This window comes from Lissotriton vulgaris, chromosome 11 (assembly GCF_964263255.1).
Source record: "Lissotriton vulgaris chromosome 11, aLisVul1.2, whole genome shotgun sequence".
NCBI classification, from domain to species: Eukaryota; Metazoa; Chordata; class Amphibia; order Caudata; family Salamandridae; genus Lissotriton; species Lissotriton vulgaris.
In genome coordinates this window covers 443,183,558-443,327,736 of record NC_141699.1, presented here as the reverse complement: position 1 = coordinate 443,327,736, position 144,179 = coordinate 443,183,558, and the positions used below count along the sequence as shown (strand labels likewise).

The following is a 144,179-nucleotide window of genomic DNA, read 5'->3' as shown; positions in this document are numbered from 1 at the left end:
ATCATTGGATCAGACATAGATATTTAATCATAAAGGTTCAATGATTTATGCTGCACTAAGGTAGGGGCAGCATATGTGAAATAATACACCAAAGATTCTATTGTAAAGTGTCAATGACTTGTGGTACACTGAGGTAGGGGCAGCAGATGTGAAATTATACACAAAACATTGCATCATAAAGGGTCCATGAATTGTGCTGCATTGAGATAGGGGCATCAGAAGCATTTAGCATGTGCGCAGCTAGCGATGATGCATAGTGGGGGTGAGCCGCACTTGTAGCAACGTTTGTTGCCTGCTGGACTGCGTCATCTGCAATTGCGATTCAACGTTAATTGTGAGCCCTGCTATTCGCAGTGTTGATCGAAGGCAGTAGTCAGCACAGACATCGAGGAATGCTTTTTGTCACATCATCTTAACAAAATCCGAGGACATAGAGCACAATTCTCTCTGCAGTTAATAAAACAAGACTGAATTCAAATTGTGAGCTCGGCTGAACGCAGTATAGGTGTATGGAAGAAAACATGAAATATGATTGGAATACATTGTGGAAATATGTAGGTTTCATGGACGTTATAGTTCAAATTGTGAGCTCTGCTGTCCGCAGTGTAGACTGTCATTCAGTGTTCATTTGGACTTGCAAGATGACATAAAACAATTTCTTACAGCAAGGATACGAAAAGGTTATTATGTAGGTTTTAGGGGCGTTGTAGTTAGTTGACTACAGGACTCTGTAATTAATGAATCAAGACTCAATTTTAATTGTATGCTCTGCTGACCACAGTGTAGGCCGGAGGCAGCGGTCAGGAAGTGGCGTTAAGTTGTGCTGCACAGTTAGAGGCACTTGAAGCAACCAGCATGTGCCGAGCCAGCGATGATGCGTGGTCCGGGCAGGCCATTCTGGTAGCAATGTCTTTTGCCTACTGAATTCTGCCTTAATAAGGCTACGTGGCGATGACTTGTGGTGCCCTAAGTTAGTGGCACCTAAAGCACTCAGCCTGTGTGCAGCCTGCGATTATTCGTGGTCTGGGCGGGCCGCACTGGGAGCAATGTGTCTTGCCTACTGGACTGCGTTATCTGCAATCGCCACTCCATCTGAATTGTGAGCCCTGCTGTCTGCAGTGTACATCGAAGGCAGTAGTCTGTAGAGACATAAGTCTGCGGTGCTGTGCCCCTGGGTTCACAGGGAGCCTGGGTCGAGGAGGCCGGCGGTCACGGGGGAGGCCTTGTGGCAGGGTGAGGGCTGCCACCCTGGCAGATGCTTTGTCCTTCTCACAAGTGATGCACACCCTGAGCCCCATCCTATTCATTCATACTCCTACACTGGAGTGGAGTACGTTGGACTAGCCCACTCCGCCTCTGCTTCCAGGGGGTAACAACACAGCTCCATGACCGAGATCTTCCTAACTGCCTGAGGTAACATGGTTGCGTCCACTGTGCACAACACTACAAGCACCAGCAGTATATGTACACATGGAGAGGTTTGTGCTCTGCAGCACATCAACGCTACACTTGGTATTGTGTGCATTATTACTGATGGGTGACTTGTGTCCTTCACACATACTTGGTTGCCACATCTCCCAACATTCAGCTATTGTGTTGCTGAAGGGCCAAGCCATTTTTGGAAGGTCCCCTGTCCTGTTCTGTGCTGCCTCAGTGGTAGTAGGGAGGTGGGTGGTTCGGGGGGAAGGTCCTGAGGGTGGTGGCAGTGGGTGTTGTGGCCTTCTTGGGTGTGGGAGGTGCATGATCAGTAGCTCTATGACATGTGCTGGTCTTCAGATGTGAGTCTGGGCTGGGCTCCCTTTCACACTGTAGGTAGTCGTCCTGCTTTACACCAGTAAAAGGCAGATGTTAGATTCCTAATGCTAACGCGGCTTATCGCCTGTTTTCGGATCGCACCGTAGATTTGGCTGCTCGTTGAAAATATCGGGAAGTGATGTTTTTGTGTTATTTTTTCACAGGAATGCTTACTCTGCCATATTATTAGCGTTAGTTGTTGCTCTCATTTGTGGGGATTTGTTTTGCGGAAGCTATTTCTGGAAAACTGCTGATATTGGCTGTTTGTTCTCCAGGTTGAGAATGGAGTGATAATTTAAAATCACTAAAAAAACTATAGGTTTAATGAACATTATAAATAAATAGCATTTAAAAAACCTTAGAAATTCACTGAAAAAAACATAGGTTTCATCAAGGTTATAGTTAGTTGGGCATTTCACTCGTACAAAACCAGAGAAATTAGAATGTTATAGTTAGTAGAGCTAACTACAACTCTCGCTAATGCAGTGCACTGCTGATGACATCACATATTACATCACTCATGACATGGTCAGTGACATCACTGATGACTTCTCAAATGACATCACTGATGACATCACTGATGACATCATCCACATGATGATCTGATGCACCTACTGACACCCTAATATAACCTTTGATACACCCCCTCTAAAATACAGACTACCATTTTTGGAACCATAGACAAACCAAAAGCAGTTACTATATACCCACTGACTAATTCCTAGCTATACACACACACATTCATTCATTCACGCATACAGTTACTCATACATGCAGTCACTCCACAATACAGCACTATTACATGTACTCATACACCTATACAAACACTCATACACCATCACTCATCCATAGAGTTATTGACACACCTAGCTAGTCATGTAAAGAATCAATTACAATGCCATTTACTCACCTATACAGTTATACATTCACTATTTAACCTATTCTTACAGATACTAACATATACTTATTCTCCTATACAATCACTGACACAAGCAGACACTCATTTGTACAGCCACTCTCACAATAATTCACTCTCACATATAGTCATTTATATACTCTAACACTCACATATACTGCCTTTCACCTATGTAGTTACTCACACATATACCACTGATACATACATTTACTCACCAACACACTGATACACAAACTCACTCATCTATACAGCTATTTCCACATGCACTTTTGAACTCATACACTCAGTAAATTATCCACTCACATATGTAGGCAGAAAGTCACACACCCCCTACCCTCCCACACACACAAACACTGAGGCATCCATACAGATACTCCTGCAACCAATAAGTAACCCATATAGACAGTCATGTACCTACACATCAACCCATGCAGCAGCTTACACAACAACAGAGAGACTGATACAGACATTCACACAGTTTAGTCACTAACCCATGCATTCAGTAAGACACAATTAATCACTCACTTATACTGTCAGTCACACACCTAATAAATCCTCTACCCAGACACGTATACGCCAACTCATTCTTCAATACACCTTGGCATTAACATATATAAAATATATTTAAACTTTAGAGAAACACACATTCACTGGATAATGTCATCAGTGATGTAATTTCAGATGTCATCAGTGATGTCATCAGTGATGTCACTGACCATGTCATGAGTGATGTAATATGTGATGTCATCAGCAGTGCATTGCGGGGGCGCGAGTTATAGTTAGCTCTACTAACCATAACGTTTATATTTCTCTGGTTTTGTACAAGTGAAATGTCCAACTAACTAAAACGTCTCTGAAACCTATGCATTTTTCGGTGACTATATATATAAATATATATATGTATATATTTATATAGTTTCTGAAAGGTGCCCTGAGCTTGAGGACGCCACTCCGTGAGGAATTGTTCAACATGAACTACAAGACCAGCCTCTTTCATTCTGAGATAAAATCCATTGCTCCCTGATGCATTTTGTGGCCCCTGCCCCTTTATCACAAGGAAAGCTGTCAGTTCACGGCTGCGCACAACACGTTCTTTTATCCCGATTTTTGCATGCTGCTCCCAGGTGAGCCTGATTGTTAATGCATGCTGGGAATTGTAGTGCTATTTAATAAATCCCCTCCAGTGGGGTCCGCGTTCTGATGAAATATTAGCTTTTAAGTTCAATTACAGCCCTCCAGTGGGCCTCAGAGTGAAAAAAACGATCCTAAAATGAAAAGATCCTTCATGCTGCTAAAACAGCTCGGAAAAGTTCCAGCTCTGCAACCCCACACTTCCTTAACGTGGGCGGTGCGATCCTCCACTGCTCGGCTGCCATGTTAAGATATTTTCTGAAAGGTGCCCGGAGCTCGAGGACGCACCTCAATGAGGGATTGTTCAACATGAACTTTATTGCACAAGACCGGCTCTTTCATTCTGAGTTAAAATCCATTGCTCCCTGACGTGTTTCGGGACCCCTGCCCTTAATCATAGGAAAAGCTGTCAGTTCACGGCTCCGCACAACACATTCTTTTATCCCGATTTTTGCATGCTGCTCCCAGATGAGCCTGATTGTTAATGCATGCTGGGAATTTCTAGTGTTATTTAATCAATCTCCTCCAGCGGGGTCCGAGTTCTAACAACATATTTGCTCGTAAGTTCAATTACAGCCCTTCAGTGGGCCTCAGAGTGAACAAGCATTTGCAATGCAATAGGTCTCGCATTAATTAAGTTTGAGCTATTGGCATTGCAAAATATTGCAACACCAATTGCAACAAAAGTCTATAAATTGGAGGCCAACAAAATGTGTATTTATTTTTGTAGCAATGGTGGCATGCTGCGCTTTAGATGAATATGTTTAAAAGTAAAGTGTGCCATACTGCGATTGCTACAATAGTTAATTGTGGATGCGTTAACAATTGATGTGTGCACTGATGGCTAGTGGTGTGTGTGTGTCTGTAGAAATTGTGCACTGATGGCTGGTGGTAGCGTACACTGACGGCTGGTTGTGTATGTGCTGGTGAAAGCGTGCACTGACGGCTGGTGGTGTGTGCCTCGCGAAAGCGTGCACTGACAGCTGGTGGTGTGTGGGTGCCTGGTGAAAGTGTGCACTGAAGGCTGGTGGAGTGTGTGTGCCTGGTGAAAGCGTGCACTGACGTCTGTGGTGTGTGCCTGGTGGAAGTGTGCACTGACGGCTGTGTGGTATTGGGTTCTCCAGGCCTACATACTCCGCAGAAATACCCTCTACACCATAACAGAATGTTGGCACGGAAACTGGAGAATGCAAGACAAGTTTATTAAGACCCCATGGGGTGGTGGTACATTCCTACAGCACCCTTCGGTAATGCAAGAAGTATCACTCCGAACATCGGTGCGAGTCCTCTTTTATACAGTTTTACAGTAATAAAAATGTAGGCGGAACACAGTTACAGACGTTTAGGTACATATATGGTCATTTTTGGAACACAGCCAATGCATGGGAGGGGTTACAACACCACTGGTCAGTTTGGAGGGACATTCTTAAGTGATGACTGTTCAGACTTAACTGCGCATGTGTGAGCTTGACCAATACTAAAAATAGCCTGTTGCTGGGCAAACTCGAGTGGTCAGTGGTACAGAGGAAGGACAAAAGGGCATGCTGGCCACGAGGCGACGCATTCATATAAAATGGCCGCTGATACATTCAAAATGGCTTCCGACAACCATAGTCAAGATAAGGAAAATTTGTGTAGCAAAGCTTAACGCTAACCCGATCACCGTCAAATTACGACAGACGACCCTTTTAGCGTTTAGCTGAAGCTACCTCATAATGGACGTCATCAGGGTACTCATCTTCAATATCAATAGACATTATTTTCATTGCTTCTCTATGACGCATTTGTTCATTTTTTACAATAGCTCGTTTGGACGGAATACAGGCAGTGAGGCACATAGAACATAGCACTGAGCCACACTGGATACAGAGGCATAAAAAGAATAATATCCCAATTATTACACATAGAATCATCAACAACTTCCAACCCCATGTACTAAGTAATGTCCAAAACCATCCCGAGAATGTCCATGTACCATTATCAGGATGTACCTCAGCAGCAATTTTATGTAATTTAGATATTGCATCATATACAGAAGGTGAATTATCTGGCACGTATACACAGCAACTGCTTCCGATAATGCGGCATGCACCTCCACGATCGGCTAATACTACATCTAACACCATACGGTTTTGGAGCGTTACAATTCTAGTAATCTGAAGTTCCTCTGTTAAGTTTCCTAAAGCGAAAGCTGTCTCATTAGCAACAGCTTCTACAACACGTGTCAGCCGCCTTATTTTCCGACTATTCAACGCAGCTCCAACAAATGAAAAGAGGCCTAAATTAAAATCAACATATTGTTGTAATGCAGTGTCTGTTTGGTCGATGTCATCAAGAACTAATGTTCTCTTTACTCTATTCAATTTAAAATCGTGGTACAAAACATAATTATTATGATACATAGGTGGGGCAATAAACACAGGGGGTAATACAAAGGATATATAACATGCTCCTAACCATCCTATAGGGAGACGGTGATAACCTTTATTTCCACAGATAAAGTACGTTTTTCGTGAGGCCACAAATATAATGCCATTTGGTGTGTCAAAGGTAAGAGTGGTGTTGCATTCACTTCTTCCTACTGGGATTGTACCTTTATTACGAACGCAAAGATCAGCTTTTGTATCAATAACGGTAATCACATGTAAACTGGACATATTTATAGTTCTCTGATTGCTATAAATTCGTGGTCCAGACACATTGTCTGGGCGGTACTCCTCCCATTCGAACTTCGTTCCTTCAGCTTGCGGATAACCATCTCGATCATTAAAGCATATTTTATTGAGTCGGAAAAGCAGTCCACCTTTCGTTGGCCATCGCAAAGTGAACAAGAGGGTATACCAGGCATTACAAGAACCATTATGGGAAAACGGGAGTGGGATAAGTGATGTGCCTCCTTTCTTTTGATGTCCAGGCAACATCCCACAAACCCAGCAGTTCGAAGTAATAGTCACATTGTGGGTATGATGCAGAATCTGAATAAAGCTGTTATTCAAATAAGTCTGTCTATGTCGTTCTTCATGGTAAGGCAGAGTAAAATTAAAATGTTCAGATGGAATCGGGGTAGTTGGCAATAAATGTTCTCTTGCCGGCACCAGAAGTTCTACCACCCAAGCTATCACAGCTATTACAACAATTGTCAAAACAAATAGTACTGCACCAAGGATTCTCTTGTTTCGCATTGCAGAAGATGCCATAGTTCAAAAGTTCAAAATATCTCAAAACAACTAAAAAATAAAAATATGAGTGCTGAGCTCCAAGGTAGCCGTTGGTTTCTTCTCCGAGATTCAAGACGGGTGTCGCTACACTTGGCAGAACAGATCCCCCCCCTTGATATTCCCGGCTTCCGTTTCACAAACCTGGAGCGGTAACTCAACCAGTCTCGAACAAAACAACTGCTTGTCGTGGTCGTAGGTTGTATCTCTCTTTTCCAGAAACAATGTGGTCCGGGAAGGCTCCCTCCGATTCAGTAGACGTTACAGCTGGGCTCTTCTCCTCGTCCAAGATGTCTCGATAATCAGGCAGCACAGTTGGGTTCACCAGATCCGGAGAGACGCGGCGGCAGTGAGTGGAATGCACCCACCGCTTCCTGTTGGTGACTCGCACAGCCGTACGAGTTGCAAGCAGTACCTGCTCGGGGCCACGCCACCTTGGCTCCAAGCTGCTTGTTCTCTCAAAGGACCTGATCATAACATGGTCGCCGGGACGAAGATTGAGAGCCTCTCCAATGGAATTATCAGGGAGCGCTTCTCGAACCTGTTGATGAATAGAAAGTAAATCATTTGTTAATCGTGCCAAATAATCGTTCATCATTATACAAGGCACATCATGTAACAATCGAGGCTTAGGAACTCCCCATATATTCATAGGCCTTCCAAACACCCCTTCATAGGGTGTGAGGCCAGTTCTGGAATGGGGCACTGATCTAATAGATAGCAATGCCAGAGGCAGAGCATCCGGCCATTTCAAAGACGTAGATGCCACAATCTTTGCTAGCTTTAATTTCAGAGTAGCGTTGTATCTTTCAACAAGACCTGCTGACTGTGGATGAAATACAGCATGAAATTTCTGCTGAATTCCCAATCCCTTCATCACGTATTCTACAATTTTCCCAACAAAATGAGGACCATTATCGCTCCACAAAAATTTACAAACACCGTAGCGAGGGAAGTACTCTTTGAGCAAAACCTTAGCTGTTGTCAACGCTGTATTATCCTTCGTGGGGAAGGCCTCAATCCATTTACTGAAAGCGCATACCACCACTAAGACATACTTAAGGTTATTGCAACGCTCGAGCTGGATGTAATCCATTTGCAGTACTTCAAAGGGTGCAGTAGGTGAAACGAACCCTCCTTTCGGAGTATGCGTCCCTTTTGCAGGATTGTGCTGCAAGCATATGAGACAGGTCTGCACTACTCTTTTGGCCGTATTGGCACTCTCAGGATGCTCCCAACCTCGTGTTAGCAATCGAGTAATTGCAAGAGCTCCAACATGTGCCAATCCATGTGTCATTTGAACCATTGCTTGCAAGTAAGCTGCAAGCAATTTCCATCTTTCCATATCTTTGCTTCTCCAACAACCCTCATCATCCAACACTCCCTCTGCTGCCCAAGTTGCAAGTTCTGCTTCAGACGCTGATTTCTGAATATCTAATATCTCCTCTCTAGCATCATGCCATCGCTCAGCCTGTGATTTCACGACATACATTGGCGAGGCATTTCGTAACATAGCAGTTTCTCTCGCTACGCTATCTGCAAAAGCGTTTCCTTGTCCCACTTTGTCAGTGACCTTTTTATGTGCACTGCATTTTATTATCGCCACTTTCTTTGAACAAAGTAACGCATTCAAAAGATCACGCACTAGTTCTCCGTGCATGATATGTACTCCATGCGAAGTCAAAAACCCACGCTCTCTCCAGAGTAGGCCAAAATCATGCACTACTCCGAAGGCGTACCGGCTATCAGTGTAGATGATCACACATAAGCCAGCACTCAATTCACATGCTCTTGTTAAGGCTATCAGTTCCGCTGCTTGGGCCGATTTCTGTGGTATTCGTGCTGCTTCTACCACTGTCTTAAGTGTCGTGATCGCGTATGCTGCGGAAGTTGAACCATCTGGCAGCCTCAAACACGGTCCATCAACCCACAGTTCCCCATCCACATCTGAAAGTGGCGTATCCTGTAAGTCGACACGACCCTTTGTTTGTTCTTCAGTCAGGAAAACACAATCATGGTGTTCTTCCTCCTGACCCTCAGCAACTGGATACGGCAATAAAGTAGCAGGGTTCAGAGTTGCACATCTCTTTAGTGTGATGTGGGGCGCCAACAGTGTGAGCTCATATCCTGTTAGACGTGCGCTCGTAAGATACTGGGTCTTTGTTTGGTTTAACAGTGCATCTACCGCATGGGGAGCTAACACCAGCAACTTGTGTGACAAAACTATTCCCTCACTGAGCCTTATAGCCACTGCTGTAGCTGCAACTGCTCGAAAACACCCAGGTAACCCTCGTGCCACAGGGTCAAGTATTGCCGAAAAATATGCGCAGGGCCTCTGCTTATCCCCGTGTGTCTGCACTAACACTGATAATGCACACCCATCTTTCTCGTGTACATACAATGTGAAAATCTTCGTGTAATCTGGTGTACCTAACACTGGTGCGGAACAAAGGGCTTGTCTCAATTGTTCGAAAGCAATCTGACATTCATCTGTCCATTCAAGAGGCATTGGTGTAGTTTTGGACAATAATGCTAGCAAAGGTTTTATAATGTGCCTTGAGGAACTCGACAAAACCTATACGATTTATTATTTAATGTGAACCCAAATAGATATCTGCTATCGGAATGTATGGGAATGGAAAAGAAGGCGTTTTTGAGATCTATTACAGAAAACGTGGTGGCAGTGGATGGAATCAAAGTAAGTAAGGTGGTGATATCAGACACCACCGGGTACTGGGGCACTACAATTTTGTTTATTTCCCTCAAATCAATGATAAATCGATAGACTTTGTCATCAGTATCTTTCTTTAAGATCGGAAGAATCGGACTGTTACAGACATTGTAGGGAACCTCCTCCACTACTCCTGCAATGATCAAATCCTGAACAATGTGAGTCAAGGCAATTTCACCTTCCCTAGAGATTTTGTATTGTGGTACACGTGGCAGAGACACACCCTCCTTAACAGTTATTCGAATAGGTGGAATGAGCATCTGTCCCACATCCGTGTCCGATGTAGCCCATAACGTGTGTGGGAGAGAGGCTAACGCTTCAATTTCTTGCACAGTGCATAGTGTTCCTACATCCGGATAATTGTCATGCAAAATAACCCGCACTCCTTCAGAAGCGCAGTGTATTGTTGCTCGGAAGTATTTAAGCAAATCTATGCCCATAATATTGTCTGGAGTATTCGGCGACAATAAAAATGGGCACAGGCCAAAGAATCTGTCAATGTAAAACGTAAGAGGTTGTGACAATGGGCTAAGAGAGGGTGTTCCATCGAACCCTATGGATGTAATAGTTTCGCCAGAAAGGAGAGCCCTTGGAACCAAGTTTTTAGACAGAGCACTACGAGTAGCTCCTGTATCAACCAGAAACTGATCAGTAGAACCCAAAACGCCCGCTGATACATATGGACCTCTTAGATCTGCTGGTATTTCAACCGATTCCACACCCCATCCTATGCACTCCTATACATGAACATAATCCTGAGATTCCACATTCTCACCCTCAGATATCTGGTACTGATTCCGTCGATCAAAAGTATTATGATCATCCTGACCACGACCCCTCGCCTCAAACCTACCACGATCACTTGCTCCACCCCTCGCTCCTGAATTACTATTCCGTGTCCTTCCACCTCCTCGACCACGCTGATTACGTTGTTCACGAAGCACCGGACAATCTGAAGCCCAATGCCCAAACTCTTTACAGTATGCACATTGATCCTCAGCAATGTCGGTACGACCAGAAGACGTACCATACCCTCCTCGCCTGCCTCTATAGTTCCCTCTCGGCTGCGTAGCACGAACCTGAGCCAACATCACCTTCGTCTTTAACTCCTTCGCTTTCTTATCAGTACTTTCTTTAGCCTCTAATTCCTGTCGTTCATAATACTGAGCCATAGTCAACAAGGATGCAGGGGTCGCCGGGGTCCAGGAACTTTCACTAGTTTTTAAACGCTTTGCAATCTCCGGTAGGAGATTAGCCACATACTTATCGACAAACAAATGCCTACCCGTATCGTCTGTTAATAATTGCCCGCTGTAATCATGAAATGCTTCCTTGAAACGAGAGAAGTCAGACACTGACTCATCCACTTTCTGCTTACAAGAAGCTAGCATAGCCCAATCAATCTTTTTAGGAGGTACAAGCGTTTTTAATTTATTCAAGATAGCTGTTGGAAGATCTAAAATTAGTTGACACGGCTTACATGCAGGCTCCCTATCTAAATCGGCTTGGACTAAAACTTTCCAATCCGCTCCCAAAATCGCTTGATCGTCAAACTTACGAATCGCTCTCCATATATGAGGGGGCAATATTAACCCAAAGGAAAGATCAATATCAACTAACGTCATAACACATGAAGAAATAGCCCCTTCCACTCCTTCATGGAAAGCTGCTGGATTTTTACGCGGATCAGGTAAAGCATTTTTCAGTGCCATAACATCTGCTCTATTCCAAGGTGTATAAACCCAATTATATACAAAATAACCCTTTGCATCCCCGGACAATTTATCGTCACTTGTACCTTGCCCTTTAGGGGGGACATACAAAGGTGCCGCTTCACGCATAGGCATAACATGAACTGTAGAACGCTTATCTGCTCCAAAGATAGAACACTCTTTGGATTGCTCCGTCGACCCCGGCGCAGGCACGTCTGATGCTTTCCGTGCTTCCCGTAATCTGGACGCCTCATCCCGTAGCTGGACCAACCGTCGGAAAAATTCATCCGCATCTGCAATAACAAATAAACCTTTATTCATATTCTCACGATGAACTGATATATCCTTAGGCTCTAAATCAGTTGAATGTTTCCTAAATAGTTCTACAACTTCATCTCCAAAAGTGCTTAGGAAATACAACTGTTCTCGCTCCGACCACTTACTCATTTTATCTTTAATCTCTGATATAGTTATTTTGTTCAAATTAAGTTTACGAGCAAAACTGCGCAATTCCGCAGTTACACTAGCAGATAACCTCATACTCTTACTCCCTCGACCATCGTCGTCCGAGTCCTCATCTGGAGCCGTAGGTAAAACGTACGGAGGCGGGCACCGATCTAATAATGAAAAATCATCAACTTCATTAGTAAGGACAGGATAAAGCGGACGTCGATTAGGAAATTGACCACTCGTTTGTAAATTACGTTCCCGTGCCTCCCTCTCTTTCTTCTCCTGCAGCTCCTTCTCCTCCAGCTGTAAAGCCTTATCTCGAGCAGCCTTACGCTGCTCTTTTTCCGCCAAGGCTATTTCACGTTTCATTCTTTCACGCACTGCTTTCTCCCACATTCGTACACAATCAAACATATCCTGTCTTGACCTACGCTGAAACAAACATTGCTCCACATACTGAACCTTTCGTAAATCAAACGACCCATGTAGTGGCCATTGCAACTCGGGATCAGATCTGGTGTACTTATTCCATAATTTACTGTATAATATAGGGGGAAGACCAAATTTAACGTACATCTCCCGATTGGGCTGAGATTCATTTAATCAATAAGTGGTACCATTTCCAAGACAGCACATTCCTCGAAGTGTGCTTAAAACAGGCATGTCCAAAAATATCAGGGAAACGTGATACCACAAAAATGGCACTTAATATACTCCACACAAATGTGCCGTTCAAACAAAAACAAATTTAGAGAAATAGCTCTACATGCCCGCCTATGTGAAGGGCACTGCACATATAGTTCAAATCATAGAATCAAATGTTAGCTAACTCAAAACATATTCAAAGAGCCACAGTAAGCGTCCGTAGACTATCTTACCAATCACAAGCTTACCAAATTCTCAGATATCCAGGTTCCAACTGCCAAGGTCTTTGATCAAATCAGCCAAACCGGCACTGTACGACAACTCGAACGAACAGGATCTCAGTTGAGGACCGGCGCCACCTGGAAGGTCAGATCAGAAGGAAAGGAAGAAAACACCGTGGGTGCCAAGACTCGGGTCACTCAGTGGCAGCGTACGCGTCCATGGCGAGTTTCCAATCCTTCGTCACGACCTCTCCTTCGGGCATCCGAGTCGCCGATGAGTCCCTTCGTGGTCGCCAATTTGTGGTATTGGGTTCTCCAGGCCTACATACTCTGCAGAAATACCCTCTACACCATAACAGAATGTTGGCACGGAAACTGGAAAATGCAAAAGACAAGTTTATTAAGACCCCATGGGGTGGTGGTACATTCCTACAGCACCCTTCGGTAATGCAAGAAGTATCACCCCGAACATCGGTGTGAGTCCTCTTTTATACAGTTTTACAGTAATAAAAATGTAGGCGGAACACAGTTACATTGGTTTAGGTACATATATGGTCATTTTTGGAACACAGCCAATGCATGGGAGGGGTTACAACACCACTGGTCAGTTTGGAGGGACATTCCTAAGTGATGACTGTTCAGACTTAACTGCGCATGTGTGAGCTTGACCAATACTAAAAATAGCCTGTTGCTGGGCAAACTCGAGTGGTCAGTGGTACAGAGGAAAGACAAAAGGGCATGCTGGCTACGAGGCGACGCATTCATATAAAATGGCCGCCGATACATTCAAAATGGCTTCCGACAACCATAGTCAAGATAAGGAAAATTTGTGTAGCAAAGCTTAACGCTAACCCGATCACCGTCAAATTACGACAGCTGGTGGTGTGTGTGCCCGGTGAAAGCGTGCACTGATGACTGATGGTGTCTGGGCCTGGTGAAAGTGTGCACTGATGGGGTGGTTGTGTATGTGTGGTTGTGTGTGTGTGGTTGTGTGTGTGTGGTTGTGTGTGTGTGGTTGTGTGTGTGGATGTATGTGTGGTTGTATGTGTGGTTGTATGTGTGGTTTTGTGTGTGGTTGTGTGTGTGTTTGTGGTTGTCTGTATTTGTGGTTGTGTGTGTGGGAGGGTGTGTGGTTGTGTGTGTGTGTGAGTGTGTGTGTGTGGTTGTGTGTGTATGTGTGGTTGTGTGTGTGTGTGGTGATTGTGTGTGTGGTTTTGTGTATTTGTGGTTGTGTGTGTGGGTGGGTGTGTGTGCGTGTGGTTGTGTGTGTGGTTGTGTGTGTGTGGGTGTGTGTGTGTGTGTGTGGTTGTGGAGATATGTTTTATGTAAATGTTTTCTCTAGCAGTAGTTTTCTCGCAGATGGAAATTGTTCTTGAATTTATTAGAAAGGGGAATTTCGATTGATAAAAATAAAAACATAGACGAGAGCAGGGCGTTGCGGTTAGATCAGATGCACTTTGTGGAACTGAATTCACAAGAACCCGAGGATGTAAGGAGTTAGAGGCTTTAAATGCACGCATAGTCCGTCCTAGCAAACACATTCTGCTCACAGTGGATTCAAAAAAAGGTGTGTGAAAACAATGAATAAAAAAAAAACAAGTAAGCACAAAAGAAAGTAGATAAACTCTTCTGCTGAAGCTGCAGTTCAGTTTACTTTCTCACGAGGGGAAGTGTTAACAAGCCTACACAAAATCAGGACATGCCACACATGAAAGTAAGCGGAGGGCTTTAATCATACTTTTATGCTGGTCTGTTCCAGATTTCCTTCTCAAAATCTGTTCACCCTAGATATGGTTGGAGTGGGGTCGGACAAAACCGTTGTAAATACACCAGGTCTGGCTGTGATGCGGAAAACGCAAGTAAACAGCCATTCACAAATGTTGTTCACAACATTAAGACGCACAGTATTAGATTTCTCAATACTGGGGAAAAGGTACCAAAACACTATTATTTTCAATATAAAATTCATTTAGGAGATAAATAAGTGAATGTGACAACCAACATGATGATTGTTTACTTTTCAAATGTAAAATAGCCCCTCTCGCATTTCAATGAAAGAACTTCTTGGGAGGCGAAATGATGCACCAAAAGGCATGAGATCGGAGTATATCTTCCGGGTGGAGACAAATCCCACTCCATGTATATTTTAGAGAACAAGTAACAATACATCAACAGACAGCTTGCTGTCAAGCTGACTAACAGGGAAGCTAAAACCGCTGCTTGCACTGCCCAGTATTCAAAGAAATTGTCACTAGGGTAACTTGGGTTCACAGGCAAATTCTTCCTCTGGCAACCAGACTATTTGAACAGGTTTATCTTACCCTGAAGGCGCCAACTAATGCCACCGCTTCAGGGCAAAACAAACAAACTGGGAGGAAGATGACGACTTCAAAAAGCCCCGTGCTTACTTCCCGCTCCATTACACAGGCATGCAGCAAACACCAGCATTCCTGGCACGGCCCTGGCTACAATAATGGTTATCCTGAGTGGAATTAAACGGTGGATATGGCAGTTAAGCTAGGGCGGGAGCGGCCCTCGGCCTACATGCGGGGCAAGAATGCGCTCCATTCACAGATATTCCTCTGAAAGTCCCCCATTGTTCTCTGAAGGCTGTTTTGCTCTGAGTTCACCAAGAATGTTGGTGTTGTTTCCGCCCTTAGAGTGTGGAAGCTTTCATTTGATCTTGTTTTACTTGGTTTAGCAGTCTGCATTCGCCATGGTAGAAAAACTGAGCTCTCAATGGGGCGTAAAAATGACGATGTCGCCCAAGCCTGCTCCTGAGCTCTACTTCATTCTTCCAGATGTCTAACTCCTAAAAGTACATGCAGGAAGAGGTAACTCCAAGGCCAAGAGAAAACGGAGCGAAACAGCTTTTACAAAATGTACAAAAATCCAATTGAATAAACAGCCACATCTGAATACACCAGACTGTCAAGTCCTACATGTTTCGCAATGCTAAATAATTTAGGGTGCTACTTTCGCGACCTGTGTGTGTGTGTGTGCGTGCCGAAAACGTGCAGATGGCATTGCACTCTACAAAAAAGCCCTATAAGAAATGCAGAAACAGGCAATAAGGACACATGTTTATTGTCTGGGTCTTACTGTTGGTAAATAGGGCTCGGCCTGGCGGGTCTGGCACCCTCACACCAAGGGCCACGGTGTCACTGCACCTGCTGCACTGCTAGTCACTTTGTTCCTAAGGGAGTAATGGGGCTTCAGCTCTCTGGGCACTGTGGATGGCCGGATATGTCGTTGGGGGTAGAGGGTCCAACATTAACGCTCCAACCACTATTCCTGTAGGGCTGATCGCAGTGATAAAGATAAGGGGCTGTGGAAGAAAGGCTTGCGGGTGTGGGGACATACTGTGATCAGGAAACGCTTGTAGGGTGTTTTAAAGGCAAATGAAACCTAATCTTTTTTACAGACCCTGCATCTCTCAGATGATACCCGTTTTATGGCCCTAGGCCATTACTGCTCTTTTGTGGCGGCAACCTGTATGCCTCACACTGATGTGTGCAGCAGGCACACAACCTACTCAGACACCTAACGGTACCTGGGCCTTCTGCTGAATGCCCTGATCTGTTGGGGACGGGGCAACTGTGCTTTTTGGTGTCGAGTAATGGGAGTAACGGGTTTCCTCTGAGGCTGCTCGGTTTTGTGGGAGGAGGGGTTTGCGGAGGTCAGTAGGAGGAACTCTGCGTTGGGCACGGCATACACAGGAGTGAAGTTTTTGCTCTGCAGTTACAATATTCCTGTTGCAGAAATGGCACCGCCAGGAGTCGGCACTGAGGGACTGACAGGCCCTGCGTTTGTTATCAAAACGGTTGTTGTGAACGTATCTAGGACCCTAATTAAATATCCCCGATTTATGCCCTTATGTGGTTATAACAAAACATATCCTTATAAAGGCATAAGAATCATATCCATATTTAGTAATAGCCAATGCAGTCCAAATACGGCAAGGCTACTTCCTTAGACTCCTAGAAAGTACAGCAAGTTCTTTAAACAAACCAAACCTCCAGCAACCTGGGAATTCCCCATACTTTTGTTTTGATTTGTCCTAGAACTCCTGCGAGTCTGAAAGAACTGCTAGTTCCTAATGACGGTTCTTATTGACGTCTTATGTCCAACCTTACGTCAAACACGGCACCTTCCAGGTATAAATATACCAGCATGTGCCTTAAGCAAACACACGGTGGTTTGGAGAAGAGCAGCTATCTACTTACCCAAAGTTCAGCTGATGCGAGTGCCAAAGGAAGCCGTACCTCCCATTTGACGCACTGAGAAAGACGCTGTCTTTTCTCTTGCCAAAAAATCCAGCTCCAGTGTTTCTAGTCACCCTTGCGGGTTACTGGGAGATCGAGTCCTGAGAACGAGATACAAGACCTCCTTCATTCTAAAACCAAGGTGCGGAGCTGATTAGACCCTTAGAGAATTCTAGACTCAGATTCTTGGCAAAACTAACTTAACTTAAACTGCCACTCCCGTACTCCTTCCCACGTACTAGGCTTAGGTTAGGTACACCGGGGTAGGCGTGTTTAGAAGCACCAGTTGAGTACGTTTAGTCAACTTTTATCATTGTATGTAATTGTATATATTTTAGCCGTTTTAAGTATCATATGGCTCAGAAACCATATCAATGCTTTTACAGTATTATTTTATAATACTCCTTTTACTGTACGTACTTTACTTTATGACAAGTATTGCAATTGTGGCAATTCACTTCTCTTGCATGAGAAAGAAGACTGCTCAATAAATAACACCTTTTATTGAAAACACCCGTCTCTCTATTTCTCTGCACTCTGGTGAAACTAAGTATGCACGATTGACTGAGTGAAATAGCGATCTATTGTTTTCACACGACTCTGGAGATATACTCCTTATTCTGGAGGGAGCAAAGTTGTCATGTTTATGCGGTTGTCAGAAGCTAATCCCTTCTTGTCTAATCAGGGAAGTTAACTCCTCCCTGTTCATTCGAGAAAGTGTCTACTGACCTCTGAGCTAGCTGGCATACCTAATTAAGTCTAACATATTCAGTAGAGACCTAGTCCTACGTCTAAACTACCGTTTATGTTTTTCCAATGCGCAGAGCCTATTGGGAATATAGGAACTACACCACATGGCGCCCAACGTTTGGTAAGGCGACAATCTAACGCAAGATACTAGAGTAACTCAGTCGTGCTTTTTCACACAGACCCCTTTTTTCCGTAAAAACTCCAATAGACGTCTGGAGTGGGTGAAAGGTTAATATCTGCCAAAACTTAGTAGGAAGAGATTCCTATGTATTAGTTTTTGGTTTAGTCAACGTTGAAGGATAAAGTGTTCCAAAATATTGTGCACCTAATCTTTGTTTCCTTAAAACTTGCTCTGGAAGAAACTTTCATTAAACAATGTCAAATCACGGCGACAACAATGAAACCGGTGAAGCCGCAGTAGATGCGAATCAACCGGGTGCAGACGTTACAGCGTTTAATGAAGACGACCATGATGCAATAATCATCCCGGTCAATATAAGAAAAAACATAACTATAAAACTTATAGAAAAATGAGTAACATCAAGAGGTGGTACAGTAGTATTTGTGGTAGAGGCACATGAATTTCGGCAGACAGAGGTATTCTATTCCTGGATAAATTTTCCAGCAGCACATGCTGTAACACATGAGTTCCACTACTACAAAATAGCGGGAGCTCCAGAGGAATACTCTCCTTTCGAGAAAGTTGAAATTCCACTAACGTACCAAGAGCACCTGCTCTGGTTTAATGGCGCCCTAAAACATCAAAATCACATTACCAGGCTCGGTCCACTAGGTAGACCAGGAGCCACATGGCCGGTTCTAGCCAGCTACATACCACACCCCGACATTGAAAAAATGTCAAGCGAAGAACTCTTAGTTAAAATAAAAGAATTAACAAAAGCATATCGAGATTTAGTTCAATTAACAGTTGACGGTACAATCTACCGACTAAATAAACTAATTGAAAATCCTGAAAAGACTTTTATTAAAAATAATCTCAACTCTCAAAAGAAGAAGTGGGGGGGAAATAAACAAACCTCTCCCAGAGAAAAACAGTTTCAGTCCAGAGGAAGGTCTCCCCAATGAAGAAATAGATCTCCAGAACGGGGGGGGGGCAAGTCTCCCCAGAGGGAGCCCTCTGAAAAAAGATACAACCTTAGAAATAGGGATAATTTGAAAAAACCTCACAGATATCAAGATATTGATACACGTCCCTCTCGATCTTTTCAGACGTCCTAAAAGAAATCGGAAAGAAGAGTACTGTCAGAACACAAAGAAGAGCACCTCAAGTCCAAAGACAAGGAACCTGCTCATCAAAGAAGAGAATCCTGAGGACAAAACTGAATAACGGAGAGTGGGCCCAGACAATGCTAGACAGCGTAGCGGAAGTGACCATAGCTCGCAAGATCCTGATGAATCTTCTGGAGACAGTGGACACGAATGAATACATTCAAGTGGAAACTGCAGACACACGAGTGAGCGTGCCCCATAAACTATATTAAATAACATTACGTATAGAGGGAGATAAAACTAGGAAAATAAAAGGTCTCTTTTGGGAGAATCTATCTAAAGGCTATGATGTCCTTCAAGCAGAGAAAGACTGGCCACCAGAGTTTGTCAGGGAGTGCCCACATGGCGAAGAAATGATTATGCCTGCCTTCTCAAATCACATTCCAATACATAAAAAATACACATTTGCAAGAAAATGGGCAGTGTTCTAAGCCCCTGCATTATATAAAAATCAAGTAGGATGGGATGAGGATTCTCCTCATCATAAAATCCAGTTAAAAAACCAACCTACTGCACAGAGGCAGTATCCTGTTAAGCAAGAAGCTAAAAAACAAGTAAGAGAAATTTTAGATCAACTTGAATATCAGGGGTTGATTGAAACATGCACCTCACAAATGAACAATCCTTTGTTTCCTGTCTCCTAGCCAGACGATTCATATTGTCTAGTTTTGGACTACAGACATCTGAACTCCTGCTGTAAAACATTTGCAGTACAAAACTGACACAGTGCAGCACTAATGAATAATATAGCTCTCAAAAAATATAAAACTACATTAGATATGTCAAATGGTTTCTTCTGTCAAAACATAGCACCTGAAAGCAGATATTTGACCGCTTTCTCCAGCATGGGGACCCAAAAACAATTTTGTTGTCTCCTTCAGGGATTCAAGAACAGCCCAGGATTATTTTCAGCCAGGGTAACAGAATTACTACAAATATATGATGATGAGGCATTATCCTATGTCGATGACATCTATCTTACAGACGATGACCTGGAGACTCACTTGAAAAGAGTGAATACCATAATACTCGGGATCGCATCTGAAGGGTACAAATGTAACTTTAAAAAATCACGAATTGCCCATCTAACTGTCCTATTTTTAGGATATGAATTATCAAGTGAAGGCAAAGGCCTAGCAGACAATTTCTTAGAGAAGTGTGCTGTACTCCAACCACCAAAAACGCTGAAAAACGTACAATCAATACTAGGTTTCCTGAATATCGGAAGAACATACATTCTAAATTATGCAGAGAGAGTTCAACCTCTCTACGAACTAATAAAACCTGATTTTAAACCAATGAATCGGACTCAAAAACACACAGAAATTTTAAGATCATTACAGACAGACATGTTAACTAAAACAAAACTGCAAACACGTGCAAATGAACGCAATCTTGTAATCCGAGTCATCCCAGGAAGATGCGGATTCACATACCTGACCTCTAATGAGGGAGAAAAGGTACCAATAGCTTACAAATCACACTTGTACACACAAGCTGAAATGAAATTCAGTTCTACTGAAAAAAATTCTAAATGCGGTTCAAACTGCTGTAGCAAAAGAAAGAGCCCGAGCCCAAGGATATATGTTTTAACAGCAGTATCAGCCCTTGAGGCAGTAACAAGACCATGCATTTCAAATGCTATAGCTCTAGATCCAAAATGGATACAATGGGAAAATTCTCTTGCTACAGAAGACGTGAAACACGCTTTTGATCCGAAAATGAAAAAACTAGAAAATCTGGAATACGAACATGAATGCCCTCTGTCAATTGAAATTCTGCCCCTCGAACAGTACACCTGTGTAATCTACACGGACAGATTTGCACAACACTACGTTGTGGAAAAACAAATTTACAATGCTGCGTGCGCAATTGTTAAAGGTCGCTGGCGCTTAGGTAAATTCAGACCAATTGTCACTAAAACTGAATAACTCTGAAATTGTACAGCTCAGCAAACTGAAATAAGATCTCTAAAGATGGAGCTTGACAATGCCGATCGCGAATTCCTGACACTAATAGTGTGCGATTCGCATTACTGCGTACGGTCTTACAATAATTCCATGCAGACCTGGATAAAAAACGGTCACAAAGATGAGACAGGTGCCACAATAAAGCATAAAAAACTTTGGGAACAAGTAGTTCTTTTGCAAAAAGAACTACAAAAGACTCACGTGATACATACGCAGAGTCTACAACGTGATGGCATTCACGTTGCAGGGAATTCATTGGCTGACAGAGCCACAGCGGCAGCTGATCACTTGGCTTCAAAAAAGTGTACAAAAAAACAAATAGATGGCAAAACGCTGCTTGCAGTAAAAGCTTCAATGGAAGGCAATTATGCGGCGTTACCTCTAAACTATCCACTTGGCAATACATACATAATTGATGCGAACTCCGTTCCATTTGCTCAAATCCCTGGAGTGGGCCATAGATTAATTCCAAACACGAACCTGAGAGTCTTCTTTATACAAGAAGCACACATGGGATTGGGTCTGAGGCACCAAGAGATCCTGAAATCTCTGATAGAATTACAATCACAATACTGGTGGCCGGGGATGAGCGTGCAAATTTATAACTCTGCAATGAATTGTCAGAACTGCAACAGAGATTTGCAGTTGTGAACCGGACCAGACACCTGCCCAGACACCTCTATTAGACAGCATCAGGCTATCTATGCGCAGAAATCCAGACAGAGAAATGCTATCCCATAATTATTAAGACAAGATTCATTTGGATGTGGCCCCAGCGCTCGGCTGATGCCAGAACTCTTATAAAAGATTTGCGAGTCTTTATCGGCACATATGCAATCGGCGTGCTACATTCTCACCAGGGTCCTGAGTTTAGCTCTCGGGCTTACAAGGAGGCCATGGCCAGCATGGGCATTGCATTGCGGTATTCTAGTCCATTCCATGCCGAGGGAAATGCGGTAGTGGAGAGAAAAAACCGTGACATAAAGCAATCTATAACAGCGAGAGTATTAGGTTCAAGTGACGGGTGGGTCAAACATCTAATAAGTGTCCAACGTAGTCTTAATAACATGCCAAGAAATTCTCTAGGAGGTATCAGTCCGTACAAACTTTTATTTGGTACTAGAATGATCATCCAGGATTTGGATTGTCAAACTTCAGTGGTGAAACAAAAAACCTTTGATATCAAAGATCGTTTGGCTGTTTTACAGGACTTAAATGAAACAAGAAAAAGTCTGAGTAACGAAAAGCTAAAGCCAACAACCACTGAAGAAAAAACACCTGTCCCAGCAAGACCTGTCTGGATTCCAAAGATTGGGGATCTGGTCAGAGAAAAGATCGCGGTGAAGAAAGAATTTGGGCCTTCTTACAGAAAAGCAGTACCTGTCTTAGCTGTCTGCCAAACAAGATCAGTAGTACTACCGCCACTTGCTGGAAAAAAGGAGAACCGAGTTGTATCAATCGACCTGGTGAAACCACAACCACATGGCCAATAATAAGTAGTAGGCCCAGTGGACTCCCAAGAAATAGCTGAAGACCAAATCTTGCTACACTCCAAGAGGTTCAAACTGAGAGACTAATCACATTTGACAAACCTTCATTGAATAATAAAGGACTATGCAACAAAGCCATGGAACTTGTGCCTCTTGAAACCCAAATCGCATCAGTTCGTCAAGAAACACCTGTCTACAATGATGTAGCCTTGGACTATACAAATGTAACAAAAGAAAATCCAAAGATCAATGGAAATCCGGAAGCAATTCCACCAATTGACAGAACTGCATTTGGCTACTTTATCAACTTTGATGACTTTTCCGATGATCCAAGTGAACATGGAGACAAGCCAGCAACAAAAAAATTCAAAGAAAAAAATCACAGAACTCTTTAATTAACTCAGAGAAACATATCTAACTTCACCATGGATTACATTATGGATTGTGTTAGGTGTACTTTTCCTCCTTCTGTGGCTCATCTTGGTTTTAAGTTTAGGTAGATTTATTGATGGAAAATATAGTACAATGGACACAGCAATTCAGAACATCAACTTGATCCTGAAACCAGACAGATCCTCTCACATCGAAAAAAGAGAACTATCATCAGTGAACATCACAGCCATCCCTATACCTGGCGGTATAGCATGGGACAAAACTGACTATGAAATCTATGGCCCGGTTGAGCTCTTGAAATATCCACACCAATTTAAGATCTCCTTAAGTGACTTTGTATCACCTAGTACTTTCTCTGATGATTGAGACTTTGAAAATAATTAATAATATGATGTCAGATTTAGAAATGTCAGCAAAATTTACAGAACATGAATACTTACAGGGTTCGTCGAACTATGAGGAAATGTATTGTTACAATCACTTTGGGCATCACTATCTGCATAAATCTGCAAATCCTAGAAATGTTTTCAGTTATAACCAGTGAGAACATTCTCCAACCCCGCCACAAGGCAGTTCGAAAACATTTTATGAGAAATTTCCATACTTCTCAGGGTTTAATTACACTAATCCTAAAACGTTTTATTTCAAAATGTTAAATAAGACAGGAGTGAAAAACATGTTGACAAATACTAAACTGATTTATTCTGAAAAAGTTTATGAAAAAATGACTACATTTGGTTTTGAATTTTGGAAAAATAACAACATTGAGACACAAACTATCTTGGGTACAAAAGAGTGACAGGTACAAGGTCTAAAATCTTTGTTTAGAGACTGCATGATCCCAGAACAAATAATGTTCCGGAATGACACCATTCAACAAACAACCTGTCTTGGTTTAGCTAAGATAAAAGATTTAAACAACCCATCTATACCAAAGCCTATACCTGAAACACCACTACAGATGAGGGGGTAGACGTGTCCTATATTTTGAAACAAAGCAGAACAATTCCTGATTGGAACAAATGGTTGATCTAGCCCACAGACACTAATACCTGTCAAGATAGATTCCTGAACAAAATACAGGGGTTCAAACAGAACAGGCCAAACCCAAGATATTCCCTGAGACAACACCCAGGGATAGTTACAACATACAGTGTAGGAAAGTTATGCCTCGATTGGCTACAAAGATCCACACTTTCCGAAATTAAGCAACACTTAACTTTACTTAAAGAAGGTGCTGACTTGCGAGATTTCACAAAGGGACCTCGCAACCAGCGTCAAAAATTTTTCAACAAGTACAAGTTTCAATACTTTATTCGACAGCATTGTCATAAAAGCATGTTTCCCTATGCAAAACAAAATAAATACTACCCTAGAGTTAAGATCGACATAAAATACACATTAAATACCATCAAATTACAAAGTGCTGGCGAATACTTCAATAATAAAGTTCATACATTATAAAAATCAGACTCACAGTGCCTAGTTCATGATGATTGAGATTATCCTTATAATTACATTTTCCATCTTACATAATTAATTACAGTTTAAAGTGCGCATGCGTATTATCCAGGCCCATCTCAAGTATTTGGCTATGGCGATAGCAAGATTGGGGGCACAATTTGATCTTAATATTCTTAGTGCTTCTAAATATTTCCTTATCCCCAAATTCCTAAAAACCGGTTTTAGCCATCTGCTTCTTGGGGCAGCATATAATGGGCAGGCAAACAAGAAATGTGGGATGTCCTCGACGTGTACTTTACAATAGCAACATGTGTTTACATTCCCTGGGGACCATTTGACAGTAAAAGCATTTAGGGGTAGTGAGCCAATTCTAAACTGGAAATACAACTTCCTATCTATAGGTTTAGTAATCAAGTCCCAGTACTGCTCACATTTAGGGGTTATTTTAAACTCCAAGAACTGGGATGCCAACATGGAAGGTTGATTGGAAATCAAAACAGTATTATATATCATGTCCCAATACATTTTTTTCAATGAAGCCTTAGATGGAAAGGCAATGGGATCTACTGTAGTCCATAGGTGATCTAGGTGCAATTTTTGGAGCAAGTTCCTAATTTCTTTAAGCCAGGCTATTTTATGAAACCGATCAGAGCTAATGATGTCCATGAGAGCAGATGCATAATGGCCCAATTCAGGTGTAGTCTTTATGCGCCTCCAATATAGAAGAAGACGCAATCTAGCCATGTCCTCGATCTTTTTCCTCCCAAGATCATATAGGAGCGGGATCGAGGGAGTGCTCTGCGGGACACCAACCAACCGGCGGAGAAATTTATTTTCTGCGGTAACCAAAGCGCTCAAGTTGGTGAAGCCCCATAGCTCTGATCCATAAAGACAGGTGCCCAGCACCTTCATACTGTAAATCTTCATTATTGGCTGAATAGGTTTTGTAAATGAAGATTTATGTTTTTGTGCTATGGCCCCGGCCAGTTGATGGAACTTTAACACCACAGAGTCCACATGAGATTTCCAGTTCATGTTGGCCTGTAAAGAAATACCTAGGTAGGTGAAAGCGTTCACTTCTTCCAAAAAGGACCCATTAAAATGCATTTTTCCCTTGAATTGCTTAGCAGGATTCAGGTTCATAAACTTAGTCTTTGTCGTATTTAGTTCCAAGCCCCGAATCCGACAGAAATCTCCAAAAGCATTGATTGTTTTTTGTAAACCACTAGGGGTCCGTGAGACCAGTAAAGTGTCATCAGCAAACATTAATACTGGGACCCGCTCCCCATCTAGTATCGGGGCATCTGTCGGAGATTCCTTTAGAAAATCTACTATGCCGTTGATATAAAAAGAGAATAGGGTGGGAGCAAGGACACATCCCTGTCTTACCCCACGTTCCACAGGGAAGGAATCAGTGACGTCCCCCTGTCCTCCCCACCTAATCCTGGCGTAGTTATTTTCGTGCATACGCACAAGCAAAGTCAGCAGTTTGGGGCTTATTCCGAGATCGCGCAAAACAATCCATAGTTTTTGTCGGGGTACTAGATCAAACGCTGACTTCAAGTCAACGAAAACTGCATATAATGGTCCATTTGTCAAGGTTACGTTTTTCCAGAACAGGGTTAAAAAATGGAATACCTGGTCCACAGAGCTAGTTAGTGGACGGAAGCCAGCTTGATACGGGGAAAGGATATCCTTATCATCTATCCAGGCTTGTATTTTATTTTGTATCATCCTGCCCATCAGTTTTTGTGCCGAGTCGATAAGGTAATGGGCCTGTAGTTGCTTGGTAAAGCCTTATCCCCTTTTTTGAAGACTGGTATAATCTCCGCGCCCTTCCATGTTGCTGGTATCATTGCTCCTTGTGCGATAGAATTCGCAAGCCATACAAAATATTTGCACCAGTTGGCCCTATCAGATAAAAATACATCCGCCGGTATTCCATCAATTCCTGGCGCCCTTCCTCTAGTTACCCCGTCCATTGCTTCATTTACATCCTTCAGTGAGAATATTCTATGGCTATAGAATACCCTTCCTGGGGGCGAATCGGATGGTGGGGGCAGATTGTCAGTTTATTGTGGTTTAAAACAGTCCACCCATGCCTCCTTAGCTACATGATATTTTGGACAGTCTGCTATTCCCCCGCTGCCCCATTTTAAGATGGCCCAAAACTCTTTCTGCTGTTTGGCTACACAAGCCTTCTTAAGGTCTAACCATAGATTCTCATCCCACAGTCTTTTTGCCCTGGATTGGGCTTTCCTGTAGTCATCCCTTGCCTTTAATACTCCTTCTTTAGTCCTCAGTGCTAAGCTGAGGTTCTGTCGCGCCTTTCTGCAAGAGTGGTCATACCACCCTCTTTTTCTCTGGGGAGCAGCGCCCTTCCCCTGCTGTGTTTTTTTTAAGAAAAACCTCTGTATGTTAGCAAAAAACATTGGATGTGACTCTTCAATTAATTGGTTAAAATTTAATTCATTACAGTGGGCCTGCAATCTGCTGACCTCTTTGCTAACGACCTCCATTAAGTCCTGCATATCCCCAGGCTTATCTACCAAAGTTGCCCATTTAATGTGACGGAGGTTATTTGTTGGGACAACGTCTAATGTCATAACACCCCTTTCCTGGTTAGATGAGCTTTCACCTCGATCCAGATTGAAGAACAAGCACAACGGATTGTGATCACTCTCCAATCTCGATGTCACTTTCATATCTACTACTTTGTGCCAGTCTCTAACGTCCATAAGGATGTAGTCTATCCGACTACTTGACCTCGCATTTTCAAAAGTATGCATACCCTGTAGGTCTGAGGGGGTGCTGCCATTTACTGCCCTCATCCCCCTAGCCAAGCACAAACTCTTCACCTGTATAGCCACTTCTGTCCATTTCTTTACCACCGGTAGATCCAATTGGGGAACTCCCCATTTGGTATCTTCCTCTAGGGCCAGTTCGTTATCCTCAAGTCCTAGTGGTTCAAATGTTGTATTCAAGTCTCCCCCCACTAGGGTAGTGTAATGTGTAGAAGGAGTCTCTAAATCATTATCCAATGCACCTACCACGTCCGAGGCTTTGCCCCCTTGAGTTCCCCTGGCATAGATGTTATATAAAACCATGTTATGGCCATTGGCCCAAGTAATCACAATTGGGAGTAGGTCACAATTGCTGACAGGCCTCTGTTTAATGGTACATTGTAAGGATTGACGTACCCATATAGTTAGACCCCCTGAAGGCCGCCCTTTAGTATTCTTTTTCGCATGGGACAAAGAAATTTAAGAAGCCCTGCCAAAAAACAGGTGCCACTGCCCAGGTTTCCTGTAGCATAATAACATCATGGCAATCAATGAATTCACACCATTCGGGGGTCTCTAATTTATGGTGAATTCCCGCCAGATTCCAGGAAATAAGTTTAAGACTAGCTTTCATCTGGGTAGTCCTCTCTTGTAGAGGTGCAACCTGCAAAGGGTGGGTCAAGGGGAATGAGGGCCTACTTTCCCCATTACATACAGTGGTACGGGGATTCGGTGGCGAATACTCTGCTATACTAGGAGAATCTTCACTGAAACTAGATGTCTTACCATCACTAGAATTTGTTTCTAAGAGCTTCACAGCGACATCAGTTCCACTCTCTTGAAGCACTGCAACAGTATCCTTTTCTATGCTCATCCGCCCTTTCAGTCAATCACACTCATTAAGACCAGAAAGGGCCGAGAACCTATTTTCCATCGGGACACCCCAATTATTTCTTATATCAAAGGATTTGGCTTTTTTTAGTACAGGGTTCCATTTAGTTTTCAGCATTGTTGGGTTTAGAGTATTCCCCCCTTTTTTGTGTAAAAGAAATCCAGTGTTAGTGGCATTATTTCGGTAGATCTACGCTGGGGGGGGGGGGTATATATTTGCTAGAATGTTTGGCAACACTTCAGGATCAGAAAGGTGTAACACCACACAATCCCCCTTACATTTTTTAGTGCCACCCCGATCCATTCAACTCTTCTAGCTTTAACTACTTCTTGCACCAACTGGTCCCTACCTCCCGGGATAAAAGCCATATTCCTTGACAACCAATGGAGTGATTTATTTAACAGGGAAGGGATGTTCTCAACTTGCCCTGGTTCCAAATGGGGGACATTTGCCAAAACCAATATTAAGGGAGATGCCTCTACAATTAATTCTACAGGCCCCTTCTCTAGATTAGAATCTACCGTTCTATCCCTTTGACTCAGCCCTTCAGAATCACCAATGTTGATATCTAAATCCCTAGGGCCCCCCCTCCCTAGATCAGTAGTCACCATGGAGATCAGGGGAGTGTTTTCAAGTAGTTCTAGCCTGGGGGCAGTTTGGGTATTTTTCGATTCAACTATAAGTGTTTTCGGCATTGGAGTGTTTGCTTTTTCTTCTATTGATTTTTGCAGAAGACCCCCCAGCCTATTCACCTCTTCCGTGAGCTGGTCTATTTTACTTAGGAGAGGCTTGGGTATAGTTGTAATCTTGTTATCTATGGCATTTAACAACTTTTTGAATTGGTCTTCATCCAAGTGTACCTTCCCTCCAGAAGTTCCCCTTGTATCTTCTCCAATATTTTCCAGAGGGGATGCATCAGGACGTTTTTTACTTGATCGGAGTCCACCCCGTTTTGATATACTCTTCTCCCCTCCCTTTGCTACTCTTGGTGCTGGGACCGGTGCTGGGGGCTCCTCTTCTAGCAGTATTATTTCTTCGTCAGGTGTGCTCTCAGGAACTGAGTCAGCAATAGCTACTAGAAGCTGAGTCAGTGGGTTGTTCTCCGGTGTCTGAAACACCTCATTACTAATGTCAAAAGCAGGAGTAGGTAAAGGCGTATTGTCAAATGGCAATTCAGGTGAAAGGCTCAACCCCAGTGATGATCTCCTGTCGTTGTTGATTTTTGCAACTTTCTGGACCATATAATTGTCTATGGTATTAAGAGGGACATTCGATTTTACTTTAGACATGTTGAAGGGCAGCTTTTTCGAATAACGCCTAGATAAATCCGTGTTATGTAGGACACTGGGAGGTATCTCAGCCACTGCAGCTATATTAAGGAGATGATGACTTACTTGGAGATTTTGGTCAGAGTTCAGGGCCCTGTCCCTGTCTCTTCCTGCCGATGAGGGCCGTAGAGGGCCCGCCCTTTGCCCGGGCTTCGCCCCGGGCGTCCCGCTCGCGTCCCGCGAAGGCGGGGTGCAGCGCTGCTTATGTGCGCCTCCTGGCGCTCTCGCGGTGTCACAGAGCACGCCGCCGCGTAGGCTGCCGGGAATTGTAGTCCCGGAGCGGCGGCGCGAGTTGTCAGCTGTGAGATGACTCCTGGCGGTGGCGGCGTGCTCCCGAGTGACTGGCAGCCCCAATGTGACTCCTGGCGGTGGCGGCGTCTCTCAGGTAAGTGGCGGCTTGCTTACGTTCGTCTCCCCCACTCCGCCGGGTGCAGGTCTGCTTATGTGCGCCTCCTGGCGCTCTCGCGGTGTCACAGAGCACGCCGCCGCGTAGGCTGCCGGGAATTGTAGTCCCGGAGCGGTGGCGCGAGTTGTCAGCTGTGAGATGACTCCTGGCGGTGGCGGCGTGCTCCCGAGTGACTGGCAGCCCCTATGTGACTCCTGGCGGTGGCGGCGTCTCTCAGGTAAGTGGCGCCTTGCTTACGTTCGTCTCCCCCCCAAAAATGTTTCATGTACGCCGGTATATACGCAGCTTACAATGAAGCTTGGAAAGTAACACAAATTGAAACTGCAGAAAAAATACGAGAAATTGATCGTATTAATTTGGAAAAATCCCTTTCTGTGGTGGACAATGGGTTAACGACTCTGTTCCTTAGAATTTATTCACTGGACAGCATTGTATCATCTGCTATTGATATAATAGAACAGGATATGCTAATGTTACAACCTTGGCATTCCCAATTGAGTTCTATTGTAATGCTAGGCTGGACGTTACAAAACCTCCGTTCAGGCCACGTGCCATGGCGTCTGATCAACATAAAGTCATTATTTTCTATCTTTAACCTTACTGATAGACAAATCTCGTTGGCACAGAAAAGGAGCAGACCATCCGGTTCTGAGCATTGAAAAACTAGAGAGATTACCATTGACAATGTCAGAAAGACCGGTCATTGAATGGATAATACATGGCACCATTACAATCCCGATAACAACTTTTCAGTTTCAATACTGCCAGAAATATATACCAGCAGGCTTGTATGAAAGGTTGGCTAAAGGATACATCAAATCAACCTGGAATTTACCTTTTACACATAAATGTCATAGTGAAGGGAAAAAGAGGTATTTCTTAGTGGTAACTCAGCATGGGCGAATTTTGCGAATTTGCGATCCGCGAATTTGCGGATTTGCAAATTCGCAATCCGCAAAATTCGCAAATTTGTGCGAATTTGCAGATTTTTGTTTTTTTGCGTGTTCGCGGGGTTTTTTGCGTGTTCGCTGGGTTTTTTGCGTGTTTGCGGGGATTTTTACGTCTTCGCGAGCCGCTTGCATAGCGAAGTTACCCATGCAGTCGTTTATGGGAGAGGGAGAGAGAGAGAGATAGATAGATAGATAGATAGATAGATAGATAGATAGATAGATAGATAGATAGATAGATAGAGAAAGAGAGGGAAAGAGAGAGGGAGAGAGAGAACGAGAGAAAGAAAGAGAGGCCGGATCTCTGAAGGGCCAGATTCCTGAGTTGCCCCTACAGAACATACAGCTTTTTATTTTTAGCAAAATGCATATGAAAATTTTGCTGCAAAGGTCTCTTTTAGTTTAACCCCTCCTGACAACTCAAAATGGGTGTATTTGCCATCCTCTCCCTTCTTCCTGTTTTTTATATCTGTAAGTGCTTCCTGATGAGGTTTAATTCCTTGGACAGGTGCCTCGTTGCCTACTTGTAACTATTCTCTGACCCTGCTTCAAGGGTCAGAGCAGGGTCAGAGAATAGTTGCCAGTAGGCAATGAGGCGCCAGGAAGTAATTAGCAGCAGGTGTCCAAGTTGAAGTTAATTTGTTTGTAACCCTTTTGTAAAAGGTTACAAAGAAATTAGGTTCAACTTTTGCACCTGCTGCTGTAACCCTTGCTTGGCTGATAATTCGTCCCCGCTGATTCGCGGATTTTACCGCGATTTCGCGAGATTCGCGGATCGCGAAATCAAGGAAAATCCGCAAATTCGCCCGCGAAACGGATTTTACGCCCACCCTTAGTGGTAACAATTGTAAAAAATCACTAAGCGGTACACTTCTGTGTCACGGTATTAACTTGCATGGAGCCTCCGAAGGTTCATCAAACAACCTTTCATGTCATCTGCACAACACCCCCGCCACACAGATAGAGCCTTTTTTCAGACAACTTTCCAACAGTAGCTACGTTATATTAAGTGGCCACAGCTGTTGTGGCATGATGCCAGTAAAACCCTATCTCGTGAGTGTCACTTCCAGGGTCATTTGTTGTATGCAAGTATTGTATCCAAACAGCAATCCAGACATGGAGGCAGCAATATGGCCTTCTGTGAATATCTCTTCTATTCGAGTTGATACTGTGCCTTTAACCTCGTCCAAAGAAACATATGACCTGCAAGTTGCTAGGACAGCGGCAGAGACACATACCCTATTATCAACTATTTGCCCAGTGCATTTTGTAGAAATGTTAAGCCAAATCTTAAACATGTCAGATACCAGTGGCACCGCACATGTATTTAAGACAATATGTTCGGGACTGTTAGCACCCTTTGAAACAGTTCTGGGCATCTTCCCGAATTTTGTGCATTCTCTTTTCGGTAGCCTGCCTCTTATTTTGGGACTCGTAGTAGGAATTTTATTTTTGTTGCTTCTGCTCCGATATGGCAAGCCAAGTCACAGACAAAACTCAGGCTACGATGGAAGAAATGATCCTAGCAATACGATACCGAGACCGTATCACTAAGGTCCTCGGATTGGCCCGGCAACGAGATCTGAATACTACCTGGTTTCTTTCGTTCAGACCAATTTGGCAAAATTGCATCTTACCTGTGCTTCGATGTCTGCTATGAGGAGAAGAATGCGTGTTGGACGTCTGTCTTACACTACCATCAGCAGTACCAATGGATATCGATGCTTTGCTTTGTCCGGTAACTACTCATGCAACATGTTGTCCCCAGCGGCTACCGATTCTGATGACGGCATTCGTTGAGACTTCACCATTACGATTAGGTGGCGGTGAAGTACGAGATGAAAGCGGCGCCACACAGGTTCAACCTTCTGTGAACATTGCTGATCTAGACACCGACGATGGCAATGCATCCCATATATACACTATTTCTGATTTTTCAGCGTTTGCCCAACTTTCACCTACTGTTGTAGACGAATTTTTGATGGTCTAGCTGAGGTAATGTTCTCTCCTAACAACGAGAATAATATTTGAAATAGCGAGCACACAGCGTTCCCTGAAATCTTAATTCGGCCTTCAGTTTTTATAAACAACACTGCTGAAAACATTTGGAACTATTTTTTCCCTAGAAAGCAACATTATTTTTCCCAATTTCCAAAATATTTACCTTTTTTTGGCACAAGGTATTCTGCTTAAAGTAGAACTATTCTTAGAGAACAGAGCTTCTATTCTTAGAGACTCTAGAGACAATATTTTGAATCAGCCTCTAGCACATGTACAATCTTGTATAAATATGTGATGAAATGGTCTCGACTTTTTTTTCTGTATTAAGAGCCATTTCATGAATGTAATTTTCGTGATTCATTCAGTCAAGATTCTACATGAACAACATTTTATCTGAATTATACCACTGCTTAAAAGCGTACAGTATAATACTCATTTCGTGTATCTATTCCATTTCAAGTGCATTTGATGTATTTTGGGGTGGGCTGGAAAACACATGCACACTTATATGTTTATATATTGCTTAGTATTTAGTAATGATGGACATTATACGTGGAGAGTGTGTTGTGAATGTATCTAGGACCCTAATTAAATATCCCCGATTTATGCCCTCATGTGGTTATAACAAATCATATCCTTATAAAGGCATAAGAATCATATCCATATTTAGTAATAGCCAATGCAGTCCAAATACGGCAAGGCTACTTCCTTAGATTCCTAGAAAGTACAGCGAGTTCTTTAAGAAAACCAAACCTCTAGCAACCTGGGAATTCCCCATACTTTTGTTTTGATTTGTCCTAGAACTCCTGCGAGTCTGAAAGAACTGCCAGTTCCTAATGACGGTTCTTATTGACGTCTTATGTCCAACCTTACGTCAAACACGGCACCTTCGAGGTATAAATATACAAGCATTTGCCTTAAGCAAACACACAGTGGTTTGGAGCAGAGCGGCTATCTACTTACCCAAAGCCCAGCTGATGCGAGTGTCGAAGGAAGCAGTCCCTCCCATTTGACGCACTGAGAAAGACGCTGTCTTTTCTCCTGCCGAGAAAATCCAGCTCCAGTGTTTCCAGTCACCCTTGCGGGTTACTGGGAGATCGAGTCCTGAGAACGAGATACAAGACCTCCTTCATTCTAAAACCAAGGTACGGAGCTGATTAGACCCTTAGAGAATTCTTGACTCAGATTCTTGGCAAAACTAACTTAACTTAAACTGCGACTCCCTTACTCCTTCCCACGTACTAGGCTTAGGTTAGGTACACCGGGGTAGGCGTATTTAGAAGCACCAGTTGAGTACGTTTAGTCAACTTTTATCATTGTTTGTAATTGTATATATTTTATCCGTTTTAAGTATCATATGGCTCAGAAACCATATCAACGCTTTTACAGTATTATTTTATAATACTCCTTTTACTGTACCCACTTTACTTTACGACAAGTATTGCAATTGTGGCAATTCACTTCTCATGCATGAGAAAGAAGACTGCTCAATAAATAACACCTTTTATTGAAAACGCCCGTCTCTCTATTTCTCTGCACTCTGGTGAAACTAAGTATGCACGATTGACTGAGTGAAATAGCAATCTATTGTTTTCACACGACTCTGGAGATATACTCCTTATTCTGGAGGGAGCAAAGTTGTCATGTTTATGCGGTTGTCAGAAGCTAATCTCTTCTTGTCTAATCAGGGAAATTAACTCCTCCCTGTTCATTCGAGAAAGTTTCTAGGGACCTCTAAGCTAGCTGGCATACCTAATTAAGTCTAACATATTCAGTAGAGACCTAGTCGACCTCAGTCCTACGTCTAAACTACCATTTATGTTATTCCAATGCGCAGAGCCTATTGGGAATATAGGAACTACACTACACAGTCCCAACAGTAAGAGCGCATGACATCCCTATTGATGTTTTTTTTTTGTAAACCTTGCAAGCCATTTGTTCTCAGCTCTAAAGGGCCAGGCCTTTGCAAGTGCGAGTTTTTTTTTGCCAATGGCATGCATGCGTCCAGAATCAGATGCAGATGCACGCAGGGTCGGCAAACTTGAAATGGGGTTTCTGTTAAAGAAAACTGATTCCAAGATGGCTAGGGAATTCATGTGTGTTTTATGGCAAGCGTGCCTCCTGATGCTTGAGTGGGCATGAGTCTATTTTAAACTTGCTAATCCAAATTGTCGGAAGACCATGCTAGGATGGCAATTTAAAATGTTAAATAAACAAGTGAAAGAATGTAAGCAAAGCGGAAAAAAAGGGTCGCAAGCAGTCCTGCAGCACTTGACAGAGACGGCCACGCGGCCGTGAAAGTGATCGATGGTGACATGGCCGCCCCGCCGTGAGATGCGCTTTGTGGTGGCAAGGGGGAGGGGCAGTTGTGAGAGGTGCTGAATTACCCAACAGAGGAAAACCAGCACTCGTATGCCTCCTACAGCGTTTCACAGCCTCCCCTGGGGCGGGACTTCCGCCTTCTGCAGTAGGCCCGCGCCCACAAAGTGACTGGACGAGAAGGGCAGAAGGCGGAAGTCCCGCCCCAGGGGAGGCTGTGAAATGCTGTAGGCACATAGGAGGAGCAGAGGCCACCGATGCAAGTGAGGGAAGCCCTGCGTGACGGAGCCTGTAGTCCCGTGAGTGGGGCGGGTGGTGCTTAGTTGTAGGGGGTGTGTGTGTTTTTGTGTCTGTTTGTGGGTGTGTGTGTGTGTGTGTGCGTGTGTTTGTCTTTTTGCGTATGTGGGTGTGCGCGCGTGTGTGTATGCAGTGTGTTTGCGTGCGTTCGTGTGTGTGTGTGTGTGTGTGTGTGTGCCTGCGTGTGTGTGCATGCGTGTGAGTATGTGTGTGTGCATGCATGAGTGTGGCTGTGTGTGCGCGTGCGCAAATGAGCGAGTCGAGAGGCTGACTTGCTGTGAATGTGGGACAGGAGATGTGCACGGCGCTGGGCTGGACGAGCACGCCCACGAGGTGAAAACGCAGAGGGCGTACACGTGCCCATCCCCTGTCTCACATACCCAGGATGTGGCTAACAAAAGATGCTTCGCTGGACGCAGCGCTTCGTGCTGCTACACGAGCTCAACCTAAAGAAACGATCCTGAAATGAAAAAATCCTTCATGCTACTAAAACGGCTCGGAAAAGTTCCAGCTCTACAGCTCCACATTTCCTTTATGTGGGCGGTGCGATCCTCCACGGCTGGGCTGCCATGTTAAAATATTTTCTGAAAGGTGCCCTGAGCTCTGAGGACGCCAGTCCATGAGGGATTGTCCAACATGAAGTTTATTGCACAAGACCAGCCTCTTTAATTCGGAGTTAAAATCCATTGCTCCTAGATGCATTTCGAGGCCCCTGCCCCTTAATCATAGGGAAAGCTGTCAGTTCACGGCAGTGCATAACATATGTTTTCATCCCGATTTTTGCATGCTGCTCCCAGGTGAGCCTGATTGTTAATGCATGCTGGGAATTGTAGAGCTATTTAATCAATCCCCTCCAGTGGAGTCTGAGTTCTGACACAATATTTGCTTTTAAGTTCAATTATGGCCCTCCAGTGGCTCTGAGAGTGAAAAAAATTATCCTGAAATGAAAAGATCCTTCATGCTGTTAAAAGGGCCCAGAAAAGTTCCAGCTCTGCAGTCCCATACTTCCTTTACGTGGGTGGTGTGATAAAAGAATGTGTTATGCGCAGCTGTGAACTGAGAGCTTTCCCTATGATTGCTATAGAGAAAAACTACTTTAGCAGTTTTTCACTACCAGGACATGCAAAACAACAGTATATGTCCTACCTTTTCAATGCACTGCACCCTACCCATGGGGCTACCTTGGGCCTAACTTATGGATGCCTTACATATAATAAAAGGGACCGTTTCGGCCTGGCAAGTGGGTGCACTTGCCAGGTCGACATGACAGTTTGAAACTGCACACACAGAAATTTCAGTGGCAGGCTTTGACATGTTTGCAGGGTTACTCATGTGGGTGGCACAATCAGTGCTGTATATCCAATAGTGAGAAATCCAAAAAATGTGCCTATGCCTCCAATTCACAGTAATGCAAACACTGAATGTATGAAGATAAACCATAAGTTTATTAGTTTATCCCGACAAAACTTTTTGTCATTGAATCAATACATAAGTTGCACAATTTGCTTTTTAAAGAGCAAACAAAGAGAAAACCATCAACTTCATTTCTAGCCGTATGGAAATCAGTCAGACAATGTGTGTATATTTACAGTGAGAAAATTTAAAGCAAAAACATTGCACTAAATCGTACGTTCATGGACATTAATAAATCAAAAAAACTTTTCAACAAACAGATAAACACTTAACAGTTTGAGAATCATGAATGCAAGAAAGTATAAGAGCAGGGGTGAATATTTCAAACAGAACACCTCCTAGCTCATAAACTGGATTCGTTTGTGTGAATAATCAAAAAAAGCCCATTTTGTATATATGACTAACAAAAGCCATTGGTGTGGAGACAAATGCCTGAAGTTAAATGCCGACGCGTTTCAAATCCTGCCAGTTATTTACAGGATTTTCATCAGGGCGGGAGTCTAGTCCATGGGAACTGTTTTACAAAGAAAATGAAGAGTTTGTTTTAGCAAACTTCATACTAACGCCATATTACTATAATGCAAAATAAAACCCCTGCTCTTATACTTTCTTGCATTCATGATTCTCAAACTGTTAAGTGTTTATCTGTTTGTTGAAAAGTTTTTTTGATTTATTAATGTCCATGAACGTACGATTTAGTGCAATGTTTTTGCTTTAAATTTTCTCACTGTAAATATACACACATTGTCTGACTGATTTCCATACGGCTAGAAATGAAGTTGATGGTTTTCTCTTTGTTTGCTCTTTAAAAAGCAAATTGTGCAACTTATGTATTGATTCAATGACAAAAAGTTTTGTCGGGATAAACTAATAAACTTATGGTTTATCTTCATACATTCAGTGTTTGCATTACTGTGAATTGGAGGCATAGGCAAATTTTTTGGATTTCTCAAGTTTGGCCCTGCCTACCCTCCCTCCCATTGGGCCTAGCCACCATTGTGGGTTAAGTATATCCAATAGTAGCATTTGACTTACAGGTCCTGGGCACACTCGGTTCACTGTACTAGGGTCCTTCTAGTAAATCAGATATGCCAGTCATGGAGAAACCGATTGCCATTACATTTTAGAAATTGAGCACTTGCACTTCAACACTGGCCAGCAGTGGTAAAATGCCCAGAGTCCTAACACCAGCAAAATCGAAATGCAGAAAACTGGCAGATGTAGGCATTGCTGTTGTCATTGGTCTCAGAACTTCCTAGTACCCTGCAGCTTTTGAATGTTCATACAATTTGTGGATCTTCCGATATGCCTTGGATGGTAAATATCATTTACAACAAATTTTTTACAACAAACACTTTGACCCCGCATACCTTTTCTCCGCATGGTGCACCTACCCCGCATACCATTACTCCACATTTTTTTTACACCGCATGTGCATTTATCACGCATGCCTTTACAACGAAAATCGTTGTAAAGGTATGCATGGTAAATGCACATATGTTGTAAAAAAAAAAAAGAAGAAGTTGGGCGATCCACGTCGTTGTGAAGAAACAGGCTTTTCAGTTTCCTCACATCGACGTGCACCGCCCCTCACAGAAAGACGATGTGATGTAGGTAGCAGAAGGAGAGAGAAACCACGAGGAAAGATAAGGGAGAATGGGCCTGGGGTGGGCGTTATTTTTTAAGGGATTAGGGTAGTTTTTGTGTAGTGTAGGGTAGTGTTTTGGTGTTTAGGGTAGTGTTAGTGTAGTGTAGGGTAGTGGGAGTTCATTTGTTCCCACTCATCAAACCAATAGCTTAGATTCTCAAATTGCTTCACAAAATTTACCAGAAAGTTAAGATTGAGATACTTCTTTTCTACTATGACTCATGAACCAGCCTCGCTCAAGAAGTTGAATATCAGGAATTTAAACCAAAGAGTACCTTTGTTCCCCCTACATCACATAAAACTATTGACTTATTTGCGTCATCAGTCAAACAACATTTGGCTAGACTTCCCAATGTCACCTCAGGGAAAACCAACTTACCGACCAGAGAACGACTTGCACTGAGATCGTTACAATTGAACAAATCGCTACATTTCACTAGAGCAGATATGGGTGGGGCCCTGGTAGTGATGGACCTTACTCAATATAACCAAAAGATTGGTTTGATGTTGCAGGATTCCTCAACATATTTACAGCTCTCTTAGGATCCTACAAACTCTTTTCTAACATTGCTGGATTCCATTTTAATACACGCAATGGAGATGAATTGGATCAATTCCAAAACGAAAGTGTATTTATTCACCCGTTTCCCGCAGAGACCGGGTTTATACATGCTCCCCAAAATTCATAAAAACTTGAGGGATCCCCTTTGAGGTCCATAGTATCCAGTTGTGGATCTTTATATGAGCCCCTTTGGCACTATCTGGATGTGCTTCTTCAGCCCATTGTACAAGCCAGTCCGTCATTCCTTCAAGACACTACTCATCTACTCACCATTTTACGCACGATTAATTTTCTTGAAAGTGACTAAATTTGGTTGTGTATTATAGACGTGGTGTCTTTGTACACTTCCATACCCCACTCTGAGGGCATTGAGGCCATAGAATGGGCATTACTAAAAGAAGATGACATCAGAGCCAGTAAGGTATTTCTTCTAAAACTCCTTCACTTTTGTTTGTTTCTCGGTTATTTTGACTGGCAAAAACAGTTTTTCTTCAATCAAATGGCACCTCAATTGGCTTTTTCGGAGCCTCCAGCTATGCAAGAATCTTTATGTTAGACTGAGAATATTCTTTCTGATCACACTTTGACTTGGAATCTGGTTTTGTGCAGACGTTTTATAGATTATATATGTTGTAAGGAAAGTAGACTAGTACCAAGAAGTATATATATAAAATAATAGAGTTTATTAGGAGTTACAGAGAGTAGTTGGTGCTCCCATCAAGACTAGCAGGCAACTGCCCACAAAAAGCATTATACAGAACATCAGCATACTAAGAATTTAAATGGAACCTATAACTTAATGGGGAAAGGAGCAAGTAATACTAAATGAGAATACAAGTAATACTAAATGAGAATACAACATATCCTCTACCCTTCATACATCACAGTGAAACTAACAAAAAGAAACAAAGAGCAAATAAAATAAGCAAAAACAATTAAGCATCATCACATAAGTAATCTTTTAGGTAGCTAGGTGGTCGTCTGCATCTCTGTAAAGAGACACGAGAGCCAACCACATTACCCTTATGACCAACTTGAGTATCATCATGAACACAAGTTTCATCATCCTCATCTCTAGTACTCTTTTTGTACAACTCAACCCTTCTCATATTCCAAACAATCTACACACCTTTCAACCCACTGAGATATCTGCTGATCCATTCCCGGCCACCAAAAATGCTCCCTCACCCTTTTCTTAGTAAGAGACTGCCCAAGGTGTCCCTCATGTGCCAACTTAAATAAAGGAAATCTCAAATCACACGGTGGAATATACTTATCATCCTTCATCACTAAGTTTTCTTGTTTATCAAAAATTGACAACTGATCTAAAACCTTCAAATACGGTCTAACACCAATCGCAAGAGTGCTTTCCCGCCTGGCTCCTTTTACAATCAACTCCTTCACACTACGCAAAACCTCATCCTTTTCCATACTTTCATTCCATTCCGTCCTTCCTATTGCACCATAACACAAACTAACAACATCGTCAATTGCTGCAACTGCACCTTCACATTGTGCTAATTCTACACCAGACTTGTCTACATCCTGCCACGGTAAAGGAAGCCTCGATAAGCCATCTGCCTGGCAATTCTTCCACCCAGGTATATAAACAACCTGATACAAAAAATCCTGCATGCGTGCCGCCAATCTCGCCAACCTTGCAGATCCCTTACCAGCACCACCAGGTGACAAGATTCTCAGCAAAGGTTTGTGATCCGTGAGTAATCTGAATTTAAATCCCCACAAGTACATCCTAAAGTACTCACAACCCCATGCGCCCGCTAGCGCCTCCCTCTCTATGATCAAGTAATTCCTCTCCGTACTGGTAAGCGATCTTGATGCAAATGCCACCGTCTTGAGACCAGCAGGATGCTCCTGTGCCAAAACTGCACCTACCCTAATACTAAATGAGAATACAACAATATACTTATCATTTGGAAAGGAACACGCAGTTTGCTCGAAACACAGATTCTTAAACTGAATAACATCAATCCTCGTATTCAATTTACGTCTCAAATTGAGTCACATAGCAGAGCCCTTCTGGATGTCATGCTTACACGCTCTGGCACCACCATTGAAACTACAGTTTTAAAGAAGCCCACTGATCGCAACAATGCTCTGCTATACCAGAGTTTCCACCCTTGGCCTTTAAAACGCCATTTGCCTTTTTCTCAATTTTTGAGAATCAAACTAATAACTTCGGACCCAGAGTTGGGCCTGCAGACCATAAGAGAAGCTAAACAACAATTCCTTTCAAGAGGCTATCCTCAACAAGTCGTTGAGAAGAACAAATCTCCTGAGGCGGAAGCCGGTAGCAACTATCAACGAGCACCAATCTATTTTAAAATTGTGAGTCACGTCAGAAATACTTTGTGTTTTAAAAAAAAAAAACGAACGAACCAGAATCTCGAGTGAATGCGTGTGTGTTGAGATCACAAACCTCACTGTTCCACTTTGCCAGCCTCCTGCCCACAGCCTCGCAGCGGATCTTAGCGCTGCCGAGGACACTTAAGCAAATCTAATTTTGCCGCCAATTCCCGCCGCACCCTAAGGCCACGCCCCCTCTCACGGGGCCACGCCCCCGGGCTATATAAGACGCGAAAACCCAGCGTTTGATCAGAAGAACAAATCTCCTGAGGCGGAAGCCGGGAGCAACTAGCAACGAGCACCAATCTATTTTAAAATTGTGAGTCACTTCAGAAATACTTTGTGTTATTTAAAAAAACGAACAAACCAGAATCTCGAGTGAATGAGTGTGTGTTGAGATCACAAACCTCACCGTTCCACTTTGCCAGCCTCCTGCCCACAGCCTCGCAGCAGATCTTAGCGCTCCCGAGGACACTCAAGCAAATCTTATTTTGCCGCCAATTCCCGCCGCACACTAAGGACCTGGATCAAAGACTCCTCCAACCCTGACATCGCCCTAGCCATTCCTACTGGTTACAGCTTTATCTTAACCGCGAAGGCTCCAAACCAGGTGGAGGAATCGCTGTGATCCTAAAGAATCACCTGAAAATTACCTCCAGGAAAATTGCAAACATCAAACCTAAAGAAGCCCTATATTTCTCAATCACAGACTCCACTACTGCCATCTCCTCTGGGATCTTGGCTTACATCCCCCCAAACACTCCCCAACCTGCCATCCTAGAGCTACTGGCAGTCACGGCAGATCTCTCCCTTAAACAGCCTCATTTCATGGTACTGGGAGACTTCAACCATCATGTGGATGTTAGCAACTGCAACCGCGCCGCTCAACTCCTGGAATCTATGCAAAACCTAAATCTGTCACAAAAGGTAAAAGGCCCCACTCATACCGCTGGGCACACCCTCGACCTTATTTTCTCAAACTATGAGAAACTTAAAATCCTCCCCCCCTTACCTCTGACATGGTCTGACCATTACTTAATACCTTTTGAGGTTCCCCTAGCCCAAATTATCAAACAGGAGTCTGCCATTAGAACACTAGGCAGAAAATGGCACAAGCTCTCTTTAACTGCCCTAGAGCAAAAATACCTCAATAGTCTTAACCCGTTGCCGGACGATCTTGACGCAGCGGTGCGTACACTAAACAATGACCTCACAACTGCAATAGAGAAAATCACCCCATTACACACCCTTACTTCCCGCAGACAAAAACCTTCTGCACCTTGGTTCACACAAGAACTCAGGGCACACAGAAGCAAGTGCAAAAAGTTGGAACGACTTTGGAGACAGAACTATGACCCGGTAGCCAAGGCACTTTACAGACATGGCCTTAAAGAGTTTTGCAAACTCAAACACCACTCCATGAGCACCTATTTTTCTGATACCATTGCCAAAGCAAAAAACTCGACCAAGACCCTTTTCAATATAGTGAAAGACTTCACTAAGCCCAGCGCACTATCTGCTCCAGTACCTATGTTCCAAGCACTGAGTGAAAATCTATCAAACTTCTTTGAAGAGAAAATAGCTAACATCGCAGCAACTATCCTTCAGAACGGCCCCAACAGTACTGAAGCCCTTGACACAAACTACAAATATGCTTTCACAGCATTCCAACCACTTACTAAGGAACATGCCATGAAATTATTTTTGGAATGCAAATCAGGCTCTCCTTTGGATCCAGCCCCAGCCCTAATCTTAAATGAAATTTCCCCCTTAATCATTAACCCGCTACTCGAAATCTGGAACTCCTCCTTAACTACTAGTGTTGTCCCCTCTGCTTGGAAACACGCATTGCTAACCCCAATTTAAAAAAAAGCAGGTATAGACCCTCATTGTCTAAGCAACTACCGACCGATCTCACTTCTGCCCAAACCCGCCAAAGTACTTGAGAAAGCTGTTCAATTACAACTATCAAGCTACCTTGAATCAAACTCCTTGTTTCACGATACCCAATCAGGCTTCAGACCGGACTATAGTACAGAGTCAGCGCTACTTGAAGTATCCAAGTCAATCCCTGAATGCACGGATAGGGGAGAGGAGGCCATGCTAGTCCTCCTCGACCTATCCGCTGCATTCGATACCATCTCGTATGACAAACTACTGACTCGCCTGCAAGAGATAGGTATCGGCGGGCCTCCCCTCTTATGGGTAAAATCATTTCTCACAAACAGAACCCAACAAGTGATGCTGGGATCCTTTCTCTCTGCCAAAAAACCTCTGATTTGGGGAGTTCCACAGGGCTCCTCCCTTAGCCCGCTCCTTTTCAATGTGTACCTCAAGCCACTGGCAAAAGTTGTCGAATCCTGTGGCGTCAAAGTTACCTTCTACGCCGACGACACCCAATTGGTGTTCTCCTTCAAAAACCACACTGAAAAGTCTTTCAACAACTTTCGCCATTGTATGCTGAAAATCGCCTCATGGATGTCTGAGAACAACCTAAAGCTCAATACTGATAAGACTGGAGTCTTATTTTTTAATCAGAAATCACCCTTACCTCCTAATATCTGGTGGCCGACCGAACTCAACCCTCCCACAGTACCAGTCCAAGCCGCCCGAAACCTAGGCTTTCAATTCGACACCTCTCTCTCCTGTAAAACCCAAATCAGCAAAGTTACCTCTGCCTGCTTCGGGAAGCTACAAATGTTTAAAAAAATCATCCCCTACTTACTGCTAGACTCTCAAAAAACAGTAGTCCATGCCCTGATTACTTCCCACCTTGACTACGCTAACAGCCTGTATGTAGGTGCTCCATCCTACCTCATCAACCAACTACAGAGAGTCCAGAACGCAGCAGCCAGGCTGATTTGTAACATCCCTTATCATCACTCCATTTCACCCCACCTAATCAAACTCCACTGGCTCCCAATAAGACTGCGTATCCAATTCAAAGCCTTAACTCTGGCTTTCAGAGCCCTCAATGATCGAGGCCCTACATATCTACGGTGCAGAATGAGGTTTTCACAGGCACCACGTAACCTCAGATCCAACCATCTCCGCCTCATGATATACCCCCGCTTTCGTCTTGCTTGCACGGGAGGAAGGGCCCTTGCAGTTGTCATTTCCAAACTCTGGAATCAGCTGCCCACAGAGTTAAGATTCCTGACATCAGAACCCCTATTCCGAAAAAAACTAAAGACCTGGTTCTTTTCCCATATCTAAACCCACCTCCCTCTTCACTCTCCCCCGACCCTCCTGAGATAATGTCTTCAGCGCCGGGACACCTCCGTCGGAGGTACCTGCGCGCTCTACAAAATACTAAATAAATAAATAAATAAATAAATAAATAAATAAAAGAGCATTCGCCCTAAACCGAGATGAACTCTTGCTAAAAAGTATAGCGCCTTCTTCTCAGCCTAGAGATGTATTCGTTTCAACTTTTTCCACTAATTCCATGCTTGTAAAAAAAAGCATCCTACAAAGATGTGATTTACTTCAATCAGAGCTGGATTTTAAGGGTATGTTCTCCGAACCTCCTGTATTTGCATATAAAAGATCACGTAATCTCAAATAAATTTTAAATAAATGCCCTGAAACTCCAAAAGCTCAGTTTAGGGGCATAACTAGGTGTATGAGTTGCTCACATTGCAATAATGTCATCATCTGCAATAGTACATGTCATCCCCATACTGGTACCTGAATTTTAATGTAACAGTCATCATGTTATTTATGTCATTAAATGTCCTTGCGATTTGTTATATGTTGGGAAGACAGAGAGGATCCTTCACCCTAGGATCACTGAACACAAAAGTAGAATTTGTACAAAAACCATGAGTTCACCCTTAGCACAACATTGACAGCGTGAAAATCACTCCATTGCATATCTTAGATTCGGAGTGTTGGACAAAGTGGAGGAACAATCTGATAGGAACATGTCTAACTTACTTTCGCAACGAGAATAACACTGGATATGGTATATGCAGAAATTATCCCCTATGGAGCTCAATGACAAATTTGAACTGTCATGTTTTTTATAAATCACAGCTTCTCTTGTTATACTTAATATGTATTTGCTTCTCTTGACTTGTGAAGTATCATGACATCAGTCATTCACGATTGTGTTTATATCTCTCTCCATTCACAGATAGATGCATAGTGTATTAGAATAGGTTATTCCATATTTAATAATTGTCTTTTTATTGTTTTGGGCTCTAGAGCATCTTTAATTCATGTTGTTATCTCTCCTTGTCTTTACCTTTCACCTTTTTTGGTCAGCCATTGCATGCTTTGATTTATCATTCCTTCGGTTGTGTACTTTGCTTTGTGCATTAAATATGTCTTTGAACGGTTTTTAGCAGTACATTGACATATTATTATCCTTTGGTAGTTATTTAGTATAACTTTAATATGGTGGACGATTTGGTAGGTGAGTTCGGAGTTTTACTTTCGCGTCATGCCGATAAGTCCTCTTTCTATACACACTAACTTTTGGGAGTTTAAACGATGAACACCAACGAGGCGAGGTTAACGGACAGACATCAGAGGAGATCGTGATGGCAGCACCTGATTAGCGCTCTCCCTCTCGCCCTCCCTCGATCCACGCCTCTCTCCCCACTCCTCTAAGGTGCTGGGCCTGCGTTCCCTGGCTTGACCGGGGCCAGGCTGCGCACCAAGGAGGGGAAGGAGAAGGGCTAGCCCCACTACCCAGCTTACTCCTCTTGGGTGCTGGGCCTGCATCTCCCTGGCTTCACCGGGGCCAGGCTGCGCACCAGGGAGGGGGGCAGGCTGACTGCCTGAGAATCCCAAGGGCTCCCCCAGACCCGTCCTCCTGGACTGACTGCTCCTGCCGTGGCCCGTTCGGGCGTGCAGCCTTCCTGTGTGTCGCCGCTGGATTACCGGGGGTCAGCAAAACAGTGAGTACCTGCTTCAATTGCACTGGTGATTTGATTCCGTGCTTTTTGATCTGGTAAACACTGTCATATTCTATTGCATCACTTGCATTTGTGATCTTGCATTAACTGAATTTGTGGTTTTGCACCATTTGCTTCCTGCGCTTCTGACCTGCTAAACACTGTGCTATTCTCTTGCATTGTTTTGCATTTGTGATTTTACATCAGCTGATTCTGTCATTTTGCATCAATTGACTTTGTGATACTCTGGACCTTGTGACTCCCCTGGCAAGCCGTTTGTGATTTTCAGGTTTTTTCTCAGCAAAAGCTGAGTGATACTATATCCGTAGAAGCCCCATAGCCGCTACACTATGTCTGCCCAAGGCGACCCACAGCCCCCCCACCAAGCCGCTTCAACCATGGATGCAGATGCCGGTGCTCAACCCAGCAACACCAGAGACAACACGGAATAGCGCTTACAGTCAAAAAGAAAGGGGCGCAACTCCATTCCATGCTCACCGGAAAAACACGCAAAGCTTGCCCTCGCACCTCTCACTAGCCCCACAGTTGCAACCGCAAACCGCTATCAGGTTCTCCAACATACCCAGGACTGCGATGCCAACCCTCAGGACCATGGGGCATCCTGAAGAACTTCACAAGGACCTTGTGGAACTACTGGATGAACATTGCAACTTCGCCCACACAATCAAGCCCAGGCAAGACCACGCCAAGATTATGCTCACCACCCCAGATGACTACAGGAGTGTGACCACCATACTTACAGAACAGAAAATGAAGTACCATACCTTTTCAATGACCACGGCAAAAGCCCAGAGATTTGTAATACGGGGGCTCCCAGCAAATGCATCACTTGAGCATATCGCAGGGTACTTAGCTGATCTTGGTCTCCCAGTCAACAATATTGCACAGATTGCCTCTCCAGCAGACAAGAACAAGACATTTCCCCTCTTTGATGTAACCCTGCCCCCAAGCCAACATGGGAAGCCAGCAGACCTTTCAGCAGTCACACGGCTATGCAGCTGCATCGTAACCACAGAAGCACCTAGAGGGAAAGGAGGACCAGTCATGTGCTACAACTGCCAGCGCTTGGGGCACACCTCTGCTTTCTGCCAACAGAAGCCAAAGTGTGTACGCTGTGGAGGCGAACACACCTCTAACCAATGCACAAGGAACCGGGAAACCGAACCAGCAAAGTGTGCCAACTGCTCAGGACCCCACCTAGCGAGCTATCGCGGCTGTCCCTACCTACAGAATGCAAAGAAGGTTGAACAACGCAAGCCACCCCCACAACCACAAAGGTCTTCCTAACACTCATCAGCAACAGACCAGCATCAAAGGAAGACCTACAACCGCAGACCTGCACTGGCACACAGGATCCCAACCCCCAATACAACCGACAGCAGTAGTGATGCACACGTGGATGGAAGGACATACGTGGGCGTCACGGCACCTAAGCAAGCCAGCCCACCTCCAACAAACACACCAGGACTATCCTGTGGAATGGGCTCAACCATCAACTGGCAGGAACTCATTGTGAAGGTTGCGAAAGTAGTCGCAGACATTGACATCCACCCCTTGGTGACAATGGTGGCGAATATCATCGCCGGACTTTTCCCAGGTGAAGAAAGTAACTCCCATGGCAGCAAAAACTAAAAGAAACTCTCTCTTCGTGATGTGGAATGCTAACAGCATTCAGAAGAAAACAGATGAACTACTACACCTGATGGAAACAATGGATGTGAGTGTTGCGCTTATCTCTGAGACTCATCTCCAAGGAAGCCAGAAGCTTAACCTAGCAAACCACAGGGTGTACCACACAGATCGCCCCAATGGAGCCAAGGGCAGAGGAACAGCAGTCATTGTCAGCACAAAAGTGAAGGACCACGAGATTGTACTACCACCAGTGGGGAGCATTGAAGCAATTGGCATACAGATCCAGACACCAGCAAGCCCTCTACGGTTGATTGCTGCCTACTCACCCCCAGACAAGCTACACCCAAAAGACCTGGATGCCTTACTAGAACCCAACATACCAACACTAAGTGGAGGAGACCATAATGCCAAGCACCAGTGCTGGAACTCTCGCACTGCAAACACGAAAGGACACGGTCTACTTGCCCACTCCAGGAAGAAGGACTTTGTAGTGGCAGGCCCAACTTGCCCAACACACTACCCGGGTGCTGCACGGTACAAACCCGATGTCCTGGACATAGTAGTCATGAAGAACTTATCACAATCTATGGAGCTTGAGACTTTGACAGCACTGACATCTGATCACAGTTGGAGATGTGATTGAAAACCAACAACAGGGCACCAGGCACAACTACAAGAAGGCGGACTGGAGTCTCTACAAGAGAAGATATGGAGGAGACACTGGCCCCTGGCCCCATACGCTGAATTGAAGACATTGATCAGGCGGTCCACAACTTCACAGCTGCAGTCCATACTGCTATTGAACGCAGCATTCTCCAGCAAGAGTCCAAACGCTGCTCCATCTACGACCTCCCGAATGGCATCAAGAAGTCGATAGCTGTCAAAAACAAAGCCCGGAGAGAGTGGCAAAAGTACTGCACCCCCGATCTGCTGAAAAGATACAACGAACTGACAAAACAGCTGAAGACGCAAATAAGCCAGCACAGAGGTGAGAAATGGGAAGCAGCAACAGCTAACCTAAAGGACTCTGACAACTCCCTATGGAGAATGACCCGACGCTTGACTGGAAAGAAAGAACCAAACCCACCCATACAAGGAAAGACACACCTGGCATGCAGCAACAGGGACAAGGCTGAGGTTCTCGCCGAGACACTGGAGGCATCCTTAAGGGCCAACCAGGCAAGCAAAATGGCTACAGAAGTCGAACAAGAGGTCACAAAGCACCACCTGGAGCACCCGCCAGAAACCGAAGCTTGAACCACTGAGGAATGCTCAACAGGTGAAGTCCTAGCCCTAATAAAGAAACTAAAAAATGGGAAGGCTCCAGGAAAAGATGGAATAACAAACCAAGCCATCAAGATGCTCCCAGATGCTGCAGTGGATCAACTTACAGAGATATTCAATGCGTTTATGCAGCAGCAGTACTTCCCCAAAGCCTGGAAAGAGGCAAGAGTCATTGTTTTCCCCAAAGCTGGAAAACCACTACGAGACCCTGCAAACTACCAACCCATAAGTCTGCTATCGGGCCTATCAAAGCTCTTTGAAAAAGTTATTCTCACTCGCCTCACGGACTTTTCCTCAAGTGAAAACCTCCTCTCCAAAGAACAGTTTGGGTTCCGGAAAGACCACTCACCAAATCACCAACTTCTCAGAGTTGTGGACATCATCAGCCATGGATTCAACATCCACATGTCTACAGGAGTAGTCTTCCTGGATGTAGCCAAAGCCTTCGACCGAGTATGGCACAAGGGACTGATTTACAAACTCATCAAACTCAAGTTCCCAAGCTACCTGATTCTACAACTTGCCCCTCCCTTCCGGGCATGTACGGTAACTGCCAGGTTCCTTTAATCATAAAAGAAATAATTACAACAGAAAAGAGAGGTCCCCGACCTTTAGGTATCGCAGCCCTCCCCTTTAATGCTCACCCCTGTTTAAAGTACGTACCGCAGATGACGCACCTCTCCTGAGTTGTGGTGGCACATAGTCGTCCTCTGTGGGGGTCCACCACTCCTCACTCCAGCTCTTGAGGTCTTCGTTCATCGTTCCTTTCAGGTAGGCTCCACAGTTTTTCCTTCTTCAGGGTCCGACCGCATCTTCCTCGGCTTCTGTGCTCCTCTGGCTCTATCCTTGAACTTCTTCTCTCCCCCCTTGTAGTTCAACGTTATCCTTTTCACCCCGGTCTGGGCCTTCTGATTGGTTCTCTGTCCGGGGAGGTCCTTACACGTCCTGGGTAGGGCAAGGAAAGTCAGTTGTGAATTGTATAACCCTTTGTTTGTTTTCTTCCCAGGTGCTCACAAGAGGGGTACCGTAACCGTGGAAAAAAAGGTAATTCCTGGTTTATTTTCTCTGGGGTATTCTTCTCTTCCTCACAGCCAGACAGTGAGAATCCTTCTCCTGGACAAGAGTTGGGCAGTGACTCTCGTCGATAGCGCAGCAGAAGTCGCCATAGTGCATCAGACACTCTATTAGTTTCTAGTGGTATAAGCAGCTGACACCTTTGTCACAGTTGAGACCGCGGATACCCGTTGTTGCACCCCCATGGTGAAGAAGTGATGATCCCTTCTTTTTAACATTGCGTACCTGTTAGAAATGGGGTTTATGGTTGGCTAGGGTGTGCACCTAAGCCAGGAAGAATCCACCACTCTAGTCAGGGTAAGGGAGTTGCACACACAAGATAACCCCTGCTAACCCACTGGGTAGCTTGGCAGAGAAGTCAGCCTTGTACCAGAGGCACTGTTTAAAGCAACACAAAGAGACTCCATACAAAATTACATAAAAATATCCTTTGTATTGTACATAAAAAACATTAGACCACAATCACATAGATAATGTTGCCAATCAGGTAATTGTCATAATACATGTAGCTCATAAATCAACTTGCCAACTAGGCAATAGTCAGAACACCATAACTAGGGAAATGCAATAAAGACATATATGTAGCCCATGTCATAAAGGTAACCTCTCAGGGCAAGACAGTATATACCACTGCTGTGAATCCCACGTGTTCAAAATCAGCATATGGGGCTGCCCGCGAACACGTGGTGCAGCCCTCAGTACCCAATGGTGGCTGGTCCTGAGAATCTGCCGGCTGCGATGTCAGAGACCTCTTCTTGTATCGAGCAGCCGCGCAGATTGGCTCTAATGGTAAGGCCAGCCGCAGGTGCAAGGGACCTCCCTCGATCTCTCTTTTGTGGTAATGGCTCCCTCGCCGGCCCGGTCCGTGGCCGATGCTGTGTCTCCTTCCTGTGTGCCACAGGACCTCTGCCGCTTCTGGGGACAGTTCTGGCCACAACAAGAAATGGCTGCAGCGGTGGTTGCTTTGGCAACACTGGGGTCTCTCTTGCGCTGGCTCCCCCGACTAGCAGCTGCACTGGGGATTAGCAATCTTCTCCAACACCGGGCCTCCAAACACAGCACAGGTTGGTAGTGTCACAGCTTTGCACATAGCTGTTGGCAAGGAGGAATTACCCTAGTGGTTTGAACAGAAGTCTTTTCGTGAGTAAAGCACCAGGAATTCTCACTCCCAGCAGCTCCAGCGAACTTTCCAGTAATGAAGCTCATGGAGGTTTTTCCAGGGAGAAGCATGACTCCTCAGCAGCAGAAGGGAGTTCAGACTGACTCCAACGAACTCCAAATAACGTGAAGCACCACAAATTCCTGAATAACCAGAGGCACCAGGGATTTAAAAATAAAGTGTAGCACACAGAGGGAAGACTCTGATGTCCCTGAGCCTTCTAAAACAGGAGGCCAGCACACACAGGCCCTTGGAGATTGTTTCCCAAACAGGATGCCAAAGCAGGGAAAAAAAGAGTCAGCCCTTTTCTCCACCACAGACAGATGCAGCAACTGCAGGTCAATCACTCCTCACACAGAAAAGGCAGCGCTCCTCACACAATTCTGCTGCTCTACTTCTTGGCAGGGCCCTTTTGTTCCTGGACATGGCTCTTCGACAGAACCCCTCCTTGATGGAATGGAACCTGCACCCCCCCACAGCCCTAGCGCCTTGAGACCCTTACGGGTGAGTAGTTGCGCTTTAACAAACTCCTGATTGATTGATTGATTGATTGAAGTAATCTAAAGTCCTGTGGTTTTAGGTGTAATACACATGCTCCATTTTGCCATTGTTCTCTTTGTGGCAAGGGTCTCTGAACCCAGTCCAAACCAGTCCTGTCCTCCCTGGTGCAGCATGATGAGAGAGGGCAGAGACAGCATTCTGAAGAGGAGACACAGCTTATTCAGGTGCTAGCGAAACTCCCCCCACCACTCTAAATGCAGACCAGTTCTATTCAGCCCTGCAATGAGTCCCCCATGCAAGGTAGAGCACACCTCAACCCCCCCAGTGACTATCTAGAGTGAATTCACATCCCAACTCCTGTCACTCAAACACCAGACACTGACTACAGAAGCAGCCAGGGACACACCGAATGGTAAAACAAGAAAATTACCACTTTCTAATAGTGGCATTTTCCTACACAGAATTTAAAAACCACCTTCATGAAAAGGTGTGTTATTAAATTCTGTGTTCAGAGAGCTTAAACTCAATTTTCCTATCTTGTCCCTATTGCAAGTTCCACATGTAAAAATGTTAAAGTGCAACCCCAATGATAAGTTTATGGGACAGATAGCCTTTCAATAGTGAAAAATAAAATACACAGTAGTTCACTATCAGGAGATGTCACACACACCAGTAAATGTCCTACCTTTCACATACACTTCACCCTGCCCTTGGGGGGTACCTTGGGCTTACCGTAGGGGTGCCTTACGTGTAAGGAATTGGAAGGTTCAAGGCCTGGCAAGTCGGTGCACTTGCCAGGACAACGTGGCAGTTTACAACTGCATGCGCAGACACAACAATGGTAGGTCTGAGACACATTTACAGGGCTACTCATGTGGGCCGTCAAAATCAGTGCTTCGAGCCCACTAGTAATATTTGATTTACAGGCCCAGGCACACTCGTGCAATTTACTAGGTACTTACCAGTAAATCAAATATGCCAATCATGGATAACCAATCATTGTCACAATGTATACAGAAAGTATGGGCACTTTAACACTGATCAGTACTGGTAAAGTGCCCAGAATCCTATAGCTAACGAAAACAGGGTCAGAAAAATACGAGACAAAATTCATAACGTTTGGGGATAAACATGTCAAAAGGGCTAGTTCTAACAGTCCCAGATGAAACAAAGCATGCCTATGCTTCTGAATGGGGCATAGCTTTGGGCCCTGTCTGCAACCAGGCTGGTTGGGATAAGGATTCTCCAATACATGTTAATTTGATACATTCCACCCCTCAGCCTCAATCTCAATATCTGATTAAATGTGACACAAAAGCGCCCGTTAAAGACATCCTTACTCAGTTGGAGTACCAGGGTGAGATTGAGCCCTGTGTCTCTCCTATGAATAATCCTCTTTTTCCGGTTTTAAAACCTAACAGTTCCCTTCTTATAGGTTTGGATTGCACACATTTGAATAATCATGTGCGCACCTTTGCATTGCAAAACACACATAGTACTGCCCTTATTAATAACATAATCAGTAAAAAGTTCCAGATTACGTTTGATATTTCGAATGTTTTTTTCAGTTACAATCTAGCTAATGAAAACCAGGATTTGTTTCCTTATACAACCCTTGACTGCTAGAAGCGATAGGCCTGTTTACCAATGGAGTATAAGAATTGTCCCGGAATCCGTGCAGCACACATTGTTTCCCTATTACCCAATATGGATCCTGACGCTTTGGGCTATGTTGATGATATAGACCTTACCAATGAGTTAAATCCCCATCTCACGAGAGTAGATCGCTGAGGATATAGACCTTAGCGATTAGTTAAATCACCATCTTGCGAGAGTAGATCATATCAGTATGCGATTCGCTGAGCTTGGGTACAACTTAATTTTGGCGAAGTCTCACATTGCATTTCTTGCAGTCCTTTATCTTGGTTATGAGTTAACCAATGAGGGTAGGGATTGGGCTTCCCATTTTCTGGAGAAATGTGCACAATTGCAACCCCTTTCTACTCTCAAGAAATTGCAGTCTCTGCTTGGTTTCTTAAATTTCAGCAGGACTTTTATTTCTGATTATGCACAGTGAATGAAACCTCTTTATGCTTTAATACACCCAACTTTTTCGGTTTCTTCCTGGCTTCCCAAACATTCTGCTGTCTTACACGATTTGCAGTCTGATCTCCTTGCAATGCAGGATTTACAGACTAGACTCAATACCATGAATTTGTTCATCCAGATTGTGCCTTGTACAGTTGATTTTACTTACATAACATTTAACGAAGGAGACACTGTACCTATTGCTGATTAATCACATCTTTACACTTCTGCTAAAATGCATTTTTCTTCTACTGAGAAAATGATAACTACAGTGCCAATGGTCATCCTTAAAGAACGCCCTCTGGCACAGGATAAATGTATCTTTGTTGTTTCGTCTGTGCCTGCCTTGGAGGCAGACACTAAGGCTAGTGCTCCAAACTCTAAAGCTCTTCACCCCCATTGGATTTAATGGGTGACTTCTTTAACATCCGTTGATGTTATGTTTGTTTTTGACCCTTCCTTGCAAATGCAATAATTTCTTCAATATGAACAAGTTCATCCTCTGCCTTCTTCGATTCTTCCTGTTGATCAGTATAAATGTATCATTTACACTGATGTTTCGGCACAACCGGCCATTGGTTCTAAGCAGACTTATTCTGTGGCTTGCGGTATTGTTGTAGGAAATATGGCTGATGGAGTTTTCAACTCTATTTCGATTCATCATACCCAGTCCCTTCGTGACTGTAAGGCACAGATGGCCGAGTTGAGAGCTTTGCTTTGGGCCCTCAAGCATACTGATCCTGATTCACCCACTATAGTTGTGTGTGATTCTTTTTATTGCATTCAATCCTTAAATGACAATTTGCATTTTTGGAAACACAATGACTTTTGGGATTCCAGGGGTAAACAATAAAGCATAAAGGGCCAGATGTAGATCGGCAAATACCGGTTGGTAACAAATGATTTCGGCTGTTACCGTCCGGTATTAGCAAATGGAAATGTAGGGGCCTTCAAATATACAGAATCTGTAAATGTAACGATTCTGTAAATTTACCGATTCTGTAAAATACCGAATCGGTAAATATACCGAATCGGTAAATCCAGATGTAGGTGGCACTGAAAACAGTGCCACAGGCCATTACTGATTCGTTATTTACCATGTAATTCTATTGCATGGTAAATAACGAATACCTGTGTACATGCACATCTGTGCATGTACACCTGTGACATGTGGCACACATACATGCCCTTAGGGCATGTATGTGTGCCACATGGCACACAAGCCAAAATCAGGGGTGCAACAGGGTGTCAAAGTGACACCCTGTCACCCTTGCAAAATCAGTAATTTTACTGAATCGGTATTTACCGATTCAGTAATTGACATTGATTCCTATGGGCCTGTAGGCCCATAGGAATCAATGGCAATTACTAAATCCGTAAATACCGATTCGGTAATTACCGAATCATACAGATTCGGTAAAAATTACCGGATTTTTTACCTATATCTGATTTACCGAATCTAAAATACCGAATCGGTAAAATTCGGTATTCTAGAGTCGGTAAATCAGATTTACCTACATCTGGGCCAAAATGCTTTGGCTTAAGGTGACTGATCTTAAGGATTGCCAACAATGAGGCTTCAACATAAACAATTACAATAAACATAAACAATTACAACGCTTGCTTTTGCATTACAGTTTTTACACTTCAACTACCATTACATTGCATGATTTTCCAGCACATGCCTTTCCAGCACATGCCTTTACAACACATTTTTTTAAACTACCATTACAACGCATACCATTACAATGCACACCATTACAACACATAATACTTTTAGGGCAACAGTAGGGTAAGTGTTCGCTAGTGCAGGGGTACAAATTGGTATTCCCACTCCAGTGAGTTCAAAGCAGGATAAGTGTTGGATAGTGTAGGGGTAAAAGTTACTATTTCCACTCCAGTGAGTGCAACAGGGAGGGAAAGTGTTGGTTAGTGTAGGAGTAATAACCCAAACCCACCCTAAAACTAAAAAATCTTCATTACTTACCTTATAATGCATTGTAATGGCATGCGTTGTAATGGTATGCATTGTAATGGCATGCATTGTAGTGAAATGCGTTGTAATGGTATTCGGTCTAATGGCATGTGATGTAAAGGCGGTTCCGTTGTAACAGCTGCGTTGTAAAGGTAGTGCGTTGTAATGACTGTATTGTAATGGATGTTTCCCGTTGTAGATACATTGGGCCATTAACGTCCATGTATGCACGTTGCTGTAAATTCAGTGGCTGATGAATCAGCCAAATCTGCAGTTGCCACAACTAATGTAGTAGTATTTACGCTTTCCATAACTAAAATTGATGACGAAATTCTAGCTGCCATTGCCCCATCTGGGGATGGTAGGATTTCCTTCTAAATATACTTATCAATTAACTGCTGACAAAGTTCCCTTTGTAACTTTTCCAGGGGTTGGTAATCGTCTGATACCCAACCTCAACCGCAGACACTCTTTGATAGTGACCGCTCATGAGGGTATGGCTTCTGACCATGCGGGAGTCGCTCCCACTGTTTCACTCTCACAGCAACATTGGTGGTAAGGTTTGTAGCAGCAGACTAGCAGGTATGCCCTGTGTAGTGATATTTGTCAACAAATTAAGATTCTACTGTGTCTTGTATTAAATCAGCCATTTGGCTGTGTTTATGTTGATCATTGTGGTCCCCTTGTTTCAGATAATGAATTCAAATACATTTTGGTTGCAGTTAATTCCTGCACTAGATTCCTCTGGGTCTGGGCACAGTGCTGGTCTAATGCTCAAACTATTAAGGAATTGCAAGTCTTTGTCAGGACTTATGCCTGTGGCACTTTCAATTCATATCAGGGTCTGGCTTTTGCTTCTAAGGTGTACTGTGATTCAATGACGTCCATGGAGGTGCAGGTGAATTTCTTGTCTCCATATAGGCCCAAGGGCAGATCTGTTGGGGAGTGGATCAACTGTGACTTAAAGCAATCTTTAACAGCAAGGGTATTAGGTACGGGCTGTGGCTGGTTGGCTCATCATTATGGGTTCAATAAGTGGTTATTAAACTCCCTAAATGATCTCTGGGTGGGTGGACCCCATATGAAATACTCTCTTGCATCAAGATGTATGTTCCAGACCTTGATGGTCTAGACGTTGTGATGTTGATAACTGCTATGCTATATTACATGATCTACAAAAATGTTTTTAATCTCAGGCCAAAACTCATTTGCCTTCTACTATCCCATCAGATACAGCTGTTCAGATTCCTGTTTCTGGCTGGCTTCTGAAAGTTTGTGATCCGGTTCCCTACCATGCTCCTGTTCTGAAACTGTGATTGTACCGCCACTTCCCAGATACAAAGATAATCACTTTCTTTCAATTGAACATGTCAAGTTACATTACAGAGGCAATCCTGAAGAGTGCGCTTAGAGGTGCTTTTCAGCAGAATGTTGTTTTACAGCCAGTGAGCACAACTTTTTCTGATTCTTTAGAGTTGGTGGAGGGGGTTAGTGAGTCTTCAGTTGACCTGGTACCTGTTTTAGCTTCTTCACTTTCCACAATGAAAACTGTATATTCTGATCCTCCAGTTGAGGCCCCATGAGCAGTGTAAACTTCAAATCTCAATCCAGAGTTGCAGCCGCCTTTATTTCAGCTGAGTTCTTCTGGGTACTATATCAATCACAATAATTTTCTTTCGTACAGTTTTTGTTGTCTTCGGTTTTGCATCCACCATCAGCGTGGAATTGTGTTTTTATCTTCTGGTTATTGTTTTTTTTTTTCCTTCCAGAACCTTCTGCTGCTGAACTGGTCTAAAGAGGTGTTGCACCACATTCTTCCTCATACAAAATGAAACATTTCCGCAGTCCCAGGCACTGTTAGCATTGTTTGGGATAAAGTACCATTCAATATATTTGGGCCTCCGGAGACGCTGCAGATACCATAGGTGTTCAGTTTCCAAGGGTGATGTAATAGTACCTGGGTTGCAATCAGATGATTATTATGTGAATTTGTTGTTATTTGAATTGCAATATTAAACTGTCTTTGAATCTTGGAACTCATATTTAAATTCTGCTAACTATGCCAAAGTGTTCAGTTATCAACATTATTGACATCATTTTCTGCATTCAGTGCCCCCCTTATAATGATACTCAATGAGAACATCGCCCAATACGGCCTCAAGGTAACTCCAAAATACAAAAGATGAAGTTCACATATTTCACAGGTTATAATGCTTCAGACCTGAAATTATACTATTTAAGATTGGTACCCACTACCTCAAAAAAAATATGCTTACTCAAACCAAGCTAGCACTGAAAGGCTATGAATATTGTAAGGACAATATTGCTTTGAAATCGATCTGGAGTACTAAGTCTTGGCAAGTCCGAGGTACAGAATCTCTATTCAGTGTATGTCTGATACCTACACAAATGATTTTTCTTAATGATGCGATCCAACAGACTACTTATCTGGGGTTGGCTAAAATTAAAGAATTGAAAACTCCTCCTATTCCATTCATTTCCAATTTTTTTTTTTACAAATTATACTGGATGATACAAAATGGTACATTAATCTTTAGTCATGGCTCCAGGTGGGTGGTTTAAATGGCAAGTAGACACAAATATTTGTCATGCTCATGTTTTAATCTTCATGTCTGGGTTCACATCAACTAGACTAATCCCCGATAATCGCAGTCCATATACCCTAACACTGTTACAACTTACTCCGTGGGAAAACTATTCCAACACTGGTTGGAACATTCCACATTGTCTGCAGTTAAACAGCATTTATATCACTCCTTTCAGAAGACATGGTTTGTCTGATTTTCTTTTGGGTCAAAAGTGTCCACATACCAAATGATTTGTTTATGCTGCCTATAATGAAATTTGGAAATTGTTGCAAATGGAATTTGCCGTGTGTTTACGTCAATTTAGTGAAGATAATTTAGATAAAGTGCTGGCTGTAGTAGACAACAGTATTAATACGGGGGAAAACAATGGGTCTCCCTCCATAAGGATATTGCCAAATATAACTGCTCCATGTTTTTAAGAGAAGCACAATATAAAATCAAGTATGATTGGTATCTACACCCCCAGTAATTGTCCAAAATCTTCCCTAAATCCTCAGATAGATGTTTGAAGGGTTGTGGGCTGCTGGATGACTTTCACCAAATCTGGTGGGACTGCCCCTCTATACAACTGCACTGAACTCAACTCTGGGCTATCCAACTCCAGACACCATGGACCACACCCTCTTGGGGATACGAGATACAACTTTGAAATATCAAACACAGGGGGATCTCGCCATCGTGTAGCTATGCCTAGGTGCCGCCAAAATGGCAGTAGCTGCTGCATGGAAGAAGTTGGAGGCGCTCTACCTTGCACAATGGCATGCTAGGTTATGGCAAACACTCTCCTTGGAATGAATGACAGATATAATGGATGACACAAGGAAGGGGATTGACTACATCTGGTCTCCACTGGTGGGATACCTGTCAGCGGGGTTGCCCTTGTTTCGTGTGGCCCCAGATTAAGAGCCCTCCACCTCTTTCAAATATAATAGACCGGGGATCTCCCTCAGCCCGCAGTGTAATAAGGCCTCCTTAAGTCCTACCTTGTTCCTTCTGACCATCCTTCAGACTCGGCCGGATATGTAATACAATCACCGAGATACAATTGTTTTGTTCTTGTATTACTTTATTTTGAAGTTTGTTTTTTGTTGGAGGTGCATGAGCGCTGATCATTATCTTGTAGCGAAACTTTGCGAGCTGTGTTCGTAAAACTGTGCAATGCCAGTATGAACATAGTAGGGACACAAGTGAAAGGAATTCAGTCATGCTGAGACCTTGTAAACAAGCTGTGTTTTCTTTGAGATGCCTGTAACTCTCAGCCTGTGAATTGTTCGTGGTGCAACTACATTTGTTTTTGTGGCTATTGAAAACCAATAAAAAGATTTTGAAACAAACAGTATTAATACGATTGTCAATATTGTGTCATCTGTCATTGATATCATGCAAAGTGATATGTCTACATTGTATCATGGTCAGAATCAACTTAGATCGATCATGCAATTCAGTTGGAGGCTCTAGACACTTAAGAACAAGACTGTTCCTTGGCTTTATCACAACCATACCACTTTGTTCTTACCCTTTAATTTAACACATAAACATCAATCAATGACAATGAAAGATGCAAGTTCAGTTTAACCTTCTGTTATACTTATTTCAGGTGTGCAACCTGTGTATCATTGCATCCGGTGCCCCTTCCAATGGGCCCTGGACGTCTGCCTGGCTTAGCCATTCCATGCTGCCCTGGATTTTGAACTGTTGATGAGTCCCTTAGTGGTCCATTACCAGGACTGTTCCTTTGACATCCAGCTCTTTCATAACCCAGCACTTTGGCCATTGGCCGGAGATGATGCCTGTGCAATGGCACAGTGGCTTCTGGATGTCAGTTCCATCGAAATTATCCCAGGTTGCCCCCTGAAGGTCTTGTTGACAACTGGCATAGAAGAACATGTCTGTTCCTTTGACTTACTCAATTGGATGGCTGATATTTTTACCTCGGAATGTTGAGATTTCTTATTGGAATAATTGGCTTTTCACTTGACATCCTCCACATCGGTGAAATGCTGTCATTTTTTCTCCAAACATGACCATTTTCAGTGCAAATGTTTACAGAACTACAGGCCATATGTAGGTAACATGGAAATACAGATTCCTAAATACCGAATTTTACCGATTCGATATTTAGGAATCGGTATTTGATATGTAGGGAATAATTCGGTAAAAAATACTAAATCGTTAATATTCCTTATTACCGAATCGGTAATACCAATTCGGTAATAAGGAATCACCTACCCATTCATTCCTAAGGGCTTGGAAGCCCATAGGAATGAATGCGAAGAAATTCGGTATTACCGAATCGGTATTACCGATTCGGTAATCGTGGGAGGTATTCCAACTGTGCCAGGGTGTCCAAAGGACACCCTCTGGCACTCCTGAAATGTGCATGTGTGATAACTCCTCCCACATGATGTAACACACCGACGGCCATATTCTGCCTCGCATCGTGGCATATCGGGAGATAGACGAAAGATTCATATATCCTGAGCACGTTTACGTTGCCATTTTAATGACAAAGAGCAGTACATCTCTCCTAATTGGTTTTCAGCTGCAAATCTAGTCTAAGGGTGGACAATATAGCCCCGTCATTTTAAGAATTACTGTGCATTCTCAGTCACATTGTAAAAACAACGTCCTTGTCCGGTCGACATAAAAGAGCATTTTATAGTTATTGTCCATGCTATATTAGCCGCATTGTGGAAACATCGTCCTTTTGCTAAGTGATTTTAGACTTTCAAGGAGCAGAATTTTGAATAGACTCCAGTTACAAGATCATCTTTACGAATAGTTTTCTTAAAATCTATCAGTAAGAAGAGATATCAAATGTGTATGTGTGGCTCCTCCTGAAGAAGGGGCCGAGTACGCCGAAACACACGCCGATTTTTGCCACTACTTGTATTCATTTTTGCCTTTTATCTTTTTTTTAAAAAAAAGAATCTTTCTTTTTAAGCAATGTATTTCACTGTATAATTATGTGTTATGTGTACTAATGTGTTTCTGCATAACAATTTTTTACATAATCCTTTTAAATGATGTGATTAAAATGAATGTTTTTTAGATATATTCTGTTTCCTGATTTTTCCCTTATTTACTTGTTTCCATTGATTGATTGCCTAGGAAGTTTCTCACTTGCACATGTGGCACACATTCATGCCCTAAGGGCATGGATGTGTGCCACATGGCACACTTCAAAAAGCAAAAAAGTGCTTTTTGAAAGGAAATCGCTATTTACTACCAACTAGGAGTTGGTGGTAAATAGCGATTCCTTAAGGCTGAGGTGCACTGTTTTAAGTGCTACCTACATTGCATTTAAGGAATCGGTATTAAGGAATGGGTAATTACCGATTCCTTATTACCAAATCCTCCCTACGTCTCAAATGCCTATATACTGGTCAGTAACGGTGAAATTGAATGAATTTCACCCTTACCGACCGGTATTGGCCCACCTACATATGGTCATACATTTCAAACTGTTTGATTTGACTTATTTCTTGTTTTCTGTCCTCACTTTGGTGCTACCATCGTGACCAAGGAGAAGGTGTGATGTATTGATTGTAGGCCCTTGGTCATTTTCCCTATGTTAGCCTGAGCACGTTGTAGTCTGTACTCTGCTTTACACACATTACTATACAAACATATTTTGCTTTATACCATGTTGTACTTTCAGACAGAACCTGCCATTGTTTTTGCATTCTGTTCTTTCTTGTTATTTAGTATGAACACCGTAGACAAGGTCAAACAATGATTCCCCATGTTATTCTGTTCTGGTCAGGTTCTAGCATCTAGGCAAAATACACAAATGCAGCTGTTGTTTGGGAACAAATTACTCTTTGTCATATAGGTATGCACAGACATGCTACACCTGAGAGGTAGATGTAGAACTTTCATCTGTGCATGCTAAGGTACCGGGTCCGCTGCAAACACCCAAAGATCTTTTGATATATATAAATAAGACTGACATCACACTAAGTCAGTGGTTCCCAAACTGTGCGCCACAGCACCCAAGTGCGTTGTTAGAACTTGCCAGGGGCGCTGCACAAGATTTAATGTGCGAAGTGTGTACATTGACTCTCTGCAGCCCCGAGAACCAGTGTGGGACCACAGCTTTCTTTAAGCGCTTCAGCAAGAACGTGCTCGGATTGGGACTTTGAAACTGTCCCAACGCTGATTGGCATAGGTTCATCAGCCTTATCTTTGCAGGATTTAAGATTGGCAGCAGAGAACGGATTCTTCAAGCAAAAGGCAGAGTGGAGTTGCAGGGGCTCTAAGCAGGGGGGAATCAAGGCCTCATTTACATGCAAATGGTCTTTTAAAGACCTGTGAAGTGCTCAGGTGTGGCTCTGTGTGTGCCCGGGAAGCTGTCTCATCCCGGGCTGACACACACGAGGGGCGGTGGGGGGGCTGAAGCCTTTTGAGTCCAATGGGCATTGCGCGCCTGGCACTCCTGAAGTGTGAATCCCCCTCTAGCCGGTAACCTACCGACTAGGTAAGAGCACTCAAATGTCCTTAAGTCCTGAAGTCCTGAACACTTTACCCATTTCTCCAAATGCATTTTTAATGAATGAGCCAAAAAAAGTAATACTGCACAAACATGAGGCACTTTGATGCATTAACTTAAGCTATAAATTTGCAGATAGTGGAGACTGGCGCAGCTAAGGGAAAGTATAAGTTAGTAAAGGAAAGGGGAAAACTGTGCTCACGCCAAATGACTTCACTGGCCGTCTCTTTGATGACGTCAGTAATCAGTCTGAAAACATATTCTCACCTAACCTCTGTTGCGCCTGAAGGTCCACATAGCTCAGTGATAAACCCTATTCACAAAGCCAACAAGAGAAAAATACGTTTCTGGTGTGTGCCGGAATAACAGGCCTCGTACGAGTGGGCTGTTCTTTTCAGATCCCTGTGCAAACTACTGTTTTGATAATTATCACATCCATCACAATTTTCACCAAGGTAAATTTCGGCAAGCGAACCCTGTCAAATTTCACAGGGGGAAAATGAAAGGTAAATACCAGTAAATGTGCAATTTCGGGCACAGAGCACCAACATCCACAAGTTATGCCCTATTAAGATGTGTGAAGAAGACCCGAGAGGTACCCCAGAAGTGTAAGCACTCCAAAGCTAGGGACTTCAAGGACGTGAGAGAAAGACACTCCACGGGTGTGTACATCCAAGAGGGGCCCGTCTACTGATGAATAACCCTGCCTGCGCCAACCATAACTCTATGTCAGAGGGCCTCAGAGCCTCCCTCGACTTGTGATTGCACCCGACCTGTGCTATGAGGGAGAAACGCTATGACCCGTGTTCACCCCTTTAATGCACATCTGGACAGGGTAAGAGGTTTTTTCGTTCCTTTTCTCATAAAATGCTTTTACTTACAGATCTTTCCCTCCGGGTTCTTCTGTCAATATATATTACTTCTTGTATGTAACCCAATTCTTACTTTATGTCCCCAATTAAGTTATATACACAAGTTTTATTTATTTATGATTACGGAACTCTCATGAGATCCACATAAAAGACATAATAATACATTCAATAGAGTCATGAATAAAAGATAAAACATTTGCATAGAGTAAAATATTAGAAAATGTACAGATGAATCTAAACATCAGGACTACCACCTAATACAAATTCAAAAAACATTTGAAAAAGTTGTACAATTTAAAACAAAACATTTCATTGGGGGGATTGTTCATGGCCAAAGTGAAAGCAGAGGCAGACAAAATATTCAATTGGAGACAAATGGGTCTTAGCCACTTTCGCCTGTACGACATTAAAGCTGGGCAAACAAAGATAACGTGAAGCAAGTCCTGATCATTCATGTAGCAAAAATCACATACAGCTGATGAATCATACCATCTGGATAAGAGAGATTTCAAAGGAAGTAAGTCCTGTCTTACTAAAAACAATAAACGCCTGACACCATGAGGGATGTTCCAATGAACATAGGGTTGCGCTTTCCTCACCAGACAGGATTCAATAACTGGAGTGATACCCATTTTCAAAATACGAAGCTCTCTATCCAGTCTAAACCCTAATTCCCAAGAAGCAGACTTCAGGAGGGTTTTCAGCTGATATGGCGATAAAGAAAATAAAACAGCTTTATCTAATTGTAATTGACTCACAGCATATCTGAAATTTTTTAGAATTAAAGAATAATCATTAAAATTTCCCAGCAACTCAGTTTTTATAAGATGTCTTAACGTACCTGGCTTACCCATAGCTAGGCTGAAAACCCAGCGCACACTCCCCGCTAGACCTTGAACCCAACTACTACGTAAGCCAAATTCCTGTCTAAGAGCAGCTGTTGAACTAGCTGTGTTGACAGATAAAAGGCTACGCAAGATTTTACCTTCAGAGGAGTTCAAGAAGCTCCAACTTTTTATATCAATTAACTCCATTCCATAGAGTTAAGAGGCAGGGATTTTTGCTCGGTATACATCCAGCAGTATCGAAAAATGCCTTCTGCCTGTGGCCTTATATAAGGACACCAAGCTCCTTCCCTGGACAATAGTTTTCCGGATGTTATTAGCTATATGAGCTTTTTCACTTAAATTGCTCATAACAATTTTGCCAAGAAAAGTATAAGATTTCACTGTTTCCAACTTTTGGCCCCCCACAGTCCAAAGAAAGTTCGCATATTTAGAGTTCTTCCTGCCCGACATACACATCACTTTACTTTTTGCGATATTTATTAGCAGATGATGCTTTCCTGCATACTTATGTAAGGCGTGCCAGCGATTATTCAGCCCTTTTGGCGTTAGGTCAAGAATCAAAATGTTGTCTGCGTACATAAGACATACGATTGGGGAACCCCCCAAGATTGGAGCAATACCTGTGCTTGCAGAGAGAACCTGGGGTAAGTTAGCTATATATAGGGAGAACAACAGAGGAGCCAATAGGCAACCCAACTTTAGCCCATTAGCTGTGGAAATAGTTCTAGATAGTCCTCTATCCCCACCCAACAACACTCTGCACCACGTATCCAAGTTATATACACATCTTTCTGGGGTTAAGAACCGTGATTTACTTGTTTTATCTCCTAACTTTTCAATTGCTTGTGTAAAGCACTTTTAATATTTTGGTCACGTTTGAAGTCTAAAAAACGACATGAATAAATAAAAACTCCTACCCCAAGGACTCCCCTGTACCAAGCTTATCCCCCACACACCAACCTTACCTTACTGGTCACTTTCCTTTCACAACAACTCTATCATATCAGAGCTGTGCCCAGCACAGGCCTTCTTACTTAGCACGGTCTTCTGTCGCCACAAATTTCAACCTTACCTTTCCCCCTGCATCTCTTCTAATTTAAATTATTCTCCATGACATTCGAGTGTAGTCTTAGATTTCAGTGCCTTGTGCCCTAAAACACATTTTCAGTGCCACATTTTGGCACTGTCCTTCTCTAAACACAGGGACCTCCAACACCTCTCAACTTGGTGTTCAGCACCTTGAAACTATTAGCGTAGGGATTCTTGGAATGGGAATGTTGCCCACATAAAAAACATGTAATGCAGGGTGCAGAACCTATGTTGTGACATTGAGGGGTGCACAATGATGGCCCTTATAGCAGGCGTAGAACAACTTTCCATGTTCTGGGTAAGTTACACTAAGAGGTGGTGCCAGCGTCCCTGGCTTTTGTAAATCGGTTGAGTGACCAGATATTTTTATCTGTGCCAGGGAGAGGGTATGCAGTCTTCCAACACTGCATGCAAATTTCTGATTTTCTGTGAACCCTAGATTCTTGTTGTGATATCGCATGCTTGCATACAGTGTGTGTATGTGCAACAACTACTTGGTGCATGTTTATTAGTGTGTGTATGGTGAGAATTCTGTACTGGGACCAGTGAGATCTATGTTGGATGGCATCTTGTTTAACACAGAACAAGATGGAGGGTTGATAAAGCTTTTGCGGACAGTGGAATGTATTAATTGTGGCTGGAATGCAGAGACAAAGACATTGATGTGAAGAAAAATGGAGACAGGGCACCCTTTTAAAAATCGAAGGAAATCCCTGTTAGTAAAGTGATGCTGATAAGTTCTTCTGGAACACTGCTGTTCAGTGGATGGTAGGGGCGAAGGTGGGACTGCAGTTTATGTTGTTCAAGGTGATGAAGTTTCTAGACGGGGCTTGTCCTTTTGTCTGTCTCTAATCATTGTTACACGAAGGCTAATAACTGTCAGGTGCACATAACTCACTTCTTTGTGCCAGTGTTTTATAATCCTGCTTGAAGCCAGCATCGTTGCTAACTGCTTCTAGGTACTGAGCCAAGGCTGGGCTTACATCCCCCCCACCTGAATCAAGAAGTAGCATAATGGGGAGCCGCGGCCAACAGCCATTGGGTCAAGGAAGCTGTGGGTCAAAAAAGTTTTGAAACAACTGCACTAAGTCAAAGTCTCCCTGATAAATCTTCCCTGACATTCAGATGTGCACCATCAAAGAGGGAAGCAGTAACCCTGAAGACAGTCCTATTCAGAATTGGTTGTCACCTAAAAATGGGTTCTTGAAATGCAGTTCGTGCAAGGCCTGTAAATTTGGTGTTAATATGCAAAGCTACACTGCTTCATTCTGCGGCAAACCAGTGAAGATCGAAGGGCACCACACTTGTAGGACTGAGTTTGCAGTTTATATACTTGAATGCTCCTGCGGACTGAAGTACGTAGGAAGTACCAAACTACAAGTATACAATAGAATTCTGCAACACATCAGGGCTATTGTCAACTCAGACCCGGTGTATCCGGTGGATAGGCATTTTAAACTTGTCCATCAAAACAATTTATGGGACCTTAAGTATTTTGTAATTGGAGCAGTTCCTGTGTTAAAAAGAGGAGGCAATAGGGAAAAGTATCGAGGCAGATGAAATCTGAGTTTATAATTGAGATAGACACCAAAATGCCAAATGGGTTAAATTTCAATGAAGATCTTCATAACTTTTTATAACTCATCAAGATTCCATCTGAAGGCTCCAAATAATTTTGGTGTCCATAGAATATATTCCCCAATCATTAGTGAAGATGACTGAATACAATTTGATGAGATACAATCAGCACTAGTCACTTTATCGCACACTTGATTTATCTTTGTAAGTTTCAAATCCAGTCTTTACACTATAGACAGACACTTATGCACTTTATGATGATTACGGTTATGAGAGCGATATTATATCCAAAGACAGTTTGTACACATAAGATAAACATGTGATCCATTGGTAATCAAAGTTTATAACACTAATTGAATGAGTAAATATTATATGCTGCTAATAGAAGGCTCCAGATGAAAATATAAAATAGAGAAAAAGGATATGCACATTAATATGCATAGAGCACTTTAAACATCACTTAGCCCTTTATATGGAACTTGTAATAGTGCTACAGAGCACTTCATTAGGAAATAGCAAAAATAACAATGGATAAAGATATCATGACAGTAAAAGACATGATACACAAGCAATAGTTTTGAACATGGCGAAAGTTGAGCTCATTATGTCAGTTTTTTAAATTCAGTTTGTGTTTATACTGTTGGTACTGCAAGTATTAACTGTTTCCAGCACCAATTTTATCAGCCTGAGCGTAAAAAGACAGAGCCAATGGTAGTTGGTTTATGAGTAACACAAGATTGACGAACAGATAAGTGATTTGTGTAATTTCTCAGATGTCCTCATCGCATGCTAATATGTTTATAACAGTGTATCGAATTTAACCAGAATGTATCAAATGGAATGTTATTCATAATCCATTTAAATGAATACTAGTCGAAGAGATAGTCTTTCTTTTATTTTTGCTACAGTAGCTTGCACAGGGAGAAAGGTAATGAATAAAAGAGGCAATGTGACGCAGGGCTGTCATGTGATCAATACCGTGTTTCAGTAGCCGAAATGCGTCATGGATGTATGGCATTAGCTGTTATACCAGCAATGAATATTACCTGAATAAAAGCACTTTAATTTGGAATTGGGTGAGGTGTCCGTTCTGTGTATCGAGTTGGAGATCAACTGCGTGCAAGGATTTAGTTCTATATACATATTTAATCCCTTTGCTTCTGTAGAAGTTGAAGGGGGGTAGGCTACCCTGTCTTATATCATGACAGCTCCTTTTATGATTTATGGATTACTTACTATGCTGACTGCATTTGTGTCAATCATTTTCTTACTTTTTCTGGCATGTATACTGCATACTAGAGCACGATAGTTAAAATGCATATTTTAAAAGTTTATTGTGCCTCTGTCAGGTCTTTCTTTGGACAATTACGAGTGTGAGAGAGAAAGGGTGTGTCAGGTCACTGCAATTCCTGAGTCAGGTGTGTTGTGTTCTGGGGTGTCTAAACACTTGTTCCTTTGTGAGTGAGTAGGAGGGCAAGTAAGACACTATAGCCAGTTGGTTCCGGACTCGTGGGTACTAAGGTGGTAGGATAACTCAGTCCTTGCTTACTGTGGTTCTATGGTCCCAAGCTTAGTTCTGTGATTTCACTGAACCCCTGCAACAACATGAGCCAGGAAAACTGAGTCAGACCCCATCTGTGTGGTTGCACAAAATGTAACATTAGTCACAATGACATAAATACTATATCATGCGGGACTACAATTCACACTCATGTAGATATCAATATTTAAATTTGCACACATGGGCGTGTTTCACCACATATGGGATTTAGAGTTGCATCATGGAAATGTGCTGATCATTGATCTTCCACATAAGTGTAAGTTGATAAATAGAAACAGTTCAGGCACTTTGGCATGGCTTTGCAGACCCCATGAGGAGTATCATACGCCCACACACATGGCTGCCTTCCCTTATTCTGTGTCCGATAGTTAATACATGAGTTAATAAGTGGATAGGGGATTGTCATGCACCTCCTGTCAACCATGATCATGAAGCCTTACTAATATTGAGTATCAGGAATTTAACAGAAATATGACAAGTATTTCCAGCTTCAGACCTTTTGGGAAAAATGTTAAGTGTCATACTTGAACAAGCTTATGTACACACATCAATCCAAGGCTGCATTCGGATGCATACATCATTAGGTCTACATAGCATTTCAGTAGTGTGTGTATGCTTGTCGTATCACTCATCTTGTATAAAAAGAGCTTTTATATAATCCATGGAGCCTTGCATCATGCCTCTGAGGGAGGATAAAGTATCACTGAGACTGGATCCCTTGGGGATAGGCAAACACATTGAAGACCTATATGTCCATACAATATTAAACAAAGAAATGAACAGACGCACATGTAGGTATGTCATGTGTTGTCTATGATGAGGCAAAGACTTTACTTAGGAACATGTTGTTCCATCAGGAAAAACATATGCTGCAATTACCATATCGAAATTTTCTCAGATTGTGATGGCAACACTTATGCCCCTGTCATATTTGCTTACATTTTCTGATTACTTTTTTTCATACTACTACAGGGAAAGGTTTTTTTTAAAACTTATTATGTGTAACACAGCAGGTATGTTAGTCCACCCTTATGGTCTGTTAAACTGAAACTTCTTATCTGGAGAGCACAAATGCATGCAGCATGTCTTAAGCCATTATGTTGCCTGTTGATGCTACATATGTTGTATAGTCACATAGTGTGTCAATAATATTCCATGTTACCTATCCTGTCAATGTTTGGGAACAATGCCTGTCTAGTCATATAGCACGCCATCTGGCCCAGTGACATTCATAAAAGTGGACATCTACATTTGATCCCTTCCCGCTCTTGATTTGCAAAACAGAAATCACTTTGCTTTCCACATACGTTCACTACAGAATATCCGGATGTGTGCTATTTGTTGTACTATTTCATATGCTTCTGTAGACATTGTGCCACATGATGAGCAATGTGTCCAAAGCCACATGAATAAAGATGTGTTACAATCCCAAACATTTAGAGATGTTTAGTTCCTGAGGGCCTGCTTACATACACATTACAGATTAGATATTTTACTCAGCTATCATCCCTCAAGGATCTGTGGGCAGGTTCCGTTCTGATTCACAGACTATCAGGTAACTGGTGGTAGCTGAGTGTTACCTCCCTGCACATATCACAATGAAACATATCACAAATATCAAGCACAGACATCAACATGGTATATGCATGTACACTTACTGGTGGCATTGGGTTCCTGGAATGTGTCGACCTCACCCCAGGTGAAAGGAAGATGTCCACATAGGAGACATGAATGAGGACATAGCATTGTAAAAATAGCTTTCCAGAATGTTTACTGTAGGAACGTGACTCTTTTGAGATGGTTAGCCCCCACTTTTTGCCTGATGTACATTTGAACTGTAAGTGAACTGAGTCCCTGCTAACCTGGTTCCCAGTGCCAGATCTCTTTAACAAAATCTGTACCACAATTGCACAACTTCAGTTACCCCTGTAAGTTCCTAGTAATTGGTTCCCATGGCACCTAGGGGAAGGGTACTGAAGAGGGTTCTCTGGGGCTGCAGAACTGGTTGTGCCACCCCAGGGACCCCACACCAAAGCTATGCACCTGCCATTGCAGGCTGCGGTGGAAGTAAATCTTAATAGTCAACATGGGACACAACCCTGTGTGCCATGTCTCCCATACTATGCATGGAATATAGGCAGGTCACCACAACTGCAGCTATAATGAACTCAACATTATGTTGATGTGTAAATGTATTTTTGTGTCACAAGAACGCATAAATATTCATTCTTGCAAAATGTTATATGCAATTTACTTTACTTAGTACTCATTCACATTCCTTATGGGCTCTGCTTAACTCTTGACAGTAGTCAACATCAGGCTTGGGCTACATTATCTGCGAGGCTTTTATTTTATTTACTTTAATCAACCTTGTATGTCTCCTCACGGCCGAGCCGCACTTCAACAATTCCTCGTGCTACCTCAGTGTTTCACGATGCATGCGGGATTACTCTGCAACCATAATGATCTCATTGTGAATTTTATGTGTAAATGTATGTCGTTTCACCAGAGCGCATAAATATTCATTCTTGCAAATTGTAATTTACGAAATGTTAGTACTCATACACATTCCTCATGAGCTCCGCTTAACTTCAGACCGCAGTCAACATCAGGCTTGGGCTACGTTATCTGCAAGGCTTTTATTTACTACAATTTGCATAGCTGCCAAGGTTTCAGATTGCTTTGTGGGACATTTTCAAAATGTGAGTGTAATTATGAGTGACATTTCAACAACGATGAGTGACACTTTCATTTGATCAAAATCAAGCAATGAATACTACGGAAACGTATAAATATCAGAAATTACACCCATTTGAGCAACGAGAAACCTCTAAGAAGAACTTAAAACTGGTGCAAAGTGCCATAAATGGAAGGGCACTTAGGTGTGAATGTGGGAGGTGCTCTGCTTCTAAGTGCCTGGCATCACACTGCCATCGACGACCTACAGCCCTTCATGGGTTCTGGGGAACTCTGTCCGCCCTATCATGACTCTCTAACTGCCATCTTTTCAGTTTGATTGTGTGGTATTTCCATGATTTCAGTATATTTAGGAGTGACATTCTATGGCCAAATCATTGACACTTTGAATGACCTTTATCTACTACTGTGCGCATTACAATAAATGGCTTGCATAGTTGAAGTGCTTTCTCAGTCGCAGAAGCAGGGGATGTAATAGTATTATAAATAGAGAGGTCACCATGCCCTGCTGCACCAAGCAGGTTTCAATTATTTTTGTCTCATTAACAACAGACAGAAATCTGCAGGAAGACTGAATTAACCAGGTGAGGTTTGACAATGTAAGAGTGTGTTTTGTCACTGATTAGTTTAACTTGCATTTATCTTTCAATTAAGGTGCGTGCTTTTAGATGAATAAAGGTGAAACACTAACAAAAATACATACAGAATACTGTCCTTTTTAACTACGCCTATGGCCCACAGACTGACACTGCCCCCATTGCTGCTTGACTCACCTGTGCCATACCAGAAATGACTGACATCGAAGGCTGAATCAGTAGATAATCACGTTCTGCAGTGCACTGAGAGGAATAGTGTGTGTGCAGCCCTTGAGTGTCATGCTACGCTGTTTTCTAGCATTGCTATCAGGCCCCAATTAAGTCACGGTAACTGCAGTGGCCGGTGCTTGAAAGATGATTTGTGCCAGCTGAAGGCAGACTGGCTTTCCCAAGTCAGTGTGTCGTCACTCGCAAGGAACTGGAGTACAAAGATCCCACACGTGACTGGAGGCAGGAGGGCAGATGAGGCCTAACAGGGTCCCTGCCCTCCACACATGTGGATGGTGGTGCTGGGGGCTGTGGCTACAGGACTGGCGCAAGGCAATTGGCGAGCCCACCACGGCTGCAATCATGTGCGTGCGGACGGGACATTTGTTAAGTTGAGGCCGCCGCCTGCATGAGAGCTCTGCCATAATTATAATGCAGTTGCCATAACTGTACCTAAAATGCTGCAAGTTCACAACAGGGGTCGGGTCTATCGCTGGATCACACAATGCGCAGCAGTCTAGGTTGCGAGCTGCCATACCCATTGCACAAGTCACTGTAGTCCATAGAGAGAGACTGGTAAGGCGCCCGACGCGCGGCAGGAGGCAGGAGGCGGACAGTAGTTCCAAATTAAACTCCCCGCCTTCGGCAGGTGCAGCAGGACGTGACGTCACCTGACAGCGCCAGGTATGGCGTTATCTCATTGGGGCTCCCCGGCCTGTGATGTTAGTAGCCTTCGCGCAATAAACAGACCATGCAGTGTCAGAGTAAAAGGCCATTTTATTAGACCAGAACTGCGTAATCTGTACATAACAGTAACATAAACATAATGATAACAACAAACCCCCACTCACACTCCCCTCTCATTCGTTTCACTCGTTCCGCTTCATCACAAAGCCCTAGAAGCTCCAACCATGCTTTATTCTTGCCCCTCAATCACTTGTCATCCAGCCCACTCCTTGCGTCCTGCCATTCATGCTTCCATCCACCCTACGAACTCCCCCCCCCAAGGGATGGGTGTGCCCCCTCTTGACCCCCCTGTCCCTTCAAGTCCCGCCAACCAGTGAACGCCCTGTAGGGCGGTTCACTGCCCCACCCCCCTTCCAGGTCCACCAGTCCTCAACACCTACGCCCGCATTCACTCCCTGCGACACCAGATAGCCTCATTCCACAACTTGCTCACTACATCTCTCATCTCCATCATGTAATACGCATTGCCCAGCTGTGACAAGTGCACCCCGTCGTCCCTGAAAACTAAAGGCTCCTCCAGTGGGATCCCGCCATGTGCAATAACCTTAATGTCTTTGTCACCACAGTAAAGTCTCATCGCCCTGTTGAGCTTCCTTCGTGCCTTCTCAATTGCCCCATGCTTCATAGCCCCTCTCCACACTTTCCTGGGGACCAACTCGGTCCAGGCAATGCAGGTCCCTGCAAGCCTTGCTTTCAACACATCCAGGTCCCGTTGCATGAGTTGTAATAGTGCCAAGCCGGACAGTGTTACCAGGTCATTTTCCCCAAGATGAATGATCAACAAATCAGGACATCCCCTTTGTGGGATCATCTTCGCGAGCCAGGGCAGTAGTGCCCCCCATCGCATGCCACTTTTGCCCCACCATTGTACCTCGTGCAAGTGTCCTTTCAGTCCCAGGTTACGGCCGTAAACCTGCTGCTCCGCATATTTGGATGCCCAATGCACGAAGGAGTGCCCAACAATCCATGTCACCGTCTTACCGCCCGGTCCACCCACGCAACCTAAGAAGAAAAAGATGTTAGAACAAGAACAACAGCATGAATCAACCAACATCCTGCCTGGGACCACCCTACTTCCTCACATACCTCTCGCAACAGCGCGACTTCCATCGCCCAAGTCTCCTAATCCTATCCCAGGACCAACCCAACCTGGCCGCCACTGTCGCAGCCCCGATCCAGAAAGAGTGGGTCCAGAAACCAGCCTCATCCATGAACAACCACCGCAAAGCCTTGTGCAACACAGCCAACAACTGGCCCGCTGTCACTCTCGCGCCAGACGCATGACAAAAAATCTCTCCACACCTCACACTCCCCGTCCCCAGGAAAGTCCGCCATTCCAACACTGGGCTAACCGCCCCACCTGTCTCATTCAGCCATACCCATTTGCCCCTGCCCAACTGATCAGTCTTGGAGCACTGCAGCCAAATACCCAAGCGCCCCCCATCCACTCGAATCTCCTCAAACAACCTGCCAGCCCCTCTCCTCGTACCCAACAGCTCAGACACCTGAAATGCCCCGAAAAACATCCACACCATACACAAGCGGAAAAGGCCAACCTCCACCAGGTCGTAACAATATTCCGGCAACACCCCAACCAGCCGGACCAACAACTCAAACGTTACCGCTTCCCTCAGCCTGCCCCCCTCACTCCCTCGCTCCCTGCCCCAGCCCCGCAACATCCTGCTCAGTAGCACATCCTTGGTTGGGTCAAAACCCAGAAACAAAACACAGTAGAATGATATCCCTGCCAATTTACCAGAGATCGTAGCCGCAGTCAAACCCCGATCCATACAATCCAACACATAACCTCTCAGCCCTTGTTCCACTGCCGACTCCACACCCACGACGCCATTCAACGTCCAGCCCATGAAAGCACTACATTCAGACCATGCTAAACGATATGTCCTCCTTGTGGTCTCTGCCAGCGAACCTTCCACCAGTCCAATCATCCTCACTCCCCCAAGGCCCACACGCCGGCCGGCAGCTTGGTCTTGCATGTATCCGCTCCCGGCGCCAGGTGTCGAAACCGCTGCCACTGCGAACGAGACAAAGCATCCGCAATGTCATTATTCACTCCAGGGACATGCTTAGCCCGAAACACCACATTCAACCGCAGACACGCCAACATGAACCTCCGCAACAGCCACAACACTCTCAGGTCCCTCGCCCTCTGATGATTCACCAGCTCCACCACCGTCATGTTGTCCACATGGAAGAGCACAGACCTGTTTCGAAATTCCTCCCCCCACACCTCCAGTGCCACCAGCAAAGGGAAGAATTCCGAGAAGGCAATGCTCCTCCCCTGTTTGATCCAGGAGGCCGGCCAGCTCTCCGCACACCACCTGCCGTCCCAGAAAACACCAAACCCCGCTGACCCAGCCGCGTCAGAGTAAATTTGGCATTGCCAGACCGCCCTCTCCTCGTCAAAATCCAGAGACACACCGTTGAAGTCCTGCAAGAAAGTAATCCATGTCCTCAAGTCCGTCCTCACTCCCATAGAAATCCTGACTCTGTGATGTGGAAGCACTGCCCCGACATGGCCATGCCGAGCCACCTGCAGAACGTCCATCCTGCCCGCACCACCCTACACGCAAAGTTAAGGAAACCCCGAAGTTTCTGCACTGCCCGCAAAGGAATCCGCCTCTCCCCCACTGCCCAATCCAGACATGCCAGGATCTCCGCCACTTTGGCCGCAGGAAGGCGCGCCAGCCACTGCACCGAGTCCAGTTCGATCCCCAGGAAGGTGAGCCAACAGCTGGGACCAGCCGTCTTTTCAGGCGCCAGAGGCACCCCAAACTGAAAAGCCATCTCCTGGAATCGCGACAGGGCCCTGCCGCAATCCCAGGTATCCCACCTCCCCAGGAAGAGGAAATCATTCAAGTAGTGAGTGACCTCACGGCACCCACTAACTCGCACCATGACCCACTGCAGAAAAGTGCTGAATAGCTCGAAAAGAGCGCAGGAGATGGCGCACCCCATAGGCAAAACCTTGTCCACGTAGATGGCCCCTCCAAACTGCATGCCTATGAGCGGAAAATACGCCGCGTGAATAGGCAGTAAACGGAAAGCAGACTTGATGTCGCACTTCACCAATTCCGCTCCCGCCCCACACACCCTCACCAGACGGATCGCATCGTCCACCGACGCGTAGAGCACTCTAGAATCTTCCTCCGCAATAAAGTCATTCACTGACTGGCCCACATGCCATAAAAGATGGTGTATCATCCTGAACTCCCCCTCCTCTTTCTTCGTCACAACCCCCAATGGGGAGATGATCAGATCCTGCAAAGGCCAGTCAGTAAACCGGCCAGCCACCCTTCCTTCCTCCACCTCCTTCTTCAACTTAGCAGACACTACACACGGCAGTTCTTTGGCAGATCTAAAATTGTCGGCCCAACGGCGCTCCCTGGGACCTTGGTAGCCCACCCTAAAACCCTCAGTGAAACCCCAGAAAAGCCGCACTGCCGCCTCCTGATCTGGGTAGCACGTGAGCCACGGGGCCATTGCCTCCACCCTAACCGGTGTAGGCGTTCCTCCATTGCTCCGCGGGTGTGGTGAGCGTGAGGCACTGAGTAAGGGCATGTTTCCCGCCGCACTTCGAGCACTCGTGTTTGAATTTACAGGGATACCGGGAACTATACCCCTTATTGTAGCTCCAACAGGCCCCCGTGGAATAACCCCCGGGCTTGGACTGCTGCCCCGAGACAATGGTGCTGGGCACTGTTCCACCACCCGCCCCGCCTTGGGCGGGACGCGGCGGAAAAGACCGATATACAACCGGTAGGCCACTGGCCGTGTGTGTGGACGCAGTGGAGTGCGAAGATGCCATCCACTGAACCCAGAGTTCCAGATCCACCTCCCCCCAACTCTTCTCGGGATTCGCGCTAACCCTGGCTCTAAACTCCTCGTCATAGCTCAGCCAGGCAAAACCCCTGAACTGCATCTGCGCCTTGCGAATGATGTCCATGTATTTGAAAAGCGCAATCGCCCTGTCCAAATACTTCTGGCAGTAAACACTGGCATAAATCAAGAACGCTGACGTCCAGTTCTCCATCGTCACCGGCACCCTAGGGCGCCTCGTCAGCTCCCACTCTTCCTCCTTAGATCCCTCCTTAGCCTGTACCTCCCTGTGTAGCAACTTAAAGACATCCACAAACTCATGCTTCCAGATCTGATCTTTGAGTTTCTCCGAAATATGCGAACCCAATGGCATAGCCAGCCCCATATATGGCAGCTTCTTAGGCACCTTCACTCCCTTTTCCTCCTTACCGTCTCCTTTGTCCGTCTGCACCCCCAAAGTCACCTACTTACCATCCACCTTCTTACCATCCTTGGGTGGACCGCCCGATGGCTTCTCCGCCTCCCGCACCGAACCATCACCCACACCTACCGACCTGCAAGTCCTCTTCCGCCCCTCCCCCCCCGGGGAACGTCTTCCCAGGCCACCCACCAGGCTCCCTCACCTGTGAGTGCCGTGGTCCGCTCCCGGGGCCGTCCTCTGGACTCTGTCACCTGGACCGCTGCCGTCCCGGCCTTGGTCTTCATCGCCGCCGTGTCCTGCAAAACACCAAGGTCGCCGTTGTCCGCAGCGCCTCCTAAGCCTACCAAGTCATCCCGCACCTCCCCGTCTTCCAGCTCATCACTCTCCGCACCATAATCCAACTCAAGCACCGGTTCCAGATCCACACGCACGTTGTCCACCTCCTTCACAGCCCTCTTCACACCTTTCTGCACACCACCCCGCCCACGCATGCCAGTCACCACACGCGCCGCAGGAGCCTGAGCCCTCAGTGGAGGGACAGCCACCGCGGACTGCCCTACTGCTTCTGTCCTGCGTCTCGGAGCCGTCTTGCGCCCCGCCAGGCACCCCTGGGCTCTGCCGACAGCCGCCGGCTTGGATCCCCTCCCACCCCTCAGGTCGCTCCAACCTGAGCGGGCCCCAGCACCATCGGGCCTCAAAGCAGTCCTGGCCGTCCCTACACCTGCCATAACCCTCTGGTCCTGCCCTGACTTCCTGGCCCTGACTCTCCTCAGCTCTTCCTCCAACTTCGCTTCCCTTTCCTCCTCAGAGGTCGGGGTGGGAGGGCCCTCAACCTCATGGCCCCACACGGTCCCCACTCTGGCCCTCGTCTGTTCGGCCCACCTCACCTCCTGGATCTATTCCAGGATCCTCTCCCCCCTGGCTCTGTCCTCCCAGGAAGTGGCGCCCCAAATCTGAGGGGGCAGGGGCGGGCAGTAGCCGAAAAATTCAGCCCCCGGGGGGAAAAAAACAACCTGCGGGAACCCAGGAACCCAACCAGGCCCTCCACCCCCAGGAACCAGGGCGGCAGGCCCACCCCGGCCCCAGCACCAGCCGGCACGTGCACAGGCCCCAGGACCTGGGGCGCGGGAGGTGCAGCCTTCACAGCAGCCCCCGAGGCCCCAGGAAGAAACTCGATCGGAGGGAAGGCCCGCGGGGGCAGGCTCTTGTGCTTCCCACCCCTCGCCGGGTCCCTTGGTGCCTCGCCCCCCCTCTGATCGCTGACAAACCCCTGCGCGTCGGGCTCGTCCTCCTGACAGGCCACGACCGCAGCCTTGACCCCCGGCCGAGGCGGCGCGTGTGCCCCTGGTGGCCCCCACCCACGCCTGTTCCATAACTCTCGGCTGGATAAGGTCCTCTCGCCCGGCCCTCGCAAGCAGCAATAAGGCCTCCCGTACCTCCTCTGCAGAGATGCCCGACATCTTGCCAAGTGTCACGCTTCCGGCGTCGGAAAAAACGGCTGCCGTACAACAGCCCCCGCAGCCAATCTAACAGCTCAAAAGACCCAAATACGCTAAACTGCCTGCAAATGCACACTAACTAACCCCCCTCTCTGACCCTAAACTGCCTACAGAATCGCACTAACTAACCTCCCTTTTCTGCTCCCTCCCGATGGTGCCAGGCGCAGGAAGAGGAAGTTCCCTTCCTCCCCTGCACCTAAATACCCACCCCCTAACTCCTCCCCTTCCCCTACCTGGCCTATCATGCGCGAATGACCCTGGGGGAAGACTAGTCTGCGACTCTGCTTCCCCCGGGGCCCGGCATTGCGCACTACCGTGCGAGAGCGGAGAGACATGCAGGGACATCATTTTCATATGTTGGAGCTGCTTAGCAGCAGTCAGTCTAGCAGCTAGAGCACCAAACCGGCAGGAGCAGCCCGCACTGCAGTGCTAGCTGCCACACTCCATATTATTACCGTTTTAGGCAGTGCTTCGGTGATGCTCAGACACTATGCAAATAAATGCGTGACAATGCATTTCAGTGCGGTGATGCTAATCACCCCACTGAAATGCGTTGGAGTCACGTGTGATGCGTGATTCTTGGCAGGACTGTACATTCAACTTTTTATGCCTCCTCATGACCGAGTGGCACTTCAAAGGCAGCTCTATTTACTTTTACGGACAACGCTGGGCTCCCCCGCTGTGTCCATTAACATACCTAGTCTGGTGAGAACTGTATTTAGCGTCTGTCCGGCAAACGTAGCGCATGCACGTTTCTGGCCTCGGAGCCGGTACTTATCATGAACGTGCTCAGTGTTCCGTTTGCGAGCCGGTGAACGGACGTGGATTTTGCTGCAAGGTATGTTTCTTTCCCGCACTCCTAAACACTATTTCAGCAATAGACTTCAGTCAACACCTGCGTTGGTGGAGAGGCTAATTATTTCCCATTTTGCTTCTGTTAGTAGATACATAGAGCATCTTCATTAAATCATGCCCAAATTACATAACAAATGAAATAAGTTAATCTACTAAGTAAGTGCTATTTTACTGTCACTGGCGACGCTATCAATGATAAGTGTTTTCTTTAAACACCCCATACTACTTTTCTTGTGCTGATATTTTGGCATTCATTTTTTCAGCTTTTCACAAGTGTATTGGTGGATACATGTTCCAGGACTTGGACTTTTTGGTTAAAATTTCCCTAAACTTTTTGCTTTCCCCCTAGACCGTTTTCCTGACATAGAGTTGCCAATTTAGATGCTTTGGGAACTTTGCCACTGCTGATCAGTGTCAAAGTACAAGTGTTCCCTATCTAAAATGTAATGGTAATTGGTTGGCCATGATTCGGGTGACCAACTGGCATGGGTGCAAATTCAGGACGGTGAGTGTAAAAATTCAGGACAAAGGGTCAAAATTCAGGATAAAAATTCAGGACAGGAGGTCAAAATTCAGGAGAAAACTTCTGGACAAAAGGAAGGTTTTACCGACATATCAGAGGAGGTTGTGCAATAGTTTGTAAGTGAGTAAATAGACAACCATTTAAGCACTAGTCAAATTAGGTTTATATTAGGTTGAAATAATCGTGCAGCTTTGATCAACCGTGCAGGTCTTTTTGTGGTATTTCATATGATAATAATCTATATATATGGTTACAGCACTGGGTTCTCCATGGTCCTGAGCAAGCATGTTTGGTAAGAGAAATGGTCGGGGAGATATGCTCGGATAAACATTGTGAAGTGTAAAGTGGCAAGCATAAGATGCAGCTAATGCGGATCCAAACATATTCAACCATTTGCAAACCTATCCATCATGTATCCTTCTATCCATCGTTTCACTCATCCATTCCTCCATCCACCCTTTTACTCATCCAACCATTATCCATCCATTCACCCTTTCACCCTATCTATCCGCACACTCATCCATCCACTCTTCCACCCATCCATCCATTCACTCACCCATCCAATCATTTACCCTTTCACCCATCCAGCCACCCTTTCACGTACTCATCCATCCACCCAGTAACTCACCCTTCCCCACATTCGCCCTTTCTGTCATCCACACATCCATCCTCACTTTCTCTCTCCATCGACCGTTTCACTTAGCCATCCATCCTTCCTTCCATCCACACAACCATCCATCTACTCATCCACTCATGAATCCATCCATTGACCCTATCACTCATCCATCCTTTAAATCATCTATCAATCTTTTCTCTCATCCATCCACCCTTTCACTCCTTGATCCAACCTTTTGCCTATGCACCCCCTTCACTCACTCATCCATCCTTACATCCACCCTTTCCCACTTCTGTCCATGCATTCACCCTTTCACTTATCAATTCATCAAACCATCCATCCATCCATCATTTCACTCAACCATCCACCCTTTCTTTGTCTCATCCATCCAGTCTCTATTTCATTCATCCATTCACCCTTTCACTAATCCATCCAGCCATCCACCCATTCCTTCACTTACTCTCTCACCCACCTTTTCACATTAATTGTGAGCTGAGCCTTTGTCTGCAGAACAGAAGAGAGCCATCAGAAACTCACCCCTCGGAAGTCAGGCCTGCAGTGTAGGGCCTACGCACAGAGTGCTAAGTTAGCATGTTGTCCTGACAAGTGCAACCACTTGTCAGGCCTGATTTTCCCTTTTTCATACACCTTAGGCACCCCTGTGGTAGGTCCCGGGTAATCCCATGGCAGGGTGCAGTGTAGGTAAATGGCAGGGTGTATACTAAGGTGTGTGTTATGTCCTGACAGTGAAAAACACTCCATTTTGTTTTTCTCTGCTGAAAGGCCATCCTGCACATAGGACAGAATGAGGGAGCCTGGATGTTGTGTTTGTTAGCCTAGTTTCCTGTACGTTTATAATGAAGAGGTAAAGTTTAGTATGTATGAACTCACAGCGTCTTAGCACATCTTTCTGTGATGGAAGTTATGTCACTTTGTGTTTAGAAACCACTCTTTTAGAAAATGGCTATGATTTGTGCTCTAGGCATTTCTGTGTGTCTCTGCTGAAATGTGGATTGTCTGTCTGGATCTGAAAGGTGAGAGGAGCCAGGAGAGGTCTTGACCCAGGGAGGGGTTGAGATGGCACCAGGCTGTCCTGCCTCTGTAGAGAATGGAGAGGAGAAGCTCGGGTGGGAAAAGGCCTGGGCTGGTGCTATAAACCAATGTACTGCTGAGTGATTAAGGATCAAGATCCCCAGTATGAAAGGGAGAGAGGTTACACTTGGAGGGAGACACCCAGAACTGATTTAGGGAGGGGTCAGGGACAAATGAGCACAAACTTCCAAGACAGTATTGGGTTTAACAATGAGAGCTGAAACCCCTGTACGTTGGAAGGAAACAGCAATGGATTGAGACTGAAAAGGCTTGGTCCCATTCTGTGGTCAAGAGGAGTGCAACCTGATGTACTGTGGAGGAGTGCCATGGTAGGGTGTGCACCGAATTAGAAGTAAAGTCTCCACAGTCCAGAGGGTGGGTCTCAGTGTTCGCTGAGATTGCCGGAAGGAGGCCCAAGTTATTGGGTACTCTGAGTATGACAGCCACGGCCCTGACCAGCAGCCCCAGAAGAGCTGAGCCTCCGGCCTGAGCTCGCTGCACCCCGCGAAGGAGTTCTGGATCCGGGCCCAAGTCGCTGACGTCAGCGAGGAGAGTGGGGTCACGCCCCACCAAGGTAACGTGGATCGCCACCTGGGTGGGGTGTGGGCCCGGAGGGACACACGCTCTGCCTCTTGCTTCTGTCAGCTGAGTGAGCCTGTTTCTTAGGCTCGGATCCTGGCCCGTACTGTCCCAAGGAGGGGCAGTACTGGGGCCGAAGTGGGAAGCAGTACTTTTGTGTCATCATTGATCCATATTGAGGGCATTGTTAACGGCGCACCTAAACTGTTGTATTACACTTTGCATTATTGCTGCTAATGAACTTTCGAACTGTTGTATGACGTCTGAATAATTTGAACTTTCGAACTGTTGTATGACGTCTAAATAATTTGTGCCTGACGAACTACATGCTTGGTGCGATACGCACTGCATTATTGTTCCCTTGCAGATTACCTGATTGTAAAGTGGCGCATTGCATTATTTCTTCCTTGCACAGTATCTGATTATAACATGGTGCAGTGCATTATTTCTTCATTTTAACGTACAGGATTGTAGCGTGACGCATTGCTTTGTTTCTTCCTGGTACATGCTGGTAGTGATACACACTGTATTATTCCTTTTATTGCAAAGTATGTGACTGTGGCGCTACGTATGGCATTGTTTCTCTGTTGCACAGTACAAGAGAATATTGTTACGGATTGCAGTATTTGGTTTCTTTTGGAACGTGTGTGATTCTAGCACTACGACTCACCTAAAATCTTTTGGAAATGGTTAGAAGTGAGCTTAACTGTTGGTTAGAAGCAGTTGTTGGGATTAGAAGCTACCAACCCACTGGAAAGAATATTACCTATTTGTATATGTTGATTTTGTATCGTGTGGTCATATTGTATAACTTCATATATAAAGATTATACTCATTTTATAAAAACTTGTGTTGAGTCTATTTGTGGTGACATCATTGGATTGCTGTGAGTGTGGTTGCACATATTGTACACTTGTGCCTTGGAGATAAGCCTGGCTGCCTGTGCCAAGCTACTAAGGGGGTGAGCAGGGCTATTTCAGGTCGTGTCCTTACTTAGCCTAACGGTGAAACGAGTTGACAAGGATTTCCGCCTCCAGCATTTGGTGGCGGCGATAAGGACCCCCACTTCCATCACAGGGTAATTGTTATGCCCATTATTGTGAAGTAATTCTGTTTTCACTTTGGTTCCATCGCCTGAATACACTAAAAGTCCCTTACAATTACATGTAGGGGCCCCTCACGGTCCTGATGAAGACCCTACTGTAAGGATTAAAATCTCCTACACAACCCTTGAGTCGAAACGTCAAGAGCTCCATTTTGTTTGCCAAGTGTAGACGACGGTGATAGTTTCACCGTGTCGATTCTAACATTATAGTTTTGCGAATAGTTTAGCCATTGTTAAGGCTGGATAGGCCGTTCATGTTTTGGATGTATATATTGTTCACTTCCCTCCCTTTCTCACTTACCCTCACTTTTGCACATTGCTGCAGAGATCCCTCGCTCTCCCCTCTTGGGGCACCTAAGCACAATGTCATTGATAAATGTGTTGTGTTTTGAACATGCAAACATATATTCAATATGATTACATGGGTTCAACATAAAAAGTAGTGATTGTAATTGATTTTGCAGGTGATGTAATGTATGTTATAGTTTTATTTCCACTGGGACCACCCCCTTTTGTGCCTTTAGCCCTAAGGGAGGGTGCAATATATCCTATGTGTCGGCATATCAGCATGAGCAGATATAACCTACAATGAGTGGTACCAAACATCTTGTCTTAATAAATCCTCACTAATGCCAGTATTTATTTATTTATTTATTAATACATTCACCCAGGATACCCTTTTAGAGGGTCCCCTGAAAATGTACTAAGCACTGGTATGATTCCTGATCTGTATTCTCCAGCCTGCCACAACCAGACATGTCTCTAACCTCTTGGGGTGAGTCAGTGCTCTCAGAGGACACAAACAAAGCCTGCTCTGGGTAAAGGTGTGAAGCACCTCTACCAGGACAGGATGGCATTTCTGGGCAGGAAGCTTCACAGATAATGCCACCTTTGAAATTCGACCTAGGAACCTCCAGATAGTGGGAAAGGACAGGTCCCCTTTCCTGATACATTTTTGGCAGGAAATATTGTTAGATTAGGAGGAGGTTCCCCACTTAGCCAACACCCCCCTTAGGGTGGGGCAGGAGAGGTGAACCCCTCTCCTGAAATTGCACCATCTTGGGATGGTGAGAAAACCTTCTATCAGGGCTAGTGAAGTGCCTCTTCCCAAAGGAAGCAATTACTAGAGGGTGTAGACACTCTGAAGGTTAAGTATCCCATTGGGTACTACTTGTCTTCCCCTTGTAATGCCCATACATCCAGTATTTAGGTTGCACCCTGGGACCTGAACATCAGATTTGATAGACAAGAGAAGACCAGGACAAAGAAGACCTGCAGCTTTAGAACTGAAGGCCTGCAGCAGAAGAAAAAGGCACCAAACCTGACCTGCTGCTCCCAGGACTTTACAATCACTGTTGCTGTGTTGTCCTGAAATCTGAAAGGACTCCAATCACACTGGAGCACCTCCAGCCTTCCAGAAGTCTCTGTGAAGCTCTCATGGAGTGAAGGTATCACTTCCCTGCAAACTGCAGGCACTAATCCTGTGAAGTCCAGTTTGTTGATTTTCTGCTCCCCGACGACCTTGGTGCAGCACCAAAGTTCTGCCTCTCCACCAAGTTTATGGGTATCAACACCTACAGGAGCCACATGATTTCTATAACCGGGTTACTAGAGCCCAAACAGCAACGACCACTCTGGACTCTCGAAGCACCAGAAGCAAGCAACTGTTGAGGGACATTAAGGCACCCGAGACCTTCTTCCTGAGTGGCCCAGCTGACCCAAGATCACCTTTCCAAGTTGTCTGCTCCTGACTGCAAGGACCTCAAGAAATACAATGCCCTGCTGACCTGTTCACTCTGCTCATGGCCCCACTGGCCCAGCACAGACCAAGCAGTCCTGCTCACAAGGTCCCCAAGCCCCTGTGACCTCCTCCCTCTGAGGAGACCCATCGGACTTACTGGACTTGCCTGTAAGTCCCTCTGTGCAGTACTTTGTCAAATGGCCCCCTTCGCATTTGCGCACCAGCTTCCAAGATCTCAGCCCCTCTGCTCCCAGTGGATATGTGATGCTACGGGACTTCTGCTGGCACTGTGGACCTGGTCCTGGCATCCACCTAAAACAAGAAGGTGAACTTTGTGAAAGCATTGCCTACATTTCTATGCATTTTTCTTTTTTTTCTCCATTGTTTCCTGTGCTGCATAATTGTGCACAAAAGTGATATATTTTCTAATTTTTGAAAAATCATAACTCCCAAAATACTTACCTTAGAACTGTATTTATGGTCTTCATAATTATGTATAAAATCGACATTATAAGTTGGTATCAGATTTTTTCTTGAGTGTGTGTCTCATTTATTGCCTCTGTGAATACAACAAATGCTTAACACTAACCTCTGATAAGCCTAACTGCTCATCCAGACTCCCACAAAAAGAGAGTTAGTATTATCTACTTTTACCTCTCCCAGCCTTTTGGGGATTTTGCACACTCTCTACATAGTGTACTTCGTTTTAGTACACTGCACAGAGATATGCTTTTGTACAAGTAATTTTTTACTTAAATAACTATGCCATCGCTACATATCAAAAATACACAGCAACTCCTACATGTGTCTATATATTCCCAGGTCATTAAACATATCTAGTCCCCTTGCAGGTCTGACCTTGCTGGATGCAGATGTTTCGATGTATACATCATTACATGCCTGAAGCATGACTCAAGGATATGATATTTGTAGTAATGCTGATCAGCATAAATCCAGACTCCAGTGCACAATGAAACATAGAAACATGTGTTGTTAGGATGGAAAAGAACAGACATACACCTTATATGCAGTCATATAAGTGTGTACTGGTACTGATGTATTGAGTGCTGAGTAGTGGTGAGCTGTTGTACGTTCCACATTTTTGTAAGGCTGCATGACCTCTCAGTATGTAAAATGTTGTTAATTTTGACTGAAGAACAAACAGACCGGCACAGGCAGATATTCATGAGACATAGCAATACATGTGCAGTACAATGCAGCACACGTTGAGGAGTACACATACAATCATTAACAAACGAGATCTGTAGCTTATCCTTCAACATTGTGTATTCAGGAAATTGTTTAGCATCCCCTGGACATTTTTATAGAGTAAGGGTCAGCAACCCCTGCACATTTTTGTAGGTTAAGTAAGAAAATGCCCCTAAATGTTGGAATTTAAGCTATAAGTACAACCCACTAGCCATTGAATTGGCACTTGTGGCAGGGTATAGGATTTGCTCAACATAACCTTTGCTTGTTTGTAGTTTCAATGATGTAGGCACTCCGAGGCTCACTATGCACCCTTACTTTACATCATCTTCTTATATATAGTCCTATAAATCATGCATGTTGCCATATTGCATAAAACACAAAAGAGGAACCTTCTATGGCTAGATTGGGCATTACCAATAAAGGTACATCACAAAAGGCAGATAAAATAAAACATAGATACCTACTGTCCTCTGATCTCCAGACCAAGAAAGTCTATGACATCTGCTTCCTGGGAGATGACATATGCCATCTATGTTTCATTTGAACAGTAGTACGGCCCACACGGGAGATCTTATGATGTGTCAGCTCACACACTCTCATCTGTCTACCTTCTCCTTGTCATAGTAGCCTTGGCTCACCCTGCCGTCAGATGCAATCATCATTGCGAGGTAATGATATATCAACCATATCAAGCCCCTTCAACTCTACCTCACTAAAGTTCCTACTTCTTCTAAACTTTCTTGACGCCCTCCCAAAAACACTTCCCCGCCAAAACTAACATCCCAACAAAACATAACTACCCCAAAAACAAACTTCCAACAATGTAAAGACAATTATTACAAAAACACAATAACACTACACCAAATATATGGTAGACAGACAAAATATACACACAAGACCAAAACAAACTTTTTTTACCGACATTCTCCAAACAACTCCAACACCAAGCACAGACTAACCGAGAGTAAGAGAAAGTGAAAGTGCTAGAGCGCGCAGTTTTCCCCAGGTCACCCGGGTTACAAATTCTTTAACACGCACTGGGCCCTTGGCGTGAAGAACACACTAATTTTGTTTGGGTGAAACTGGGTGAGGATTTCTCCTCCTGCACGCTGCTAAGAGTAATCAGGTTTGGTTTACCTCTGCTTACCATGCACCCGACTTACCACAGGCGCAACTCCTTGACGGACCTGGAGCTATTTAAGGAAAAAGTAGACAGGCCTAACATTCAATAAACTTAAAACCAGTAAAATACTTTCCACAATTCTGTAAAATGACCACAGACACCTGATGAAGTCAACGAAACTTTATATAAGAATTCAAAGAGAAGATGCCAAGATAATAAGCGATACACAGAGTAATATATCAAACATTAAAATCAACACCAATAGGTAACTTTGTATTAAAATTAAGACCATTAGGATATATGGGGAACTAAAGGTAGACGTTTTAGAACACAACTAGTCACTGCAATTTTTACTAGAACGTAGGATTTGGGATGAGACCTAGGACATGTACTTAACCTAAGTATTTAAGCTATTCTTGCTAAATTCACTGCAAACCACTAAAGGAAAGGGGAAAAAACGGGAACATGCTATGGTTTCATAAAATCACTGAATTCCTAAAGGATGGGGGGAGAGAAGGAACCAATTAAAATTCAGACACATATACTGCAATGGCAATTGAGCAATAATACAGGTAAGAATGCTTTTACCAGATCAGAAAAAGAGAGAGAGAGAGAGACACGTAAACCCACAATCTATATTTACCTAGTTCAGATTGAAGACCAACCCTGGCCACGGGTCAGTTGGGAAGACGGGGACAGGGACCCTCAGAAAGGAATGCCAGAATGCGAGCAGGTACAGCTCACGGACAGTAAGGACAGGATACCCCTCAGGTTCGGGTCAAGGACTGGGCCTCCCAGAGTACGACCAACACCCACAGCTTCGGACAGCAACGCCTGCGTTACCCCCTCCTGCAAGTAATCCGCCAGACACCCCGATTGGATTTTCGAATTCCTCAGCAAAGTGCTTCGCCAGCACTTAGGATTTTCCACCCCTTAGGAGATTGTGGAAAGTATAGACAAAGTGCTCCGCAGCACTTTCAGAATGAGCACCTATTGAGATCGTAGGGTCAGTGACAGGTCTGCTACTCGGACAAGTCGGACAATTTTCCTAAGCTAAACTAGGGTAATTATACAGTTTTGGGGACCCTTAGACCACCCATTAATGTTGCAAGTGACAGTTTCCCACATTGTGATTGGTCAGGAGAGGTGGTGCGGTCTTTACCACCTCCTAGAATTCAGTTTTCACATGTTTAATATTCAAATTTGAACACCCGCCCCCCAGGTTCACGTTCCCATGCATAGAATACAGCAGTACAGGATAGTTCACAATATGTAGCAACAGTATTGCTTTTTCCAAGGTAAGACTCCGTATTCCCAGTGAGGTTCCCAGGCGCATTGTGCTTCAGGAGCCAGCTGGCTAGGTTTAGCTTCTGCGCAGTTGGAACTTTCTCCGGTCATGTGACGGTGCCCAGCAGAGCTTCAAGTATGGCTCCGCTCATGATTACCCCAGCCCACAAAGACGCGGTACATGAAAAGTAAGCGAAGACAAATTAGAATCATACATAAAATGATCGCACTGTATACCATGATAAGAGATAACCAACCCTTACTTTTATAATAACTATAGCATTTTAGGATTAATGCGAAAGAATAGATAGGCTAAAAGCTGCTGCAGTAAGCAGAGAGCGTGGTGAGAGACAAGCGGCCATATTTAGCATCAATGCGCATGGGCACAGAATCCCTCCAGAATGCGAGTGCGTCACATCACATGGGTATGACCGACGCATGCGCAGACTGAATTGCGGCAAAGCAGCCATTTTCAGTGCAAGCTTCGTTAGTACGTGAAAAGACAAACAAGCAAGCATCCTAGGGACACCCGCGTGTAGGGGAAAACACTTCACAAATGACGAACAATTGTGTTAATATTATTATGCAATTTAGACAAGGGTTTTGCATACGAGCAAGGCGCTATACGTGCGAATCCTTGCTCCATCAATCCCCTCTTTGATGATATTTACCATCATCACTACATGAAGGAAACAGATGCCAACTTTTCTCATTCATTCATATCGTCCATTTCAATTTCAATAAACTTATTGTTTAGTTTTCTTTCAGCTTCCCTATGAGAGTGGTGATTTTTCGCCTTTTTATAAATTGCACTCTTCAGCTCCTCTAATTCTAATTCATCAATGTTTCTTTTCACCCCCCTCGGATTGACTGTATATTTCTTTTTACACTTTTGACATTTGCAGCAGATAAAAATGATCAATACAATCACACCTATTATGACTATTGGCATCAGTATTTTCCACAAAATATTTCTACCTAGATTAGTAAACCAACTACCTATAGAGGAGAGACCTCCAGTCAGTCTCGTCCAGGCACTGTCAACCTCCAATGGTTTGAGTTCCTTTTCCAAATTAGTTATGTTCCTCACATATTGTTTTAATTCGATACTCTTATCAGGAATGTAGGTGCAACAATGTTGCGCTCTCAGCATTCTACAGACTCCGCCCTCTTTTGCTAATAGGGTGTCAAGGGCAAGACGGTTTTGTAAAACCATTGATCTGATCGCAACCATTTCAGTATTGACCAGCAGGAAACCAGCAGCAGTGTCCGTTGATAACCGGTCCACTACTGTAGACAATTTGCAGATTCTATGGGTGTTCAGAACTACCCCCATTCCAGGTATCAGTGCACTAAAAATATCACCTACAATTTCGCCTACACTTTCGCGTCTACTACGCACTAAGCCATTAGTTTCATCATCGCTTCCAGCTGCATTGTTCACATGGTATATTTTCGGGAAAACAATGCCAAAGTAGCAGCTTCCATACCAGTGATCCGGCAATTTGAAATAAGCCTTGTTCCCACATATATAATATATTCCGGGAAACACAGGTTCTGACCCATTTTTGAAACCCCAACCTCCAATTACCTTATAATTATGTTCACACTCGCTGGAACCGATGAATACATTGTTATAGTACTCTGTCCTTTCCCTATGGATACAAAGTTTCCCCTTTCCTTCAAAATCCAGCAACAAGGCAGGACTGGCTTCGCCTTCTGAGGTGTTATCCATGTGCTCAGCCCACCTAGGAACTCTTTCCTTCTCGTCATTTGCCTTCTTCTGAAACTTTTCTCTCCTTCTGTCTGCCATCTTTATAAACATCTTTTCCTGCTCTTGCAGTGAACAGGTCAGATTGTCTTCTTTTGCTTGATCTAAGTCTATGTTACCTATAGTCAGGAAATATTCTCCCATATAGCGGGTCACGTCACTTGTAGTATGTACACGGTTCAAATGTCTTCTAATAGGAAGTTCAGAAAATACTACGTCATCATTCGAATAATAGTACTGCAAGGTGCTTCTATAGAACAAGCTAGCTAATATACTACAGGATATTCCATAGGTCAAAGGTAGATGGTGGTATGTCACGCCTTCAGCCACTGAGGTTGGTAGCTTCATACAGACATAACAGTCCTCTATTTCCATAGCCTCTACGTAATGCACTAACAAGTTAGCAAAAACATTTAAATGCGTCCTGTTCTTCATTTTGTGAAAATGTAGTCCATCCTCATCTGGTGCTTCTAAATCAGGTCGTGTGTGTGTCAGTCCTACTCTTTTGTCGCGTCTTTCTAGTCTTCGTGGTGTTTCTGCAGTCGGTACAACCCCTACATCTACTGCTTCGGGTTCAGTAGGGGACAAGTTAGGATTCTTACTTATCATAAAAGGTAGAAAAACTGTTAGTCCTATCCACATTACTATTAGCATAGCTACACTACACAAGCATATCTTACAACAGGTTTTGAGACACCCACAGCGGGATCTCCCAGAGACACTCGGATCAGACATTTTTAGCTTACAGGTGGCTTTTGCTACCCCTCTTCGTTTCTTTGCACCAAAGGCTCACTTCAGGGCTCGCTTAAGGAGGGTCTTCGTCCGAACTCCGATCAGCAATGGACTCGTTGTCACTGTTGCCACTGTGGTGAGGCTCGTCAATCTCTTCCAACACAAGGTACGTCCACTCAGGGCTCCGATACAGTCGGTTCTGTTTCTTTATTCTGTCGCTCTTTCTCAGCGATTTGCCTTGGGCTGCATTCCTTTCACTTAAAGCCCTTTTTCGGTCTTTATCGTTTTCTTCGACTGTCTTTAGTCTGAGCCTTAGTCTCTTGACGTATCGAGGTGTACTTCTTCCTCCGTGCCTCCCAGTGGTTGAGGAGACTTCTCCTTCTTCGTGCACTCTTTTCACTTTTTGTTGTGGCACTTCTGATTCCCTACCTGTCTGACTGGTTCCAGGTCTTTCGTCTATTTCTTCTGCCTGGTCGCTAATCTGTCCCTGCTCAGATTCAAATCGCACTTTCTTTATATTTCTGGTTACTGTTGTTTCCGTTGTCTGAGCACTTTGATCTAGTTCTATCTGTTCCTGTTCATGCTCTTCGATCTCTTCGTTTTCTTCTGCATGAACGTCAGCTCTAATTTCTAACTGTCCCTTTCTCGGCTCCGGAGTTTCAGGAGGAGTCTCGAGATCTTGATCTGACCCTACTTGGCCTATGTCCTGATCAGGTGTGTTGTGGCTTTCGTTGACCTGACCTGCTTCTTCTATTTCTGACTCACCTGGACTATCCCACTCACTGTCTAAGTAAGAATATTTCCGGGTTCGTATTGGATCATGAACCGGTTCGTCGGCGGGATACCATTCAACGTCTCGACTTGTGCTCGGCAGTTCGATGTCAGCTAGCTCCGGACTTTCTTCCTCGGAGGTCTCTTCAGCCGTGCTGCCTTCAGCTCCAGTCGCGTTTTCTCCAGATACCCGCTTTGTGTGGCTGGCGTGGATCCACTTCGGTACACCAGCGCACTTCACAGCAGTGGTAGTGACGAGGATCACTTGTCGTCGCTTTCCCCACCTTGGTTTCAGGCAACTGCTCCGGGTGTGTTTCTTTAACACCACCCAGTCTCCTGGCTGCAGATTGTGTGCTGGAGTCTTTGGCCACTCGTCTTCTGTCTCTCCAATCTGCTGAGAGAGAGAACGCACTTGGTCACCCAGCTGCTTGCAGTATTCTAGCACCATATCATCAGAAATGCTTAGCAGTTTGTTTCCGGGTACCCATGCCTGGCGCATCACTCTTCCCATCAACACTTCATGGGGACTTAGGCCAGTCTTTCGATTCGGGATACTTCTCAAACTCATCAGCACCAGGGGTAAAGCTTCTATCCAGTTCATTTTTGTGGAATCACACATTTTGCCCAGTCTGGACTTCAGAGTGCCATTTATTTGTTCCACTACCCCAGAAGCCTCTGGGTGGTAGGCACAGTGCAATCTTTGCTTCATTTTGAATGCTCTACAGAGTTCCAATAGGACATCGTTGGCAAAATGCCCACCTTGGTCCGTTTCGATCGTCTCTGGGATCCCATACCTAGGTATCAACTCCCTGAGCAACAATTTTGCTGTGGTGATAGCGTCATTTTTCTTAGCTGGATATGCTTCCACCCACCTGGAGAATAGACATACTAAGACTAAGACATATCTATATCCTTTGCATCTGGGCATGGTTATGAAGTCTGCCTGTATTCTAACGAAGGGACCTACTGCCTTTCCAATAGTACTCTGTTTCACTACAGTCTTCTTTCCTGCATTGAATTGCTGACACACTAGGCACCTCTGGCAAAGCCTTTCCGCCTGGTCCCTGAACTTTGAATTACAGAACACTTGCTCAAACACCCGACACATCGCGTCTCTTCCCATATGTGTTGGCTCATGTATCATTCTGATCATGGGGTCGATCAAGCTATCAGGCAATACAGGCACCCCAGCCGGATTTACCACCACACCATCTTCTCGCAATTCGCATTCCTTTGCGGCCCACCTGCCTTTTTCTTGCCTGTCTGTGGCTTGTTGTATCTCCTTTAATTCTTCCCAAGTTGACACATTATCAAACAACATAAGTTGGCAGCTGGTTCCATCCCACCGGGCAATTTGTAGGGACATCTGGTGTCGGGCACAAAACTGTGCAATTTGGTCAGCGTACCTATTACCGGCAGTCACATCATCATTTCCAGATCTGTGAGCCGCACACTTGACCACAGCCAATTCTTTGGGTAATTGGATAGCTTCCAGTAAGTCATGCACCACCTTCCCATTTCGGATAGGTGTGCCTGAGGAAGTCATGAATTCTCTTTGTAGCCACAATTGGCCGAAGTCATGAACAACCCCGAAACAGTACTGACTGTCTGTGAAAACAGTAATTCTTTTGTTCTTTCCCCTCTTGCATGCTCGAGTTAACGCGATGAGCTCTGCCACTTGTGCAGATTTCACCTCGCGCATGTAAGATGCCTCGACGACTCCTGTCAGTGTAACCACAGCATAGGCAGCACTCAGACTCCCACTCTCATGTCTCAAACACGAGCCATCCACAAACATTGTTTTATCCCCATCACGTAGTGCTATTTCACGAATGTCAGGACGGGGCTTGGTGCTGTATTGAGTCAGATCGATGCAATTATGTTCCCCTTCCTCATCAGAGTCCACATCCCGAGGGACGGGTAACAGTGTCGCAGGGTTTAGGACATTGCACCGGGAAATAGTTACATTTTCAGCACCAATCAAAATTCTCTCATACTTAGTCAGCCGACTAGGTGTGAGGTACTGGGTCTTAGTTCTAGTCAGTAGGATGACAACAGAGTGAGGAACATAGACAGTGACGGGATGTCCCATGACAATGTTCTCACTCTGTTCTAGACTGACGCAAGTAGCAGCAACGGCTTTTAAGCAGCCAGGCAGTCCAGCCGCCACCGGATCTAGGGTGGCCGAAAAGTAGGCGACTGGTCTCCTGACTGATCCGTGCTCCTGGGTCAGGACTGAAAGAGCACAATTTTCTCTGGTGTCACAGAATAGTTCAAAGGGTTTATTGTACTCAGGCATACCCAATGCAGGTGCGGTACATAGACAGTTTCTCAGAGTTACCCAAGCATTCATGCTCTCACTGTCCCAGTGGACGGGATCTTCCACTCCTTTCTTTGTCATATTTATCAGGGGTCGGGCTAGAGCCGCAAATCCTGCAATCCATTGCCTGCAGTAACCCACAACTCCCAAGAACATTCTCACTTCTTTCTGGGTGGTGGGCAGTTCCATGGCTTTAATTATTTTGATCCTTTCGGTAGTGACCTTCCTGATTCCCTTTTCTATCTGGTGCCCCAGATATTTTACTGAGTTTTTACAGAATTGTAATTTGTCAGGCGACACTTTATGTCCTCCTTTTCCTAGGTGATTCAGCAAGGCAATCGTGTCAGTGACACAGTCAGACTGGGTTTTAGATGCCACTAACAGGTCATCTATGTACTGCACCAAAACAGACTCTCTCGGCAGCACTAGGGATTCAAGGCACTTTTTCAGTATCTGGTTGAAAATCGATGGACTTTCGGTGTACCCTTGAGGGACACGATTCCAGACATAGATATGGCTGTCGAATTCAAAACTGAAAAGGAATTTGCTTTCTGGGTGCAATGGGATGGAAAAGAATGCGTGGCACAGATCGATGACAGTGAACCATTCTGCATTCCAAGGAATCTGGTAGAGTATTACTGCAGGGTTGGGTACAATAGGACAGCAAGGCACAACAATTTGGTTTACCTTGCGCAAATCTTGCACCACCCGGTACTTCCCACTAGGCTTTTTGATCCCAATGATAGGCGAATTACAAGGGCTGCTCAACACTTCTTCTATTATTTCTGCTTCTAGCAGCCTCGTGATTTCAGTCGCTACTCCTGCCTTCACTTCTGCACTCATTTTGTACTGTCTGGTTTTGGGGTATACAGCATTTGTTTTTATTGCTATTTTAACCGGGTCCACATTTGCCATCAGGCCTACATCTTTTCCCGTGAAATCCCACACTTCAGGTACTACTCTTAGCTGGAGTTCCTCAGGTAAATCCTCAATTGTCAAAGGCTTGATATCAGCATCTTGTCTGACTAACATCAGTTTGTACAGGCCATCTTCATCGGGGGTCTGAATTTCAACGCCATTTGGTGTGCAGAAAATGGTACAACGCATCTTGCACAACAAATCACGTCCCAGTAGGTTTACAGGACTGGAATCACAGACCACAAATCTGTGCATTTCCTTGAAATTTCCTATGGAAATCTCCATTGGTTCAGTTACAGGGGTACTTATTATCTGATTTGAGACTCCCACTACTTGGATTGCTTCTCTCGAGAGGGGTAGGTTAGGAACATCCACTGTTCTTACAGTAGATCTGGTAGCGCCAGTGTCCAACAGAAAGGTCACATCTCTTCCTTCAACCTTTCCTTCAATGTATGGTCCAGTCTGGTCTACCGGCAAGGAGGCGCCAAGCACGCACTCCTCATCCTCCCCTCTCAGGCCCCGTCAATCTTGATCTTCACAAAGGAAGGTATCACTTAGCAAGTACTGTGGGATGACTGCATTTCTTTCACTCTCAACCTCCCACACTTCCGCCCTCTCATTCTGCTGACCCTGACTCTTAAAGTTCTGTCTAGGAGCGCGAGGTACTGGAGGTAATTTTACCTGTTGCTGGGTTTTCCTTGTCCCCTCTTTCGGCACCTGTGGATTTAAACCATTTACAGGGGCATTACCAGCCTGTAGGTGTGGACACTCGTCTCTCCAATGCCCCATCTGGCCGCACCCATGGCACGGGAACTTTTTCATGGCCTCCTCACGACTCATTTTAGGTCTGGGCTTTCCTCCCCCCCCAGAATTTGTATTCGGAACATTATTATCAGAAGTCATTTTACTTAACTGTTTTTCTTGCTGTTCGGCTAATTTCACCTGTGCCCACATCACTTTCTCCTTGAGGGCTTTCTTTTTATTTTCAATTTCATCTTCGCAGTATTTCGCATATTTCAGGACATCATCTATGGGCTTTCCTTGCCAACTGATTTTGTTATCTCGAATCCATTGCGATATTTCAGGCCTTAATCCTAGCACAAATCGGTAACTGAAATGGGTCATGTCTTTCATGTCCACATTATCAATACCACTGTAAGTTTTGAATACCTGTAGTAATCTTTCGTAAAATGAATGCACTGTCTCATCACGTTCTTGGGTTGTTCTATCTATTCGGGTCCAATCTGTCTCTTTGGCTGGCACCTTTTTCTTAAGATACTGTATGACCTGGTCATATTTCCTCATTACATCCGGTGAAGGGGCTCCCGTTCTCTCATCTCTTGGATATTCATCATTCGGCCAATCAATCTCTATTTTACATTCCGTCCACAGATCTACAGGGACTACAATATCGAAAAACCCATCCAGGTCTTTCAGCAGGCATTTCTGAACTTTTATGAAACGCTCTACCTGTCGGTACCAGTCAACTGGTTTCTCGCGTAATTTTGGGAAGTCATTTGTAAATGACACAATGTCTTGCCTGGACCAAGGGACATGGACGTACTTTCCTCCCGGGACCTCTCTCATGGGACACAATTTTTCTGTTGGGGTTACTTCCTTTAATACGAATTCTGAAGTTATCGACCCAGCCCTACTGCCTTCCTTTTTCTTTGCCCACCTAGTTCTCCATTTCCCCACTTCGCCCCATTTCTGCAGGAGTTTCAACAATTCCTTTACTTGGATCTGTTTCCCCATCACATTCAGACTTTCTAAATCCTTGTCTGAAAAGTCCACTCTGTAGGGTTTCTGAAGAATTTTGGAGCGACTAACATCAACTCCCATTTCTGCGGCGGCATCCATTATCTTTTCGTGGAGCACCCTAGCATTCCGGGTAAGATTTTTACTGATGAATAGTAACTCTTCCTCATTATACGAGCTCAGGCGCTCAACTCCCACGTTCCCAGCCATCATTTCTTCTATTTCTATTCTTAATTTATATATTTCCAATGTTTTAGGTTGAGAAGTGGTCTCCTTCTCTATCTCCTTTGTCCATCTGTCTAATTCTTCAGGGGAAACTAAAGAGGCGTTCCTAATTCCAGATGCACTTTCAATCACCACTTCCTTTTGTCTAGGCTGACTTCTTGCCCCTGCTATACTGGCCCTCGACTCCCTTATGGGCAAATCCATTAAACTTCCAGATTCACACTCACTTTCCTGATCCTCATCTACGAATACTTCTTTCCTCGGGGTCTGGAAGCTAGGAGTAGGCAGTATTGGGGTGATGACAGGAGGAAGGGGACTAATCAAGTCATTTTTATACATTGGGATAGCAGGACCAATAGTTACCGGAATGGTCAAGGCCTCAGGATGGGGATGCATCTGTGCAATGGTTCTGGCTAAGTCCTCTCGCTGTCTAGTCAGGACTTCTCTCTCTTTTTCCTGCAACCCCCTTTCAGCAGAATTGCCATGCAATACCTGGGGTACTAAGGATGGATAAATACTCGGGGCAGTCGGGGCAACCAATCGAGGGGGACTTTCCCCGAATGGTTGATAATTCGGGACTGTGGACTTAGGTCTGCAAAACTCATCCCTTCCACTATATTTACTGCTTGTAGCTGTCCCGTCTGAATCACTTTCCCTCCTACTTCGGGGGTAATTGGTAACAGAATTTTGAGAATGCACCGAATCTGATTCTGCTACATAGGGAGGTGGATCCTTCATTAACAAGTCTTCCAGGTGTTCATCTTCTACATCCCCCATAGGTGCTAGGTGATGGGTTTTTGCTTTACATTTTCCTCTTTTCTCCTCTAATACTCCCATCATGGGGAATAGCCCTTCAGTTAACATAGACTGCCTCCACTGTTTCAATTTCTGCTCTTTGGTTGGCGTTGGAAGTCTGGGATACCACTTACTCACTCCTTTATCCATTCGGGGTTTATCTCGCTCTGCAGCCTCAATCTCCCACTCCTCCAAGGCTTCGTACTGGGTCAACCTAGGTCTAGGGTGTAATTCATTCATGCGGGTCCTTAAGTTAAACAGGATCCGACCATTAAATGTACCTTCAACAGGGAATGCCAGGACTCCGTCATCTACAGTATACTTTGCCCAATTTTCTAGCCAGATACAAGTGTGATACCCTTTATCAAACATCATGAAAGAGGCAGGGGTATTTGGCGGGGGAATGAGTACGCCTTCTCTCGTTCTAATGGGCTTGTCAGTTTTGAAAAAGTTCTTCACTTTATCCGAGAATGACAATTTTCTCTTTATTCCATACATCATGTGCGGTCTACCTCGTATAAGCTGATCTTTATGAAATCCTAGGTACTTTGGATTCGGTATGAAGTCTGGATACCACATACAACTCTCCAGACTCGCTTCTAACTCGGCTTGATTAATTTTGTTTACTTTCGTGCTTCCAATGCTAGCGCGACTTTTATTTCGCGCCACCCAATCCGGTCAGAGAATACAACTACGGTCAACCAATGGGTGCGCGGCCTTTTCGCAAGACAGAGTCTCCCGTTTCGGCACTCACCCCTCCTTCACAAATTCAGCTCCGCTACACGCCCGCTGTCCTGACCAATACCAGCGCGGCACGGAGTGACGTCAGAGCAGCTCTCCGACTGACTCCCGCCTTCACAAGGTAACGGAAACTTTTTACTCTCTCTAAAGTGCGAGTGCAAGTTTTAGTTAACAACACACAACGTTTGCCACTATGTCTGAGTGTTCTAAAGAGAGAAAAGACTTTTCTTTCGCTACTAGTAAACCACTTCTGTCTACCTTTCATTCATTCTGGATAGACTTCTTTGCCTGTCCCTACACACTAGTAACATAGAACCCGTTATTCTTCTGACTCATCCACCTTGATCGGGGATATGTACTGAGCCAGGATTTCACCAGCGAACTATTTTACTTACCAGACAAGCCTCGGAGACCCTATTACTCCTTCCGTATGCGACCCTTACTAGGTGATATCGCAATGAAAGTTTTATAACGGACTCGTAGCTATCATTCACTCCAGAAACAAAGGTCCTAATTAGTGCTTCCAGTTATCCTTAACCCTGCACTAATACCTCAAACCTAGTGACTTCAACAGCTAACCGGATTCTACTCACCGTTAGCTAAAATACTTCCCCGGGGATTCAGACTACACTGAACATTTACAAACAATTCTGGGTTAATTCAACATGCAGTATTTATAACAGCAATGCAAATTCATGAACATTTACATATAAAAACACATTCCAAAATTATTGTAAATATATAATAACAATCAGCAGCACGTTTTTGTATTCACGGCTTGTTTATGACTGTCCTGTCTACCTAATCTAACTAGTCCAAACCATCCTCTGCTAGCCAGAAATTACTGCTAGAGCGCGCAGTTTTCCCCAGGTCACCCGGGTTACAAATTCTTTAACACGCACTGGGCCCTTGGCGTGAAGAACACACTAATTTTGTTTGGGTGAAACTGGGTGAGGATTTCTCCTCCTGCACGCTGCTAAGAGTAATCAGGTTTGGTTTACCTCTGCTTACCATGCACCCGACTTACCACAGGCGCAACTCCTTGACGGACCTGGAGCTATTTAAGGAAAAAGTAGACAGGCCTACCATTCAATAAACTTAAAACCAGTAAAATACTTTCCACAATTCTGTAAAATGACCACAGACACCTGATGAAGTCAACGAAACTTTATATAAGAATTCAAAGAGAAGATGCCAAGATAATAAGCGATACACAGAGTAATATATCAAACATTAAAATCAACACCAATAGGTAACTTTGTATTAAAATTAAGACCATTAGGATATATGGGGAACTAAAGGTAGACGTTTTAGAACACAACTAGTCACTGCAATTTTTACTAGAACGTAGGATTTGGGATGAGACCTAGGACATGTACTTAACCTAAGTATTTAAGCTATTCTTGCTAAATTCACTGCAAACCACTAAAGGAAAGGGGAAAAAACGGGAACATGCTATGGTTTCATAAAATCACTGAATTCCTAAAGGATGGGGGGAGAGAAGGAACCAATTAAAATTCAGACACATATACTGCAATGGCAATTGAGCAATAATACAGGTAAGAATGCTTTTACCAGATCAGAAAAAGAGAGAGAGAGAGAGACACGTAAACCCACAATCTATATTTACCTAGTTCAGATTGAAGACCAACCCTGGCCACGGGTCAGTTGGGAAGACGGGGACAGGGACCCTCAGAAAGGAATGCCAGAATGCGAGCAGGTACAGCTCACGGACAGTAAGGACAGGATACCCCTCAGGTTCGGGTCAAGGACTGGGCCTCCCAGAGTACGACCAACACCCACAGCTTCGGACAGCAACGCCTGCGTTACCCCCTCCTGCAAGTAATCCGCCAGACACCCCGATTGGATTTTCGAATTCCTCAGCAAAGTGCTTCGCCAGCACTTAGGATTTTCCACCCCTTAGGAGATTGTGGAAAGTATAGACAAAGTGCTCCGCAGCACTTTCAGAATGAGCACCTATTGAGATCGTAGGGTCAGTGACAGGTCTGCTACTCGGACAAGTCGGACAATTTTCCTAAGCTAAACTAGGGTAATTATACAGTTTTGGGGACCCTTAGACCACCCATTAATGTTGCAAGTGACAGTTTCCCACATTGTGATTGGTCAGGAGAGGTGGTGCGGTCTTTACCACCTCCTAGAATTCAGTTTTCACATGTTTAATATTCAAATTTGAACACCCGCCCCCCAGGTTCACGTTCCCATGCATAGAATACAGCAGTACAGGATAGTTCACAATATGTAGCAACAGTATTGCTTTTTCCAAGGTAAGACTCCGTATTCCCAGTGAGGTTCCCAGGCGCATTGTGCTTCAGGAGCCAGCTGGCTAGGTTTAGCTTCTGCGCAGTTGGAACTTTCTCCGGTCATGTGACGGTGCCCAGCAGAGCTTCAAGTATGGCTCCGCTCATGATTACCCCAGCCCACAAAGACGCGGTACATGAAAAGTAAGCGAAGACAAATTAGAATCATACATAAAATGATCGCACTGTATACCATGATAAGAGATAACCAACCCTTACTTTTATAATAACTATAGCATTTTAGGATTAATGCGAAAGAATAGATAGGCTAAAAGCTGCTGCAGTAAGCAGAGAGCGTGGTGAGAGACAAGCGGCCATATTTAGCATCAATGCGCATGGGCACAGAATCCCTCCAGAATGCGAGTGCGTCACATCACATGGGTATGACCGACGCATGCGCAGACTGAATTGCGGCAAAGCAGCCATTTTCAGTGCAAGCTTCGTTAGTACGTGAAAAGACAAACAAGCAAGCATCCTAGGGACACCCGCGTGTAGGGGAAAACACTTCACAAATGACGAACAATTGTGTTAATATTATTATGCAATTTAGACAAGGGTTTTGCATACGAGCAAGGCGCTATACGTGCGAATCCTTGCTCCATCAAAAGTAACTTCACACTTCCTAGTTTGCAGTCTGACACACACAATCAACACTTCCTGGGTACATCCTGTCTGTTTTTTTACAAGTACGTAATTTTTTATGATGCATTGGTACAGAAATTGCCAATGCGTGATTAACGCACAACGCATTAGCCACAATTCTTTTTCAAAGCATTGGCGCAAATGAGCAGCTTACGACCGAAACATCAGCGTCAATGTGACATACAAATATTTCACGGTAGGGAATTTTGCAGTGCATGAAAACACACTCTCTCTTTTCTTGCTCCTCTTTCTCACCTGACAGGTTTTATGTTTTCTGATGGGTCAATTTTCAGTGGTCATAGGGCTCAATTCATGGTGAGTTGGCACGGGGAATCACAGAACATCACCTTGCTGTGCTGCCCTACATCAAAGTTAAAGGGTAGGAATGTACTGTATGCATCTTATGGTTTTCTCCTTTCACCTTGCTCTGGCACGTTTTTGTCAGGCAGGGTGCACGTGTGCCTGTGTTGGCCATGGTAGCCAATCCAGCACGAGCACATGGCAAGAAGCAAATTTGAAGGGGTTATATTATATACCTTACATTTCTTGCAATGTGCTTACAAATATAGCTCTGGTGTAAGGAGACGTTATGTGCTGCACTGTGTGCCCATGCCCTTTATATCCCCATCTGTTGACGCTCAGAGAACCTCATGTAGACTATACTGTGATGCACATATGTAAGACAGAAACCAACATCATGAAGTGCAGGACACACACACTCAGTCATCACACACTCTTGGGTACTACACTCACTTTGGTCTGTAGCTGAACACACTGTATCAGCACACACAATCTCTGCATGCGCATACTGTTACACATTGCAGACTTTCTGTTGTGCATGTTGTGGCATCTCATGGTCCTTCCTGGAGTATTATGTTTATATCTGGAAGTAACATATGGAGTTTGTCTAGTCTGGAGCTCACATCTGGAGGATTGTGTTGAGCTCAATTGGTAACACACTCAGGAATTTAAGTACACATGAAGATCCATGCAAAAAAGCAGCTGGCAGAGTAGTTGGAGCAAGGGCTACTCTTACAAATGACCTCAGATTCACTGTCCAATTAAAATCTAAGAATGAAAGGGGTAGCAAAAAGTGCACAATTTTCAAAAGGTTGAATGTCGTACTATAACTGCACTTGTATATCGCTTCATACCCAATGGCGAGGATCTGAGGGGCATAATCAGATACGTCGGAGGAGTTACTGGTTGGAAGGGCGTTGTACTTGCTGTGGGCCTATGTGGGAAGCATTCGGTAATGTGTGTGAGTGACTAGGGCGTTCTTATCGTGTCTTGGGTTGAAGTGCTTGCAAGTGTGCTGGAGAACCGCGAGTGAGAGATAGTGTGCACTTAGGTTACATTACCTGTATCCTGTATGTTTCTCAGCATATCACAGGGTCGTCTTTAGGGCAGTGTGACCGGTGCGGCCGCACTGGGCACTGACCTGGAAGGGGGGGCACTGAACCCAGGGGGGTGGTGCGATGCTAGCAATAACTTAAGATTTAAAAACACCTGCTGCAGTGTTGCTTGTGTGTCCAGCTTTCAGGCAGCAATAAAAATGTCAAGATAACTCTTGTGATTAATGTTCCTGCTAGAGAGGGAGAGAGATCAGAGTTGTTTTTTAGTGGCAGGTTTCACTTGCCATAAAGTAGCCCAGAAGGTATATATTCCTGTGCAAAGAACAGATCTGCTTGGTATATTGATAGCTGAGTGGATTAATGAAGCCAGCCTTTACTTGTACTTTAAAACAAATGACATGTATGTAAGAGAGGGGAGATGGAGAGATGAGAGGCACTTTTGCTGGGTGGCAGCAGACTGTACTCAAATCTGTGTGGTCGATCTATTAGGGCATTGTTTTGGTGAAATATGATACAATTTCCTTTGGGTGGCAGCAGGGAGAGTCCACAAGTATGGGGAGGAGAAAATGTCGGGTAACACAACTGTTAAAAAGTCACTGAGATTGAGCACAGTGACAAGACACAGAGCTGTGGAAAGCAGGCAGTGAACCTGGAGGCCAAAAAAGGCCTGCTGTGCTGAATGGGGTGCGAAATGGCAGGCAGGATGCGACTGTTGGCCTGCTCTGCTGACAGGGCTTGTGTTTCTCTGCTCTTCTGCCTTGGCTGTCAACTGAAAGTGCAGTTTATGCCGCCTGGACTTCGTCTGTTTGAACGAGGGTGGTGGAAACTTGCCCCTTTGCCTCTTTTCTACCACCTTGGGCCTAGGAGCTGTGTTCATAACCTTCCTCTGCCTGCCCTTTCCACACCTAACCGTGAGGCGGCGTCTGCAGGGGTCACCTGGGAGGGAGCAGCAAAGACGGTCTTCTTTTCGGAATGTACAGTGAAAACAGCAGAGCCTTTAAGGAGGTGTGATCTGAACCTGCTGTCAGAAGGCGGTCAAATGGGTGTGCACTGGGCTGCGGGAGGGGGGCCCAGTGGGTCGGGTCACTACTCAGCAACTGGCTTTTCCCTGTGCCCCAGATTGCATTGAGCAGAGTCCAGGAAGTGGTAAGGAGGCAGACTAGTGCTGTTTCTTCCCCAAAACAAAAGTTACCTGCGCTGTGCGTGTGACGAGTTGACCTTGTCACGTAACGCGGGAGTTTTGAAATCCCAGCACTCAGCGGGAAAACCGCTAGCGCGCATGCGGTTAAACTTGTGCTTTTTCCTGCCCGTGACTGCTTCCATTTAACCTGTTGAATTGTGGGATTTGCAGTCCACAATCTCATTGCTGATCGCTTTCAGTTTTCACTCCACATTTCTCCTTTGCTCTGTGCTAAGACCTGTACTTTAAAACAGTGCACCCCCAGCCACCATTTTGTGTTCACAAGCCAGTGAAACCAGCCCCCTGCCCCCCCCCCCCCAGCAATAAGGATATTCTACATCAGAGGGTGCTTTTGTGAGCTGTTTAAACTGTGTTTACTATGGACTTTGCACTTCCTTTTTGGCCAGTAGAGGGAGTATAGTTTTATTCAAACAGTACCTGTTGAAGTCCAAAGTGTGGATTGAGCCTGTCTGTTTCCTAGGAGATTCTGAACAGGAAAAGCAGCTTCCAACTCCCTGGCCAGCAAACCTTGTCTGAGATCGCTGGGACCTTATATGGTCTGATATTGTTTGGTACGTGTGTACACTGATTGGTGGTTGTATCTGATGTTTCTATTGGATTAGGGCTACTTTCCTCATTGGTTGGGTATTTGAGTGTTCTGATTGGTTTCTGGGTCTGTGATTTAATCAATGTAGGGTTGGGACTAGGGCTAGGGTTAGGATTTCTATTGGAAGTAGATACTAGGGTTTCCTGTGTTATTGGTTGCTGGACTTGTTGTGGGACTAAGAGTAGGGTTACTGATTACTAGGGCTATAAAAGGCAAGGCTTAGGGCGTCTCAGCCCAGACGTCAAGCCTAAGGGCGGAGAGGACAAGGGCAGTTGCCTGTTTGAGCCTGTTAAAGGCGGACAGGACAAGGGCAGTTGCCTGTTTGAGCCTGTTTGAGACTGACCAGGGCCAGAAATGCTGCCCAATATACACATCTCCATTATGCATCTGTATACTTTTAATGTACTTATGGATTTATATATTTATCACTTTCTTCTAATTTAGCATTTCTAATGCACTTCCCTATTTCTCAGCCTATACTACGCTCAATATATCCTCTACATCCACTCTCTCATTTCACCCCAAACCCCATACCACTACTATGATCCCCAAAATCACCCTTTCTAGACTCTCTGCTACTCTAGCCGTCCTTGCATCATCTTACACGTCTTTCAGTATACCGATCCCCCAAAACAAATCTTTCTAAATTCTTCCCTCTTTTCTACCCCTCCCCAACCCTTCTCAATCCAAATAACTGACGAACATATCCACCACTAAAATTACATTCATGTTTCACCATACTAATTTAACACTAATCCTGATGGGTTCAAGAGTAGCGTACTACTTGGACTTCAAAACCCCATCAGGAGTAGCAAGTGCTATATAAATACAAACCTCTTTCCTTTCACTATCCCGCCACCTACCCTTCTCTACCCAAATAACTGAATAACATATTGACTACTCAAATTTCTTCATATTTTACTATACTAATTCTCAACACTTAATCCTTTATGAGTTCCAGAGTGGCATGCTACTTGCCAGAAAGCGCTGGAACATCAATCAAGGATAACAAGTGGTATATGAATGCAAACCTTTCTTCCCCTTCTATCCCTCCGCTATCCTTCTCATTCCAAATAACTGACTAATATTCATCACTGAAATTACTTTCATATTTCACCATATTAATTCACCACTAATCCTTTTATAGCTTCCTGAATAGCATGTTTCAACATCCCATCAGGGGTAGCAAGCGCTATATAAATACATACCTTTTTTTCCTCCTCTATCCTTCAGCTATCATTCCAAATAACTTACTAACCTATCCACCACTTAAAATGTACTTGCATGTTTCACTATACTAATTCAACACTAATACTAAATGAGTCCTTGAGTAGCGTGCTACCCTCCGAAAAAGCGATTCAACGCCTCCTCAGAGGTAGTAAGCGCTATATAAATGCAATTACAATACAATACAATACAATGTGTGGTGTTATCATGCACACATGTATCAGAAACATGATGTAGGACTGGGGGGAGTGTGCCACACAGCAAAAACCATTGGAGTGGGTGAGTAAGCCACTAGTCATCACTGAAGTGAAACATGGTTAAATAGTCACATTAACTTGTGATGTTAACATGATACTGCCATTCACACATGAGCTCTGTCTTACTCCTGTCAACGTTGGTAACAGTACATCTACTCTGGGGGCAGGCATTTGCTTGTGCCTCCTGGTCCAAGATACTGCATTCCCAGACACAGGCATATGTAATGCACACAATCAACTTACATTTCACTTTTGGGTGGATATAAGATTTGGATTCGCTCAACTATGCACTCCTACATTCAGGTTGGAGGTAGACAACTCTTGCCATGCAAGGGAAAGTTCTTATCACAATACCTCCATCTGACCATGTGTAATGATTTAGTGTCTATGGACAGTTTTATCTGTCTTTTTGATCTAAGTAAAGTCACACTCTTGGCATCTCAGTACTCTTCAGGAGTTCAGATTTTTTGCGGATGTATGTCGTTACAACGCATACTTTTACAACGCATACCTTTACAATGCATATTTTACACCGCAACGTCCATTACAACGCATTCCATTACAACGCATGCCATTACAATGAATTCTTTGAAACTACCTTTACAACGCATTCCACTACAACACATACTACATTTACAATGCATACCATTACAACGCATACCATTACATTGCATGTATGGTAAGTATTGGATAGTGTAGGGGTAAAAATTACAATTCTAACTCCAGGGGGTGCAGCAGTAGGGTAAGTGTGGATAGTGTAGGGGTAAAAATTACTATTCTAACTCCAGGGGGTGCAACAGTAGGGTAAGTATTGGATAGTGTAGGGGTAAAAATTACTATTCTAACTCCAGGGGGTGCAACAGTAGGGTAAGTGTTGGATAGTGTAGGTATGCGTTGTAATGGTATGTGTTGTAATGACTGCGTTGTAATGACATGCGTTATAGTGGTATGCGTTGTAGTGACATGCATTGTAATGGATGGTGCGTTGTAAAAGTTTTGTTGTAAAGGTAGTGCGTTGTAAAAGTTGTGTTGTAGGTGTTGTTTCCCATTTTTTGCATATAACCTATCCAATGTTGTACTGCTCTGGTTTTTTTTTCACTGTACAATGTCATCTGCTTTTATTGTATTTTTACAGGCCTTTGTTGCTTATTGCATTGCAGAGCAATGCATGGCGAATGTATCCATCATCTACTGTAGCATGATGTGGTATATGTGACTACGTAGCCAGCAAATATTTCACATAGGCTGTATTCTGTGGTAAGTCACACATGCATGGCTGCATTCCTTACAAGTGACAGCTTTTACATATATGCATGACATTAGACTTTTAAAAGGTACTGTAACTGAGTCTGTCGACATGTGAGTTGGCCCGTACCGACGCGATCCGCTAGATTTGCTAGACTGTGTTATTTTCAACAATGCTGTAACCCATCCGGTCTACCGACTCACACAGAACCTTGATTATCCTTTTTACAAGAACTCTTGAAATCTATTAGTACTGTGGATTCTTTTTGTCGTTTATTGGTCTTGTGGTAACTATATAAAATATACTTATTTTTTATATAAAACCTTGTGTGGTGTCCATTTGTAGTGTTGTCACTAGATTACTGTATGTGGTCACAAATGCTTAACTTACCACGCCTCTGAAATAAAGCCTTGCTGCCCGTGCCAAGCTACCAAGGGGGTGAGCAGGGGTTATTTTAGGAGTGTAATCCCCCTTACTCTGACTAGAGGAGAGGGTTCCTATTTGTCACAAGTACCTGCCTGTGCCAACGAGAGACCCCCAATTCTAACAGTGCTAGAGAAGGGATTCTTCTGATGGCAGGTGGGAAAGGGTCCAGATTCTTGGTGCTGCCCCGGTGAATGCCCTATTGTAGGTTCATTTTCTGAAAAAAGGCAGGTTGGAGTAAGAGGTTTCTGTCAGACCGTAAGTTCCTGCTTTCTCCAGATACCACTAGTTTCTGTGCCAGATAAGCAGGGGAGTTTGAGTATAGAGCCTTGTGTTTAATGCATGCCAGTTTCAACTGAATTCTGGCCTCTAAAGGGAGCCAGTTCAGTGCTTTCATATGTGTAGATGTGATGGAATTTCCTGGTGCCTGTGAGTAGTCTGGCGGCCGCGTTGAGGCAAGCTTTTAAGGGTGCTAGGGAGATCTTGGGTAGACCAGTAAGGGTGGAACAACCATATTCCAGTCTGGAGATGACTAGTGCTTGAACTGCCATTTTTAAGTCAGGAGCATCGATGAAAGGTTTCAGCTTCCATAGGTAGCTCAGGTGGAATCTAGCTGCTTTAGCCATCGAGTTGATGTGGTCTCGCATATTCAGGTTACAGTCTAAGATTATGCCCAGGGATTTGGCAGAGTCCATAATGGTCGCCGGGCAGTTTAGGGCTGTGATGGCCTTGAGCCACATCTGAATCTCAGGGTTGGCTTTAGACGGGGAGGTTAGGAGAAATTCAGTTTGCTTTGCGTTGAGTTTGAGTTGGTTAGTGGCTAGCCATTGGACAGTCAGTTTCAGGGTATCGTTAAGGGAGAGGATCTCCTCGAGGGTAGAGATATTGATGTATATTTGGGTATTGTCTACGTACATATGGTAGGAGATGTTGGCGGTACGAAGAACTTTGGTGAGTGGCTCTAAGTAAAGATTAAAGAGGGTGGGGGATAGGGTTGAGCCTTGGGGGACTCCAACCATGACCGGCGTGGGAGCTGATAGGTTGCTGTTAATGAGGAATCTCTAAGATCGGTTATGGAAGAAGGACCTAAACCATTCTAGGACCCCCCCTATCCAGGCCCATCCAGAGATTGAGGCGTTTGAGTAGTTTATCATGGTTGATCGTGTCGAAGGCAGAGGATAGATCTAGGAGGATTAGAAGGCAGGTTTTGCCTTGGTCTAGGGCTTGGAGGGCATCAACCATGATGTGGAGCATAGTAGTTTCAGTGCTATGCCCTGGTCTGGATCTAGATTGGAGGTCATCAAGTAGGTGGAAGTTGTTGATGTGCTGATTCAGTTGTTGATGTACACACTTTTCCAGTACGTTGGCTAATAGCGGGATATTGGAGATAGTTCTGAAATTGTCGGGAGAGGCTGGATCTAGTGATGTTTTTTTTTAAAATAGGGGGGACTTGGCTGGCTTTCAAGGGGTCCGGAATCAAGCCTGCGGGAGAGAGGTGTTTATTATTGCAGTCCAGCAAGGAACAATGGATTGGGAGGCAGCAGTGAGGCAGTTGGAAGGTAGCGGGTCATTAAAGTGGCTGTTTGGGTTTAGGGCAGAGAGGATTTTGGAGATGGAGTCTTTGTCATAATATTCCAAGTCAATGCAGCGGGCTTGGTTTTTAGGTGAGGCCAGAGAGGGTGGAGCAGAGCAAGGGGGCATGTCCGGAATGGGTTGAGAGTAGGTGGCGGTTCTGAGTTCAATTCCTAAAGCTGTGGTTTTATCAGTGAAGAGGAGAATTCCTCTGACGATATTAGAGATTTGGGGAATTCTTTCTGTGTTTTAGCCAGTTTATTAGATTGGTGTTTGACCTACTCAAAGAGCTTACGGGGTCTATTCTTGGTGTTCCCCAATTCCAATCTGAAATATTCTTTTTTTGAATTGAGGATGTGCTTGTTGTAGGAGTTTCTTGCCTGGCGGAGAAGTTTTAGATGCGTAGCAGAGGGGTGTTGTCTCCAGTTTCTTTCAGATTGCCATAGGGATCTCCTCTTCATGTTGAAGCAACCAGTAAACCAGTGGTTCCTGTCTTTGATTTGTGTTCTTTTTAGTTTTAGAGGGGCAAGGTGTTCAGAATGATTGATATAGTTGACGAGTAATGCTCATTTAGGTCGCTGCCCGTGGTTATGTGAGAAGGGGGGGGGCTCAGATTTGCAGTGAGCCTCCAGTTCCATAAGGTCGAGTTTCTTAGTGTCTTTGGCCCAGCATTTGGGAATCACCGGTTGCGGTGTCTTAGTCTTGCGGGTCCCAGGTAAAATGAAGGTGATGGAGTGGTGGTCAGACCAGTCACATGGGTCTATGGAGATAAGCTTGACTGAGGATTCCTTAGAAATGATCCAGTCAAGGATGGTCCCTTTTGAGTGAGTTGGCAGAGAGCAGGCTTGAGTCAGGGCTTGGTCAGTTAGGAGGTCTTTGATAGTGTTGATGTAGGGATCTTTAGTATCATTCCAGTGCAGGTTGAAGTCACCCAGGAAAATCTCTTTGGCATTAGAGGAAATCTTAGTTGTGATGATTTCCAAGAGGTGATCGGTAAAAGAGTTGTTTGAGCATGGAGGGTGGTACAAAATGTGCAAGTTGCAGAGATGTAATAAGATGCTGCCAATGGAGAGTGCGAGGTATTTGCAGGAGTCAGTGGTGCCCGCCAAGAGTTCAGTGACCAGGAGAGAGGATCGGTAGACGCAGGCAATGCCTCCTCCTTTCCTGTTGGAATGTCTGTGCAGTCTGGCGATATTGTAGTTGGGAGGGACTAATTAGGCCAGGCAAGGGGGGGAGTATTCATTGAGCCAAGATTCTGTTAGCATAGCTATGTCTAAGTTTTTGTTCAGTATGAGGTCAGCAATGTCAACGGTATGCTTGACTGCTGAATGTCAATTGATTAAGAGACCAGATAAGGGGCAGTCTGGGGGGGGTGTCAGGTGTCTGGACGGTCAGGACTACAGGCGGGAGGTTGCTTTTCACTAAACTTCTGTTATGGAGGGTAGGTGGCCTGTTGGGGTTGATGGTGACCGTGCTGATGGGGTGTCCAGGACTTGCATCTAGTGGACAAGGGGTGGCTTGGGCAGAGTTGTGGTCGCGGAGGATGGCTAGGATTTTGTTTCCCATAAGGGAGAAGTGTGGCTCAATGGTTAGTGCGGCAGACCCTGATGCAGAGGTCCAGCCCGGGACCAGGGTTCAATTCCCCACCTCGGCGGGTCTTGGGCTCAAAAATTCCATGGACCTGATAATTCTCGCCTCAGTGCCTATTCCAATCATGGAGTCCCACTCTGCAACTCTGGGCAATAGCTTGCTTAATCTCCACAACGGCCCCCACAACGCTAAGGATGCCTGGCCTCCACCTTGGGGGTGCCCAGGAGTGGACGCCTCACAGGGAAAGCCAGGACGGGTTCCACAGCGGTATTTGTACAAGCGCCTTGAGACCCTTGTGGGTAAGTAGTGCGCTATACAAGTAACAATTTACATTACATTACATTTACATGGTCTAGAGGATTAGAAGTGGCGGTGGTAGAGATGTAGGAGAGTGCGAGAGGTTGGGATTCCTCCTCTGAGAGGTGGTAGGTTGTTTGGGCAGGCGAAGATGTCTCAGAGGTAGCGGGAGTGGATGCTTGGGAGGCTCATTGATTGTTGGGGGGGAGGTATGAGGTGACTTGAGGTTAGCAAGGGAGAGCTTGGCCAGGTGTATAAGGTTCATAAGGTCCAGAATGGATCTATGGATGCTCTGGGTTAGTTTAGTTGCTGGAGTGCAGAGTTTCGAGATCAATATGAGCTAGGGGTGCTAGCGGGCAAGGGGGCAAAGGTTCAGGAGCAGTCCAGGAGGCATGTAAGGGTGGAAGGGGAGATGGGTTGGTTTGAGCAGACTCCAGGGTCTTTGGAGTACCTAGCTTGCAATTTGGGTGGATGGCTGGCGGGGAGGAGGGTGGAGGTCTGGGTCAGCTCTGTTGGAGTTGCCGGTGGACGAGCTGTAACGGTGAAGGTAATCAGTGTTGGGAGCCATAGGAGGGTTAGTTTGGACTTAGTCCGGGGTCAGTGGGAGCGTACCAGTCTCCCTGTAGGTGGGGGCGCTGGGAGGGCGGTTTGTGACCCACTTGCTCATTCCCACAGTACTTGCTCTCACGCCACTGATCTCATCCTACCAATGGAACACCTCCCTTGCACAGAGTGATGGTACACTGCATTCTGTCCAGTTTTGCATTGCTCAGTACCTTTATGCCATTCAAAGGCACACAAAATGGCTTTGGGTGTCTTAACATGCGTGACTTGGTGTTTGCATTACACATGTACCATGATGCATGTATGAGGCACACCCCTCATACATATGACCCTGTCTCCAGCAACAGACACAGAGATGGCTATTTTGCCATACATTTCTTACTGCTAGTAGTTCTGTTATGTACTTCAGATTTGCTTACCAACAAGTATGCCATTCACATATTGCCCATTCTGGATGCGCTCATTGATGATGCAATGCCTGAAGATGTAGGCATCATCGTGCTTCTTCAATATTTTTCCAACACATTGGTGAACATCCCCGATGGCCTGCATGTTGATAGAGTAGGTGTGCTTCCAGTTCCTGAACAGGCGTTATGTTGGTGCAGAAGGTACCAGTTGCACATGTGTTCAATACATGGCACTTAGCAGATGTGGAAGTCTAGCAATGGCATAGAAACCTTGTTTGGTCTCCAGCTGCTGTTTTTGTGTCTTGGGGAAGAGGGAGTACTGGGGTGTCAGGCGGATAATGGCATGCAGGACTGAGGTTAGGAAGGCAGAAAAAGATAAATGCAATACTCTTGCCACTCTGGCTTGCTGTGATCTGAAATGAACTAGATGCTAGCATCGTTAGTTTGATTGCCCCATCAGTCCAATTTGGACCCAGCCATATGCAAATCAGTCTTGACCCTGCTCCCCATGAGAACAGTCCAGCCCGAACTGCCTAGCCAGGTCCTCCAGGGACTAGAAGCAAGCATCCTGGGGCTGGTTTTGAGGTACTACCCCTCATCAGCCAGGCTAGCTTGAATCCAGTGATGCAGCAAGCAAGGGGACCACATCTGGGGATACCCTTACCTACTTAGGGTACACATAGCAACATCAAAAAATGAAATGATGGATGGAGTGTTGAAACTTTTCAAACACTTACCTGAGGCACAAATCTGGGTTTTATCTATTGTTATTTTGCTCGCCACGTCACCCCAATTTGGACCCAGCCATATGTAAATAAGTCTTGACACAGCATGTGGAGAACAGCCATCAGCTTAAACTGCGGAGTGATGTTGGTGGGCCTGGCAGTTGGTGGCTGGAGTCTTAGCGCTAATTAGGTTCAGCAGTTCTGTTATGGACTCACTCCTTAGATGTTAGTATGAGATGACCTCATCTTCCCTGAAGTCAGTGTGGGGAGTCCACTGCCATAAAAAAATGCTCCTTTCTCCTGTGCTGTCTATGTGGTGTGGGTCTCCTCACAACTCCCATCTAAAAAAGATGCACCTCCAGGGCATAGTTGAGCGTGCCAAACTGTTTTGTGTGGCTTGTCTTCATAGACTACAGCCAATGTCTCATTTCCTATACCTAGGTTGCCGATGTGCAGGAATTTTGATGCATTTCAGGCTCTGCATAATGCTTGCCAACTATGCGCCTAACATTGACAAAACCATAAATATCACTGCGTGGGTTTTGCACTGGATTTTACGGGGAAACGCCTACCTTGCATATTTTAGTCGCTGCGTGGTGCAGCCGGTTCTGGTGCTGGGATTTTCCGATGCAGGCCTGCAAGAACTGATACATTTGGCCACCTACGTCAACTTGTCGATATGGAGTACTGCCTGCCCACCGGGCGTGTCAAAGTTAGTGATGCAACGGCAGCACAAGCTTCTCATAAATATGCCCCTGAGTATCAGGGACATATTCATTTTGCTCTGTTGAACGAACTTTGCACTTTTGAGGTTTCATTCTCCAGAACAAAGACAAATGGCAGTTGGACACAGCATCAACATGGCGACATGCTTGTAATTCAAATGTGCCTAAAGGGCTGCAATATAGGCTTAGAGATCCCTTTCAAGCAGGCATGGATCTCTCAATATGACAGGCAGTCCACTGCCACAGGAACTGATGCCAAGGTCTTTAGTAACCTACTTAACTCACAATGACCCATTAAACCATTAATTCAGCACCAAACCAGATTTCACCCTCCGGCCAGGACTCGGTTAGTTAATACATTAAGGATTTTGGTACCCTAAACCTTCACCTGGTGAACGATACACTAAGTCTCCACATTAACAAAGAATTATCTTAACGTAGCTCAGAGAGTTACATGCCATATATTTTCCAAAGCTCCCAGCCAGTCCAACTAATTCAACTATCTCCTTGGTTTAGGGGCCATATTTCTGTTACTGTTTAGTCCACTCTCTTTGCCATTCATGAATCAATAGTTCCCAGTAGGACTTGAAATCATGATGTTAGTCAGGGTGTCTTTTGAGAGAACATAGATTTCACCACAAAGTGAGATACATTTTTGCCAAGAGCAAAACTACTAAGACCTAATTCAGATTTTATCCTACACTCTTTTGGTACTGTGGTGCATTAATCTTGAATAGGAGCATTCACTAATCAGTTGTCCATTATTTATCTGTCCTACCTGCCACGAGTCACCAGTCGGCAACAGCGAGCACTTTTGAAGTGTTAGCCCTTAGAAGAAGCTTTAAAGTCTACCCCAATGGCTATGAATATGGGGTCCACTGCTCTCCAGCAGCAACTCCAGGGAAGTGGAACTTGGGTATTGGTTGAGGGGAGTGAGACCTTACTCTAGCAGGAGGCAGAATTTCTGTCAGGGTCAAGTCACAAACAAACCCCAAATTAATCTGTGCTTGGCACAAAAGCAGTGAGGCTTATGTTAGAGGCAACGTGTAAATCATGTATGCAGCACTTCAAACAGTAATAAAGTGAAAACACAACATGAGAATAATCCCATACCAATTTAGCTAAATAGAGTAAAATGTAATCAATGATTTGAGACCAAAACAGCAAAAATCCAATTAGTAGAACTGGAGCTGTTTTACCTTTTAAGTAACAATTGTGCCTAAAAACCCAAAACACCAACTGTGGTTATCTGGTCACAAGGGACTGGGGCTAAAGACACAAATAAAGACTCATTGCGATTGAGTGTCGGCTGGATACAGGGACCCAGTTACGGCCGCTGAACAAAATACCCTAAATCCGGGTTTGTGGAGCATTGCGAGATCCCGTGTTGAGGATGTGTCATGCAGTGGTGGTTCTGAGGAAGCTGTGGAGCTGCGATGCAGAGTCCTGCATCGTCACCAAGGATGCTGTTGAAAAAGGGCTTGCAATGCGAAGTCCTGCATCAAAGAGGATTCGCGCACCAGCGGACTAAAGAAGTTGTGGGGCTCCTAGAGTCCTGCATCGACATCGAGGATACTATCGACATGGGGGTTGTAATGAGAAGGCCTATATAGAGGATGCAACACGCAACTGCGTTTCCAAGGAAACTTTGGCTGTGATGCGATGTCTGATGTTGAGGATGCATCATGCTGCAGAGGCGAGCACATGCATCATGCTGCTTTGATTGTGTTTGCAGGACCACAGTTAGACTGTCAAAGCACATTCAGGCCCACCTCCAAGGGTCCAGGACTGGAGAGGCACCACTTAGGTTGCAAGATTCACAACAGGTAGAGTCCAGGTACTGTGTTCATCATGGTTTCAGCCTTTTCTGTCCCTGAGGCTTGGATCAGGAGGCCAGCCAACTAGCCCATGGAGTCACTCTTGTGGTCATGGATTCAAGATGCAGGTCCAATCCTTTCACTCAAGCAATTAAGCAACAGTCAGCAGGGTAACAGAGTAGCGATCCTTCTTGCAGAGCAGCACATCAGTTTTTCTGGGTCTTGGGTTGAGGGTCCAATATTTATATCCGCTGCCAGCTATGAAGTAGGAGACGTTTCCGGAGGTTTCCACCTTCAGTGGTGTTTGGAATTTGCTCCCTTCCTGCCCTGGCCTCAGCTTGTCTGTAGTCACCAACGACTAGTGTTAAACCCTTTGTTAGTTTGTCCAGGCAGAGACTTAGCGAAGTGCAAGTGTGTTAGGTGACAGCTCTTCCCCTCATCAAGTCACAGATGACTTATTCTACCAGTGCATGCTGCTTTTTGTCTCACTTTCTGAAAGTAATACACAAAGACCATCTGCAAGCTAGTTCTAGACATGTGACCCTAGACACATACTGAAGACACTAAATGGTTGGGACAAGAAAATGTCAACCTTCTAAAAGTATCATTTTCAAAATTGTTACTTAAAATCTGACTCCCATTAAAGAGGGTTTAATATTACAATTTGTTACACACCAAACTTGATACTCCAACTTTCTCCCAATTGAAAATCAGCACTTATTAAATGTAAAAAGTTAACCCATATTATCCTATGGTAGAGGCAGGCATTGCAGAAGTGAAAAATGAATTAAAGAGTTTTGTACTACCTGGATATGTAAAATACACATAAAATATAAACGCCCAACATTTTAAATACACCATACCTGCCCTATAGGCTATTTCGGGCCTACCCTAGGGGTAACTTAAATGTATTAAAAGAAAGTGTTAGGCAAAGCAAAAGGTTTGTTTTGTCAGGTCGAAATGGCAGTTTAAAACTAGAGACACAGACTGCAATGGCAGGCCTGAGATATCTTTAAAGGCTGCTTAAGTGGGTAGCGCAGCCATTGCCGCAGGCCCACAAGCAGCATTTAATTTACAGGCCCTGAGCACTTGTAGTATCAGTTTACAAGGGACTTACAAGTACATTAAATGTGCTAATTGACTGTAAGCCAATTTCACCATATTTAAGGGAGAGAGCACAAGCACTTTTGCACTGGTTAGCAGAGGTAAAGTACGCTGAGTCCAGAAAACAGGAAGGTGAAGGCAAAATGTTTGGGGATGACCCTGCAGAAAGTTCCAGGTCCAACATGCTCTAATGATAATCATGACAGGGACTCCAGCAGTACCTCAATTGCTACTCTAGAGGTGAGTTTCTGAAGCAAGATCCTTTTTCAGGATTACTGGCAGGACAAGCAACTCTACGATCATCTCTCATCCAAATTCCAACGTGAAACTCTGCTCGCCTCTCTCCTCAGAGAATATTTTCTGGACGACCTGAACAGTCTATGATGAAATCACAAGAGTTGCCCTGTGAAGCTGAATCAGCTGAGCCATTACAGCACTGAAGATCTAATTCTAACCCTGCTCATACAGAAGCAAACACCCACCAAGGCCAATAAGATAAAATAACATACATGCATTTTAGAATAAAACTACCTGAAGGTTGACAAAGAGGCAGAATGCTTTTGTTTAAGTGCCAGTTACCAACAGTCAAATGATGACACCAGACATTGCTGTTTTGATACTGGGTAATACACTTTTGTGATCTTTTGCTGTGTTTTAAGGTAGGTAAAGTGTCTTTTAGAAGAACTCATTATGAAAATAACTACAGAAATATGTAAACATATGAATTCAAATACTCCAGCTCTGCCACTAACTCAGTAGAAATCTCATATTAAGTGAGTGAGTTAGATGAAAAATATGAACAGGTCAAAAAAGATCAATGGGCTTAAACTTTAACTTCTGTCAAGAAGGAGTAAAGGAAACATAATGATTTGCAAACAACTGAAGAAGACCAAGAGATAACAAATTATAAGAAAAACTGTGAGTAGATGAGTTGCTCTTACAAACCCACCTGAACATGTTATCAACTTGTTTGACCCTTAGGGTGTTTTAGGAAAGCACTACACAATATGACTCCTCAAGAGGATGTGCCAAAGTTATGCAATGATCAGGTGCTACGGGGAAGATGGTGTATGTAAAAGGCTCAATGCTGTTGAAGCTCTTATATTTATGTCAGAGTTCCTGAAAACTGCCGCACTGTACAGTCTTTTTACTTTATTGGTTTCTTTCTTACATGCGAGAGGTGACTCTACACATTGTCCGTTTGTGACCAATAGTCTTCCTGCTCTCTAGGAGTAGCATCAAGGTGAATGGAGTTTTCAACATGAGATATTTCTTAAACATTTCAAAAGAGTGTAGAATGACAGTACCATTGATTACCTCCTGGTAAGTCTTCCTCGCCACATGATTAACGAAGTGAGCTTCAGCTCCACACCCGAACCCTCCAAAGCAAAAAGCTAGCCTCCCATGCCTCCCATCCCCTCCCAATGGATGTATGACGGTACAACGCATACCGTCACAACGCATCCCTTTACCACGCATCCCTTACAATGCAAGTCGTTACCACGACTTGCGTTGGGGGTGCGGATTTCGAATAGTATAATTTACTATTCTAACACCAGTCCCCGTGGACCCTAGGGAAGGTGTTGGGATAGTAAATTTACTATTTTTAATCCTTTAGAGCCCTCCAGTGCAAGACGTGGTAACGACATGCGTTGTAAGGGATGCGTGCTAAAGGTACCGCGTTGTAAAAACTTTGTGGTAAACGATGTTTACCCCTCCCAATATGGCTGACCCATTTCACCCATGAGCCCTATAAGAGGTGAACCGGCTCAACCCTTCAGCCTGTTTTTTGGGTTCTGCGCTGCAGATTCTCCAGAGCGTGTCTTCAGGTAAGTTTGGGTGAGATCCTGCTCTAGCAGGTGCCAGGGCCATGGGGGGGAGGCCCTGCTCTAGCGAGCTTGTGCGCTGGTTCCCCCACCTTCTGGCCCTCGCACTACCCTTTTGGTTTTCCTGCTCTGCTCTAGCAGGCTCTGGTGGTTGCAGGCTCTTGGGATTTAGCCTGCCCTGCGCTCCCCCCTTGTAGCTTCATGCCCTGCTATAGCGGACTCTGGAGTTTGGTCTCTGCTGTCTGGCAGCCTGGCACAAGCAGCCTCCGGTGGAGAGTGATTTCACCCTTGATCCCTGGGTGGCTGCGGGCTTCTCTTTGCTTTTGCTTGCATTCTGTCTGGGGCAAGACGGCCTTTTGGCTTCTCAGGGAAATCCTCTTGGCTTCCCGGCCCCTGTTGTTGCTCCAGGTTGGTACCGGGTTTTTTCGAGGCTCCGCTCCTTGCCACTGAAGCAGGCCAGTTCGGGCTCTGGCCTCGGCCCGGCTCAGCCTGCTGCTGCCTTTGCCGATTCGAGTTGCAAGATGCTTATCAAGCCTGAAGCAGCTGCCTACGACAGTCTGACATTGTCACTCTCAGGGCAGGGCTCTCTTCACCACTGGTATGTGTGATTTAGAACAAGTAATATGTTACATTTCGAACATAATGTTGGTACTCGTGCCCGTCTCTTTTCCCGTGGCTGCGGTGGGCATCCTGAGGTTCCTGCACCGCTCCCATGTCTTGTGGCATTTCTGTCCTGCTTTAGCAGGATTTAGGGGTATGGGTCTTTTTCTTAGGCGGTCCTGCCTAGACAGGCTCAGCTGGGGGACTTACCTTGCTTGCCAGGCTCCTATTGCGGGCTGCTGCCATTGCCTCTGGGGGTCCCTGTCCCAATGGATGCCGCACCCTCTCCCATTTATCTAGCCACCGGCATGTGGCTTGTGGATTATTGGTATCCTTGGTGTGTTGCCAGTTTTTGGTAGGGATTCTTTCTGGTACTTTTCTGTGCAGTGGGCATTGTGTGCATGCCACCTTTCTGCACGTTGCCTTCTGTATTCCTTCTGTTTGTTGCAGGTGTCTTGCACACACGCATGCGCAGCTTGTTGGTCTCCCACAGCGTGACTGAATCCCTGGTTTGCGGCTGGCAATGGGAGTGGGCTAGTGTTGTTGGGGGTTCCCATCTCTGCTTGGATGTGTCCCGGTGTCCCAGTGCTGTGTTGCGACTGCAACGCACTCTGGGTGAATGGTCTATATCTATTTTAAAGATTTCCTGGTGGGGTTTTGGACACCGTTTCCAGCGGTATGTCTGTGTTTGTCTTGCTACTTTCAGTGGAGGTTTGTTGTTATTTTTCCATTTGGGGTCCGTTGTTTCCTCTTTTATGCCTGGTGTTGGCGGGCCCACTCTGTACACTGTGCGTGAATGGGAAGGAGTGGGGATGTGGCCTTGTGGCTAGAGCGGTCGGCCTGGGGGCTGGGGTAGCCTGTTCACATCTCTGGTACAACGTTCAACATCCTGTAATTCAGTCCTATCACCATCGACTTTGGTCCTCTACGTGCTACGTTTCTTGCGAGATTTCTTTCTTTTCTGCCAGCTGGTCAGTTCTGTCTGTGTTTTTTTGGCGGTGTGGTGATTTTTTTGGTGCAGCATCCAGGGGCCTTGTATGCACTGTCACGCGCACTGCTTGACATGGTGTTGGGCCCTTCTGGGTGTTTTCTACCTGGGAGCTTGAGCTTAATGGTAAGTCTTGTGGCTCTGGTGCGCAGGCTCCCACAGGCCAGGGGTTAATATCCTGCTATTACTTTCAGGTATCCCAATGTGGTACATGTTCATGCCATCATTTTAAATTGTGTGTTTCCCTGGGGCATTTAGAGGTGTATCGCGGTGCAATGGCTTTGTTTTGTTGGCTGTGTTTGTCCCTGTCTTCTTCTTCCCTTCCAGGCTTTGGCCCTGCGGTCCTTGCATCCTGTATGCTCCTATTCCCGCCTGCTCTCCTTTGGGGTGCAGGGTCTGGCCTAGTTGGACCCTGGTTCGCCATCCACCTGGAGCTTCCGGGGGCTGTTAGCGGCTGCGGGTCTGATGGGGGCGGGCTGCTATTGGCACCTGCCTTTCCTTCTCTGGGCTGCTTTGGTGGTCTCCGAATGTGGTTTTTACTTCTGCTCCTGCTCCTTTGGGCTTGCCCTCTCTTTTCTGGGACTGCGGCCATGGCGCCCCTTTCTCGTCCGGATTCTTGACTCTGCAGGCACCTGCTATGCCTCTAGTCCATTTCATGCTTCTCCTTGGCTCCTGACCATTGTTCGCCTGCTCCGTTGTCTGTCTAGGTGGTCTCCCTGGTGCCACTCGGGGGGGCCTGTCCGGGTGGGGTCTTGGGGCTCTTCCTCTTCCTGGTGGTCCTCCTTGGTTTTTCCTTTGGCCCCCTGGCTTTGGGTTGGGGTCCTCCTCGGAGTGTGTGTCAGGTGTCCTTGTGCCTTGTTTGCGGGCGGTGCTTTGCATTGTCCTTTTCTTGGGGGCTCATTCCATCCGGTGGTTCTCATGTGCTGCTGGGCCGTCCTGCAGATTCATTGCCCCCTTTTGCGCCTTTGTCCTGATGAAGACCCTCTAGCAAGGTTCCACTCCATGCCTGCATCAGTTTGGGTCGAAACGTTGACACTCCTTCCTATCTTCAGCCTCTTTCCTGATTTATCATTTGTGATTTTGTTTTTCTGAGGCATGAGTTTGTTTAATCAATTTATGAATTGTGATTTTCAGTTTGTTAATTAACTATTAGTTCTGGTTTATTGAGGTCATAGTGACCATTGTCCTATTACTCATTCAGTCCCTTCACTATCCAACCATTTCCCTTCCCTTCTCATCTCATTAGGGGCATCAAATGTGATCAATTATTGATGTATTTTATGAATAATTTTTTAAGGTACACGTTGTGAATAAAAACAATGTTGTTATATTCTCTTTGAATTCATTCAAGTTGTTCATTTATGGTTTATTCGTTTTAGTATCTGGGACCACTTTGTTTGTATCACTTATTCACCCAGGTCCCAGCGACTCATTGGGTCAACCCGTGTTTTTACAGCACATGTCTGGGATGCTGGGTTTTCCCAGTTCTCCTTCCTTGGGCGGGACCATAAGATTCCTGTGCGGAGTTTGCATCCTCTTCGTGTCCCCGGTTTTGGGGTACAGGGGCCTGCTGGCTCGGGTTTGCTCCCTGTTGTTGTTGACATTGTTCTGGCTTGCTTCGCTTGGCTCTGCTGTCCTTCTTGCCTTGGCTGTGTTTCTGCCTGTGGCCACCCCTCCCTGTCTGCTCCTGCTCCTGTTGGCTTTCAGTTGTTCAGCTGGGTTGGTCATGGTTGTTGGCTGGCTGTTTGGCCTCCTGGGTGCTGGCTTCGGCAGATCGCTTGCTACATGTAGAACATTATGGGACGATTTGCTAGGCCCTTGGGCAGGGCGGTCTCGCTCCTCCGTGTTACCTCACCCTCCCTGCCGGGTTATGTTTGCTTTCTTGTACAAGTGGCCCCTGGTGGGCATTCACTTCCTTTCTTGTGGCTGGGCCCTAGGCCTGGTTCCTTTCCCTCTTTGGTCTCCGTGGGAGGCCTTCTGGGCTTTTCGCTGTTGGCCGGTTGGGCTCCCTTGGGGTCCGGGTCGTTCCTGCTGCTTCTTGGGTCTTTTTTTCCTTAAGCCTTAAGCCATAAGCCTGTCTGGGTTCTCTCATTGGTGTTGCGCTCCCTTCCAGGGGGTCCTTTGTGCGACTGGGGTCTGTGTCCCGCCTGTTTCTCTCCTTGCTGGTGGGGTTTTGGTGATCTTCATTTTTTTGTTGTCCTGTTGGCGTGCTGGGTTCCTTTCTGCACCTCGTTTCATTCTAGCGGCTCCTGCCTATCTGTTTTGCTTGCGTCTGGTTCTGCTGCTTCTGTCCTTGGGTGATTTTGCCTCTCTTGCTGTTGGTGGCCCACCGTGCGGTGTTGCTGTTTTTTCGGTCGGACTGTGTCTCTTTACTGTTGTGGCTTTTTGTTGGGTCACTGTGGTAGGGTTGCCCTCTGTTGTCTTCGTTTCCAATGTCTTGGCTTGTGCTCCCCTCTCAGTTTTGGCTGTCCATTGGGTTGTCTTGGTGTGTTTGGACCAGCTTGCTCTTTTCTGTTCTGGCCCTCTTTGTTGTTGCTTTTGTCCCAGTATGATTTGGTTCCGTGCCTTCCCTGTCCTTCGGTGGTTGGTTCGGGCAGATTTTCTGGTGGCCGTGTGAGTCCCGGGGGTCCGTGTTCTCGGTCCTCCCAGTGTCTCTCTGTCCCGGGATGGTTCTTCCGGCTTGTGGTTGCTTCTTTCTTGGGTGGTCCTGCTGTTCGTCTGGTCTTTTGGGTTTGCATGCTTCGTTCACATCCCCTTCTTGTCCGTTGGTTTCTTGTGAGTTTTCATGAAGCTGCTTGTCTTTGGTATGCGCTCACTTCATTAATCATGTGGTGAGGAAGACTTACCAGGAGGTAGTGCCCCGGTTACTTACTGGTAATCTTCATTACTCCAAATATATAGTCTACCTCGCCACATGAGTTCCCATCCCTCCCTCCCTATCTGGTTATCGGCTTCATGTTTATGCTTGGTAGTATCAGGCTTAAGGGTTGGGCCGGCCCGCCTCTTATAGGGGTCAAAGGGCTATTTCAGGAAGGGATAGAAGGCATGGGAGGCTAACTTTTTGCTTTGGAAGGTTCTGGTGTGGAGCTGAAGCTCACTTCATTAATCATGTGTCGGGGAAGACTATACTCTGAGTAATGAAGATTACCAGTAAGTAACCAGGGCATTAATGCCCATTTAACATCTAACATTGGCATGTTTTTCTGACCCTGCATTATGTTCATAGTTTTGAGAACATATATAGGATATACCATCGTTATGAGTTAAGGTATTTCACCAATTAACTCCTGAAGAAATACTACAACTAACAGTTCCCAATGTGCTAGGGCCATATAGTCCAACCACAATAATTTGGGGATTTCAGATGCTGAAAAGATAAGAGCTGTGGGCAGCAGTAGTGCCTGCATCCTGTTTACACCCACTCCAATGCAGGATAACAGCCATTGCTCCCCCGATGCCTGTCCTACACCACAGAGCCCCACCCCCTGCTGTCTTGTTAACGATATTCACATGCTCAGAGCAGGAAGGAAATATCAGTTTTTCAAAGAACTAGGGAAAACCCACACAATAAAGGACCTGGGGCCGTATTACACATTGTCATTGTTTGCGCCCGGCACATCTTTTAAAAGGTGGTCCTGGCACAAACAATGACAATGCGCTCTATTACAGTGAATGCACTGCCCCTAGGGCAGCCGCGAACTTGCGCTACCCCCAAGGCAGCGCATTTAATGTGAAAGCACGGAGCAGGAGCACTTAAAGTAATATGGCCCCTGGTATTGCCAGGTCCATGTCGTTATTCCCCATTCTGGTGGTAAAAACGTATAATTGTTTGACTTTCATGCAGGGATCCTTCTAGCCTGAATCGTAGACTTCATTTCTTCTGTATTCCCGCACTAAATTCTGGCAACTTCGTTAAAAGGGTCTTCGACTGTGAATCTCAGGACATCTGTCTAGTTCACTGTAAACCTTTATTCATGGCATTTAATCTTTTTTTCTGGCAGATAGGGGATTGTGGTACACACAAATATGGTGATTTGTTAAACATTTTTGAAACCTGAGGTTGCAGGGATGCATGGATCAAGAATTCATAGCTCCTGTTGTCAAAAGTCCTAAACGTACAAAGTAGGTTATAGCAAATCCCAAAACAAGATCTATCAGACATTGTATTGTTTTGTATTGTATTTGCATTTATATAGCGCTTACTACCCCTGACGAGGCGTCAAAGCACTTTTTCGGGACATGGATCAATGGGGAATACCAAGCCTACAATTACCGTACACATTTCCCCTGTTAAATTTCGGCAAGTTTGACCTGCTGAAATATAACGTAGCTTGAGGTATTTAACACTTCTGATAATTATCAGATTCTAAGGGGCCTTTTTACAAGCCCTTTGCGCCAACCGTACATCACTTTTCCCATGTTAAAAATGACTCAAAAGTGGCGCAAGGCCCTAAATACCTTATAACTCATAATTCCGACCCGTACGTAAACCGAGGTTTACGCACAGGTCGTAATTTAACGAGTTATTCATAATCGGGCTGCTTTACAAGACAGTGGTGGTCAGTGTTGCTGACCAATGAAAATGTGATGACCCTTCAAGTAAGTAATAAAATGGACCTTTCGCAACTGCGTTAGAGTTTTCCTCAACGCAGACAGAGCCCCGCAGGTAAAATAGAGATATCCTAAGCAACAGACACACTCCTTGTGAGGGATAGCAGCTAGAAACCGGCCTCCACAGGGCGAGCATCCCCAGCAGCCCGGCGCGTATTTCATCTGTCAAATAAGACAAATGAGAGGAAGACATGTTTTACAGAAAGAAAATCAAGCAAAGGAAACAGCTCATTTTACAAGAACTAAGGCAGACATTTCTTTCCGTCTCTAAAAAGATTATCAATAGCCAAACCCGGCAATTTCAGGTTCTGAAAAATCATTGGGAAAAGAAATGTATGAGGTCTACTTTTAAAAGGCAGGGCGAGGAGTGTGGATAAAAGAGAGGTTTAGACACACCTCTAAACACATTTGTGCCATTAACATCGATTAAAGCAGGTTGCTAAGCCCTTGTTGTCTACAGGACTCCTTTGCTACACTATAATTTAAAAACTGTAAGTACTGTTTATTAAAAAAAATACCTTTTGCGTTTTAGTGGATAGGTTCCCTGCCTGTTGCTACCTAGAGTCTGAAGATATTTTACTGTTGTTCCCTTATACCACGTGATGTGTCCTGTTCTGTGCTATCACTTCCTGTAGCAAAGGTCGTGCAATCTTGTCTACTCGTTAAATATTTGAAAAACTGCCGAGTAAAAAAAAAAAAAATGTTTATGGCATTCACAGATCTGAAATTGTATTATGTTACTGTTAGTTTGGCGATGATGCCTGTTACTGTGGCCACAGGTAGATGAGAGATTCCAAGGTGGAGTTGAATTTTTCCAGAATCTCAGTTTTTGAGCTTATTTCGTGCAAGTCAATCTACTCAATCTAATAATAAGCCCGACTCTGGTAATATCATATGTGACCTCATTTGATGGCATGAAAGTGGATAAAGGGTCGTGCATCTAGGTTGTCCTGGACAGATACATGAATTTCTCAATCGAACAACAGGTGTTTTTCATTCTTGCCCAAAACTTAGACTCCAGATGCTGTGGAGTGGGCATCTAAGGATTCTTGTTTGCTTTTGGTCAGACAACTTCATGAAGAGTTTGAACAGTCCACTAACTCAGTTTGCCGAGTTATGAATGGGGCTACAAAACAAGTCTCATTAGCTTTGTGAGCTTCCTTGCGGTAGCCTCACATGTGTGGTCTCATAGCATAACTTTCGTTAGCATAACTAACGTAAAGCAGCGCTATACTGTGCGCCATGGAGGCGTACCAAGGGTGGAGCATTGGCGTTCCCATGCAACCACCCAAGGGGCCTAATTTATGAGGCTCTGCGTCACTTTTACACCGCTGGTGCGTCACTTTTTGTGACGCACCAGTGGCGTAAAAAATGCGCCTTGTTGCTCCATATTTACAAAATGACGCATCTAGGTAGATGCGTCACTTTGTAAACTCCTGCGCCACATTATACCTGCACCAGGTATCACGTATGCAAGGGGGGGCGTATTGACGCAAGAAAGGGTCATGGAAGTGACGCAGTGAAATCTATGAGATTTCACTGCGCCACTTCTAGGACTCAAATGCGTCAAAAACTTATGCCTGCCTCACAGGAGGCGTAAGACTGACGCAGGCCCTTTCACATGGGGCTTGCCCCATGTGAAAGGACACATTGCTGGAGTTGCGTCACTTTTGTGACACACTCTAGCAATGCGTCACTTTTGGGCCTACAGATATGTCAATATTACTGACGTTTCTGTAACTCCTTGCAACATGATGCGTCATACTGTAAATATGACGCATCATTGGTGTCGCAAGGAGGGCGCAATGAAAAGTGACGCATCGCTGTTTTCACGCAGCGATGCGTCACTTTTCATAAATGAGGCCCAAGGTTTCTCACGCTAAATCCAATTTACTAAGTAAAGTAGATTGGGCTTAGCGCGAGAAAACTGCACCCTTGTCATGTAGACTCAAGGAAGGAGAAATGCTTTAATTTCTCCTTCCTTTTCCGACTCTGCAGGTATGCTGCACTGTACAGCACGCAAACAAAGAGGGAAAAGGTTTGAAGTGAATCTCAGTTTACTATTTTCTACTGTGAGGGTACCGTTCCAGTACAAAACCTATGCTAGACACATGGAGACACCCTTGCACCATGGCTCAAAGGTGTCTCCGTGGCACACGGCAGCTGATTACAGCGCGGCGTTTTTATGTAGCACAGTGCAGCATTTGCGGCTTCTGTAGTGCGCTACGTGAAAAGTTGGTAAATGTCCCCTATTGTATCCTGTTTTCCATATCACTGTGTGAGCACCTATGAGCACTGAGAACCTAAAATGAAGCATTGCATGTTCTATATAATTTCCATTGTGTGGTGTTATTTTTCTCTTGTCTACTTATTCTCAGTTCAAGTGATACAGAATTGTTGTAATTCACATATTCAGAGCATCTTGATTTTTAACACTCTTGTTATTCTACTACATGAACTATAATTCTTCATGTGTTAATGTCCCCTGGTTCTGGTAGTCCTTGAAAAGGGAAGCCCCTGTTATTTGCACAACTCCAATTAGGAGGTGAGCGGAACAGAATTTCTGGGCGGAATTCTTCTCTATTCAGGTATATGAGGGTCTGTGTTTCCTCACACACATTTTTCAGGTTCAGGAACAATGGAGACGATTTCCAGGCCAGAAAATAGAGCCAGTAAAATCACACAGGATATGGGCTGCAGTGCACTCCAGTGCTTCCGGGTCCCCATCCAACGCCCTACCTAGGCATGAGGATCATATACCATGACCCCGGCTAGCCACCATTCTCCCCTTCTCTTGCTCTCTTCCCCTCACGTGGCACTCATCCCCAATCATACAACTGACACATGTTCTGAACAAGTGCTAAATATGTGTGTTAACATCCACAAAATTGTAAAATCTATGTGGGACTTTAACCTGTAAAACCAAGGGGCATATTATCAAGATGATTATCTCCGCTTTTTTGGCTTTAAAAGCCAAGAAAGCGGATATAAAATGATCTCCCTATTACCTAGCTGTCGCTAACACCAGTTAGCGACAGCTAGTAGGAGATAGCGACCATCTTGGGCCCCGCTTTGCATGTCAGGGATATTTATCACTAATGACATGCAAAGTGGGCGTGCCAAGATGTTAGCAACTGGAAACAGTCGCTAACATCGCTATCTCCTATTATCAACTTTTGGAGATATTCGCGCTGAGCGCGAATATCTCCAAAAGCTAACACCTGCCCCTGAGCAGTTCTTCGCCATGCTATCCAATGGTAGGTGGATAAAATGGCTAAGAGGATTAGCTCGGTAATGCATGAATATCGCTGACTTTTCAGCGATATTCATGCATTTCGGACGTTTTTTATCGCTTAGGAGATAAACCTTGATAATAGCAAGGTTCCTAAGCGATAAAAATCGCAGCTCGGCGATAAAACCCCCCAAGTTCATACAGTGATCTCTCGTTTCTCTGGATTTAAATCATAATTAGAGAAGATATTTACAATGATAAAGGCAAACGAGTGTCTCTGCACAAATTTACCCCTAACTCATATTCCGGCTCTATCATTTGTCTTTTATTTGCATTCTAGCTAGTTTCAGGGACAGGAAACACGATGAGAAAGAAAACATGTGTATTTGCCTGAGATTAGAGGAACACCCTAACGCCCACTGGCTGTCTAACATTAATTGCCTTAATGTCGTTTTGTGCCCTCGTCTCAGTTCCCACAGCAGCAAGGAAGGCATTTAACAGGGTTTTAATCCTAAGGCAGAGGGTGGTGCCCACTATTAATATCCTAAGCAGAGTGCTTTAATATTATCGTCCCTTATCACTTGAGTTTACAATCCGTCCCAGCATAGCCAACCACCGCATTCATTTGGAACATTCAAATAAAATAAAAACACAAATGTGAAGCTTGACAACATGCATCACAACGTAACTGAACACATCCAAAAATCAGTGTCAAGCAACCAGCAGGTGTTAAATTCAGCTAAAACCCACTTTATAAAAGAGATTAGCATTCATTTCCTGCAGCCGACCTCTGCAATTGACAGAAAGCCAAAATTACATGATGACATTATTTTTCTGAAATTCAAGAAAAACAACCTAACGTAATTAAGTGAAAATAACAAATCAAAGTCATAACATCGTAGCAGCTGTCCAACTCATTCTACATTAGTTGTAGACCACCTACGCATGATCATTGACACAATTCTAGATCCAATAATATGTAAAGTTTTCATTTACTCTCCTATAGCCCCATTGGCTACACTTTAAGGTCAATTCTCAACCAAAGCGGCTATACTTTTTTGGCTACCGGATTGACTTCATTTTGAACACGAGTCTAAAAACATTCAAAATGCTACTTCTAGCGTGAAAAGAAATTGGGAACACACCAAAATTGATACTGCTTCAGACAGTACTTAGCTGGTTCTTGAAACAAGCCGGCTGGGCTGTATTGCTAAGGACACCTTCGATTCCATCTCATCAAAGACGCACGGCTGCCTCACTCTCTGGAGAGAGAGACTGCCTTCACCACATCTTCATATACTGTGTAAGCAGATCACTGGGCTAAGCCCAGCGCTTAATTTGGTCTGGTGATTACAGGTGGAGCCCACCATTACTGATTTCATGGGACTGGCTCTGTGAAGTACAATGACTAGAAATATGGAAGACAGTGACAAAGCAAGAAAGCAAGGTTGCAAAAGAACCTGCAAGAGTGACATAAATGGGCAGGGAGTGTCTGATGATGAATGAAAGAGACAAGAGGTGGAATCGAGCAGGGGCGGCTCTAGGCTCATGGCGGCCCTGGGCAGGGAGCGTAGGTAGGGGGCCCCGGAAGAGGGGGTCCGGGTGGGGCGGAGCCCCCCGGAGCTCAGGAGGGGGGGGGTCAGGGTGTTAGGAAGTGGAACAGAGCCGGAGGCCGTCAAATCCCTGCCAGGGGCCGCCACGCAAATATTTATCCATCCTCAGAGGATTATTATATGAAGGATATATATTGGCGTGGAGGCCCCTGGGGTTTGGTGGCCTTGTGCAGGTGCACAGCTTGCACATGCCTAAGGCCGCCCCTGAATCGAGACTACACAGCCTTAGCATTCAGCACCCCGAGATTCGAAAGCTTTGATGGCATGATGGCATCTGAACACTGCTTTGTGCAACAGTACTTATTATTTTACAAATGAATCACTGGCTAAGGGCCACACTGGTGGTTCTGTGTAGAACACCTATTCATTGGCAGTGGCCTTCACATACCCACATAAACATACTTCTAATGAAAAATAAAAGTGGGTAATCTATTAATAAAGAAAATGACCTTGCCTACCTACAAGGCACTTCAAATGACTAGCGATATATTCTTTCTGCTAAAACCTATAGACTTAACTAACCAAAATGTCGAGGATAGAGGCAGTGACATCCACATCCTATGAACCTCCAGAGACTTCACAGGTTTGACTCCCTATCCCAAACAAATGACCCTGAACATTCTCCTGTTTATTGTTGGCCAGTAAGGAAGACCAAGGAGCAGAAACAGCGGAACATAAACATGGTGCTAACAGCTGTGTTTCTGCCTGTGCTTATGATCTCGGAGACCGTGGGTTGTAGGGCAATGTTCGGGCCGAGTTACTAAAGAGCAAGACAGGGGTAGCACATACTAACCTTGATTGGATATTGGCACTTTTATGATGTCCTTGAGAGGAACCTTCAGTTTGCTCAGTAGTTTTCTTGGATGCTGCAGGCCCATTATTCGAATGACAACACTTTAAAAAACACAAGGCTTTTAATTCGGCTTCCAATGATTCTCTTGGGGCCATTTTAATCACAAAATAATGCAAACGGTTTATATTCTGGCGTTTTTCGTGTCTGTGAGAAATAAGTAGCTCTCAGAAACAATTCAGTAATATATCTGTTTGTCATTCCCGGCAGAATATTTTATTTCATTGAGAATATATGCTTTACAGAATGTGTTTGTTTTGCGTATGTGGGTGTGTCCTTATTTTCAGCTATACATGGTTGGTTAAAGCAAAGGTATATTAGAGAACTGTGTGAAATAATTTGAGTGATCCTTATTAGTTTACTGACAGTATCGCCAGGGACATCTTGAGGATATTGCCAAAGGTATTTTGGGGGCCCCTGTTTGGAACAGCTGTGAATTTATGATCCAATATCAGCTTTTTCATGTTGTCTTTGACTAGGACACTGACTCTGTGCAGGCAACTAGTCGAAATTATAAATGTGTTTCCATCTAATATTCATCGATAGTGACCTCTGTTTTCAATATTGTATTATAGCAGGAGCTCACTGATATTGCAAATAATCTCTGCAAACAGCTGCCCTTTCTCAAACGTGGGGTACTGTTTCGATCAAGAAGGAACTTTTTTTACGATGTTGCATGGTGGTGAAAAACATAAACACAACATTTCTCTGCAAAATGTCTGTAAAAGAATTCCACACATGACTACCTGTATTAAAAATAAACTAAAAGAAAGTGTATTTAAAACAATCCATCTTTAAGAATCATTCAAGGTCATCAAGGCAGGACTGTGTGGAGAACAGAGCCAGTTCTACCAGGGAGCCCCCCTAAAAGGCTGGGGCCATGGGCCAGAGCCCACTTTGCCCAACCCATAAAACGTCTCTGAGTATCGCTGTAAAAAGTGTTGTACTTGATTCCAAGGGCCTGCTGCTCAATTCTACACGTCACATGTTGAAACCCTGGCAGAACTGTCGTCTCCTCGAGCCTGATAAACAGAAATTTATTGAGCATGGCAATGTGCATGATCAATTGAGGGAGTAAGTTGACCTACTCATAGGATCACGGCAGAGGCTTCAGCAATGAATCCATCAATAGAATATAATTCAATGATATCCCTCTCTGCGATCGTAAAGCTCTTACTACCATATCTATTACGGAACAAGGGGAATGCATCAATTACTTACTGGTTATTGCATGACTCTGAGTCCGACTCCCTCGCTTCCCTTCATTACACATACGAGGAATCCCTGCCTCACCAGACACCCATCCAACGTGATATAAAAATACTTTATATAAAGCCCCCACCTCCCTCCAACCTCCTGTAATACCACAGAATCTGAAACCATGCCAAAAGTTTGGCCTGGACTACCAGGGAGGGAGGGAGGGATGTAATGAATAGAAGTAAGGGAGTAGGACTCAGAGTAATGCAATTACCTGTAAGTAATTGATGCATTGCCTCCTCATCACTCCCTCACTGCCCTTCATTACACATACGATCTGTACAAAGCCAGACAGCACAACCTAATTGGATATGCGCAAAATAGGTTTATTAGAAAAACACAGTCAACAAGGAAGCACCGCTATTCTGGAACCATAGCAGAAAGAACTCTGGAACCAAAAAACTCAGAACGGTCAACCTCCTGGCCAATCCAGTAATGAGAAGCAAAAGTCAAAGGGATAGCCCAGGTGGCAGCCAGACAAATCTCAGAAAGGTAAACCCCCGCAAATCTCAACACTTAATCCGCCATGGACTTGGTGGACCGACACTGCACCCCCAAGGCATAAATGTGTCAGCAGACTTGTAAGCCAGAGAAATCAGAGACCGAACCCACAGACTCAAGGAAGTAGTGGAATAAAGCAACCCCAATCCACAGACCCAAAATTAAAAAAAAAAGGAATCAGAAAGACGAAAGGAAGTGACACGTTCCATATAAATCAGGAGAGCCCTCCTGACATCCAATGAGTGCAGCCGCACTTCAGATTTCGAGGAAGGAGAATAAAAAAAGGAGAGCATGATCAATTCATGGTCCCTATGGAACTGGGAATCCACCTTAGGATGTAAGGAAAGGACAGGTCGCAAAATGATCCTGTAATGAAAAACCTTACAAAAGGGATGATGGAAAGGCAAAGCGCCCAGTTTAATTAACCAATGAGAGGAAGAAATCACCACCAAAAAGTTCTTAAAAGACAAGAAACGTAAATCCACAGCAACCAGAGGCTCAAACAGAGGCGACATCAAGGACTCCAAAACCAAAGACATATCCCAAGATGGAAAGTGCTTCTGAGGGGCAGAGAGAACATTATGCAACTCTTTGAAAAGACATCCAATCAAACCATCAGGATCAGAGAGATTGTCCCAAGAACTCAGGAAAGCCTTAATCGCAGCACACTGAAAACGAAGGGAAGCGACCTTCAACCCCAAAGAAGCTCCATCCTGGAGAAACAACATCACCTCAAACAAGGTAGAGGGAGTAGGATCCAAACACTTACCACAACACCACCTACTGAAACAGTGCCTTAAGTAAGTGCCTACCTGTCTGCAGAGTCGAGGTCAAACCTGCAGGAACCCCCTTATTCAGCAGCCCTAAGCATTCAATCTCCAGGCCGCCAAGCTCATCCGGGACAGAACATCCTGCTGCAGCACAGGGAATTGCCAAGCGGTGGGAGTCAGGGGTAGTAAGCAATCCAACTCCGATTTCATATCCATCAGAAGAGCAAACCAAGAGGCCAGAGTCCAAACCAGGGACATCAGGACTACCGACATCCCCAAAGAAGGAACCGGAGAAGCAGCAGAAAGGGAGGGAATGCTGACAGCAGACCCTGAGGCCATGGGCAGGGCAGAGCGTCAACCGCCCAAGCCAAACTCTCCCGACTCCAGGATCACAACCTGGACACCTTGGCATTTCCCACACTCACAAAAAAGTTTACCACTGGAACACCCCAGCACACCATCAGCTCCACAAACAACTCCTGACAGAGCCAAAACTCCACAGACGGTGGAATGGCTCTGCTGAAAGCATCCACCAGAGAATTGAACACCCCTGAAAATGAACCGCCAAGATCGCCAACAGGTGGGACTCCGCCCAACATAACAACTTCTCCACCACTAGAGTCAGAGAAGGGGACCTGGTCCCCCTATCTGTTCACATAAGCCATTGTTGTGATGTTGTTGGTCCGTACAATGGCAACCAAACCCCTCAGCAACCTTGAGAAGGCCTTCAGAGCCAAACGAACATCTTCCAACTCCCTCAAAGTTGAAGACCTCCTTCTCTGAAAGAGGGATCAGAAGCCCCTGGTCTGATGAACCCCAATCCAGGCCCCCCACCCTGAGAGGCTGGCATCTGTGGTGACCACTAAAGGCATAGGAGGGGAGAGGGACACCCACCACAGCAGATGATCCCAAACCAGCCACCAACCCGGATCCTCCCTGATCTGAGGGGACACCGGTAACGGAGAAGAGAGGGGCCAACAAAGGGGAGACCAATGTGCCAGAATGTGTGCCATCCTCTTGTGTAAACGAAACCGGGCCCACAGAAACAGAAACACAGTGGTTGCCAGATTCCCCTGAACCTGGAGCCAGCGAGCCGCCACCTGGACCTGGTTGGACAATAGGTAAAGTAAGGTGATTTTTATTTGTACGTGATTAAATAAAACCTTTACAAAAAAGTAGAACATTGCTAAAAATTCATTTTATACAGCCTTTCAACATTTAAAAAATTCCTTAATACCAATTTATAGTCGTCAATAAAATTGACATTTTTAAAAGTTTGCATTTTACTCATTCATCATCATCAAGGGGCAACTGCGCTACCTCGTCTTAGGATGCGCTCAACTTGATATTGCGTCTTTTTACAGTTTATTAGTCTTTAGGGAAACTATACTTCCTCACATTGTTCCTTGACTCAGTTGTTATCTCGATATCAGGTGCCTGTGGTGCATCTTCTGATATTTCTGGCTATTGTCAAGGAACTGTTCGGACTGTCTCTTGTTGATCCGGCCTCAGCGTACTCTTGTGTCTTTGTGTTAATAGGTCAAAAAACTCTGTGATCCTACAGTTTAATTTTGTTTTAGTTGGATTGAAACACAGTTTCACTACATGCCTACATGTTTGAACAACATGTACATTGAGGGAAGGACGTAACAGATTGTACCTTAATATCTTTTAATAAATGCAAACAACATGAATGATGTTCTTCTTTGCTAACTCCACACAAGCGACACTGCTGAAGGCAGATTTTTCTTTCCCAAGGCGGCAAGTGAGGGCCAACTGGGATTACTCCAAGGCGTAATTTTTAAAACTTTTCTTTTGTCCTTAAATTAACTCCAATGTTGAGGTATGCTTCAGATTGCAGTATTCTGGACTCTTTAGGCGTGATTCAGCTGTGCACTTTTTTAGTTAATGCCTCCTTATCCTCAATGGAGGATATAATTTGTGCTGATTTCTCATGACTTCTTTTAAAAACAAAAGATCAGTGGAGGTGCCCCAAAGTTCTGACAATCCCAAAGCCTTGAGCGAACCAAATAAATAATCCCTGGCTGAGGATTTTTGGTGTCGGAGCAGCTCTTCCCATAGATGCCAACTAATGACATATGCACCCCTTCTTTCCAGTGTTTGTTTTTAAAGGCCGAATTCTAGCTGAATTTGTGCTGGAGAAACGTATCTTGGCACGTTGAAGATTGCCCTGTATGAATTAGCTATCACTATATCCAATAGTGCAGCATCCTTTCCTTGAAGGGTTTCACTCCCATATTTGAGTCGGCTGTAGCTTTACAGGCAAAACCTGGAGCAAGGGACCAAGCATTAAGTCGGGGAGTTTGACCTTTAAAGAAGTGGAGAAGGCACTGACAGTGGCTACTGCGGATGTTCCTCTTTATGAAAATCAAATGCTACCAATATTGTCCCATGCAGACGATGCAGTTTTAATTGCAAGAATGGGGATAGGACTACAAAGGCTTATTACAACGTATGCCTCTTTTATGGAATCACTACAGCTAACAGTAAATCAATCTAAGTCCTTTATAATCATAGCTGGGGGTACTAAAAGAGATAAAGTCCCATATTTTTGCGCGGATGCAGGAAAAATTGAGGTTGTAGACTCTTCCCCCTATCTAGGTATTCTTTTTGATAAAGACCTGTCATGGGCAAAATTGATGAAAGGCAGGAGGTTGGTGATGGAGAGGGGTATTGCTGCCGTAAAATCGTTTGCAAAGAAATTGGGCGCCAAACCCCTACTGCCATAAATAACATATATCAGGCTAGAGTAAAAGCGGTCATGACTTATGGAGCTGGGGTCTGGGGTACGGTTGCAGCTACACCTCTACATATCATTGAAAATAATGTTTTCAAATCTGTAGTGGGCCTCCCTCTCTCCTTTATGAATGTGATCTTACACACAGAACTAACCCTCCCTTACATATCAGATTACATAAAACTAGCCCCATTCCTCCTATGGCATTCCATTTGGAGGAGAGACAAATTACCTCTGACTCAAATGATAATTAAGAGTTGCATAGAGATGGAGAAATGGAAAAGATCTATGTGGCTAAGCTATGTGGAGACAGTTTTAAAAGAGATCGGTCTTCACAAACTTTTTAAAGATCATTTGGTCTGTAAGAGGGTGTCCAAGCAGAAAGTTATTGCTGTGTTTATGTTGATGGCTGAATATAAGCGTAGGGAATACCATAAAGAGAAACATGTGGTACAGGTCTATTATCTTAACCCACCATCAATGGAGGGAGATTTTTCTTACATGGTCAACATAAACAGTTCACAACATAGATTCTTACTGTTAAAATTTCGTACCAACTTGATTCCCCTAATGTTTGGCTACCCTGAAAAACCGTATAACCACTCCAATCTAAGTTTGTGCCCGTGTGATAACATATCCCTTCAGACTGAACTGCCTTTGGCTTTATTTTGCAAACTCTATGAGAGTGAACGGAAGGCCTACTTGAAGCCAATTTTAAAGAAAATCGGATTTAAACAGTGTAGGGTAGCAATCTCAATGTAACTAGACCCATGATATGAAATGTTTTTTTCTACATTTTTATCTCTTTTTGTCTTTTATACACTCTCATCTCAGCTTAGGATTGTGAAGAAATATTCAGAATTTTAAATGATAATATTTTGTAATAATATTCTTTTTATAGATTGATTTGTATGTGTTTTATGGTTATTTTTTAATATGGCCGAATAAAGATGATGATGATGATGATGATGATGTTAACCTTTAAAGATTTTATCGCCAAATGAGTCACTGTTCCCTTCCCTGGCAAGGACTCCAATTGGGGTTTGAACGAGTTCTTATGGTTCAAAAGTACTCCCAGGTATTTGTAAGTAGTTATCAAGTCCAGCCTTTGTCCATTTAGATACCAATTGATCTTCCTCTTTTTCTGATCATTCACTGCCATGGCTTTGGATTTAGTAAAATGTATTTGCAAGCAATTTCTTTCTGAAAAGGAATGAGTTATATTCAAAGGATGTTGGAGGCCAAATGGAATCCGGCTTATCAATATAAAATCGTCCGCGTACAGCAGATTGGACAGCAGAATTTCCCCCAGCTTTGGTGCATGACAAGGACAATTGTCGAGTTCTCCTGGCAAATCTGCGAGGAAAAGGTTAAATAAAAGCGGAGCTAGAAAACAACCCTGCTTTAGTCCTTTTATTGTCGGGATGGGTTCTGTAGAGGATAATGTTAATGTTACTGAAACTTTTTAATGTGCACATACCCTGGGGTGTCTTGGCGCTGAACTGGAATAAGACCATAAGGCATGGAAAAAGAGGGGACCAGTTTGAAAATAACCAATTTTTTCCTGAAGGAAGGGAGAGCATTCAACTCTCTCATGAGAATGGGAAGAGTATTCCATAGTTTCGCTGCACAATAGGCCATACTCCGGCCTCCCCAGCTCGCAGTTCGGATCTTAGGAACCAGCATTATTCTGGCATTTGTCGACCTTAACTGTCTCTCTCAAGCAGTGTTGAAACTGAGATGCCGGGGACAGATTGTTTTTATATGCCGCGACGACAATCTGCGTATCGTTGGCATAGGGTGTGAAATTGAAGCCGAATTGCTGTAATAAAGATGCAAGTTCAGAAACATAGACATTAAACAACGAGGGACTTAACTATGAGTCCTGAGGAACCCCACACGGCAGTACTTAGGGAGTTGCTGATAAATCGAGGAGAATCAGAACAGCAGCGCTACCCTTTTCCATCACTGTTCTGATCTCCTCGGTGGCCTTGATGAGAGCTGTCTCTGTGCTATACCCTGAACGGAAGCCGAACTGGGAAGGGTTGAGTAATTCATTCTCCTGTATGAACTGAGTGAGTTGACTATTCATTATTTTCTCGACTATTGTTATGGGGAAAGGGAGCCTTGGGATAGGGCGATGTACTGGTTAAGGAGTGATCTAAATTGGCTTCTTTTAGAAGAGGGAGAATGACTGCATCTTTCCATACTCCTGGGAATGTCCCTGATAAAAACTTGTTATTTAAGATATTGGTTAAAATTGGGCTTACCTCCCCAGCCATGCTATTAGGAACTGCCGGGGGGCAAGAATCGGAAGGGGATCCCGATTTAGTATCCTGAATAAGTTCCCACCAGCTCAATAAATACTTGTGAGAAAGTCAGCAGCTCATTCTTTTGGGACTCAGTAGTGGAGCACGCTTCAATTACCTTATTGGAGGTGGTAGTAAAGATATTATATATGTCATTGACTTTATTCCTGAAAGTGCCGGCTATATCATCACACAAAGTTTGGCTGCTCATTGATAATGAGCTATTGGGAAGAGTTGTAAGCTTCTTCACTACCTGAAATAGCTGTTTTATTGAATTTTTTGATGACTCTAAAGGTCTTTTTCTCCGTTGCTAGTAGATTTTTATAATAAGCAAAAGCATGTTTATAACTCTCTTTTACCTCGGCTGTATAGTTCACTCTCCAACGCCTTTCCAGTCTGCGACATTTTTGTTTCTCCAGTCGCAGAGCTTCCTTGAACCAGGGAGCTGAGGGCTGGCTATGATTCCCAGTGCTTTTACCATTTGATACAGGTTGCCGCGAAGGCATTGTTCAGCTAATCAGTATATTCCTCTACTGCTTGATCCACCTGTTTACTCAGACTCGTACGTGTCTGATTAGGTTGGAGTTCAAGCATATTAGTGTCCATTTTATTCCATGCTTTAAAAAATGTTCCCTGTGCTTATATAGTACGGGCTTCTGGTGGGATTTGGGAGGGGTATTCAAATAGAACCAAAGAGTGATCTGACCAGGCAATAGGAATGATGGGGCATATTATCAAGGACAGGCGATACATTATCGCCGCTTTTATCGGCAGGAAACTGCCGATAAAGCGGCGATAATGGCCTTGATAATATGCTCTATGAATTCCAATCGAAGCCCATTTTATATGTGAACACATCTAACATGGGCTTCGATTGGAATTCCTAGAGCATATTATCAAGGCCATTATCGCCGCTTTATCAGCAGTTTCCTGCCGATAAAAGCTGCGATAATGTATCGCCTGTCCTTGATAATATGCCCCGATATTTTTTACGTTCATTCCAGGAACTGAGGTAAAAATACCATCCAAAGAATTCCCTGCCTGGTGTGTGGGTTTATGTACCAGCTGAGTGAGCCCCAGCATGCCCAGAGATTCAGTGAACATTAATGTATCTTTGTCTGACAACAAATCAAGGTGTACATTAAAATCTCCGAGGATTGAAAACCTTTTCGTAATAAGATGAGGTTCTAACAGTGAGTCTAGATTGGTAAGGAAATTACTCCTTAACCCCGGAGAACGATACACCGGAAAACCCAAGAAGGTATTTTTCGGGTTTAATTCTATCGAGAAATTCAACCCTTCATAAGAAGGATTGAGCACTGGAGAGAAAGTAGCTCTAAGATGTTCCCGAAAGATAACAGCAAGTCCGCCCCCTCGCTTTAAGGGTCTGTCAAATCTCAATGAAACAAAGCCCTGAGTCACAGCGACCACAAAATCAGGGTCGGATTATGGATCTGTCCATGTTTTTTTGTAAGGAATAACACATCCAAGTTATGTTGCAGTATGGTGTCTGCAATTTCCACTTTGTGTTTTGCGAGTGACCTTACATTAATCAGACCACAGTGACTCTCTATCTGTCTAAGGGTCTGTAGAGGTTTTGGTTTTATAATAGCTGGCAAAGCGGATTCTATCTGATGAAGGTCAGGAAGAGCAAAACCACAGGGACATGTAAACTGGAGAGACCCAGGTCCTTTATCCAACATACATGTAGTGCAGCCTTGATTTAGGTCAAATTTATTAAGATTATGCATCTCAGCGCTAGTATACTGCACAACATCCAAATCTAAAGGGCCAGGGATTATGGCCCTAGGCCCGGGCCAGACGTGGACGGGCGCAGACGCGGACGGGCGCAGACGGGCTTGCCTTTGACGCGCCACCAGCACGCCCGCTGCACGTCCTTTCCATGCGCATTTAAATGTGGTGGTGGAAAGACTAGACCACTCACCACCGGAAGTACGGAATCCTAAACCGGCTCAGCCTGCCGGAGCTGTCTGAACGATCACTGCGCCCTCTGCGCAAACGGCACCTAGCTGCGGCGGACCGGGGCGTGATCAAGTGCTAATACAAAGGTATGTTACATGAGGATACAGTAGATGTAATAAGAGCCCTCCCAATGTGCGAATTCGTGACAGAAAATGTGGCAGCAGCAATAAAATCACAATTTCAAAAACAGAGTTAAAATAATGAAAGACCAGTGTCCTCAATACGCCAGCAGGACTTACTCAGTCTGCCGCGCATCCTTCCCTGTGCGTTTAAATATGATGGTGGCGGGAAGACTAGATCACTTACCACCAGAAGTAGGGAATCCTAAACCGGCTCAGCCCGCTGGAACTGTATGAATGATCACTGTGCCCTCCGCGCAAACATCACACGGCTGCGGCGAACCCGGGCTTGACCAAGTGCTAATATGAAAGTATGTTACATGAGGATACAGTACATGTAATAAGAGCCCTCCCCCCATGTGCAAATTCGTAACAGAAAATGTGGCAGCAGCAATGAAATCACAATTTTAAAAACTGAGCTAAAATAATGAAATACCAGTGTCCTCAATACGCCAGCAGGACTTACTCAGTTACTCAGTTACTCAGCCAGGAGCGTTCCTGCTCCTGGCTTGACCTTAATCCAGGTATTTGTATGCAGTAGTTTCAACTGGTCCAAAAGCTGTATAGGTATTCCCCAATTTTCCATTTTCTGCCAGAGTTTGTTACAATTGACGTGATCAAAAGAGGCAGTATAGTCAATAAAGCAAAGGAATAGCGGAGATTTGGCCTCTTTTGTTGCATTCATCAGTAGGGTCAGTGCCATGATGTTTGTTGTGGTCCCTTGACAACGGCAGAAGACTGTTTGTTTAATTGGGATGATGGCATTTTCAGATGCCCATGATGATAACTCATTCAGTATGGTTTCTGCAAAATATTTGACCTCCACATCTATAAGAGCAATGAGCCAATAGTGATTTGGGAGTTTCCTGTTGCCCTAGACTCCGGTAGTTTCAAGGTATCTGTTATATCTTTGAAAACCAGTGTTAATGCCGGACTACAAAATTCCGGGTCTGTTTCATATAGCAGAGGTGGGATGCCATTTGGACCGGGGCGCCTGTTGGTCTGCCCCTAGCTATTTGCCTCCTAATGTCAGCTGATGTGGAGTCATGATATTTAGTCTTGGCAGTGAAAGAGGCATTTAAATCTAGCATTGACCTACACATAATTGAGAGTGACATGATTCCTTTTGGGTCTGATTCTTGGGTTGTGGCTGCTGTATGGCCGATGCCTATTTTTTTCCTGTTGGTTTCATTGCTGTGCCCCTTTTTCTCTGTTTCCTTAGGGTTCTTCCCATTATCGGCAACTGTATTGTTAAAATGTCGCTCCTAACGCTGCTCCCTGCTGCCCATACCGCCAGACCGATAAGTGGTTCACCTGCCTTGCTCGCTTGCACAGAATTAATTGTATTTTAGCTGCCAACAGATCGTAGCGCTAGACTGCTTTGCCTTAATTTTCCTTCTACATGTATTTTATCATTGCTTGCGCTTGACGGCTTCGCACTGCTCCTCATTTGCATATTAGTGCCGAGATATTTTGCGTAGCGCTTGTCTGCCAAGGTGCGCTTCTACTTTCACTTATTTCACTGCTGCATGCAAATTTGTGCCCGACTGTGCCAGCGCCATTACCTTCAGCGTAGCGCTATTCACGTGCATTGAGCCCAAGCCTGTGACTAGAACCCTTGCGGCCATTTTAATTGTTTATGTGTTGATGTTTAGCCTTCCTGACCTGAGCCCCACCCCGCTCCCGCCTCCCAGTTGGCCCCCCCCCTCCCACGGATACTGCTCTCCTCTCCCTACCGTCCGATCGCTGTGACCGCCCTGCTCTTCGCAGAAGAGGTCGCTCCTAACGCTGCTCCCTGCTGCCCATACCGCCAGACCGATAAGTGGTTCACCTGCCTTGCTCGCTTGCACAGAATTAATTGTATTTTAGCTGCCAACAGATCGTAGCGCTAGACTGCTTTGCCTTAATTTTCCTTCTACATGTATTTTATCATTGCTTGAGCTTGACGGCTTCGCACTGCTCCTCATTTGCATATTAGTGCCGAGATATTTTGCGTAGCGCTTGTCTGCCAAGGTGCGCTTCTACTTTCACTTATTTCACTGCTGCATGCAAATTTGTGCCCGACTGTGCCAGCGCCATTACCTTCAGCGTAGCGCTATTCATGTGCATTGAGCCCAAGCCTGTGACTAGAACCCTTGCGGCCATTTTAATTGTTTATGTGTTGTTGTTTAGCCTTCCTGACCTGAGCCCCACCCCGCTCCCGCCTCCCAGCTGCCCCCCCCTCGCCCCTCCCCCTCCGAACTTCCACATATGACTGACGCCTTTTCGCGCAGCATTCACGCGCAGCGGTCGCGCCCCATTTGCGCCGAAGGTGCGCCAAAGGTAAGCCCGTCTACGCCTGTCCGCGCCTGGACCGCGCCCAGCGCCAGTGCCCCTGGTCCTCGTAATGTCCACCCCTCCCGCATTACTTACAATGCCACCACCCTCCTAGCCCTTAACCCCGGCCGTTCCCCAAACTGCGTCCAAGCCGCTCCTGGACACACACATGGACCCTTCTCCTGCATCTCCTGCAAGTTCGACGGCACCAAGAACAACTCCTCATCTACGAACACACACCAGATATCCGACCCCAACCACCTACAATGCATCCTGCTCAACACCCGCTCGGTCCACAGGCACGCCACTGACCTCTGGAATCTACTAGACACCATCTCTCCGGACGTCGCCTTCCTAACAGAAACATGGATGAACGCCACATCAGCCCCAGACATCACCATTGCCATCCCGGAAGGCTATAAGATCATCCGCAAGGACCGTACCGGCCACACAGGAGGAGGCATCGCTATCGTCCACAAGAAATCCATCCGCATCTCAACCAGCTCAGACGTCAATCTCGCCAACTCTGAACACCTTCACTTCCAGATCCACACCGACCCCAAAACCACACTCAGAGGCACGCTCCTTTACAGGCCACCAGGACCCCGCGCACAATTTAGTGAAGACATCACAGACTTCATCACTCCACACGCGCTCCCCTCCGAGGATTACATCCTTCTGGGAGACCTCAACTTTCACCTTGAAAAGAACAACGACCACAACACCACCTCCCTTTTGGACAACCTCGCCAACCTCGGACTTAAACAACTTGTCACTACCCCCACCCACATCGCAGGTCACACACTCGACCCTATCTTCACCTCCAGCAAACATGTCTCCTTCAGCCACACCACAGCTCTCCTTTGGACTGACCACAGCTGCGTTCACTTTACCTACAACAAGCCCACATCCAACAACCACCCCCAACCCACTCTGCAAAGAAACTGGAACAAAATCACCATCGACCAGATCTCCTCATCGCTTCTTCAAAACCCCCCAGCCCACTCCTCAAACCCAGACCAAGCAGCCACCAACCTCACCCAATGGTTATCCAACAGCGCCGACATCCTAGCACCACTGAAAAAACGACAAATCAAACTAGGCAGCAAGAAGGCCTCCTGGTTCAACGATG

At 44.7% G+C, this 144,179-nt stretch overlaps 1 protein-coding gene across 1 annotated transcript; it reads right to left on the bottom strand.

The window, feature by feature from the left end:
- Positions 1-73,722: 73,722 nt before the first annotated feature.
- LOC147679967 (uncharacterized) lies at positions 73,723-113,088 on the bottom strand. The gene is made up of 2 exons (XM_086942484.1): positions 112,956-113,088; positions 73,723-74,336 (listed from the first exon to the last, which is right to left on the bottom strand). The coding sequence occupies exons 1-2, from the start codon at positions 113,086-113,088 to the stop codon at positions 73,723-73,725; spliced, it is 747 nt and encodes a 248-aa protein (XP_086798610.1).
- Between the last annotated feature and the right edge of the window lie 31,091 nt (positions 113,089-144,179).

Bases quoted from the DNA above. Each gene is read 5' to 3' on its own strand.
- LOC147679967 (XM_086942484.1), bottom strand. From the start codon at position 113,088: ATGCAGGCCATCGGGGATGTTCACCAATGTGTTGGAAAAATATTGAAG. The intron at 74,337-112,955 runs GTAAGCAAATCT...TTTTCTTCTTAG, and splicing joins TGTGAATGGCATACTTGTTG to GTTGCGTGGGTGGACCGGGC.